Source organism: Hemitrygon akajei, chromosome 4, assembly GCF_048418815.1.
Source record: "Hemitrygon akajei chromosome 4, sHemAka1.3, whole genome shotgun sequence".
Lineage (NCBI taxonomy): Eukaryota > Metazoa > Chordata > Chondrichthyes > Myliobatiformes > Dasyatidae > Hemitrygon > Hemitrygon akajei.
The window spans coordinates 132,983,405-133,116,134 of record NC_133127.1 but is presented as its reverse complement, the minus strand read 5'-3'; the positions used below and the strand labels follow the sequence as shown (position 1 = coordinate 133,116,134).

Sequence of the window (132,730 nt, the reverse complement as noted above, 5' to 3'; positions counted from 1 at the left end):
AGGGTATTACCTATGATGGACTGGGCTGTATCCACTACTTTTTGTAGGCTTTTCCATTGAAGAGCATTGGTGCTTCCTTACCAGTCTACAACCAGTCAGTGTACTCTTCACTGTGCATTTATAGAAGTTTGTTAAAGTTTTATATATGCCAGATCTTTGCAAACTTATAAGAAAGTAAAGGCGCTGCCATGCCTTCTTTGTAATGACTCTTACATGCTAGACCCAGGACAGATCCTCTGAAATGAGACCACCAAGGAATTTAAAATTTATAACCCCCTCCACCTCTGCTTCCCTGATGAGGACTGGCTCATGGACCTCTAGTTTCATAATCCAGGTGTGCCTGTTAAAATATATATTTTTATTAACTTTAGTTTTCTCACAGATGTTGATGAATCTCCAGAGCTCTCTACCCTGGGGCATTGTAACCGTTAGATCACTGGGGGTACTTAAAGAGGTATTCACTAATTTTCTGCCAAATCAGGCAGTTGAAAACTGTGAGGAACTGGCATAGAAAAGGAGATGAAGTCCAGGATAAATCAGCTATGATCACATTGAATGTGAAATCCAGGCCGGGGGAGATGGGGTGAGTGACACATACTGCTTCTATTTTCTTATTTTCTCAATTATGAACTTGAGCATAACCTGGAGAACATATCACGTCATGCTAAGCTATGCAGAACAAATCTTGTGAAATCTCAGTCTGTGGTATGTTGAATTAGTCATGTGACATGCATCACCAGGTTTACAGAAATTTGCAGGATGCATTAACAACACACATATTAAAACGCATCTCAAATCTGGATATAGCCATTTTAGTAAATAAGCTGGACTATGAATATAATGTATTTTGCTGTGAAACTTTTATTAAAGATAAACATCTTTTATCAGAGCTGCATAAATGGAACAGTAAGAATTTTCCAAGAAGGGAACAAACATTTGTTTCTTATATCACTCAACAACTTCCATATAACCACAAAGCATTTACTCTCTAGTGGCACAGCATGTCTTTGAAGTAGTTCACTACTCCACTGAGTGGCAGAGGACAGCAAATCCTTTATTATTTCTTTAATGGTGTTTTCATAGTTCAGAAGGGCCAAGTAGGGCAAATTTGAAATCAGCTTAATCTCTAATGTTCTTGTACATTTGTTGAGAGCAGTGGAGTTGAGGATGTGCACTATCTACCTCGTGTTTGTTGGAGCCTTAAACCAATTGCATGCGTGTGGTGAGCAATAGATGGAAGCAGCAGGCTAAAACTTGTTTGTATTTTAACTTCTGTTACATTCTGTTTCTGTTAGGGAACAGAAGCAATTAAACACACATTTAAACAGATTTTGATCAAATTTGAGAAGAAAGACTTCTAAATAAATATTTTTGTATCCAAAAGATATTAACATGATGTATGTACATGGGATCCACAGTGACCTGGCCATTTGGATTCAGAATAGAATACAAATGCCAATAGAAGACATATGGTCTTATTCCATATGGAGGTTGTTGACTGGTAATATTCCTTAGGGATCTGTACTAAAAGTCTGCGGTTTGTGATATATAAACATCTTGGAAGACAACATGGATGGGTGGGGTAGTAAGCTCTCGGATGGCACAAAGATTGGTTGTATTGTGGATTGTGTAGTAGACTGCAGGCAGATACATTGCGATCTGGATCAGTTGCAGATACGGGCGGAGAAAAGGCAGATGGAGTTTAATCCAGCTCAGTGTGAGGTGATGGGACATCAAATATAAATGGAAAGTTCACAGTTAATGGCAGATTCCTTAATAGTCTTGATTTACAGAGGGATCCTGGGGTCCAAGTCCATAACTCCCTGAAAACCTAGTGGTAAAAAGACGTTGAGCATGTCTGTCTTTGTTACTTGAGGTAATGTGTTCAAGAATTGGGAAGTTATGTTGCAGATTTATAAACCTCTGGTTAGACCACATCTGCAGGATTACATTGAGTCCCAGGATAAGAAGGACGTGGAGCCTTCGGAGATTGTGCAGAAGGAGTTTAGCAGGATGCTGCCTGGAATAAAAAGGTTGGACAAACTAGAGAGGTTTTCTCCAGAGTGTGGGAGGCTGAGGAGAGACCAGACAGAAGTTTAGAAAATGAAGCAAGAGTAGACAGTTGGTATCTTTATCCCAGGGTCAAAATGTCTAATACTAGATGGTAGGTATCCAATGTGATAGCAGGAAAGTTCAATGGAGATGTGTGAGGCAAACTTTTTTCCACAGAGGCTGGTGGGTGCTTGGAATTCATTGCCAAGGATGGTGGGGGAAGCAGATAGGAGACATTTAAGAGGCTTTTAGATGGGCACATGAATGTGCAGAGAACAGAAGTGTAAGAACCATTTGCAGGGAGAAGAGTTAAATGTAATGATGCATCCTTAGCTTAGTTAGTTCAGCACTCCAAGGTGGACTGAAGGGCCTTTTCCTGCGCTGTACTTTTCTGTGTTCCATAATCATCGATATTTTGTGAAATTTGTTGTTTTGCGGCTGCAGTACAGGGCAATATGTTAAAAAAAATTACAAGAAGTTACAACAAGGAATATAACAAAATAAATAAGTAGTGCAAAAAAGAGAGAAAAAGAGAGATAGTGTTTGTGGGTTTATGGTTTGTTAGGGAATCTGTTAACGGAAGAGGAGGTGCTGTCCTTAAAACACCTTGGTGGAAGTAATGACCTGTAAACCCTGCCATAACTGACATGTATCCGATTGTTATTTTCTCGCTTTTAAAATAGCCTTTTGTTGGTTTTACCTAGACTTCTTGTAGAGTACTGGATCACTGATCTTGAATGTCACATTCTAGCCTTCAGCAGACTCTGAATCTCCTGATTGATCCACAGCTTCTGGTTTGTTCTTGAAGGCATACACTCATCCACACAGGTCATGATGAAGTTGGTAACAACTAAGGCATATTCATTCAGATCTGAAAATGTATCCCTGAATATGGCCCAGATCACCAATACAAAGCAGTCCTATAACTGCTCCTCTTCCTTCTACCTTGACCATGCCTTTGTGATATAAGACTGTTGAGTGTTTGCCAGCTCTCATCAGAAGCCTATTCCTTCCTGTACTTACATCCCTGTAACCTCTGCTCTTTCACATGATCATCAATTTCAACCTAACTGTCCTACTATCCACCTACATGATAGGCAACCGGCTACCTTGTGTTTAGGAGTTAGGGGATAAACAGTGCACCCATGTGAAACCACTATCAAAGTGCAAAGTAAATTTTATTATTGAAGTACATATACATCACTATAAACAACCCTGAGATTCACTTTCTTGTGTGCATACTCAGCAAATCTATAGAATAGTAACTATCAGGATCAATAAAATATTAACTAGAGTGCAGAAGACAACAAGCTATGCAAATGCAAATATAAATAAATAGAAATAAATAATGGAACATGAGATAACAAGATAAAGAGTCCTTAAAGTGAGATCATTGGATGTAGAAACATCTCAAAGGATGGGCAAGTGAGTGTAATTATCCACTTTTATACAAGAACCTGATGGTAGCAGCTGTTTGTGAACCTAGTGGTGGGAGTCCTAAGGCTCTTGTACCTCCTACTTGATGGCCGCATCAAGAAAAGAGCAAGGCCTGGGTGTTGGGGATCTCTGATGATGGATGCTGCTTTCCTACAATAGCATTTCATGTAGATGTGTTCAGTGGTTGGGAGGGCTTTACCCATGATGTACTGGGCCGAATCCACTACATTTTGTAGGATTTTCCATTCAAAGGCTTTTGTGTTCCCATACCAGGCTATGATGCCGCCAGTCAATACACTTTCCACTACACATCTATAGAAGTTTGTCAAAGGTTTAGATGTCATACTGAATCTCCAGACTCCTCAGGAAGTAGAAGAGCTATTGGGCTTTCTTTGCAATTGCACTCATGTGCTGGATCCAGGACGGATCCTCTGAAATGGTAACGGCCAGGAATTTAAAGTTGCTAATCTGCTCCACCTCCGATCCTCCGGAGAGCACTGGCTCATGAATCTCTGGTTTCCCTCTCCAGAAATCTTCAATCAGTTCATGGGCACAAGGAGAACACTAGAGATCACAATCAGACCCAGGTCCCGGGAGCTGTGAGGCAGGATCACAATGTATTTTGCTGCTCTGCAGGTTACGATTAAGTGTGGCTTTTCCATCCCCTGGCAATGATATAAATGCAGCAGTCGCTTTTTGCAGGTACTGCGTACCTCATCCAAGAGGTTGTAATAACTGCTTTAGCTGACTTCTGTATTTGAGAAGTGCTTGCCATTATGAGCGCAAATGCAAATGTGATCCAGGCCTTATTGTATGTGGACATGGATGACTTCACTACCTGAGGAGTTGGTAGAGGGAAAGAGATTGATGAAATGTCTGTAGGTGTTTGGGTCATGGGCACTAAGGAACTCTGACTGAAATGGTTCAGAACTAAGTTGTTTCAGAACTAAACAGCAACTGTCATAGCTATCTTCTTTTGTGCATAAATACATTACAGTTAGTAGAGAGACTCACTCACAGGACATTCAGACCAACTCTATTTTTGATCAAATGGTGCTTTAATGTCAAAGAGAGTCACTCTCATCTTCCCTCTGGATTCACCTCCTTAGTGAATATTCTGACCAAACACAAATGTAACTGAGCAAATATTATCAATATCTAATGCAAACAAGATACATGATAAATCCCATGTCTCTGATTATTTGGAAATGACTCCATTTCTTCTACAACACTATCACCTCCTATGATCCTCTCAAAGCTAATCAACACTGTCACACACTCAAAACTAGTCAATAGGCTTCAAGATCCAGACCTTGATACTTCCTTGTGGAACTGGATCCTTGATTTCTTCACTTGCGGACTCCAGTCAGTTTGGATTTGCAGCATCTCACCCATAAGCAACAGCACCACAGGCTGTGGGCTTACTTTCCTGTTCTACTCACTTTATACTGTGAGTGTAAAGACAGCCCCAATGTCATATTCAAGTTCATATCCAAGTTTGCTGATGTTGTTGGTCATGTCAAATGTGGTGATGAATTAGCATGAAGAAGGTAGATAGAAAATCTAGTTGAATGGTTCCACAACAACAACCCTTCACTCAACATCAGCAAAACCAAAGAGCTGATTATTTACTGCAGGAAGAGGCAAATGGAGGTCCATGTGCAGGTCCACATCAGGGGATCAAAGATGGAGAGAGTCCGTAACTATAAATTCTTTGGGGTTATCATTTGTGCAGATTTGGCATGCAATCTAAAATGCACAGTGGAGAGTATCCTGATAGGTTGCATCACATCCTAGTATGGAACACCGATGCCCATGAATAAAAAAACCTCCAAAAAGTAATGGATACAGCCCAGTCCATCACAGGAAAAGCCCCCCTAACCATAGAGCCTATCTACAAGGAGACCTCCCACAAGAAAACAGCATCCATAATGAAAGACCCCCACTATCCAGGCCATGCTTTCTTCTCCCTACTACCATAAGGAAGGAGGTACAGGAGCCTTGGGGCCCACACTAACAGGTTCAAGAACAGATATTACTCTTCATCCATCAGGCTCCTGAACCAGCGTGAATCATCTCACTCACCTCAACACAGAATTGATTCCATAACTTATGAACTTACTTTCAAGGATTCTACAACACATATTCTCAATATTAATTAATTCATTGGGTATTTATTTATTATTTTGCTTTTGCATAGTTTGTCTTCTTTCACACATTGATTGTTAATTTGTCTTTGTGTGTAATGATTCTATTGTATTTCTTTGTATCTACAGTGAATGCCCACAAGAAAATGAATTGCAGGATAGCATATATGCTGACATATATATTGATAATAAATTTACTTTGAACTTTGAACATTTGTATTGAAGCTGTATTGATATGTAATTTAGATTGTTTGCCTTTAACATGAGAACGTGTAAAGCCAATACTTGACTATGTAACTTGTTATTTTTAATAAGTTGTCACAATTTATCTAATTCTTAGCATAGATGGCACACTTTGTTTGTTTTAATAATATTCAACATACCTATAGTACCGGAATTTAAAATGTTGTACTTCTGCAATGACTATATATATTTTGGAAATGTTTCCATTTTTTCCAATAATTTCAAAGTGTACATAATGCTATTAGCCAGCATTATGAGCTCTGCTGTTAATTCTAGCATACTGTGATTAGATACTTGTAATATCATATTTTCATGATCTGTTATTCCACCCAGCTTGTGGTCCAATTCTCCAAACATTACTTACCTTAAACTTTCTTTAAACTGTCTAAACTGTTGCCATATCTTGTTAAACAGCAGATTTAATTCTTTTCTGTGAATTAGAAGATGTTTGGCAATGCCAAACACCTTGATTATTACCAGAAGATCACATCTTCTACGCAAAGCTCTGTGGGAAAACATATCTGAGTCTTTCCAACTTAGTGTCTCTGAGACTTTCAATGACAAAGTGACACAACTACACCCAGATTTACCCTTGCCAAATCTACGTGCTAGAACAAGCAACTATTGACACTGAAATGTAAGCAGCTTTTGATGAAGTTGATGCTGATCAGTCAGAGCATCAAAGGATATGGCAAGAAGGTAGGTGTATGGAGTTGAGTGGGATCTGGGATCAGCCATGATGAAATGGTGGAGCAGACTCAATGGACTGAATGGCCCAATTCTGCTCTTATGTCTTATGCTCTTTTCTTCTCATGCCTAGTATGACTCTTGTTAATTGAAAGGAAAATATTGAAGATGTCAAAAATCTGAGGCTAAATGCTGGAAACAATTACCATGTTAGGAAATGTTTGTGAATCAGCATTTCAGTTTGTTGATTATTTCTTCAGATCTCTCAGGTGCATTTTTACTGAAATTGTCGATTTCATTGTGAACAATGAAATTGCCTTGTCTGTAAAATACAGGAATAGGCTTTTCTTTGTTTGTATGCTTATTACAAAATAATTGGGGACTGGGAGTTGAAGCATTAAGGTCATCCTGTCTCAAACAAGCTTCTCTCTGTTCTAATTAACCAGGGAATCCCATGACATACAATGCATACTGATTTCTACATCCAAATTCATCAAGTATATTGCAAATTCACCTTCAAGAGTGATTTATCAGAACATTTACAGCATAATTCAATAAATTCCCTTTTGTTCTATTTTTATTTTTCATCAAACTTTGTATCCAAAGCATTTAGCGGAATCCAAACAGAGGTAAGGACTTAAAAATAAAAGTCAAGGTGATAAATTATAGGAAATAATAGTATTTTATTTCTTCCTCCCATCTCCAAGTTTTGATTGCATATTATCAAAAGCGCAAAACTGATGAAAGGATGGAAAAGCAAGATCATGATAACAAGTTGCCCTGAATTTTGTTTGAGTCAGTTACACTGCCAGCAAGAGTTTTTCAATGAGGCCTGCAGTTATCTGATACAACCATGAAGATGCTGGTGGAGAAAGGTCCAGGTATAAAGGAGGACCTCTTCACCACTATTACTTCATGCAATATGGAAGGTGACAAAACATGTGAATGAGGTTGGCAATGACCTTAAAGAATTGAGATACCATGTTAAATTATCAGTTCATCTGGAGTGTCCATAATTTGTGAGTTTAATGGCACTGAGCAATTCATCAAACATATGCAACTAATTCTGAAGAACCTAAGAGGCTGATTTGTTCAATGATTAGCTTTTATCTTCAAACTGTCAACAATAGGACACATAATTTTAAAATAGTTTGGTAAATGGTTAATTGTTGCAACATGATATGTCATCATTGCCAGCTGCCACGGAAATAGGTGGTACCTGATCAGTGATCTGTGGCTAACAATCATCAGTTACACAAGAATATTTGCCTTTCATGAAACTGGCCTCTCAATTTGAAAAGGAAATCTCATGAGTGCAAACAATGGTGTCCTGACCAATGGAATGCATGTGATCTGTTTGAACTCCAGAGCTCCATTCTACTTTGATGTCCCCCATAAAATATATATCTTCGTTGTCAGTTCTAAAGATTTTCCAGTGATCTGGTAAAACTAAATAATACACATTTTATCTGTATATTCCTACAATGAAACAATGCAGTGCATTTGGGTCTGTATTGAGGAGAAATAATCATGTAATTTAGGCTGAGTGATGTCATCCAATCTTAAAGCCACAATTTGTGTGAAAACTTCACTGCTGGAGAATGTACTTTCTGGATTTATGGCTGAAGTTAAACAATAAATGTAGGGAGTCATGCACAAATTTTGATTCCAAATCTGCACCTCTGGCCAACCACAATGGATCTGTCAAATTTTTGCAATCTCTACGTGCAAATTAAAAAAATCTTCAAAATAGGATAGCAATACATTCAAGAACCACAAGTAGACATAGTTACTTTGAGATCATTGTTCTCAACTATTATGCTCCAGTTTGAGTTGGAAGTATTGCTACTGGAAGAATTGACACTAGATGTGTGGATATGCCACATCTCCCAAAATATGACTATTTCATCCAGATAAGCCTATTGTTGGATTTTAGGATCTGGGAAATTGGACCAATCTCCAGCATTGATTGAAGAGATGTACTAATATTTTATTCTTGTAATAAATAGTTAGACTTATATCAATGGTGCTGAAGTTGAGAGGATTGATAGCTTCAAGTTCCTAGGTGTGAATATGCCTGTTCTGATCCAAGCATGTTGACACCATGGCTAATACAGCCCACCAGCACCTCTATTTCATTAGGAGGCTAAAAACAACGGTATGTTCCAGTCAACTCATCAATTTCTTTTCCATGCACCATAGGGAGCATACTGTCTGGATGCGCAGTGGTTTGGGACGGCAACTGCTCTGTATGTGGCCACAAGAAATTGTAGAACTGTCTCCAGCTCAGCACATCAGAGGGACCAGCCTTCGTTCTATGGACTCTGTCTATTCTTTAGGCTGCGTCAGTAAAACAGATCGGGAGTTCAGACTACCTACATTCCATCAGTCAGGGCACCACTGTTAGCACTCAGGAGACATTCCTTCCATATTGAGAAGCTAGCACCACACCCACCCCGGACGTTCTGTTTTCTGCCACCTCCCATCAAAAGCATGAAAGTATGTACCATCAGGCTCAAGGACAGCTTCTGTCCCACTGTTATCAGACTCTTGAACAGACCTCTTGTGCGATTAGGTGAACTCTTGGCTCACCATCTAACTCGTCATGATCGTGCACATCATCGTTTCCTGTACTGCACTTTCCGTAGCTACACTGTGTTCTGCATTATTACTGCTCAATGCACTGTGTAAAGATCTGATCTGTATAAACAGTCTTCAGGACAAGCTTTTCTCTTTATCTTGGTACATATGACAACAAACCAATACCAATAAATCAATAACAGTACTAAATAATCTTGCATTGGGTTTTCTATTAAAGTACGCACTTTAATTGCTAGCTAAATATATTTCCCACTGGACTGAATGGTTCAAAGCAGACAGTGTTACCTATAAAATATATTTCATAACTGGCTGCATCCGGTAATCAAATCGGATTGACTTTTCTAGAGCACGGCACAGGAGAAGCGGAGTAGGATTTTGCTTTGTAAACTATGGTTCAATTGGAGTGTTATCTTGATATACGCCCGCGGCACAGTTATTGCGACAACTTTATGCAACAGATGTAATCAGAACAGCACTGATCTATTTGTTCAATGCACAAAATAAAAATACTTTCACATTTCGTGCAGAAGGTAGTTTAATTTCAAATATATAGGTACAAGCACAAGGCATATGTTAAGTGTACACTTCGGTCGAGAAAGTTCATTCGAACACTGACATCCAGCAGTTTTGGACAACCTGCGAGGAACTATTCTCCGGTTACTTTCCAGTGAAACCCCTCGGGGAATTTTTCTACCAAAATACAGGTACTCACTGTTGCGTTCATCAATTTGCGGTTAAAAAATGCCGCACATGACAATATATCCCGAAGAGCTTCACAAATATCAGCAGAACGAAGTTTGTTACCGAAACATACTGAAGAGGAAAATCATTGATCGAAGTGCTAAGTTTTAATGAACATCTTTAAAAGATGGATTTCGACGTAGCGATTTGAGAACCCATTCAAAAGCTACCCAGCATTATTTCCCGACAATTCAGGCTAATTATTTATTGTTCTAAATCACCGCTCTCAAACCCGACAAATAACCTTAAAGCAATTTAAAACATTAGCCACATGGACCTTATTTTCATTTCGGGTATATTTCACTGGTTTATATCCCCCGCAGTGTAAGGCGGTCTAGCCAGTAGTATTCATCCCGGAGCAATAAAACACACACTCTATATGGTTTCTGTTTCGCCAAGGAGCGCGGTAAGCCAGAAAGGAGTGTTTGGGGAGGCGGAGTGTGACCGTACTATCTGTACAGCTACTGGTTTAAGACAAATTGGGTGAACAGCTGGACAGGTCATTTCTTTAAACCACTCACGCACAATTGCATCTGTGAAACCTCCCCTCTTCTGTGGGGAAAAAAATATTTGCATCTAGTGACAGTTCCGGAGGTGAATATTTATATTCGTGAGTACTGCGGTTAGTATTTTAAAATTAAGGGCATTCCACGCAGTGTGACGTTGACACTGTGGGAAGAAGCGGTGTGTACATCACTGGCTGCCTTTCTCCACTCATTCTCCGTTCCTTTCACTCTGTCCCAACTACTTGCTTCCTCTCCTGCATCTGGAGATGTGGACGATGCACACGCATGAGTTCTTCCAAAACTAACTGAATTGATTGGAGAGTATGGTTTAGAGATCGAAGCTCGCATCCTACTGTTTAGTACCGATAGAGTCGCTGCCACATCGCTTCAGTCGAGCCCATAGACTGTCAGACAAGAGTGACATCTCCAGAGGATTCTTCCTGGCGTTCTGCTGCCAGGTTGCTGCCTTTAATTCACCCTTTCGGCGTGCAGAGAACAGATAGCCAGGCATCCAGGGAAATAAGAAGTAGGCAGTCACGCCCTATTTCGAATTCATCAATACTGAATACACAACTAGCTGGCGTTAACAGCTCTCCACACGTTAACACCTTCGCCTCTCCAGCGAGGTCAGTCCCTTCCAAATGGCAACAAGGCAGAAAACGTTTTGCTATACTTAGAAGTTTTCTTTCGTTACCCCCACCCCCACCCGGTCAAAGCTGTCGGGTGTGTGGCACAAACTTCCAGACATGCCAAAGAATGTCTCGCTGAGGAATTACTCGGCTTTCGCCCGGGCGCCCACGTTGGAAGGTCCTCCCCGCGCCGCCTGGGCAGTCACTGCGCTGTCCAGCGTGCTGATCTTCACTACGGCTGTGGACATTCTGGGCAACTTCCTCGTCATCGTTGCCGTCTTCAGAAATAAAAAACTCAGAAACGTGGGTAAGTTGGATTATGCTTCGCACCACAGCGGGGTTACAGTCCATTCTCTTTGCAAACTTGTAAAATACCAAGCTCAATAGTCGCGCGACCCTGATTAGCTAATTTTAAACTTTGCTTTAAAACGGAACCCGATGGCAGTGTGAATTTAGTCCTAATGTGAATTTTGTATCCGTTATAGGCCTAAGCCGCTTTCCCCGAAATAGAAACACGCACAGTTGTTTTAAAATATTACTCACTCCTGATTACAACATCTGCAACGAATAAGTGCAAGCAAATACTATACAGAGAGCAATGTGGATAAATAGTTGTATACAAAGATATCATGATTGAAACTATCTAAACAAGCAGGGTTCAGATAGAAAGAGGGGAAAAGTACACATACAAGTATTGAAGGTGCTACAGACTGATCTCCTCCCCGCCCCTTAGCTGTGACAACGACAGCGGACAGTCCTGAGGGGCCCTCCTACCTTGGCTTCCTGGAGCTAGTTTTACTAACCAGTTACAGAACACTGAAAAACAATTCTAAGACTATTGCAGGCTATTGAATCTACATGCCTTGTTCTTGACTAGCGGAGAAAGTGTAAAAAAAACAAAATATTTTTATAAGAGGGTGGGTGAGGGGTAGAGAGAATGGTAGAATAAATTGCAATTTATTTTACTAAAATCATGTATTTCTAAAATACAATACAAGAGCCAAAGTTTTACTGTTCAGCAATCGTTATTATTTAAATCTTTGTGACACCAGCAGCTTCTGGAATTTTAGTAATGTAACTCATTAGTTTTCATTATTTATCACTAGTTTGGAAATGATCTAAAATACTTTTGCTCTCTTTGTGTTGCTCTGACAGTTATAGTGGTTATGTAACAGTCTTACAGTCATCAGTGGGATACCTTACTGCTCTGCTCCAGGTTGTGCTATGAGGTTAGAATAATACAGAAAGTCATTTATCATATATAACAATAATCTATATGCAAGGAAAATAGTAATCATAAAGATTATATGTGTAAACAAGCTTATCTTGAAGGCTGAATGAAAAAATTATAATAAATAGAAACACCCATCTAAAGTCAGAGCAAAGTCATCATAAAAGTGGACAATTACCCAGTTGCTTCAAAATATGTTAGCATTTTGTTTTATTATTGCTCACCATCTGCATTCTTGTAATATCATCGGTTAAAAATTAATTTCCAGTTATTTTGTCTTATTTGTATATTGTATGCAATATTCAGCACTAATATTTGATCAGTGTCCATGATGTGTTCAAATAAGGCATGTTGCAGTCCACAAACACACGTTGAAAAATACATGTAATTTTGAAGAATACTTTTCTCGAGCTTACAGCCTGGTATAGCTGCCAATTTTAACCAATGTTACAATGACAAACTCTGCTATCTTTATCAGACTAATGCCTGGGCATGTCTGTTCGGGTGGTATTTAGATCCCTGTCGTCCGTCCCTCCTGATTGGTTAGTCCTCATCCAATCAGGTTTCCACTGACCCACATTATTTACAATTGAATTCCAGTCTTTGAGGAAGATGGCAGAGTTTGTCATTGAAATGTCTGTTAAAATCAATCCTTGCACCGACCTGGAAGCCCAAGAAGAGTTTATTTATCATATACACTGGAGAAGAGCTAGATCCTTTTTCACATGTAATTTTGCTTTATTTTAATACTATTGTGCAGTACTTTGTTATGCATGGGACTGTGTTTCCAGCAATTCTATATCTCTGTAGGTATTCTTAAGTATATAAAAATACTAGATTCTTCCATCTCATGTTGCAGAATAATCTTTGTGGATGGGCTTTGCAGGGATGAGCTTTGCAAGAGAAGACAGCATGGCATGAACTTGTGAACTCACATAGAAGGAACTATCAACAGTATATGAGTTGACTCATACACCAAAGTTGTTACAACTCTTATAGATTGAAAGGCCATAAAAGTGGTAAAAGATGCCCTCATAATCTCCTTCCATTGTGCAGAAATATACACATTCTGAAAGCAGGCAAGATGAACTACGTCATAACTTAAGAAGTAATAGTAGGTTCAGGGACTGGGCCATTTCAAAATCCAGCTAAGATAATTTGAGAGCCAGTGCAATCCAACAGCCCTCAAGAACAGTTAGTAGACCATATATTAGACAAATAATTAAACTACAGCATATTCTCCTGTGGCCACCAAAGCACCCAGGAAAGTTGCAAAACACATGACATACAAGTGAAAGCCAGAGAATGCCAAACCCCATACTGAAATGTGCTCAAGACCACTGCATTAGAATAGACTGAAATTTATATGTGCTGGGAGAAGTTTCATGAGATTTGGATTAATAAATGTCATGACCAGGGTCAAGAAAACTGAAGAATGAATGAGTGAATGAACATTCCTACGTCAACAAGATACATTGTTTATTTGTTATGTAATAAGCCTATTTACACTACATTTAAAAGAAACTGAACAAAACTGTCACACTTAAATATATCAAGAAACATTTCTAAGTGTTTTACTTGGTTTTGAGGATTACATTTTAAAACACTCTATGATTCCACTGTTTAGGCCAGACTGGTGATATGCACCAGAGTTAGAGAGAAAACCCAAGCAAAAGTAAAATACTCAATCAAGACATCATGACTTTTAGCAAAACCTATATGTCTTGCTCATTTTTAGATGGTTTGGGAAAGATTGAGTATTTAGAAAAGATTTTTTTAGCAGTTGTATCTTCAACCATATTCATTAGCCTTCTTACAACTTCATCTCTTAATCCCTGTTTATTGCTGCCTTCTTATGGTTCTCTACATTGGTGTCTCTTTGAATGGTGTAAGTATGATGCATGTATAAGTCTCGATCAAGCAGGTCTCTAGGACACTTAAGGTGTAACCTTAAAGGAGTTTAGAAACTTAAGCTCAAGACTGTCACTAGAGCAGCCAGTGGGGACTCATACCTGATAATGATGTGAAATTAAGAGCTGCTCTGCCATTCCATCATGGCTGATCTCTGATCCCACTCAACCCCATACACCTGCCTTCTCACCATATCCTTTGATGCCCTGACTTATCAGGAAATGATCAGATATATGCACGGATTTGGCTTCCACCGTAGTCTGTGGCAGAGAATACCACAGATTCACTATCTGGCTCAAAAAAAATTCCTTCTTACCTCTGTTCTAAAGGTTCTCCCCTCTATTTTGAGGCTGTGCCTTTTAGTTCTGGATACCTCCACCAAAGGAAACATCCTCTTCACATCCACCTCATCTAGTCCTTTCAACATTCAGCAAGTTTCAATGAGATCATCCTGCAATCTTCTAAATTCCATTGAGTATAGGCCCAAAGTTTCCAAACGCTCTTCATATGTTAACCCTTTCTATCCTGATATTGTTCTCATGAACCTCCTCTGGACTCCTTCCAATGACAACACATCCTCTCTGAGATGTGGGGCCCAAAACTGTTGACAATACTCCAAGTGCTGCCTGACTAATTTCTTATGAAGGCTTAGCATTATCTCCTTGCTTGTGCATTCTATTCCCCTTGAAATAAATGCCAACATTGCCTTTGCCTTCTTTACTGCAGAATCAACTTGTAAATTAACATTCTGCAAGTCTTAAACGAGGATTTCCAAGTCCCTCTGCACCTCCAAAGTTTAAACCTTCTCTCCATTTAGATAAACACATACAAACAAGCTGGATGAACTCAGCAGGTCAGGCAGCATTCATTGAAATGAGCAGTTTGTACGTGTTGATTTGACTACAGCATCTGCAGTGTACTTTGTGTTGTGTTCTCCATTTAGATAATAGTCTGCACTATTTTTCCTTTTACTAAAATGCATTATCATACATTTCCCAATACTGCATTCCATCTGCCACTTTTTCCATTCTTTCAATTTGTCTAAGTCCTGTTGCAATTGCATTGCTTCCTCAGCACTACCTACCCCTGCATCTATCTTTGTATCATCCACAAATTTTGGCACAAAGCCACCAATTCCATGATCTAAATCATTGATAAACAATGTGAAAAGCAGTGATCCCAATATTGATCCCCGAGGAACACCACTAGTCACCAGCAGCCAACCAGAAAAGATGAGAAGGAACTGCTTTTTCCAGAGAGTGATGAACCTGTGGAATTCTCTGCCCAATGAAGCAGTGGAGGTGACCTCAGTAAATATATATAAGACAAGGTTGGATAAATTTTTGCATGGTAGGGGAATGAAGGGTTATGGGGAAAAGGCAGGTAGGTGGAGATGAGTCCATGGCCAGGTCAGCCATGATCTTATTGAATGGCAGAGCAGGCTTGACGGGCCAGATGACCGACTTCTGCTCCTATTTCTTATGTTTTTATGGATGTGAGCTTAAGGAATAGTGTCTCATCTTCAGACTAGGCAAGAAACAGGAGTGAATGCCAAATTCAACTATTTAGAATAACTAACACTTTTCGCTTGTATCGGAATGGGCCAGGTTTGATAAGTGTTCATCAACCTGTAACAGTAATTACATGTTCCTCTCTCTGTTGTTGCTGCCTGGACTGATGATATCTCCAGTATTGTCGTTTAGTTCAGATTTCCAAATTATTTTACTGTAAGCAAACAATTTTAATTTTAAAATGTGGACTTAATAATAACTATGGCTTATGTATTTCAGTCCCTATCCTTTTTTATGTTTCACACTTCCTTTTTTAGGCTCATTCATGTCCATCTCCAGTTCAACTCCAATCTTGAATCTTGAAGTAACAAGTCCACATCGTCACCCAGCCCACCTCCTAAGTCAGCACCAATGCTACCACTTGTGTACTTGTGTCATACAATCTCTCCTGATTCCCACCCCTTCACCACAATTCACTTTGTTTTCTCTATCCTTTCTATTTTTCTCTGCAAAATAAAACATGTTTGATTTCAAGGTTTCCTAGTTCAGATGTTAGGTCATTGACCTGAAATGTTAGGTATCGCCTGATCTTCAAAGCCAAACTTCAAAACATGGGCCTCTGTACCTCCCTTTGCAAGTGGATCGTTAACTTCCTGCACTGACTGGGAGACCACAGTTATTGCATATCAGTATTAATATCTCTTCCTTGTTGACAATCAACACAAGCACATCTCAAGCATGCATTCTTAGCCACTGCTCTATCGATGCAATACTTATGACTGTGCGGCTATGCATAACTCAAACAATGGCACCACTGTTGTTTGTAGAATCTCAAATGGCAACAAGATGGTGAATAAGAAGTAAGCTAGATCAGATGGTTAAGTAGTGTTACAAAAATAAGCTCAGACTCATCATCAGCAAGACCAAGGGAGAGGATGTTGAGAGAGCACACACCAGTCCTCATTGAGGGGTCAGCCATGAAACAGATGAGCAGTTTAAAGTTTTTGGCTCTCAATATCTTGGAGCATCTATCCTGAGCTCAGCACATTGATGCAATCACAAAGCTCTACTTGGTTAGGAGTTTGAAGAGTCCAAAGCCTCTTACAAATTGCTATTGACGCGCAGTGGAAAACATTCTGGCTGGTTGCTCCAATGCTTCATATTGAGTCTCCATTGCACAAGATCACAAGATGCTGTAAAGTTTGCAAATCCAGCCAGCTACATCAGGGGCACAACCTTCACAACATTGAGCACATCTTCAGGAAGTGGTGCCTCAAGAAGTTGCATCTATCACCCTCTCCAAGTCCTCTTCTCATTACTAACATTAGGGAAGGGAAGCAGGAGCTGAATAGTCACACTCAATAATTCAGAAACAACCTCTTCCCCTTTGCCAAATGATTTCTGAACAGTCCATAAATTTCATGAACACTACCTCATAATTTCTTCTTTTTTGCACAATTTATTTTTTGTAATTTATAGTCCTTGCACTGTTCTGCTGCCAGTTAAGTGCAGATTTCACATAATAAATCTGATGTGGATTCTGATTTGCAGAGTACTTGTAATTTTTAATTTTGTTTTCACTGTGCTTTTACAGCATCTGTATTTTGAGACATACGTGTGCTACTTAATGCTGCTTAAAGAGAATGACTAATAAAGCACATGAAGAGCAATTAAGTTACAGTTTTCTGAGGTAAAAATGTTCCCCAAATTGGATGTGTTCAGTGGATTTTGCCACTAGCAATAAACATTTGATGCCTTTATCTTGGTGCACCATTTGAAATGTATAGTAAAGTTTGTATTCTGTTTTAAATCTCCAATGCCCTTTAATAACATGAGGAAATGACTTACTGGTTTTCAGCGCACAAGAATAGATCATCACCTCTGCTTTGTGATTCATTTTGTTGAAATATTATGCTTGTATGAAAGGTACTACATGCAGAAGTTGCAAATTCATTACTCTAAATGTTAGTGTTTAATTTTTATGACTCAATTAAATATTGTCGGTGCATACACCTGTCAGTATGTATCCATCCTGGCTTCTAAATTGTCGCTATATCCCTAGGAATACTAAGGAGTGGGTAGAACTACAGAGGAATAAAAGAGGGAACATGCAATTGGAGATGGTGGATGTGGGTGAGGTCTGAAGTGAACATGGTGCATTAGTAATTACTCAGGAGAAGGACGTGGAAGATGGGGAGATCAGTGTGGAGCATACTAACGTGTTAGGGCATTTTGAGATCGATGTGAGGTAGTGCTGGGTTTCTTAAAGAACTTTAAGGTTGGAGCGTAGAAGGTTGAGGGGGGATTTGATCGAGGTATTTAAAATTTTGAGAGGGATAGATAGAGTTGACGTGAATAGGCTGTTTCCAGAGGACATGATTTGAGAGTTAGGGGGCAAAAGTTTAAGGGAAACACGAGGGGGTATTTCTTTACTCAGAGAGTGATAGCTGTGTGGAATGAGCTTCCTGTAGAAGTAGTAGAGGCCAGTTCAGTTGTGTCATTTAAGGTAAAATTGGATAGGTATATGGACAGGAAAGGAGTGGAGGGTTATGGGCTGAGTGCGGGTAGGTGGGACTAGGTGAGATTAAGAGTTCAGCACGGACTAGGAGGGCTGGAATGGCCTGTTTCCGTGCTGTGATTGTTATATGGTTATGGTTATTAGTCCCCAGGGCCTGATGGGATATATCTTAGGTTACTGAGCGAGGCAAGAAATGAGATTGTTGGGGTCATGTCCTGTTGAGCCACAAATGACATCTTAGAGCCCTGGAGAAGAGCTAAAGCTTTTTTTCAGCATTCAAGAAGGGAAATATGGATAATGCTGGAAGCTATAGACTGGTGAGTATCATGTCAGTGGTAGGTAAGTTACCCAGGAGGCTTCTTATGGATAAGGCAAGTCATGTCTTACTAACGATTGAATTTTTCAAGGAGGTGACAAAAATGATTGATGAAGGTCGAGCTGTGGATATTGTCTACATGGATTTTAGTAAGGCGTGAGACAGGTCCCTTTATGGGATGTTCATCCAGAAGATTAAGATGCCATCTATGGTAAATTAGCCATCTAGATTTGGAATTGACTTGCCTATAGAAGACAGAGGATAATTGTCAGTAGGACATATTCTGGCTTTGATTACTAATGTAATTATATCAACACAGCATCATCAGCAGAAGAGCCTGTTCCTGTGCTGTACTTTCTATTTTCTATGTTCTTTGACTCTAAAATATCTTTATAAGCATTGTACAGTTATTGTGGTTCATCTTATTACATATAGAACATTATATTAGGAAAACAATGTCATTTGCTTATTAAATCACCCAAAAGAGATGTCTTCAGTCCCAAAAGTCTTTATGATGCTTGGTTATACTTCTAAAGACTGTTCTAAACACCACAAACTTATCATTGAGACAACAGCAATCCTTCAAAATTCTCCACCAGTAAATGCTTCAAGTGCTGGATATCTCCTAAAAAATGAAATTAATGAATTAACTCAGCAGTCACGCAGCAAGTATGGATGGAGAAAAAACAATGAATGGACTGGATCATGCTAATTAGTAGTGCTATAGAGAACACTGGTGCTTTCTGGATTTCCATGCTGATATACTTCAGTACACAAGTATAGACTGTATTAGAGTTCAGACATAACACATTTAACCTCTTGTTCTGTCCAATTACTACTGTATCCACAAACTTCTGGGCCAAGGAATTGAATATTCTTCTTCTGTGTTCCTCAGCTTTACCTTACCATGGCTGGTACATCTAAGTATGACCCTTTTCTATTCCGTGGGATTTCTGACCTCCAGTAATATGTGGTTTGCTTCTTCTGAATTGTTTTAACTAATGTTAATATTTTTCTAATTATCAGCAGAGACTTTGGAAACAGTGGGAAAGGCCTTCTGGTGTTGTGAATCATTAAAAGGCTATCAGGGCAGTCAAGAGGCAGGGCTTTGTGATACTGACAATATATCTCAGCAAGGAGATTGTGACTGTGAAGATAGGATGTGGGTGCGTGGAACAGTAACTGTGAGGTAATGTGCAGTGTGAATCCAATATAAGTACTGTATCAAGCCATGATCTTTTGCTGAGTTCTGTGGTAAAAGTTATATGTATGTGTAATCATACAGTTTCAGAAATTATGTTTTATCTTTTTTTGCAGTAGTAACCATATAGAAGATTCTCAATGTAATATTTCTATTTCTTTCTCTACTAAGCAGTTTACCTTTTATGAAAGTAACTATGATCCAATTGGAAAATTATTATGTAATAATAATAATGGCTCAGTCTGTCTAATTAGACAATGGATGCGCCCGGTTCCTGGGCCACAGACCTGGGCAATGAATATAGAGATCCTGCATTGCCCAGACTTCAAGACCCCCCTCTCGGCCTTGCAGATGTGGTCCAAAGGAATGTGAAGCAGCACATTTGGCATCAACTTGGCTGCAGGAGCTGCCGGGAGGTGACATGATACATCATCCATCCGCCTTAGGGGCTCCTCTGCAGATTTGTGTAGCGTTTATTCCTTAGCCTTCTCTTCTCCCGAAGATACCCACAAGGCAGTGGGATCTGTAACCCTGGATATGGGCCCATACCGGGTACTGTCAGCCGGAGACAGCTGAGCCTGGGACTCATGTAAGGCAGGGTCATCACACCCTGTAGAGGTGACATATGGAGCCACTACCCACTACCTTATCATGTATTTCAAAATAAAATCATGTACATTTTAACTCAAGTTTTACTTCTCATGGCTGGAATATTTTTGTTCGTATTTTTATTGAGTACTTTAGATATGTGGAATTTCAATAATGCTGATAAACATTGAAACCTTGAAATGACTTATTCGTTGTAAAATTGTCTCTCCGCATTTCTGTCCACTCGCTTTGATTTCTACGCAGATGATTGAATGATCCTGTAGTCTTCACAAGATCAGCTGTTGTATGGTGCAGATTACTCACAGTTGAATCAAAGCAGATCCTGAGTATATATTTACTCCTATGTTCTTTGGCTGGTTCTGCAAATACCAAGCAAAATGCACCAGTGTCGACTGCACATCCAAATACTTCTCTCTCCTGTTGTGGGCAACTTGGAGTTCAAGCAATAACTGGTAGAGACCAGATAACTTGTCACTTGCACATAAAGTTCAGAATCATATTTTTTGCTTCAATTCCTTTTTGAAAAAGGGATGGATATCTGCACCTTGGCCAATTTTCTTCTTTACTTGAATTCCTACCTACCCTGTTCATGCTGATTCAAATATCTTTTGATTATTTACCTGTTTGATAATCTCAGCAGTAGCTTGAATGAAATGCAGCTTGTTATACTTCACATCTACAAAGCAACATGCTGAGACAGGTATTCTGTATAGGTCATGCTTTGAATGTGGAGAATATGAAAGTACTTCTCAGCTTCAAAACAGTTCTTTAAACTTGCATGTTTGGTGGCAGTTGCAAGTGTGGATTGGAACAGGCGGTTTTCTGGCAAAAGTGTACTTAGTAAGTGAGAGGCAGTCAAAAGTGAAATTTTGAGAGTTTAAACCTCCATGTGCCTGTCAGAATAAAAGGTAAAGATAACAGGTTTAGCAAGCCTTGGTTTTCAAAGGGTATTGATATCCTGGGTAGGAAAAAAAGGAGTTGCATAGCAGGTATAGGCAGATAGGAACAAATAAAGTGCTTATGGAGTTTAGGAAATGCAAGAGAACACTTAAGAATGAAATCAGGAGGGCCAGAAGAAGGTATGAGGTTGCTCTAGCAGACAAGGTAAAGGAGAATCCTAAGGGATTATACAGATATATTAAAAGCAAAAGGATTGCAAGGGACAAAATTGGTTCTCTGGAAGAGCAGAATGATAATCCTTGCATGAGACCGAGAGATGGGCTTTTTTTTTGCATCTGTATTTACTCAGGAGAAGGACACAGAGTCTATAGAAGTGAGGCAAAGTGCCATCAACTTCATGGACCCTGTACAGATTACAGAGGAAGAGGTGCTTGCCGTCTTGAGGCGAATTAAGGTGGATAAATCCCCAGGGCCTGACAAGGTGTTCTCTCGGACCCTGCGGGAGGCAAGTGCAGAAAATTGTTGGGGTTCTAGCAAAGATATTTAAAACGTCCTTAGCGACAGGTGAGGTATGGAGGATTTAATGGTAGCCAATGTTGTTTCACTGTTTTAGAAAGGCCCTAAGAATAAACCAGGAAATTATAGGCTGACATCAGGATTAAGCATTTGGATAGACATGGATTAATCGGGGAAAGACAGCATGGCTTTATGCATGGTGGGTGATGTCTAACCAATCTTACAGAGTTTTTTTGAGGGAAGTTGATGAAGGCAAGGCAGTGGATGTTGTCTACATGGACTTTAGCAAGGCATTTGACAAGGTCCCACATGGAAGGTTGGTGCTCGGCATTCAAGATGAGGTAGTAAATTGGATTCAGCATTGCCTTCACAGGAGAAGCCAGAGAGTGGTAGTAGATGGTTGTCTCTCTGTCTGGAGACTAGTGGAGTGCTGCAGGGATCAGTGCTGGGTCCACTATTGTTTGTCTTCTATATTAACGGTCATGATGATAATGTGGTTAACTGGATCAGCAAGTTTGCGAATGACACCGAGATAGGGGGTGTAGAAGACAGCAAAGGAGACTCATGACTACCAGTGGGATCTGGGCCAGCGAGGAAAATGTGCTGAAAAATGGCAGATGGAACTTAATAAAGACAAATGCAAGCTATTGTATTTCAGTACAGCCAACCAGAGTAGATCTTACACAGTGAACGGTAGGGCCCTGAGGAGTGCCGTAGAGCAAAAGAATCTGGGAATATGCATCCATAATTCATTGAAAGTCGAGTCACAGCTAGGGAGAGTCATAAAGAAAGCTTTTGGCACATTGGCCTTCATAAATCAATGTAGTGAGTACAGGAGATGGGATGTTATATTGAAGCTGTATAAGACATTGGTGAAGCCTGATTTTAATTATAGTGTGCAGTTTTGGTCATCTACCTACAGGAAAGCTGTAAATAAGGTTGAAAGAGTACAGAGAAAATTTACAAGGATTTTGCTGGGTCTGGAGGACCTGAGTTATGTGGAAAGATTGAATAGGTTAGGAAATTATTGCTTGGAATATTGAAGACTGAGGGGAAATTTTATGGAGGAATACAAAACTATGAGGTGTGTAGATAGGATAACTGCAAGCAGGCTTTTACCACTGATGTTGGGTGGGACTTCAACCAGAAGTCATGGGTTAAGGGTGAAAGGTGAAATGTTTAAGGGGAACATGAGGGGAATATTCTCTCAGAGGGTTGTGAGAATGTAGAATGAGCTGCCAGTACAAGTGGTGCAAGTGAGCTCAGTTTGGATAGGTATATAGATGGTAGGGGTATGATGCCGGTGAAGGTCAATGAGAATAGGCAGTTTAAATGGTTCAGGATGGACTAGATGGACTGACAGGCCTGTTTCTGTGCTGACCCTTTTCTATGACTGTATGACTCCATGTGCACCGACTTCCCTCCATGCTAAATGTAAGCACTGTTAAATGCACTGTTCCTCCTTGCTCGAATTCTTGTCCACTGCTTTTATTTAATGTTGCTACACTGATTATTGTTTGATCAAATTATTAAAGTTTTGTAGACACAATGCTTGAAAATTGAAAGCTTTGTGGTTTGGGGAATACTAGAAAATGAAATTTAAGGGGAAATGAAGATTTACAAATTGTTTGATGGACTATAATGGTGATTAAAGAAATAACTTATCATGATGTGTTTGCTATCCAAAGCTGTTATTAATATATTTAGAGATTATTGACTAGGATAATTACACTTTAATTTCCTTGAATTATAGTAAAGATAAAGACTGTATGGCCCAACTGCTTTCATCCAGCACTATCAGCACTTCTTTCTAAGCAGTTAATTATCAACTGGATGTATAATTAATTCACTTATATCTCTGCTCTAGCATAAAATTCAAAACTTGAATCACTTTCTCTATGGTAACCTTAGTAATCCCAATGGTCCCTTAGCTAATCATTGACAAGTGGGTGTAACATGTAGCTTCTGCTCAGAACGTAAGAAGAAGGGGCATGAGTAGGCCATGCAGCCCATTGAGCCTGCCCTGACATTCAATACAATTATGACTGATCTGGCCGTGGACTCAGTTCCACCTACCTGCATTTTCCCCATAATCCTTCATTCCACTGTTATGCAAAAATCTATCAAACCGTGTCTTAAATATATTCAATGTGGCAACGTCTACTGCTTCCCTGGGCAGAGGATTCCACAGTAACACACACAAAATGCTGGAGGAACTCAGTATTTATGGAAAAGAGTAAACAGCCAATGTTTTGGGCTGAGACCCTTCATCAGGTCTCACAGTTGCACAGATTTCCACAGCTTCAGTACTTCCTTGGAAAAGCAGTTTCTGCTAATCTGTGTTCCCAGCCTATTCCCCTGAATTTTGAGATTTATGTCCCCTAGTTCTAATCTCACGTGTCTATGGAAACAACTTGACTGGCTTAATCCTAGCTATCTCTTTCATAACTTCATATGTTTCTGTAAGATCTATAAGATCCCCTCTCATTATTCTGAGTTCCTGTGAACATATTTCCGGATGATTCAATCTCTCCTCATAGATTACCACCCTCATCTCTGGAATCAACCTCTTGAACCTCCTCTGCATGGCCTCCAACACCAATATGCCTTTCCTCAAGTAAGGAGACCATGAGTGTGCTCGGTATTCCAGATGTCACTTCACCAGTACCTTGTACAGATGCAAATAAGACCATAAGACTTTAAGATATAGGATCAGAATTAGGCTATTTGGTCCATCGAGTCAGTTCATCATGGCTGATCCAATTTCCTACCTTCTCCCTGTATCCCTTCATGCCCTGACCAATAAAGAATCTATCAACCTCTTCCTTACATATACATAAAAATTTGGCCTCCACAGCTCCCTGTGCAAAGAATTCCACAGATTCACCACCCTCCGGCTAAAGAAATACCACCGCATCGCTGTTCTAACAGGACACCCCTTTATTCTGAAGCTGTGTACTCCAGTCCTAGACTCTCCCACCATAGGAAACATTCTCTCCACATCCACTCTATCAATGCCTTTCACCATTCAATAAGTTTCAATGAGGTCGTCCCTGATTCTTCTGAACTCTAGTGAATACAGGCCCAGGGCCATCAAACGCTCTTCACATGACAAGCTATTGTTCAGTCCTGGAATCATATTCATGGCTCCTTTGAATCCGCTCCAGTTTTGGCACATCCTTTTTTAAATACGGGGCCCAAAACTGCTCAAAATACTCCAAGTGAGGCCTCACCAGTGCTTTATAAAGTTCAGTATTACATCCTTGCTTTTATATTCTAGTCCTCTTCACATGAACACTAACATCACATTTGCCTTCCTAACCGGAGACTTAATCTACAATTTAACCTTTAGGGAATCCTGCACAAGGACTCCCAAGTTGCTTTGCACCTCAGCTTTTTGAATTTTCTCTACATTCAGAAAATAGTCGACCCTTTCATTTCTTCTACCAAAGTGCATGACCATACACTTCCCAACACTGTATTCCTTCTGCCATTTCTTTGCCCATTCTTTTAATTTGTCTAAGTCCATCTGTAACCTCTCTATTTCTTCTTTCTTCAAAACTACCTGCCCCTCCACTTATCCTCATATCATTTGCAAACTTCATCCTTAGTCTGAGATTTCATCCTTAGTAATTGACTCCAACATCTTTCTAACCTCTGAGGTCAGACTAACTGGCCTATAAGCTTTTTTCTGCCTCTTTCCCTTCTTGAAGGGTGGAGTGACATTTGCAATTTTCCAATCTTCTGGACCAATCCAGAATCTAGTGATTGTTGAAGGATCATTACTAATACCTCAACAATCTCTTCAGCCACCTCTTTCAGAACCCTGGGGTGTGCACCATTTGGTCTCCCTAGTAGTGGTAATTTCACACACTTCACGACCTATGATACCTGGAACTTCCACCATACTACTGGTGTCTTCCATAATAAAGACTGGTGCAAAATACTTGTTCAGTTTGTCTGCCGTTTCCTTGTCCCCCATTACTACCTCTCCAGCGTTGTTTTCTAGCAGTCCAATACCCACTCTTGCCTCTCTTTTACACTTTATATATCTGAAGGAACTTTTGGTATCCTCTTTAATACTATTAGCTAGCTTACTTTCATATTCCATCTTTACTTTCTTAATGACCTTTTTATTTGCCTTCTGTTGGTTTTTAAAGGCTTCCCAATCCTTTAACTTCCCACTAATTATTGCTCTATTATATGCTTTCTCTTTGTCTTTTATGTTGGCTTTGACTTATCTTGTCAGCCATGGCTGTGTAATCTTACTCTTAGAATACTTTTTCCTCTTTGGGAAGTATATATTCTGTGCCTTCTGAATTGCTTCCAGAAATTCCAGGCATTGCTGTTCTGCTGTCATCCCTGCCAGTGTTGTTTTCCAATCAATTCTGGCCAAGTCCTCTCTAATGCCTCTGTAATTCCCTTTACTCCACTGTAATACTGATACAGCTGACTTTATCTTTTCCTTCTCAGGTTTTAGGGTGAATTTGATCAATATTAGCATCACTTTTCCCTAAGGGTTCTTTTACCTTAGCTTCTCTAATTAATTCTGGTTCATTGCACAGCACCCAACTGAGAATAGATAATCCCCTAGTAGGTTCAACCAAGAGCTTTTCTAAAAAGCCATCTCATAGGCATTCCAGAATTTCCCCCTCTTGGAACTCAGCATCAGTCCTGTATTCACCCCTATCGATTTTGTCCGCCTTTTACATTGCAACTCATCCCGTTGACTGCAATTTTGCCCTATCAGCAGCCTCTCCTCACTACACAGTATATCACCTCTTTTGTAAACTAGCTGCCTCATCTTTAGCACTATCATCTGCCTTTAATACGAATCTTCTTGCATGGAAATATAGGCAGCTCAGGACACTGGTCAGACCATGCTCAACCTTTTGATTCCTAATTTTGTCTGAGGTCTTACCAGCATCTGCCTCTGCAATCCCTCCACTACCTGTTCTGGCAGTCTGGTTCCCATCCCCCTGCAACTCTAATTTAAACCCCTCCACAGAGCATTAGCAAACTTCCCAGCTGAGATATTAGTCCCTCTGCAGTTCATGTGCAAACCGTCTATTCTGTACAGGTCCCACCTTCCCTGGAAGAGAGTCCAATGATCCAAAAATCTTATGCCCTCCCACCTGCATCAACTCCTTAGCCACATATTAAGCTGTATGATCTTCCTAGTTCTGGCCTCTCTAGCACATGACATGGGTAGCAATCCTGCGATCACAACCCTGAAGGTCCTGCCCTTTAACCTAGCACCTAGTTCCCTGAACTCCCTATGTGGAACCCTGTCACTCATCCTACGCATATCATTGGTACCCACATGGACCATGACGTCTGCCTGTTCACCCTCTCACTTGGGAATGCTGAGGACTTGATTGAAGATATCCCAGACCCTGGCAGCCAGGAGGCAACGTAACATATGAGAATTTTATTCTCTCCCACAGAACCTCCTGTTAGTCCCCTAATTAATGAATCCCCTATCAGTATATTTTGCCTCTTCTGCCACTTTCCCTTCTGGGTCACAGAGCCTTTCTGCTCTTAAATTCAATCCCTCTCAGAATGAAGGTAAATATTCCATTTGCTTTCTTAATAACCTGTTGCACCTGCAAATCCACCCTTTGCACTCCCAAATCTCTCTGCACAACAGCATATTGCAATCTTTTACTATTTAAATAATAACCGGATCTTCTAGTTTTGCTTGTCAAGTGAAAGAGCTTGCATTTAATATCATTGGCCTCCATCAGCCAGACCCTTGACCACTCACTTATTCTATTTATGTCACTCTGCAGACTCTCCACATGCTCTGCACAATTTGCTTTTCTACACAGTTTAACGTCATCATCAGACACACTGCACACTGCACTTGATTCCCTCTTCCAAATTATTAACGTATATCGTGAACTTTTGTGGATCCAGCATTGACCACTGCAGTACTCTGCTCTCCACTGACTGCCAACCAGCAAAATAGCTATTATCTAAACTTGAGAAAATCTGCAGATGCTGGAAATCCAAGCAACACACACAAAATGCTGGAGGAACTCAGCAGGTCAGGTAGCATCTAGGGAAAAGAGAAAACAGTCGATGTTTCGGGCTAAGACCCTTCATCAGAACTGGAGAGGAAGGGAGAAGTCAAAGCAAGAAGGTGGGGGAAGGGATGAAGAAGTACAAGTAGTCAGGTGATAGGTGAAACAGGGCGAGGTGGAGGGGTGAATTAAAGAGCTGGGAAGTTGATTGGTGAATGAGATAAAGGGCTGGAGAAGGGGGAATCTTACAGGAGAGGGTAGAAGACCATGGAAGAAGGAGGAGCACAGAGGGAGGTGACGGGCAGGTAAAGAGATAAGGTGAGAAAGGGAAACGGGAATGGGGGAATGGTGAAGGGAGGGGGGCAATTACTGGAAAGTCAAGAAATCGATGTTCATGCCATCAGGTTGGAGGCTATAAGGTGTTGCTCCTCCAGCCTGAATGTGCCCTCATTCGTAGCAGTAGAGGAGGCCATAGACCAGCCTTTCTCAACCTTTTTGGCCTGGAAGAACCCTTGAAGTAATTTTCAGGTCTTAGGGAACCCTTGTGTAAAAATTATTATATCTACAGCTCATGGCATGTTAGCATGATCAGTAAGTTGTTGATATAATAATCCGAAAATATTTGTTAATGCTCTATTGAGTAGAAAGTGATTTTTTGAAAAAAAAAGTTTAACTTAACTTACTTTTCTTGAAATTAATCTCTTTTTTTCCTTTTTCTAAGTTTTTGAAACTCATAAGGTAAACATAATAAATTTCTGTTAAATAAATGGTTTAAGCCAAGATGGGATTTAATTTTTCTAAAGGTAGGCTCAGTGAATGTAATTTAAATAAGGGTTGTAAATTGATTTTAATTAATGCTAATTACAACATGAGAATTTATTTACAATGTTGAATAGTAAAGTTACTAAAAGCCATAAGCCAAAGAAATATGAATAAAAATATAGCCTAAGACACAATTTTATACAAGACTTTGAAAATATTTTCTTATTAAGTGATATAGGCATAGCATGTGAAACCTTTGCATGTTGTTTGACAGAAACAAGGCACAATGGAATAGGACAACATGGGCTGAAATTTTTGCCACAAGACGACACAGGTTTAAAGTGCTGGGGAGTAGGTACAGAGGAGAGGTCAGGGGTAAGTTTTCTACTCAGAGAGTGGAGAGTGTGTGGAATGGGCTGCCGGCAACAGTGGTGGAGGTGGATACGATAGGGTCTTTTAAGAGACTTTTGGATAGGAACACGGAGCTTAGGAAAATAGAGAGCTATGGGTAAACCTAGAAATTTCTAAGGTAGGGACATGTTCAGCACAACTTTGTGGGCCGATAGGCCTGTATTGTGCTGTAGGTTTTCTATGTTTCTATGGATCATCAGTCCATGTAAAACCCATTGATAAGTAGCTTTCAGAATCAGAATCAGAATCAGGTTTATTATCACTGGCATGTGTTGTGTAATTTGTTAACTTAATAAAGATGGACTTTTTTTGTGCCCATTGTTGCATTAGAGCAGTGAAATGACTCAGAAGATTGTAATTCTTCCTCATTAATCTTATCAGAGGTGTCCATAGCCTAGGCCAGAAACTCTCCTCTTCCATCTCGCACTTCCTCTTCAAAAATTGCCACACTGGACAGTCTACAAAATGAGAATTTCCCTCCAATTTTCAACTACACCAGTAGAGTTTGTTTACTCCCATAAGTCAGTTACGGCGTGTAAGGGGAAATTGGGGAAGGTAATTTGGGAGGGAAAGGCTGACATCACAGCCCAAGTTGGGTGAATCCATTCAATGCTGGGAAAACACATTTCACGTTCCTCATCAGCCTAGCGTCCTCCCCTCCGTGCAATACAGCACTCACCAATTAGCAACGGCTTCTACTATCTCACATCAAAAAATGAGAATGGACTCAATGAAATAAACTCAGTCCTACTGCAGACTGCATACTGGGCTGAGATTGCTAATGGGGCTCACTGCCCACCACTGTGGATGCTGGCATCACTTGTTGAGCAAAGTTCAAAAAATGTTTTTTTTTTATCACAATCTTTCACAGAGCCCTAGAGATCCACGGAACCCCAGTGGAGAAACACTGCTATAAACTGAAAGTCAGAATGGGAATAGGAGGTAGAATTGAAATAGGTGGCCACTGGGAGATCCCGTTTTCTCTGGTGGACAGAGCATAGGTGCTCAGCGAAGCGGTCTCCCAATCTATGCTGGGTCTCACCAATATACAGGAGGCCACACCTGGAGCACTGGATACGGTAGGTGACACCAACACACTCAAGGTGAATTGTTGGCTCACCTGGAATGACTGTTTGGGGCGCTGAATGATAGTGAAGGAGGAGCTGTAGGGGTAGGCAGTACTTATTCTGCTTGTGAGGATAAATACCAGGAGGGAAATCAGTGGGGAGGGATGAACAGGCAAGGAAGTTGCATAGCGAGCGAGTCCTGTCAAAAGCAGAAAGTGGGGGAGGGGGAGTGGGGAAGATATGCTTGGTGGTGGGATCCCATTGGAGATGGTGGAACTTATGGAGAATTATGTGCTGGATTTAGAGGCTGGTGGGATGGTAGGTGGATAAAAGGAACCTTATCCCTGGTGGGGTGGCAGGGGGATGGGGTGAGGGCAGATGTGCATGAAATGGAAGAGATGTGATTGAGGGCAGCGTTGATGATGGAGGAAGGGAAGCCTCTTTCTTTGTAAAAGGAAGACATTTCCTTTGTTCTGGAATGAAAAATCTCATCCTGAGAGCAGATGTGGTGGAGTCGGAGGAACTAAGAGGGGATGGTATTTTTACAAGTGACAGGGTGGGAAGGCGTATAGTCCAGGTAGCTGTGAGAATCAGTGGATTTAAAAAAGATATCAGTAGAGAGACTGTCTCCAGAGATAAGGCCTTAGAGATCATGAAAGGGGAGGGAGATGTCAGAAATGGACCAGATAAATTTGAGGACAGGGTGGAAGTTAGAGGCAAAGTTGATGAATTTGACAAACTCAACATGGATGCAGGAAACAGCATCAATTCAGTTGTTGAGGTAGCATCGGAAAAGTTGGGGAGTAATAATGGTGTAGGCTTGGAACATAGACTGTTCCACATAGCCAACAAAAAGGCAGGTATAGCTGGGACCCATATGAGCGCCCATGGCTACACCTTTGGAAGGAAGTGGGAAGAGCTGAATAAGATACTATTAAGAGTGAGGAACAGTTCTACCAGTGGAGAGTGGTGGTGAAGGGGAACAGGTTGGGTCTGTTGTCTAGAAAGAAGCAGAGAGCTTTAAGGCCCTCCTGATGGGGGATGAAGGTGTGTAGAGACTGGATGTCCATGGTGAAAATGAGATGATCAGGACCAGGGAACTTGAAGTCATTGAAAAGATCAAGAGCATGTGAAGTGTCACCGATGTAGGTAGGAAGGGACTGAACCAGGGGGAATAAAACAGAGTTGAGGTATGCAGATATAAATTCAGTGGGGCAGGAGCAAGCAGGAACAATGAGTTGCCTGGATGTACAGGTTTGTGGATCTTGGGTAGGAGATAGAAAGGGGAGCTGCAGGGTAAGGAAACAGTGAGGTTGATGGCAGAGAATGGGGGAGCCCCAGAGTTAATGTCAGTGATGCTGCGGGTGACAATGGCCTGGTGCTCCTGTTCGAGGGGTAAGTAAGAGGAGGTGTCTGAGAAATTATCCAATCTCTCTGCCTTCTATTGGTTAACCTTATCCTCTATCCTTGGTAATATATTACCTCCATCCTCATGCATGCTTAACTTATGGATAAGTCTTTTATGTGGCACCTTATTGAACACCTTCTGGAAATCTAAGTTTTACTATAAAAACTTCCACTTGTTCCCCTCTATCCACTACACTCATTATGTCCTCACAGAACAATAAATTTTTCAATCAGGACTTGCCCTTTATAAATCCATGCTGTATCTGGCTGATGGAACCACATCTGTCGAGATGTATCACTATTTCTTCCTTAATGAAAGCTTCAAGCATTTTCCCAACTACAGATAGTAAGCTACCTGGCCTATAGTTACCCACCTTTTGCCTATATATTTTGTATGAGAGTAGCATGACATTTACTGTCTTCCAATCTGTCTGGACCTGTGCAGAGCCCAGAGAATTTTGGTAAATGATCTCAAATATGTCTACTATAACTTCCACCATTTCTTTCAGTACCATGGGATGCATCCCATAAGGACTAAGGGACTTGGCTACCTTTAGGCCCACAAGTGTTCTCATCATTGCCTCTTTAGTGACAGCAATTATACTGACGTCCTCACCTACCATTGTATTCATAGCATCTCACTTTGGCATGTTAAATGTGTTCTCCAACTGGAATACAGACACAAAATAGTCATTCAAGGCCTCGACCATTTCAATGTTACCTCATATTAATTCCCCTTTTCCATCTTCTAAGGGACCTATATTCAGTTTAGCTACCCTTTTTAACTTTTTAGAATTATTAAAAAATACTATCTGCTTTTATATTTCATGCTAGTTTACTTTTATAATTTAACTTTCCTTTCCTTACTGATTGCTTTGTGGTTCTTCATTGCATTTTAAGGTTTTTAAAGTAAGCCAGCTCTTCAAATTACTTTAAGGTTGGTAATCCTCTCCTGCAGAAAAAAAAAACACAATAACAGCAACAAATCCCCCAACCCCTCCCCTGCATTCATGACTGTGTGGCTAGGTTCTGCTCCAACTCAACTTAAAAGTTTGCAGATGATACCACTGTAACTGACCACATTTCAAATAACAATGAGTTGGACTACAGGAAGGAATACAGGTTGAGTACAGGTTGAAATCCTGAACAATTTCATCCATCCCAGTCTTGCTGTAAAATGGTTGTAAAGTAAAATTAAACACAAATTGAAAGTCAAGGAAAGTGCTGTATATTCAAATTAATTATGATTTATTATATTAGTAATATCAAAAATAGAATCCTGCATTGGTTATTGTTATTGTCCATTTCTGAGGAACTGTTTTGAAATGGCAGATTTACTTTCATGTAATTTTGATGAGGAGGTTATTATTCAAAATGGAAAATGCTGTGTGATTAATACAACAGAGATAATCAATAGATGAGAAATCAGTTTGTTTAATAATTTGATAATTAAATATGCTTAGGATAGTTTGTAAGGGAGTATGAGAGTAAAGAAAAGAGTATTGACCTGATCATTTAATGTGAGTAGCAGGTCATGTACAGCATGAAAAACATAATTTATTGTGCATAATTTTTAATTTTTAGTTAATGAGCTTTTCACACCTCATTAGCTATTTAATGTATTTTGACAAATCGTAGTTTTTGCTTCCTCCAAAAAAAGAACAACTTTGAATGAGACTGATTTACCCTCTCTCTGCATGTTTTTAGTGTTACAGCACACAGTTCCGTACTTTTTGAATATTTTACTACTTTTTATAATTTCTGTGCCCCAGTTTAGAAGTCTGTAATTATTGAAGTATTTCTGTAGCCACTTAAATAACGAAATGCATTGGCAAACAGAAAATTGCTTCTCTATCCAGAAAGCCTATTGTATGTACTGCCAGTTATTATTATACTTCAAATAGTGCAAGGGTAAGAAATTAGGGAGCACTGTGGACTTCAAGATGCATTAGTCATTGCAACTAGTTGATTCTGAATGGTTTAAGAGGTGTTTTTCATTTGAATCCACTTCAGAGAAAGTTCAGTATTAAGGTATCATGGACAACTACCTTTGCTCTCCCTGGTTCAGTAAACTGCAGATATCAGAAATTAAAAATGAACGCATTCAGCTCCACTGTCACAAGGATCGTTACAGAAAATCTTTCTTACCAAATGCAATAAGCATTACAACAGTTCATACCTCTGTACGATAGGAGAATACACATCATAGTACAATAGTCTCTGGTTTATTATTCCATACATTATTATTGCACATTGGTACATTATTATTGTGTATGTTACTATTCTGTACTTTATTATTAGTAAATAATAATAATAACTGCTAGGTGTGTTTTTGAATGTAATGAAATAATTTCCCACTCAAGATCAATAAAGTACTTATTATTATTAAATACTGGAATATAGAACATACAGTACAGTATAGTACAGACTCTTTAACCCATGATGTTGTGCCAACCTTCTAATCTACTCTAAGGTCAATCAAACACTTCCCTTCCATAAAGCCCTCCATTTTCCTTTCATCCATGTGTCTATCTAAGAATCTCTTAAATATCCCGAATGTATCTGCTTCTATTGTTACTCCTGGCAGTGTATTCCATGCATCTATGACTCACTGTGTTAAAAAAAATCCTGCCTTTGACATCCTCTTTTTACTTCCCTCCAAACACTTTAAATTTATTCCTGTATTAGCCACGTCCACCTTGGGAAAAAGTCTCTGGCTGTTCACTCTTAGCTGTGTCACTTAACATCATGTCAATTTTCATCCTCCTTCAATCTAAGAAGCCCTTGCTCACTCAACCTGTCCCCATGATACATGCTGTCTAATCTGAGATTAGACAGAGGTTTGGGGATTGAAGCCAGGCTCTAGGGGGATCATGAATCTGAGAGCAGGTGATGGGGATATTGTTCAGAATGCAAATTGGGATTGGTGGTGCAGTCAGTGCAATGCAGGAGTGACCCAACAAATAAAGATTAATGAGCGACTTACCTGGGGTGCAGACAGCTGGAGGGAGTCATTGAGAAGCACTGTGTTATCCTGGAGGTGTTCAGGGTGGGTTGCTCTGAGAATGAATGCACTGGAGCACCACACATAAGCTCTATGAGGGCACACGGCTGATTCATATCTAGGATGATTGCTCAGATTTCCGGAGCGATGCTGAATAAACTATAAAAGGTTATTTCTGCATTTCACACTGGAACATCGTTGATCACCAAAAGAAGATAGAATTTTTGGAATTTTTTGTTAAACCCATGTCTTGTTGGCTTAGGAATTATTAGAAGTGAACACTAAAATGACACAATGTGTACCATTCCACCACTTTCTTGGCAAACTGCTTGGGAGCAAAATGTTTATTTGCACTATGTGCAAGATTTCAAATGCAAAGACATCACAACGCTGGCACTTCAACACGGTAATGACACAGTGATTCAGTGTTACATGAGAAGCACAAACGTACAACTATGCAGATACCATTGTGGGTATGCTTAGGGGGGCAGTTCACAAAAGGGATGGTTGATTCCTTCTGAAAGGTGGATTTGGGACAATTTTTGTTTCAGGTGCTGTCTAGAGGTGCTTGGCATCATGTTGATGGTGGGAAGCAGAGTTTTCCATGTTGTCTCAGGTGGGGTACCACAATATTGTTCAGCATTGTCAGATTCCTCTCTTCGATATGCCACATTACTCTGCCTCCCAGGCAGAAAGGAGGGAGATTTTCCTCAAGCATTGGAGACAAGATTTGATTATCACCATTAGTGACAGTGGTTCAAGTTAGAAGAGTCCTTTAGTTTACTTGAGTAGGTTTCTGCCTCCATTGTTATCACAGCCCACAATTTCTTAGACACAGGTGTGTGCATAAGTATTGTAATTTGATATTAAAAATGTGTTGGAAAATCAGTTATTCTGACTACACCAGTTCCAGGGACAGCTTTGTACAATGCCATGGAGTTAGCCAATTTAGTTCAAATCGATCACAGGCATCATTGGTATCTAACCAGGAAGTCATGAGGGTCTATTTGTTAGGGAAGTTTTGATGAAATGGTGATCCATTCATTTTCTTTGCTGTCAGATTTTGGACTTAGCAATTGAAAAACTCCTAGAATTATCGCTTATCATTACACTTACTATATATAGGACTACCTAGTCTATGTACTGAGAGAATTTTGTAATTCTCTTGATTATAAGGCCATGTAACCAAGTTTTCATCAAGTATCATTTACTCAATAGAACAGAACATAGAGCATATCCAGTACTGCACAGTAAAAACCTTAGATCCACAATGTTGTGAGGACCTTTTAACCTACTCTAAGATCAATCTAACCCTTCTCTCCTTCAGAGACATCCAACTTCATTTCATCTACTGTATGTGCCTGTCTAAGAGTCTTTAATAGACATATGAGGAGCATTGGAAGATAGGTTAACTGCCATGCACTCTGGAACTAATTCAGTTTTAACCTGAGTAATGTATACTACCAGTTTGTGGCTGTTGAACGTTAGCTAGTATTTGTAATTGTTACTTTAAGATAGGGTGGAATGTATGATGTGATTAAATATTAGAGAGCTAAACACGTCCTGCTTTAGGTTCAATTGAGTATCAATGGTTAAAATAAATTGACATGCTACCTTCATTATTTTTGTCTAAATTAATGATATAGTACTCAACAACATGAGTACATGAAAATCGATACATTAGAAGCAACAATTGTGACTTGTCTTTTTGTATTACTAATATCCAAGGGAGAATTTTATCTGAATAAATATTGCACTTAGAATGAAAGAATTTCTGCTTTAAGTTTTGATTAAAAAATAAGTAAACACAAAAACTAACTGTTTTCAGTTGAATGCAGTTTTTTCTTAAACCAAGAAAAGCAGTAATGCAAAGATGTCAAGTTTAATTGATGGAGGAAGCATTTCTTAAGCTCTCTGCCAGTTCCCACCATCAGGATCAGTGTGATAATGTCTTGGGTTGAACAAGCTGATGGGCTAAAGGAGCTGCAATAACTAGAAGGGGGTAAATGTGGAGCTGGGGGAAGTGGGAAAATGAGAAAGTATGGGTGTGTTACCCTTTGATCCCTTGAGCACACCTGTTTGAACATGTGTACCCCTCAATGATCAAGTCATCCCATGATCTCTTCCCCATGATGATCAGATTCTGCCAAGAATCCAAGCTGGATTTCACTTCTGGGAAATCTACAATGGATATTAGTAATTTTGATGGATTCCACAACAATCACTCTTATTTACATAGCAAGAACCATAAAAGTAAGAATTAAATTAAACATGCAGATATTAACCAATCAAACAGATGAATAAAACTGCAGAAGTTGGGTTTTGATCCAGTTAACTATAACATCATTCATTCTTTACATTATTAGAGAAGAACAAATCAAATCAAATCAAGTTTAATTGTTATTCAAACCATACATGGATATAGCCGAATGTGATAGTGTTTCTCTGGGGCCAAAACCTACACATGCATTCAAAAAAATGAGAAAGGAAAAAAAAAAGAATATAGTTATGTAACAAAACAAATTCCTGAGCGACGAGTCCCACAAATTGATGGTCCCTGGCAGTCCAACCTCCAATTCCACCGATCCACCACTGGAGAGTAGCATCGACGAGGGAGGCCACCCCCAGCCAAGCCTGGACGTCACACTACAACACAAGCTCAAGGACTGAGGCCTAGACATAGCTACAATGGAGGCAACACTGCTACCTCGCTGCCTGTCTGTCCACCAAACAAGGGAAGCAGACTAGCGGCAATCAATGTCCGACAGGGTCTTGTGAATGCAAAAGAAACGTATAAGATGGTTACTCACAGTTTCACTGCATGTCGCCTTCACTTCCTGTTAAGAGGCCCAAACCTGCTCTCAGTACACCAGTGCTTTATAAAGTTTCAGTATTACATCCTTGCTTTTATATTCTATTCCTCTTTAAATGAATGCTAACATTGTATTTGTCTTTCTCACCACAGACTCAATCTGCAATTTAACTTTTAGGGAAACCTGCACAAGGACTCCCAAGTCCTTTTGCGCCTCAGTTTTCTGTATTTTCTCTCCATTTAGAAAATAATAATCCCTTTTCTTTCTGCTACCAAAGTGCATGACCATACACTTTCCATCAATATTCCATTTGCCATCTCTTTTCCCATTCTCCAAATCTGTCTAAGTCCTTCTGTAGTCCTTACTCAAAACTACCTGCCTCTTTACCTGTCTTCACATTGTCTGCAAACTTTGCAACAAAGCCATCAATTCCATCATCCAAATCATTGACATATAACACAAAAAGAATTGGTCCCAGCACAGACCCCTGTGGAATACCACTAGTCACTGGCAGCCAACCAGAAAAGGCTCTCTTTATTCCGACTCTTGCCTGCTGCCAATCAGCCACTGCTTTATCCATGCTGGAAACTTTCCAGTAATGCCATGGGCTTGTAGCTTGTTAAGCAGCCTCATGTGTGGCATCTTATCAAAGGCCTTCTGGAAATCCAAGTGCACAACAGCATCCAATTCCCCTTTGTCTAACCTGCTTGTTATTTCTTCAAAGCAATCCAACAGATCTGTCAGGCAAGATTTTTCCTTGAGGAAACAATGCTGACTACAACCTATTTTATCACATACATCCAAGTGCCCTGAGACCTCATCCTTAATAATCGACTCCAACATCTTCGTGACCACTGGGGTTAGACTAACTGGCTTACAGTTTCCTTTATTCTGCCTCTCTCCCTTGTTGAAGAGTGGAGTGACATTAGCAATTTTCCAGTTTTCTGGAATCCTTCCAGAATCTAGTGATTCTTAAAAGATCATTACTAATGCCTCCATGATCTCTTCAGCCACCTCTTTCAGAACTCTGGGGTGTACTGTACACCATCTGGTCCAGGTAACTTACAGTATCTACCTTCAGACTTTTCAGTTTCCCAATAACCTTCTCTCTAGTTATGGTAACTTCACACAGTTCATGAGCCCTGACACCTGGATGTTCCACCCTTCTGCTAGTGTCTTCCACCATAAAGACTGATGCAAAGTACTTATTCAGTTTGCCTGCCATTTCCTTGTCCCCCATTACTACCTCTCCAGTGTTGTTTTCCAGTAGTCCAATACCCACTCTTGCCTCTCTTTTACACTTTATGTATATGAAGAAACTTTTGATATCCTCTTTAATACTATTGGCAAGCTTACCAGTATTGTTTTCCAATCAATACAACAAGATCTAGGTGTTCTTGTACATCAATCAATGAAAGCAAACATGCAGGTACAGCAGGCAGTGAAGAAAACTAATGGCATGCTGGCCTTTATAACAAGAGGAATTGAGTATAGGAGTAAAGAGGTCCTTCTGCAGCTGTACAGGGCCCTGGTGAGACCCCACCTGGAGTATTGTGTGCAATTTTGGTCTCCAAATTTGAGGAAGGACATTCTTGCAATTGAGGGAGTGCAGCATAGGTTCACAAGGTTAATTCCCGGAATGGCGGGACTGTCATATGTTGAAAGATTGGAGCGACTGGGCTTGTATAGACTGGAATTTAGAAGGATGAGAGGGGATCTGATTGAGACATATAAGATTATTAAGGGATTGGACACACTGGAGGCAGGAAGCATGTTCCCGCTGATGGGTGAGTCCAGAACTAGAGGCCACAGTTTAAGAATAAGGGGTAGGCCATTTAGAACTGAGATGCGGAAAAACTTTTTCACCCAGAGAGTGGTGGATATGTGGAATGCTCTGCCCCAGAAGGCAGTGGAGGCCAAGTCTCTGGATGCATTCAAGAGAGAGTTAGATAGAGCTCTTATCGATAGCGGGGTCAATGGATATGGGGAGAGGGCAGGAACGGGGTACTGATTGTGTATGATCAGCCATGATCACAGTGAATGGCGGTGCTGGCTGGAAGGGCCGAATAGCCTACTCCTGCACCTACTGTCTATTGTCTATTGTCAATTCTGGCCAACTCCTCTCTCATGCCTCTGTAATTCCCTTTACTCCACTGTAATAGACTTTAGCTTTTCCTTCTCAAATTTCAGGGTGAATTTAATCATATTATGATCACTTTCCCCTATGGGTTCTTTTACCTTAATCAATTCTGGTTCATTGCAAAACACCAAAGAGATAGCGTAAAAAGGGATGGAACATTTGTTACAATTATGCAAACCTCTGGCGGATCATACACAAGTACTGAGCAATTTTGGGCACATATCTTCAGAAGGACCTCATGAGCTTGAAGCAAGTATGGTGTATTTTATCGGAATGATAAGTGGACAAGAATCACACAAATATCACAAATTACACAGATTATCTAGTTCAGAGTTTCGAATGTTAAAGGATGATTTTATTGAAGTTTCAAGATACAAAGGGTAACATGAGTTAGATAAAGAGAAGCTATTCCTGCTGGTTAAGAATATGTAGAACGATCTGAAACTGTGGTTAAGAAGTACTTCTATATTTAGAAATAGTAGAAATTGCAGTTTGTTCTAAGTGATTTGTTAATTTTAACTCAGATTGATGAGTCATTTTTAACTATGGTAAAGGTGAATTTATGAAGTTGAAGTACAAATCAAGCATTAGCTCACTGAACATTTTGAACAGAGGTCATTACCTTTCAACAAAATTGGGTTACGCCGGGGTTCCCATTAAGGCTGGCTTAAAGCTGAGGAACCAGATATTGTCAGAGGCTCTCCAAGCAGCCAAGAGTGCTTGAGGGATCTGCCAGCTAGCATTGATGATATTACAGCTGAATTAAGAAAGTATGCCATTAAATTGTGATTTAATTGATCAGTACACCTGGCTGAGATCAGTTAGGGTGTAGTTAGGTTGAAATGAATTTACACCAATTAACAGTAGATCACCTTGACTTCCTAATGTAGGCCAGGCAACATTTTCAGTACTTAATAAGAATTAAATGCTTTTTGAATGAGTCAATTTGCGTAGTGCATAATCACAGGAAATTTTGTTAACTTTCAAAACTAAATAACAAATGATTAAAACACAGGAAAACAAATAATTCTAATACTTTTCTCATAAGGTAATGGTATTTAAAAATAAAATTGATTACAATTTTTGGGTGCATTAACAGAGGCTGTTATTGCATTTTTGCTGTCACGTAAGTTATTTTTGATGCATCAGAATGATTCAATAATCTACCAATGTGTGTTGTGTTCTGTCAAAAAGGTATACCTAAAATTCAATACAAATTACAAAGAGTTAATTCACCAAATTTATTACAAGCTACCTTGAAGCTGTTCCACATTTAACCCTCAATGCTTTCTAAACCTGGAGAATACCTAGGGACAAAAAAGAGAAAATCTGCAGATGCTGAAAATCCAAGAAACATGCACAAAATTGCTGGAGGTACTCAGCAGACCTGTACGAAAAAAGTACAGTCGACGTTTTGGGCTAAGAGCCTTCGGCAGGATATCTAGTGACATGGTAGGATAGTGGTTAGCACAACACTTTACAGTACAGGCAATCAGGGTTCAATTTCCACCGCTGCCCGTAAGGAGTTTGTATGTTCTCCCCTGACTGCGTGGGGTTCCCTCAGGTGCTTTGGCTTCCTCTCACAGTCCAAAAATCTACTTCCCTGAAATGAAGTTTTCCAATTATGCTGCAGAATTGATGGTAAAAATCTTATGATAGGAGATATTCTCCCAGATCAAAATTTGATACTACACAGAACTTAGTGAACAAGGGAGTCTGAATAGTCTACAAAAATGTATGTATGTATACCAAAACAGGTTAGTTCCCAGAAAAGTTAATCAAACCTCTTAAAATTACTGTAACTGTAATGCTATCTGAGTAGAACATATATAGGGTAAGTGAAAATAAAAATTAGATATGATTTTCTCACTCTTACATCAAATGATGAGGATAGTAATCCATTAATATAAGGTTGAGCAAAATAGCAGAAAGAACAGAGCCAGGTTAGAAATCCTAAATGGAATCATAGACATGTGTATCCAGCATTGCATTTTTCTTAGTTTCCATTGAAATTGCAGCTAGATTCTAGTTGGCTGGCAAGAAAATTCAGCTGAGAGTTCCCTCAGTTTTACACATCAGAGTCAATTTCTAAATTGTTCAATATATTATTCAAGACTCATAACCTTGCATCAGATTAATGTTTGATTATATAATCCATCAAAATCTTATATAAAAAGATGAAAAAATAGAATTGTGAAACATCTACAGATTTGCACTTCAATGACGAAGCTGTTCCTAAAACATTAAGACTGGGTCTTCAGACTCCAGTACCTCCTCCATCTAGTACCTACATCCAGTGGTGGAGGAGATGTAGCACAGCTACAGGAGCCTCCTGTACAGCTTCTTCCTCTCCACCTTTTCTGGATGGTCCATGAACATTATCTCTCTATTCCATTTTTCCACAATTTATTTATTTGTAACTTATAGTAATTTTTAAGTCTTTCTGCAAAACAACAAAATTCATACGTCGGTGATAATAAATTATAGTCTGATTTTGATTCTGATTCTAAACCTCAGCAATGGCTGCTCAGGAATTACCCCTAAATTTGAATGAGAACAACGGAAAGACAGTAAACACACAATAACTGCATTCGTCATTTCACATTAAATCTTCTATTGCCTCTAACTAAAATATCTTATATAATTTCTTTTGAATTGTTGAGTTTAAGTGTTTATTAAATTTCAACCATCTATTATGCATATTATACAATTTATATTTCTGTTAAAACCACCTGTAAAAAATAGGGCTCTGTTGGATTCGAGAATCTCCTGCATGGCCCACTTCTGGCCAATGAAACAGGAGGTCCTGTTATCACACAGTGCGAAGTCTAACTAGAGAAGTACAGATGACGCCTGCATTGTTCCTTGAAATGAAACAGGAAAATTCACATTGCTTACGGACACTCTAGGTGGAGCTCTTTGCAGAAATACTCATTTGTTTACTTCTGCTTCTCCTGTTCTTCACCCTTGTAAAGTCTGAATGAAAAGTATGGCCATAGTGACCTGGCAGCTTGAAGCTCTGCTGGCAATCTAAGCAGGAAAAATCCTGTGATCCAGGGAGCAGCGGTGGATAACACCAACTCTCTAACTTGGGGCCCAGATCCAATCCTACACATGCCAGTTCTGGAAATAAGGGCACATCTTCATTCTTAGGTTAAAATGTAGTGATGCTGTGTATGGGAGCAAAAGCACACCTACCTGAAAATATGAATATCCTGGTAGTCTACAGAACTGATGCACAATACATTATCACATTTTTAAAAGAGTGTGCAACTATAAGCTTGGAATTTTGAAAGAAGTTGAAGCAAATATTTCTTCATAAGAAAAGTGAACTAATCAAACAATTAGAAGAACTTAGTAGGAAATGAAACACTAATAAAATAACTGAAAAAGATTCAGCACGCATATAATTACAGTTATAAAGTAATTTAGAAAAATCGCTATCCTTTTGATTTTTCTAAATTACTTTATGTTTTATTTTATATTTTAGTCATGTCTGATATTCTATCCTCATTCACATTTATTGGTGATTGTTACAGAAGCTGCTGAGCAAGCCTCCAAATGGCTATGGGTCAAGAGGTGTGACCCCTGGACTATTGCTGTTGGGACACAAGCCAGGGGCTGATCAACCCTGGCTGGGTCACCTAGGCAAGAGTATCTGATGTTGTGTTTTGAGTGCCCAAAACACCCAATGACCCCAGGTTACATCACTAAAGATGTGTCCCAGTGCATCATAGGATGTATCTCCTCTTCATTGGTAGTATGCATGTGATGTAGAGATGAATAAAGTTCTGCATCATTACACCAGGCAAAAATTGTCAATCCAAACCTAATCCTATTATCCCAAAATGAGATTCTAAAGCCCCAACTACTTGGTTCCTGCTGAGCACAATTGCATATAATTAGCTCCTTGGTATTTTACTTGGGCATCTTGATGCAAAATAAATTGTTTAGAGAAAATATAATAAGCAAAGATTGAAAATGTTGAAAAACTGAATAGATCAGAGTACATATGTGGTGAGAAAACAGAGTTAGTGTTACAATTTAATAGGAACATCAGAACATAAGAAATAGGAGCAGGAGTAGGCCAACTGGCCCATCAAGCCTGCTCCATCATTCAATAAGATCACCACTGATCTGGCCATGGGTTCATCTGCACCTACGGGTCTTTTCCCCATAACCTTTAACTCCCCTACTATGCAAAAATCTATCCAACCTTGTCTTAAATATATTTACTGAAGTAGCCTCCACTGCTTCATTGGGCAGAGAATTCCACAGATTCACCACCTTCTGGGAAAAGCAGTTCCTCCTCATCTCCATCCTAAGTATACTCCCCCGAATCTCGAGCTACGTCCCCTAGTTCTAGTCTCACCTATCAGTGCAAACAACTTTCCTGTTTCTATCTTATCTATCCCTTACGTAATTTTATATGTTTCTATAAGACTTCCTCTCATTCTTCTGAATTCCAGTCAATCTCCCCTCAGCTCTGGAATCAACCTGGTGAACCTCCTCTGCACTGCTTCCAAAGCCAGTCTATCCTTCCTCAAGTAAGGAGACCAGAACTGCACACAGTACTCCAGGTGCAGCCTCACCAGTACCCTGTACAGTTGCAGCATAACCTCCCTGCTCTTAATTTCAATCCCTCTAGTAATGAAGGCCATTTGCCTTCTTTGATAGCCTACTGTGCCTGCAAACCAACCTCTTGCGATTTATACACAAGCTCTCCCAAGTCCTTCTGCAGAGCAGCACGCTGCACTCTTTTACCATTTAAATACAGTCTGATCTTCCACTTTTCCTTCCAAAGTGGATGCCCTCACATTTACCAACATTGTACTCCATGTGCCAGACCCTTGCCCACTCACTTAACCTATCTATATCTCTCTGCAGACTCTCCATGTTTTCTGCACAATTTAGTATCATCAGCAAACTCAGACTGTATTTGGTTTCCTCTTAAATCACAGCTAATAAGTTGCAGAGGAGGGTTGTGGGGACGGGTCTGGCCTATGATAGGGGAAGACAAAGAGCGACTGAAGGATAGAAGTTAATTGTGCCAACTGAGAGAGGGGATGAAGGCTTGTTAATCACTGCTGATCTGCCCAGAGGAGAAGATAGAAAGAGATTTTTTTAAAAGTCAGAGGAGAAATCGAAAAACAATACAAGTTGTAATGATGCAAATGTCATTCTTGGAAATCGGATGTAGTAGAGAATGCTGGAAATACTGAGCAGGTTGGAGAGCATCTGTGGGCAGAGGAAAATTCAGTTAATGTTGTAGGTTGATATAATGAGACACCTATCTTTGTGCAGTCACCTACTGCAAACTATTAAAAGTAAATCAAACAAGTACAGTAGTCCTTTTAGAGGTAGCTGTCATCTTATTTAAGCAGACCTGCAGATAAATAGATACTTTGGCTATTATATAACACTGTACAATGTTTGTTCAAGAACTAGTCAACAGGAGTATTCATGGAAATTACTCATAGTAATTGAACCAAATTAAATCATTATTCTCTCAGTATTTCAAATGGCTGTTACACAATGTGCCCACTATTAAGCTTATAAAAGGGTTTTAAGTACAGTGTCTGCATTTCTTCATGAATGATGAAGTTGTGGATGTCATGGTAAGGCAAGGATAGCCTGGGGCAGTTGTAGTCAAGCAAGACCTTTGAAGTGAGACCACCCAAGACATCGCTGCTTACCACAAAAAAGGTAGTGTGTACTCATGCCAAATGAGTGAGGCTTCTGTAATATTTTTTTTCCAGAGACAGATGGGATAACAGAAAGAAGATTATTGCCAATTTGGGCACACGTTATCAAAAAGATTCATCACCCCTGTCCTAAGGCATATGTCACCTTTCAATTTGATGGGTGATAAACCTCAGTACTATTCTACTCTTCACAAGTTTAAAGGGTCATAATTAATTAAGCTACAGCTTTAGATATTTTGTTAACATAATATATTCTCTTTGTACCATCAATTCCAGTAGAAGTTACCATAATTTAGGGAATTAAGATAGTATTTGGGGTTGCTTTATGAAATTTCACCATACTTATTTCATATTGATAAGGTTAGCACCAGGAACCTGAAAACTCTTTCAGAGCCTTACCCAGCTGTTCCAGTCTGGAATTATGCCTCATGCCATGTTCGATGAACCATTTCCTGAAACTGTATGCCCAGTTGAAGTTGATGTGAAATATCTTATATTATGGAAATATAGACCTTGACTTGCCTGAGAATTTAAATGTCAACTTCCACATGGTTTAAACTTCTATTTCCTAGTTCTATCATAAATTATCAAATCATACAACACAATCTTTTTCTTCAAGGTCAACTCCTTTGATGAATATATTCAATAGCAGTTCAAAATATGGAATAAATTTATTATCAAAGTACGTATATATCACCATATATAACCCAGCGGTTCATTTGCTTGCAGGCATACTCAATAAATTCAATAACCATAACAGAATTAGTGAAAGACTACACCAACCAGATGGACAACCAATGTGCAAAAGATAACTTAGTGCAAATACAAAAAGAAAATAATAAATAAATAAGCAATAAATATGGAGACCATGAGATGAAGAGACGTTAAGAGTGAATCCAGAGGTTGTGGAAGCAGTTCAGTGATGGGGCAAGTAATGTTGAGTGAAGTTATCCCCTTTGGTTCAAGAGCCTGATGGCTGAGGGGTAATAACTGTTCCTGAATCTGATGGCATGGGTTCTGAGGCTCCTGTACCTTCTTTCTGATGGCAGCAGTGAGAAGAGAGCATGATCTGGGGTGTTGAAGTCCCTGATAATGGACATTGCTTTCCTCCTTGTAGATGTGCTCAGTGGTGGGGAGGGTTTACCTGTGATGGACTGGACTGTATCCACTACTTTTTGTAAGATTTTCCATTCAAGGGCATTGACGCTTCCATACCAGACTGTGAGACAGCTAGTCAATACACTCTTCACCACATATCTAAAGAAGTTTGTCAAAGTTTTAGATGTCATGTCGAAACTTCGCAGACTCCTAAGGAAGTAGAGGCGATGCCATGCTTTGGTCATAATTGCACTTATATGCTGGACCCACGACAGGTCCTCATAAATAGTAACACCGAGGAATTTAAAGTTGCTGACCCTCTCCACCTCTGATCCTCTGATCCTCTGATGAGGTCTGGCTCATGGACATCTGGTTTCCTTCTCCTGAAGTCAATAATCAGCTCCTTGGTTTTGCTGACATTGAGTAAGAGGTATTGGTTGTGGTACCACTCAGCCAGATTTTTAGTCTCCCCTCCACGTGCTGATTTGTCACCAACTGTGATTTGGCCAGTGACAGTGGTGTCATTAGCAAACTCAAGCACATATTGGAGCTGTGCTTAGCTATACAATCATAAGTATAAAGTGAGTAGAGCAGCAGGCCAAACACACAGCTTGGTGGTGCACCTGTGCTGATGGAGATTGTGGAGGAGATATTGTTGCCAATCCAGACTGACTGGGGTCTGCAGGTGAGGAAATTAAGAAAAAAATGCACAAGGAGGTATTGAGGCCAATGTCTTGAAGCTTATTGATTAATTTTGAGGGGATAATAGTATTTGATGCCAAACTGTAGAAAATAAACAGCATGCATCTTTGTTGTCCGGATGTTCCAGGGTTGAGTGAAGAATCAATGAAATGACATTTGCTGTGAACTTGTTGTGTCATTAGGCAAATCAGAGTGGGTCCGAGTCACTTTTCAGGCAGGAGTTGGTATGTTTCATCACCAACCTCTCAAAACTCTTCACCACTGTGGATGTAAGAGCTACTGGATGATAGTAACTGAGGTAGGTTACCTGTTCTTAGGCAGTGGTACAATTGAAGCCTGTTTGAAGCAAATGGGTATTTCAGACTGCCAAAGCGAGAGGGTACAGATCTCAGTGAACACTCCAGCCTGAGGATCAGCACAGGTCTTCAGTACTCAGCCAGACATCCCGTCTGGGCAGATGCTTTCCATTTTCCATTGATTCTGCCTCCTGGAGGATAGTCTCACAGCAGTCGCAGAGACTGAAAACACAGAATCATCAGGGGCTGAGGAAGCTCATCATGGTTCCTCCAATGTTTTGATGCTCAGAGCATGTATAGAAGGCATTAAGCTCATCGGGAAGTGAAGTTCTGCTGTCGCCAAATTAGGCTCCCTCAGCTCTTTAAACCTGTCAATACGATCATGGCTGACGTGACCCAAGCTTCAAGTATTTAGTGCCAGTTCCCAAAAGCCTTTAATTTCTTAAAATTTTCAAAAATTCAATACTTTTCTTTAAATAACACAATGGTTTATCTCCCACAGTGCTACTGGGTGGAGAATTCCAGAAATTCACTGCCCTTTGCAAACACTTCCTACACATCTTTTACAATCATGTTCTCTCACTTAAGATTCTTCCACTAAAGGAATCATCTCCAGACCAATCTCCTAAGTTTCATTGAGATTACCCCTTGCTTTTCTAAACTTGAAAGGACTATTTTGTTATCTGCTTGTGATAGAACAACTGTCCCATACCAGGAAGTAGTGTAGAACTAGAAAGGGAACAAAGAAAGTATATACAATATAAAGGGGATAAAAGTAAGGAAAATGCAAGAACAGAGAGACCCGCATGTTGTGGGGAAAGTATCAGTGTTGAACCATTACAAACTACCAGTGCAATCAAAACAAGAGTATTACATTCAGTTCTGGTCACTGCATTAAAGGAAGGAGGTTAGGAAGTTTGAGAAGTGATTTGATAGCTGACTTCAAAATCATTAAGTGGTTGGACGGAATAATGAGAAACTGTTGCCATGGTAGAAGGACCACAAACAGAACTTAAATTTAAGGTGACCACTATCAAAAGAACTGGTGGTGAAATGAAAAGTAATGGACCACTGCTTGATAGGGTCATTGACACAAGTTCAATCATTACTTTCAAAGGGAATTGGATAGATACTTGAAAGAGAAAAAGAAAGTTGCAGAATTACAGATAAAGAGCTAGAGAACTGACTGGATTCAGATTTAATAGATTATCAAAGATACACCACTCCTTCAATACTATACTCAAATGAGTAAAACCAGAATTACCTTTGGGAAGTTTTAGGAACTCCAACAACCAGAAGCAACACATTTGGGGCTGCTCTGTCAGCAAGTTATTTACCATCATTCAGTTGAGTATTAAAATGCCATTTCTGTAGCAGACTAGTAAGTGCTGTCAAAGCAATACTTCTCAGCCTCTGTGTTACCTAGTGTATTGTTTCTTGTTCCATATTTAGTTCAAATTCTAGCTTGCCTTCCTTGAAAATAAATAATTAACTAACATAGGCATCAACAATTTTGATTGATTTCTGACATAAATGCACTCCGATAATTATGGAAAGAATTATTCATCTCAGAGTTTGGTAGAACAACTCAGTAACTGCAATACTGCAAACTCCTATTACTGAAGAACATAGAAATCTACAACACATTACAGGCCCTTCAGCCCACAGTGTTGTGCTGACCATGTAACCCACTCTAGAAACTGCCTAGAATTTCCCTACTCCATAGCTCTCTATTTTTCTAAGCTCCATGTACCTATGTAAGAGTCTTTTAAAAGACCCTATTGTATCCTCCTCCACCACCTTCATTGGCAGTGCATTCCACGCACTCACCACTCTCTATGTGAAAAACTTACCTCTGACATCCCCTCTGTACCTCCTTCCAAGCACCTTAAAATGATTCCCCCTTTTGTTAGCCATTTTAGCCCTGGGAAAAAGGCTCTGGCCATCCACATGATCAATGCCTCTCATCGTCTTAGACACCTCTATCAAGTCACCTGTCATCCTCAATCACTAAAGGAGATAGGGCAGGTGACAGGAGTGTGTGTAGGAGAATTATTTTGGATCCAGTGAACATAATTCAATTAGTTTTAATCTAGTTATGAAGAAGGATAGGTCTCGTCCTCAAGTTGAGCTTCTAAATTGGAGAAAGGACAATTTTGATGGCATTAGAAAGGATCTAGCAGGTGTGGATTAGGATAGGTTGTTTTCTGGCAAAGGAATGCCTGGTAAGGGAGAAGCCTTGAAATATTGAGTGTACAGAGTTTGTATGTTCCTGTTAGAATATAAGGCAAAGCTACCAGATAGAGGGAACTTTGATTTTCGAGGGGTATTGAGGCTCTGATAAAGAAGAAGAAGGTGCATAGCAAAATAGGTTGCAAAGAACAAATAAAGCACCTGAGGAGCATACGAAATGCGAGAGACCACTTAAGAGGGAAATCAGGAGGGCTAAAAGAAGGCATGAATTTTCGCTGGTACACAAGACGAAGGAGTTACTATAGACAGAGTACGTTATAAGTAAAGGAAAGCAAGGGACAAAATTGGTCCACTTGAAGATCATTGTGCTCATCACTGCATGAATCTGAAAGAGATGGGCGAGCTGTTACATGGATTTTTTTGCATCTGTATTTACTTGGGAGACAAACACAAAGTCCGTAGAACTGAGACAAAACAGCAGTGTAGTCATGAACCGTATCCCGATTACAGAAGAGGAAGTGCTTGCGATGTTGAGGCAAATTAGGATGGATAAATCTGAGGGGCATGGCAAGGAGTTCCCTCAGACCTTGTTGGGTCCTAGTGCAGAAAATGCAGGGGCCAGGGCAGAGATAATTAAAATATCCTCAACCATAGGTGAGATCCCAAAGCAGGAGGGTAGTTAATGGTGGTTTGTTGATTAAGAAATGCTCTAAGAATAAGGCAGGAAATTATAGGCCAGTAAGTCTAATGTCAGTAGTGAGTATTATAGGAAGGTACTCTAGGGGAAAGGATATAAATGTATTTGGATGAACTGCTTGTTATTATGGATAGTCAGCATGGATCTGGGTGCGCCAGATCAGATCTAACTAATTTTAGAGAGGTTTGTTTTTTGCAGGTTACCTGAAAAGTTGATGAAGTAAAGGCAGTGGATGTTGTCGAAAATAACCTCAGCAAGGCCTTTGACAAAGTTCTTGATGGGAGGCTAGTCTAGGGTTTCAGTTGTTTGGCATTCAGGATGAAGATGTAAATTGGGTCCAACATTCAGCAAGATTAGGAAGATAGTGGACAGCATGGAAGGCTATCAAAGCTGGCAGTGGAATCTGGAGCAACTGTAAAAATGGACTGAAAAATGGCAAATGAAATTTAATACAGAAAAGTGTGAGGCATTGTACTTCTGGAGGACGAACCAGGGTAGGACTTTCACAGTGAAAGTTAGAGTGATGAGGAGTCTGGGAGTACAGATCTATTATCATAAAGACAGATTCTGGCCTTCATAAATCAGCCTATCCAGTGCAGGAGTTGGAATATTATGTTGAAGTTATACAAGATTTTGGTGAGGTCAATTATGGAGCATTGTGTACAGATAACCCGCAAAAAAGTTATCAATAAGATTTAACGATTACAGATTGCGATTACAAGGATGTTTCCAGGGACTGAGGACCTGAGTTATAGAGATTTGTAATTAAATCTAGTGTTATTCCCTATTTAAATGTTTACAAACTTAACTCTCCATATTACTTATCCCTAGTTAATTAGAAAACCAAATATATTTCCTATTCTCAAGTATTATAGTTAACTTCAGTTTCAGTTCCAAACAGTGTATCTACAAGTTTAAATTCAAATTCAGAAATTGTATATACACAGTTTAACTCCTTTCATAACAATTTTCCAACATCACAACTTTTAAACAAAGTAAATCTCATTCAGTAGCTTATCAAAGTTTTTGCAAATATAATCAGTGCTTGCAGAAAATCAAATTCAGATTCTTCTAATGAAAATAAATTGATACATCCAATCGTATTAAATCCTCTGCGTCATTACACATTTTGTTCCCGCACTGGTTCTGCATCTTGGGTGGCTCGCTATCTTGTTTCTTGGTTCATTGGAATGAAATAGTTTATCATCCACAGTAAGTCAATTCACAAACTTGTACAAAACTTGACCAAATGCCTTGGCACGATTTTACAGAATTGATTCCCGACTACATGATAGGGATTTTGGACACCAGTCTCTGCCGATATTGTCTCATTAAAGCTGCTGCGTGTTATAGCCGTAGCTTCAATAAATCTTTCATCGCTACTGTCTCTCCTCCAGGGGTTTCACTCTGAAGGTTTCAAGTTAGTACGGTAAAGATACTCACTACCAATTTCACTCTTAAGTTCATGTCTTCAGCTTCTAATCGATGCTGCGTTTCTTTCCTAGTCCTTGCTGTGTCCAGCCCACCACCCTCGCATAGCGTTTGTTCCAAATTCTCTTTTTTAAAAATTGTTAAACCTCATTTTCATCCCTCCACAGGTAGAACTTTTTAAAATTACAAATTTGGGTTTAATTTATCTGGGTTACAAATAGGTTAGAACATAGGAGAATGGTGGGAGATTGATAGAGGCATGCAAAATTGTGAGGGGTATAGATAGAGTACATGCAAGCAGGCTTTTTTCAACTGAGATTGTGTGGGACAAGGACTAGAGGTCATAGGTTAAGGGTGAAAGCTGAAATTTTAAAGGAGAACCTAAAGTGGAATTTCTTCAGTCGGAGGGTGGTTGGTGTGAGTGTGTGTGGAATAAGCTGCCATCAGAAGTGGCGGATGTAGGTTCGATTGCAACATTTAATAGAAGTTTGGATCAGTATGGGAGGGCTATAGAGGGACACGGACAAGATGCAGGAATGGGACTAGGAAGAATAACTGTTCAGCACCAACTAAATCAAAAAATAAATTACTGAAAAATATTGCCTTGTATACTGAGAATGTCAAAATATCTAGGAATATCTCTTATACACTTGTCTGGCTCCCCTTTTATCTCTTCTTATCACCTACCTACCACCTTCCGCTGGTCCTTTCTCCTTCCCTTTCTCTCCCATGGTCTATTCTCCTCTCCTGTCAGATTCCTTTTTCTCCAGCTCTTAAGCTCTTCCACCTATCACTTCCCAGTTCCTTACTTCATCTCCCCTCCCCACTCACCTGGCTTCACTTTTCACCTTCCTGTTTGTACTCTTTCCCCTCCCCTACCTTCTTAGTCTGGCTTTTTCCCCCCACCCCCACTTACTTTCCACACCTGATGAAGGGTCCCGGCCCGTACAGTCGAGTGCTTATTCATTTCCCTAGATGCTGCCTGTTCTGCTGAGTTCCTCCAGCATTTCGTGTGTTTTGACTCTGTAAGTTTTATCTCCTCACTTTGGACAAAAATCACTAGAAACAGACGAGGGCCAAAAAACTGCAAGTGCTGCAAATTCAAAATAAAAACAAAAAATACTGAAAACAATTCACAAGTCAGGCCATATTTGTGCAAACCGAAAGAGTTTAATTTCAGCTCAAAGTCCGTTTGTCAGAACTGGGAAGAAATTTATATTTTATGGTCACCCTGATTTTAATCTGCTAGAAACATCCCCCTCTCCGCCCTTCCCCTCAATGCAACTTAACAGTCTTCATCCCCCTCCTAGTTCTGAAAAAGGGTGTTCAAGCTGAAATGTTAATAATGTTAATAATAAAGGCTTTTTCCCAGGGCTGAAATAGTTGCCACAAGAAGACACAGATTTAAGGTGCTGGGAAATAGGTACAGATGAGATGTCAGGGGTAAGTTTTTTACGCAGAGAGTGGTGAGTGCATGGAATGGGCTGCTGGCAATGGTGGTGGAGGCGGATACGATAGGGCCTTTTAAGAGACTTTTGGATAGGTACATGGAGCTTAGGAAAATAGAGGGCTATAGATAAGCCTAGTAATTTCTAAGGTAGGGACATGTTTGGCACAACTTTGTGGGCCTGTATTGTGCTGTAGGTTTTCTATTTTTCTATGTTTCTCTTCTCAGAGCTGCAACATAACCTGAATATTTCTAGCATTTCTCTGAGAGAACTAAGAGTTGATTCTGAATATACTGAGGAAAACAGGAGATAGCCATCTGTGAGCCAGGGTCTGATATGATGATAATGCAGTCTGATCACAGCAAACTGGAACACCATTGTCTATCCAGCCTCCCAAGAAGCCTACTGAATTGGAGAAGTCAAACTTTGCCGTGTTTTCACATTTTCCTCATGCCACTGGCTTTTGGGGTCCATTCTCAAGCATGATCCATAGCCAGAAATCCCAGGCAGCACCTTCGAAAGGCAAAGAGTGACAGTCTGGAAATGTACCTTCAAGAACGTATATGGGTTCTCCATGGTTGTCCACCTACAGAGGCTCTGTAGAAGGCTTCCAGGGAAAGGGAGGGTCTACCAGTAGCCCAGCTGCAGCCTCAGTGGACTACCAAATTATAGTGATAGGACATCAAAGCTAATCTTATGGTAGTCAAATTAAATTTATTATCGAAGTATATACAGTGCAATAAAAATATTCACCTCCCTTGGAAATTTTCATGTTTTATTATTTTGCAACATTGAATCACAGTGATTTAGCTTTTTTGATGCTGATCAACATAAAAGACTCTTTCATGTCAAAGTGAAAACAGATTCTTACAATGTGATCAAAATTAATTAAAAATATAAAACAAATTTCTACATATTGTTTTAAATTTATTACAATTATTAAACACAAAAATAATTGATTGCATAATTGCTCATCCCCTTCAAGTCAGTATTTAGTAGATGCACCTTTGGCAGCAATTACAGCCTTTAGTCTGTGTGGGTAGATCTTTATCAGCTTTGCACATCTGGACACTGCAATTTTTCCCCATTCTTACTTACAAAACTTCTCAAGCACTGTCAGATTGCATGGGGATCGTGAGTGAACAGCCCTTTTCAAGTCCAGCCACAAATTCTCAATTGGATTGAGGTCTGGACTCTGACTTGGCCACTCCAGGACATTAACTTTGTTGTTTTTAAGCCATTCCTGTGTAGCTTTGGCTTTATGCTTGGGGTCATTGACTTGCTGGAAGACAAATCTTCTCCCAAGCTGCAGTTCTCTGGCAGACTGCATCAGGTTTTCCTCCAGGATATCCCCGTACTTTGCTGCATTCATTTTACCCTCTGCCTTCACAAGCCTTCCAGGTCCTGCTGCAGTGAAGCATCCCCACAGCATGATGTAGCCACCACCATGCTTCACTGTAGGGATGGTGCGCTTTTGATGATGTGCCAAATATAGCATTTAGAGTGATGGCCAAAAAGCTCAATTTTTGTTTCATCAGACCATAGAATCTTCTTCCAGCTGACTTCAGAGTCTCCCACATGCCTTCTGGCAAACTATAACTGAGATTTCATGTGAGTTTTTTTCAACAGTAGCTTTCTCTTTGCCACTTTCAAATAAAGCTGTGACTGGTGAAGCACCTGGGCAATGGTAGTTGTATGGGCAGTCTCTCCCATCTTAGCTGCTGAAGCCTGTAACTCTTCTGGAGTTATCAAAGGTCTCTTGATGACTTCCCTCACCATTCCCCTCCTTTTATGGTCACTCAGTTTCTGAGGATGGCCTGCTCCAGGCAGATTTACAGCTGTGCCATATTCTTTCCATTTCTTGATGATTGACTTAACTGTATTCCAAGAGATATTCAGTAACTTGGAAATTTTCTTGTATCCATCTCCTGACTTGTGCTTTTCAATAACCTTTTCACGGAATTGCTTGGAGTGTTCTTTTATCTTCATGATGGAGTTTTTGCCAGGATACTGACTTACCATCAGTTGGACCTTCCAGATACAGGTGTATTTTTTACTATAATCAATGGAAACACCTTGACTACACATAGGTCTCCAAAAATAGATCTCCATTTAGCTAATTACGTGACTTCTAAAACCAAATGGCTACACCAGTGATGATTTGGTGTATCATATTAAAAGAGATGAATACTTATGCAATCAATTATTTAGTGTTTTATGTTTGCAATTAATTTAGATCATTTTGTAGAAGTCTGTTTTCACTTTGGCATGAAAGATTATTTTTCTGTTGATCAGTGTCAAAAAAAGCCGAATTAAATCCACTGTTTCAATGTTTTAAAACAATAAAACATAAAAACTTCCAAGGAGAGTGTATACTTTTTATAGGTATATGATTTTTATGGAAAACTATACATAAACAAAGACTGATGAATGACCAATGTGCAAAAGACACTGGGGAAAGTCAGCTAGGAAGTTAAAAATAAAAATATTCTGCATTATATCATTGTTAACCTTTTCATTTCTTTGTTTATATTTTCAATTCACTTATAGATATTTTTTGAATATATATTGCAAAGGAAGGATTTATTTTGTAGATTCATATGATCCTCCAACATCTATCACAAGGGCATAGAGTTACAGCTTCATAACTATGGATCGTCCTAAGCAGGCTCATCTCACGTGGATGACATATTCACTTTAAAGTATCGATGTGATGATATAAAGAAAGGATGGGCCAGCGTTGGGGAGGGTCCAAAGGAGGTTCATGAGAATGATCATGGGAATGAAAGGGTTAACATATGAGGAGCGTTTGATAACTCTTTACGTGCTGGAGTTTAGAATGAGGGGAGATCTCAATGAAAGCTATTGAATATTGAAAGGCCAAGATAGAGTAGACATGAAAAGAATGTTTCCTATAGTGGGGAGTCTAGGACCAGAGGGCAGAGCCCAAGATTACAAGAATGTCCCTTTAGAACAGAGAAGAAGAGGAATTTTGTTAGCCAGAGGGTGGTGAATCTGTGGAATTCATTTCCACAGATGGCTGTGGAAGTCAAGTCTTTGGGTATATTTAAAGCAAAGATTGAGAGATTCTTCATTAGGGTGTCAAAGGTTACAGGAAGAAAGCAGGAGGGGGATAATAAATCAGCCATCATGGAATAGTGGAGTAGACTCGATGGGCCAAATGGCATAATTCTGCTCCTACGTCTTATGGTCTTATTGTCTAATGTGTGCACGTCCACATTTAAAATTAATTCAGATTACTTCTTTGCTCTTGACAGTAATCAATTTTTATTCTTTCTTTAACATAATGCCCTTTCTATTCATGGGGATTTGGGGTTTGTCATCAGGGCTTATGTGAGTGTAGCCCAGAATGTGGGAAATTTGTAAGGTTGGCAGATCTGTGTGAATATGATGTCACCTCCTCCATTGAATCAAAGCATGTGGACTGCTTCTCTTTCATTCTAGAACTTGAGTGACCTTGAAAACTGATTTGCAGCAAAGTGATTGCCTGAAACTAAGAAACTAGCAATTACTATGACCTTGATAGTTGCAGTGAGAGCTGTCCTGACATGTTTGTAGCAGGAGATCCTCTCACAGATTGGAGTAACTGCAGTCTGTTACTCATCAGAGAGGTCAGAACGAGATATGAAATCTCTCTGTAGATAGGGTCTTCACATGTTTGCATTTCTGTGCCTCCTTCTGTAAGCCCACCTCCTTGCCGAAATTTGCTGCCATACCTAGCTCAAAGGTCTCCTCAAAAACTGAAATGTGTCACATTTAATTAATAATGTCTTTACACATCCAAAAATCACTTGATGTTAGATTTAGCAAACAGTCAATACTTTTAACATATCCAAGGCATCGCCAATGGTGATTGTAACTTCTTCTGAAGTCTCCTATTGATTACTGAGTGGCCTTTTCAACTGCATCTGAAAGCAAGAATTCAGTGGAGACCAACTTTTTGCTGTGAAGGTTATTTCGTAGGCTCTGGAGTTTCAATTTCTGTTGACATTTGTGGTAAACTATGTGTATACCTGTCTGGACATGCCCCTCTGCTGACTGCTCCTGTGGCTCCTCCCACAGACCCCTGTATAGAGGCGATTGGAGGCACTGCTCCTCCCTCAGTCTCCAAGATGTCATGGTCACGTTTGCAGCTAATAAAAGCCTATCTTTTGCCTCCCGTCTCCGAGAGTTATTGATGGTGCTTCAATTTTATTAGCTGCAATTTTAAACCATGGAGAGCATTTTACGACCGGACCGGTTTGACATTGATCCTCAAGCTCCCGAAGCAGCTATTGCCTTTGAACTCTGGCTTGCATGCTTCCAATCATACCTGGAAGAGATTCCCGTGACTGAGCCTGCTATCATGCACAAAGTTCTGCTTTCCAGGGTCAGTCCGTGGATATACTCACTTATCAGAGACCTGCCGACCTACCAAGGGGCACTGGATGCCCTCAAAAGACAATACCTGCGGCCGGTGAACACCGTCTACGCAAGACATCGCTTAGCGACACGGCGGCAGCAGGCCGTAGAGTCGAGCGCTGAGTTTGTCCGGGCCCTACAGACACTCGTGCGGGCCTGAGACTGCAGGGGACTGATGGTGGAACAGCATGCGGAGCTCCTGGTACGAGACGCCTTCGTTACGGGCATCAGGTCAGTGTACGTGCGCCAGCGGCTGCTGGAAAACACCGATCTTACCTTACGCTCAGCGATCGAGATGGCCGACACGCTGGAGGCTGCTCTGCACAACGCTGACGCTATCCAGCCGCGCGATCCCCCGCCGGTTCCGTGGATGCTGCAGACCCCGCCACCCGCCAGCGAATCAACCACAGCCGCTGCCACTCACGAGTCCGTGAACTCCCCGCAACCCTCTGGCGAATTGACCATGGCTGCTGCCAGTCGCAAGTCCGCGCAATGTTACCTCTGCGGACTCGAAAAGCACCCCTGAAATCGCTGCCCGGCCCGAGAAGCTACCTGCTCCAGCTGTAGAAAGAAGGGCCACTTCGCCAAGGTCTGTAAGTCTAAACCACAAGCGGGGTCGAGCAGCGCCGTGTGCGAGGCATGGGGGTCACCATCTTGGTCGCCGCCATTTTGCCTGCCTGCCTCGTGCGAGGCATGGGGGCGGCCATCTTTGTCGGCGTCACCTCGCCCCGCCCCTGACCCACTGGTGCTTACCGGGCACCAAGACGGTGATTCAACTCTGGCCTCCGTAACCCTCGACCAAAGCGCCCCACACCAGCTTGCAAGGTCAATGGTGGACATCCTGGTGGAGGGGCACAGGATTAGCTGCCTGTTTGACACTGGCAGCGCTGAGAGTTTTATTCACCCGGACATGGTGCAACGCTGCGGACTCGTGAAGCGGCCGGTAAGCCAGAGGGTCACCATGGCTTCTGGATCGCATTCCACAGACATCCGGGGGGGGGTTTGTGTAGCAACATTGGTGGTGCAGGGCACAGAATATCGGGACTTTGCGTTACTGGTCATGCCTCAACTGTGCACGCCTGTGCTATTGGGGCTCGACTTCCAGAGCCACCTGAAAAGTGTGACAATGGCGTATGACGGGCCCCTCCCACCAATCACTGTCAGAAATCCTCAGTTTTGTGGGACTTCATCATATACCCCGCTACTGACCACACACACACACCGACCCACACATCCCACCCAGCACCATGCCGACAGCTGCGCTACAGACACCACTTGCAGCCTCTCCACCTTCAAGATCCCTCCTCCACTGCTGTTCGCCAACCTGACCCCCGACTGTAAACCTGTGGCAACTAAAAACAAGAGGTACAGCGTGGGGGACAGGGCCTTCATTCAGTCAGAGGTGCAGCGGCTGCTCAGGGAGGGGATCATTGAGTCAAGCACAAGTCCTTGGAGGGCCCAGGTGGTCATTGTTCAGACCGGGCAGAAAAATAGGATGGTCGTGGACTATAGCCAGACCATCAATAGGTTCACGCAGCTTGACGCGTACCCCCTACCCCGCATCGCGGATATGGTCAACCAGATAGCTCAGTACAAGGTGTACTCGACCATAGACCTGAAATCCGCTTATCACCAGCTCCCCATCCGCCCGGAGGACCGCCCCTACACCGCCTTCGAGGCAGGCGGCAGGCTCTATCACTTCCTGCGTGTCCCCTTCAGTGTTATGAATGGTGTCTCTGTCTTCCAGAGGGAAATGGACCGGATGGTGGACCAGTGCCAACTGAAGACCACGTTCCCATATCTGGAACATCACCATCTGCGGTCACGACTGGCAGGATCACAACACCAACCTCCAATGATTTTTCCAAGTGGCCAAAGCTCTTAACCTCACCTATAACAGGGACAAGTGTGTGTTCGGAACCACCCGACTCGCTATCCTTGGGTATGTCATGGAGAATGGAGTCATTGGCCCTGACCCCGACCGTATGCGCCCCCTGTTGGAACTCCCTCTCCCCACCACCCTCAGAGCCCTCAAACGGTGCCTGGGCTTCTTTTCCTATTGCGCCCAATGGGTCCCTCACTACGCAGACAAGGCCCGCCCCCTGGTCAAGTCCACCACATTTCCACTCTCAGCCGAGGCCCGCACAGCCTTCAGCCACATTAAAGGGGACATTGCCAAAGCAACGATGCATGCGGTGGACGAGACCATTCCCTTCCAAGTAGAGAGTGACGCCTCCAACTTCGCGCTGGCTGCTACCCTCAATCAGGCAGGAAGGCCGGTAGCATTCTTCTCTCGTACCCTTCAGGACCCTGAAATTCAGCACTCTGCAGTGGAGAAAGAAGCCCAGGCCATAGTGGAAGCTATTAGGCACTGGAGGCACTATCTCGCCGGCAAAAGGTTCACCTTGCTGACCGACCAGCGCTCAGTTGCGTTCATGTTCAGCAACCAACAGCGGGGCAAAATCAAAAATGATAAAATTTTGAATAGAACTCTCCACCTACAACTATGACATCCTGTACCAGCCTGGAAGACTCAATGAGCCCCCTGATGCCCTATCACGGGGAGCGTGTGCCAGCGCGCAGCTCGACCGGCTATACACCCTCCATGCAGATCTTTGCCACCCGGGGGTCACCCGATTTTACCATTTCGTGAAAGCCCGGAACCTGCCTTACTCCCTTGAGGAAATCAGGACGATGACCAGGGACTGTCAAGTCTGCGCTGAGTGCAAACCACACTTCTACCATCCTGAAAAGGCACAACTTATCAAGGCTACCCACCCCTTTGAGCGACTGAGTATCGACTTTAAGGGCCCCCTTCCCTCCACCAACTGCAATGTCTACTTCTCAACGTCATCGATGAGTACTCGCGGTTCCCCTTTGCCATCCCCTGCCCCAATATCACTGCCACGTCCGTCATAAAAGCCCTGCACCAGCTCTTCACTCTGTTCGGATATCCCTGCTATATCCACAGTGATAGAGGGTCCTCATTTATGACAGACGAGCTGCGCCAATACCTGCTGGCTAGTGGTATTGCTACTAGTAGGACCACGAACTATAATCCCCGGGGGAATGAACAGGTGGAGAGGGAGAATGCCACTGTGTGGAAGGCCACACTCTTATCCCTTAGGTGAAAGGGACTGCCAGTGTCTCGATGGCAGGAGGTCCTCCCCGAGGCACTCCACTCCATCCGCTCCCTGTTATGCACGTCCACCAATGCCACCCCTCATGAGCAACTCTTCTTTTCCCAGGAAGTCTGCCACTGGGACCTCCCTACCGGCTTGGCTGACGTCCCCAGGGCCAGTGCTGCTCCAGAAAGATGCGAGGAGCAATAAATATTCCCTGATGGTCGAGAGGGTTCACCTACTTCATGCGGACCCCCAGTATGCCTACGTGGTCTTACCTGATGGGCGGGAGGACACGGTCTCCGTCCGCGACCTGGCGCCCGCAGGAGAACCAGACCCCTACCCCAAACACTCCACGGTGACTATGAACCCCGTACCCACCGATGTATATATATATACCCACGAGACCCCGCGCAAACTCCCCTCTCAGCCGAGGCCCACGCGCACACCAAGCCCTACGCAGACTCTTCACGACACTCCCATACCAGGCGCCAGGCACACGCATGAGGGATTACTGATGCCTAACGGGCTGGCACCTCCAGTTAGGCCGGAACCAGCACAACCTCCGTCTCCGGTGCAATCACCACCGGCACCTGTGCAATCACAGCTGGAGCTACGTAGATCGCAGCGACAGACTCAACCACCTGATAGACTTAACCTGTAAATATACTTGTGAGAAACGTCGCCCTGTGGGGACTCTCTTTTAAAACAAAGGGGGGGGTGAATGTGGTGAACTACATATACCTGTCTGGACACGCCCCTCTGCTGACTGCTCCTGTGGCTCCTCCCACAGACCCCTGTATAAAGGCGATTGGAGGCACTGCTGCTCCCTCAGTCTCCAAGATGTCGTGGTCACGTTTGCAGCTAATAAAAGCCTATCTTTTGCCTCCCGTCTCCGAGAGTTATTGATGGTGCATCAACATTTGAAGAAAATTACACTACACAACAACTAGGATTATTTCATGTACATGTCCAATAATGAGGGCATGTAAGAAATGTGAATCTAATTGAAAACGGTACCAGTAGAGTTTCGTGATTGGTGTCATTTGATCTGGATTTGGTTGCCCACAAGGTTAAGTTGATAATCAAATGGAATAGAAAGAAATAGAAAATGTACAAACCAGTTTCCAGATAATATTCAACTATTCAAGAGATATTTGAAGTAATTTCATCAAACCACCTTTCGTTTTGAAGAACTAACAATCTGCTGCAGGAATGCAGTAGGTCAATAAGTGGTAGAGGAGGAACTGTTGGTGATTTGGGTTGAAAATGCTGCATTGATCCTGCAAGGCTCTTCCCAAAGGAACAGCATAGTGAAGAGGTAAGATCAATCAGCAAATGAAGTAAACGTGGGGGTAGATACATTCCAAAAAGTGTCCTGCTTATAGGAATTTCTGTAATAGTTATGGGAAGAGGAATCATTTCGCAAAGTGCTACATAGCTGCCAAGAGGAAGGTACAACGCACACAAAATAGTGGAGGAACTCAGCAGGCCAGGCAGCATCGATGGAAAAAAATACCGTCACCATTTTGGGCCGAGACCTGCAGAAGGGCCTTAACTGAAGCTTTGACCGTACTTTTTTCCATAGATGCTGACTGGCCTACTGAGTTCCTCCAGCAGTTTGTGTGTGTTGCCTGGATTTCCAGCATCTGCAGATCCTCTTTGCTTTGTAAGAGGAAGGTGCACACTGTTGATGAGGAAATTCAGGAAGTCATTGTGGATTCTCTGCAGACTGCTGGTGCTGATAAAACAGAATGGATTATTCCAGTGACTGCAATGAGACAGTAACTCCATTCAAGCTTGACATCGGAGCCCAGGCGAATCTGTTGTCTATGGATCATTACAAGACTCTGAAAGTACAGAGCAAGACGTACCCAGTGAAGTTAAAAGTGACTGGCTATCCAGGAGAGAACATACCCGTAAATGGGAGCTGTATAGCGACCTTCAAGCACAAAGGACAGCACCTAAAGACACAGCTACCGGTTGGTGAAAAGCAAGTACAGCCAGCATTAGGTCTGACTGTGTGTGAAAAGCTCAACCTGTTGAAAAATAGCTTTCTTAGTGGCTTCACAGATGAAAGGTGACCGGGCAACACTCAATAAAGAGTACACAGATGACTTTGAGGCACTTGGATGCTTACCTGATGTAACTTGAGAAACTTGTAACATTGTCCATGAGAAATTCAGAGAAGTTACGCAAGAGAAGCACAAGAACTCCACCTTCCATAGATGTTTGTACCAGCTACACCAGTTCCTGGCAGTCAGGAAGCCAGTGCTGAACAGAGTGATCATGATGAAGAAGTTGCCAGTATTACTTCCACATCATGCAGCTGTGGTTCAAAATCTGTCTCTCATCGTCTTCCAGTTAAAGACTGGAAATCAAAAATATCTCCACGATCTGACGTTGAAGGGGAGAAAGTAAAAAGGAAGATGGGGAGACAACAAAATCTCCAAGGTCAGAACAACAGCTAAATTTCAAAAAAAACTAACAGGAGTTTTTACACACACAAAATGCTGGAGGAATTCAGCAGGCCAGACAGCATCTATGGAAAAAAGTACAGTCGACGTTTCAGACTGAAACCCTTCAGCAGACTGGAGAAAAAAAACTGAGGAGAGGATTTAAAAGGTAGGGAGAGGGGAGAAAGAAACACCAGGTGACAAGTGAAACCTGCAAGAGGAGGGATGAAGTTAAGAGCTGGGAAGTTGATTGGTGAAAGAGATAACTGGGCTGAAGAAGGGGGAGGAAAGAAAAGGGGGGAGGACCACCAGAGGGAGGTGATGGACAGGGAAGGAGGTAAGGTGAGAGAGGGAAACGGGGATGAGGAATGGTGAAGGAGGGGCAGGTGCATTACCAGAAGTTCGAGAAATTGATGTTTATGCCATCAGGTTGGAGGCTACCCAAACAGACAATAAGACGTTGTTCCTCCAACCTGAGTATGAGTCTATAATAGATATCAGGGTAGATAGAGATGTAGCAGACAAACAGGCAGGCATAGTTGGGACCCATGCGAGTGCCCATGGCTACCCCTTTTGTTTGAGGGAATTGGGAGAAGCCAAAGGAGAAATTACTTAGAGTAAGTTAGGTAGAGGAGAGTGGTGGTGGAGGGGAGCGTAGACTAGTTTATGTTCCAGGTCTACACTGGTGACTGTCCCACACTTTTACTATGCTACATCAACAACTGCATTGGTGTTGCTTCCTGCATCCATGCTGAGCTCGTTGACTTCATCCACTTTCCCTCCAACTTCCACCCCGCCCTCAAATTCACCAAGTCCATTTCTGACACTTCCCTTCCCTTTCTCGATCTCGCTGTCTCTATCTCCGGAGACAGCTTATCCACCAAAATCTATTACAAACCCATGGACTCACACAGCTGCCTGGACTATACCTCACTGCACCTTGCCACTGGTAAAAATGCCATTGCATTCTCTCAATTCCTCCATCTCCACTGCATCTGCTCTCAGCTCGAGGCTTTTCCATAAGAAGACCATGAGACATAGGAGCAGAATTAGGCCCATCGAGTCTGCTCTGCCATTCAATCATGGCTGGTCCTTTTTTTTTATCTCCTCCTCAACCCCAGTTTCCGGCCTTCGCCCTGTAACCTTTGATGCCATGTCCAATCAAGAACCTATCAATCTCTGCCTTAAATATACCCAACGGCCTGACCTCCACAGCTACATGTAACAACAAATGCCACAAATTCACCACCCTCTGGCTAAAGAAATTTCTCTGCATCTCTGTTTTGAATGGATGCCTCTCTATCCTGAGGCTGTGCCCTCTTGTCCCAGCCTCTGCCACCATGGAAAACATCCCTTTCACATCTATTCTGTCTAATCCTTTCAACATTCAAAAGGTTTCAATGAGATCCCCCACATCCTTCTAAATTCCAGCGAGTACAGACCCTGAGTCACTAAGCATTCCTCGTATGATAACCCTTTCATTCCTGGAAACATCCTTGTGAACCACCTCTGGACCCTCACCAATGCCAGCACATCTCTTCTAAGATGAGGGGCCCAAAACTGTTCACAATACTCAAGGTGAAGCCTCACCAGTGCTTTATAAAGCCTCAGCATCACATAGCTGCTCTTGTATTCTAGGCCTCTTGAAATGAATGCTAACATGGCATTTGCCTTCCTCACCACTGACTCAACCTTAAAGTTAACCTTCAGGGTGTTCTGCACAAGGACTCCCAAGTCCCTCTGCATCTCAGATTTCTGGATTTTCTCCCCATTTAGAAAATAGTCCGCCCATTTATTTCTACTACCGAAGTGCATGAAAATTTTCATTAAAGAACGAAGGAAATGTTCCCCTTTTTCAAAGTAAGGGGCTTCTCTTCCTTCACCCTCAACACTGCCCTCAGCTGCATCTCTTCCATTTCACACACGTCTGCTCTTACTCCATCCTCCTGCTACCCTACCAGGGATAGAGTTCCTCTTGTCCTCACCTACCACCCCACCAGTCTCCATGTCCAGCACGGAATTCTCTGAAACATCCGCAGCCTCCAGTGGGAATCCTCCACCAAACACATCTTTCCCTCCCTCCCCCCAACACTTTCTGCTTTCCACAGGGATCACTCCCTATGCGATTCCCTTGTCCATTCGTCCTTCCCCAATGATCTCACTCCTGGCACCTATCCTTGCAAGTGGAACAAGTGCTACATCTTCTCCCTCACTACCACTCAGGGCCTCAAACAGTCCTTCCATGTGAGGTGACACTCACCTGTGAGTCTGTTGGGGTCTTTTATTGTGTTCGGTGCTCCCGATGTGGCCTCCTGTATATCAGTGAGACCCGACGTGGATTGGGAGATTGCTTCACTGAGCATCTACGCTCCGTCAGCCAGAACAAGCAGTATCTCCACTGGCCACACATTTTAATTCCATTTCCCATTTCCATTCCAATATGTCCATCCATGGCCTCCTCCACCACACTAAGGTTGGAGGAACAACACCTTATCTTCTGTTTGGGTAGCCTCCAACCTGATAGCATGAACATCAATTTCTCAAACCTACGTTAATGCCCCCCGCCATCCTTCCTTTACTATTTACCATTGTCTTATCCCTCCCTTATCTCCTTCCCTGCCCATCGCCTCACTCAGGTGCTCCCCCGTCTTTTTTTTTCCATGGTCTCCTGTCTCTTTCACCAATCAACTTCCTAGCTCTTCATCCCTCCCCCTCCAGGTTTCACCTATCACCTGGTGTTTCTCTCTCCCCACTACCACATTTTAAATCTGCTCCTCAGCTTTGTTTCTCCAGTCTCGTTGAAAGGTTTCAGTACGAAATGTCGACTGTACCTTTTTCCATAGATACTGCCAGGCCTGCCGACTTCCTCCAGCATTTTGTGTATGCTGCTCAGATTTCCAGCATCTGTGGGTTTTCTCTTGTTTAAGATGGGTTTTTATCCATGATATACAGCAAGCAGAAGGAGCTCTGTCAATTGAGACAGAATCAGTTGGAACTTGTGGAAAGACTCACTGATCACATGGGTGTTGTTCAGTTCTTCATTATGAGGCACGTGGAGTGAATAAAGGTCACAGAGCAAGAACAAGAACAGAGAATGAACAAAACAAATGAAAGCAATACATCATTGGAAAGAAAATAGCAGACTGAAAAGGATCATTAAACCACCGCAGAGGAGGATTGAAAATAGATGAGTGAATAAGGGACTGTGTTTGTTTAATACAATTAAGTTTAATGTAAATATCTTTGCTAGAAAGCATTATTGTGTCATGCAGGATTATGAGGATGTACTATTCTGTTCATTTTCATTAAGGGAGGAAGATGCATTATTACACCTGTACATAATAGAGAACTTCAGTTCCCAGTGTGCAGTGCGACTGGTTCACCCAGAACTGGAAGTGACGTCGATGAACACATACACACTGTTAGGTACTCGCAACCCTGTAAAAGTACCAGCAGCAATAGAACACACCTGGAGTCTGGTTTTGCTGTTAACAAAACACTATTTTGTTAGTAACAACATAATATAGTAACTTAAACCAGATAAATCAAGAGTTAACGGTGTTAAGCATAATAGCTGTAAATAAAGTTCCCAAACTTATTCAAGCTCAGGTGCCAAGAGTTATAGTCCTACAATGGTATATAAGAAAAGTTCAGTTCAGATGTACGGGATTGAAGTGAGAGAGAGAGATATTTGTAATCTGAATAAACAGGTGTCGTCGATCCTCCTCAATGTCATCCAAATCTTCCAAGTCAGCCAAACGTGACCAACTTAAGAGCGCTGTCTTCAAGTGATAATCTACCAACCCAGGCAAGGGTTAGACACACTGGTAGATTCCACAGCCACTTATCCAGTTCCACAACATATGAAATAACTCCAATAGAGATTTGCCACAGGGGTGCCTTTCTTCAGTGAACTACCACACCCAGACAAAGGGTAAACACACACGTGGTATTCACAAAGGTTTCCCCCTCACCAGAGAACCCATTCCTGTGGATTAACTAAGTGATAATCACACTTTCGTAGCCGAATGGACACAAACTCACCCTCACAGGCTACTTAGAGTGAGTCTTTTATCAATACTCCGGATTGATCTCAACTCACCCCTTTTGGGCTACTGAAAGTTTAAACAAGTGATCGACTCACTGGTGTCTTTCATTGACCAAATCCATCTTGACTCTAACTGTGGGTATCTGTGTGTCTTTGTAAAAAGTAAACAAGCTGCAGAGAATCCATAACATTGATTGTCCATCAAATAACTCCACCTCTCTCTCTCTCTCAGTGTCCAAAAGTCAGACTCATTCCCTTGGCATTTTAAAATGACAGTCCACAGAAAAAATGAACCCTAGGGGTACATATAACAGCACACACACACACACACACACACACACACACACACACACACACACACACACACACACACACACACACACACACACACACACACACACACACACACACACACACATCCCTAAGCCAGTCCAACATTGCCTGTTGCCTTCAAACTCGCTCTGGCAACTCCTACTCCTGCGACGTCACTGGTGCCAAGCTGTATCAGCCCTTGCCCTTCCCTTGGACAACATCAGTGGCATGGAGAGGGGAGACTTGCTGCCTGGGAAACTGCCAGTCTTCCATACAACCTTGCCCAGGCCTGCACCCTGGAGAGCTGAAGCAAGATTCTCCAGGCGCAGATCCATGGTCTTGCGAGACTAACGGATGCCATCCATATATATTTACATATGACAATTGAAAACTTGTGGCTGTGAAACAATCTCTGGCCATCTTTCTTCTCTAGCAATTGACTGTGCTCTCCACAACGATTCAATGTGTAATCTCCAGGTGACATCAGACATGATCTCCATTATGTAGGACAATGGTTCATTTCTGTCCGTAGTCTACCCACTTTTGATCACCTCTGTATTCCCTCACCAGAACTGCTTGTTCAGGAGATAAACACCAAACCTCTTTATTTGTCTCAGCTGTTTGTCCTGCATACGTAGCTGAGATCGGGTTTGAGGAGATCCAAGAATGACCCAGGAACAACATAGCTGGTGAGTTGTTGGTTGTGGCAGGGCTGCATTGCGATATGCAAGGAGAAAATTGGAAAGCTTCTGATTTAGTGTCATTGTCATGTGTTCTGCTGACATGCTTGCAGTGCATTCTTTAGACTCTGGATAAACCTTCTGCCAGGCCATTTCAAGCTGGATGGTACAATGCAGATGTAATATGTCATATTCTACCATTTTCAGGAATGATTGAAACTGTTCTACAACAAACCGTGGTCCAGTTGTCACTGACGAAAGGGTCTGGAACACCAGTCCTTGAGAAGAGGCTTCTCAACACATCAGAAATGTGTGAGGCTGTAGTGGAGGCTGTTGGGAACGCTTTTGGCCACTTTGTAGCTATATCTACTGCTACCAACAAATTAATGTCGATGAACGATCCAGCAAAGTCTGTATGAATCTTCTGCCAGGGCAATGCAGGCCATTCCCGGGGATGGAGAGTCTCTGCTCTTCACATCTTCTGGATGTGTTGGCATCCTGAACAGTGCACGGCAAGCCGACTGATCTTTCCCAGGCCAGCAGATAATGCTTTGAGTTTTTGTTTTGACCATGCCTAGATAACCTGCATGTAGCACCTCCAACACCTTAGGTTTCAGCTTGGATGGTATAACTCTCGATCCCCACAAAAGGCAACCACCATCAAGGACCAGCTTATCCCAGAGCTGGTAAAAATGGGGGAATTGGAGTTTCTGCAGCACATTCCAGCCGTTTTGACCTGCGACAGTGATGGATCTTTTCTGGTTTCTCTTTGCATCATCTCTGCCATAATAGGGAGACTTTCAATTTGCATTAGCAAGAATTTTCTTCCATTTTGTAAATTTTTTAGGTGTTTCTTTTTGTAAGGGAAAATGGGAGCAATCCGTCAGTATTTCCATTGTTAGTTTCGCTCTTGAATTTGATCCTGTAATCGTTCTTCCAAGAAACAAAGCCTATCTCTGCATTCACGCTGTTGCTGATAGTGGAACAGCCTTATGTGGATTGAAAGTGGACACCAGTAGTTGATGATCAGTAATGAGGATAAACTCTCTCATGCAGGTACTGATTGAAATGTTTTACACCCCAAACCAGACTCAAGGCCTCTCTGTCACTCTGCAAATTTTTCCTCTGCTGCAGTAAGGGACGTGATGCAAAGGTCATGGGTCTTTCATCACATCACATGTGGCATGACTGCACCCGCACCATAAGGGGAGGTGTACTCGCAAGCTTCACTGGATGATGTGGATCGTAATGTATGAGCACAATGTCTACCATCACCGTTTCCTTTGCCTTTTGGAATGCCAGCACAGACTGTTTTGTCCATTGCCATTTCTTCCTAATCTGTAGTAATGTGGTCAAAGGTCCAGGAATGGCAGGAACCTATAGTAGCTGACAAATCTAAAAAAGGACTGCAGCTATGGCAAAGAAGAGAGAATCTGCAGATGCTGGAAATCCAAACAACACACTCAAGATGCTGGAGGAACTCAGCAGGCCAGGCAGCATCTAATGCAAAAAGTACAGTTGATGTTTCAGGTCAAGACCATTCAGCAGGATTCACAGTCAATGCCTTGGCCCAAAACGTCGACTGTCCTCTTTCCACAGATGCTGCCTGGCCTGCTGAGTTCCTCCAGCAAATTTTTGTGTGCATCTGTGGCATGTTCTTTGGCCTTGGGCATCCAGCACTGCTTGAATTTTCTCAGCATGCTTGTAGATTGCTTGTGCATCAATAGAGTGACTGAAAGAATTCGCACTGGTTGTGTCATGCTCTGAGCCAAGAATTTTTTAATTTTTTAACACTGCATTGAGATTCTGGAGATGTTTCTTGTCATCCTTACCAGTAACAATGATGTCGTCCAGGTAACACTGAGTGCCTGTGCAGGCTTGCAGCACCTGGTCCATAGCTTTTTGCAAGAGTGGAGGTGCAGATGCCACTCCAAAAATAACCCCTTTATAGGGATAACACCCTATGTGAGTGTTTATGGTGAGAAACACTTTGGACTCTTCCTCCATCCCCACCTGTTAAGTCCACTTTGCTGAAGTGTTTCCCTAATATCAATATCCTCTGTCCTGGGCAGAGGGTATTGATCTAATCTCAGTATTGGATTGATGTCACATTGAAGTCACCACAGGTCCTGACAGACCCATTCTTCTAAGTTACTGGAACCAATGGTTGTTGCCCATGGACTCCACTTCAACCTTCAGCCTCCATTCGATCTAGCTCACTGCTCACTTTATCACAGATAGTATAAGGAACTGGATGAGCTTTGCAAAACTCCAATGTGACATTTTGATTTAACTCTATTTTACCCTTGATGTATTTGGGTTTCCCAATGCTATCCTTGAACACTGCTATGGTATCACCCAGCATCTTTTCAAATTCACTTTCCATTGGTTTCATTGCAGGGGATGGGGAATGCAAATGGGGGATTGATCTCCCATTAACCTGCCTCAGCCGCTTCAGAACCCATGATGCTGGCCCTCCTGTTTTTATCACATACAAACCTAAGTTGGCTAATTGGTTATTGTATCATACTGTCATATCTTTCCTCCAATATAAGTTCTTCTTTGAATACCTGCAGGCTTCACTTCAGTATCTTTGAAAATTTATGAAAATATTTTTGTGGAATGTCTAAAGCAGCCAAGCCAGTGTCAAATTTCATTTTAATTAATTTGTTGTTTACTTCTGGTGTAAGCCAAATAGCTTGTTTATTGCTAGTTTTCATATTATAAATCTCAAGTCCTGTGTCACTTTTATCATTATCAGATATTTCATCAACAGCATGCAGTTTGTGTCCTACTTTGCTGCATTTTCTGCAAGTTTTGCCTTTAAATCTGCATTGGGGCTTTATCTGAGCCCCTGCCACAATGTTAACTTGATTTGTTCTGCCAGCCAGGTTTCTGTTTAGATATTTCAATTTTGTTCATACTCGCTTTCATTCCTGACTGTAAATCAATTGCTTCTCTGCTGCTCTTGCCATTAATACAGCTATTTCAAATGCTCTTTTAAATATATGGCGTGCTTCTGTTAGAGATGCTATGGATGCGATGGGAAATAAGGACCTCAATACAATAGCTATCACTAAAGAGGTAGTGCTGAGCAAACTTGTGGGCCTGAAGACAGATAAGTCCCCTGGTCCTGATGGATTGCGTTCCAGGGTATTGAAAGAAATGGCAGAAGTAATAATGGAGGCTTTGCTGATAATTTACCAAAATTCTCTGGACTCTGGGCAGGTCTCCGTGGTTTATAAGTATGAGGTGCTCCATTTTGGTAGGACTAATCAACATAGGACATACATGGTAAATGGTAGGGCATTGAGGAATGGAGTAGAACAGAGTGATCTAGGAATAATAGTGCATAGTTCCCTGAAGGTGGAATCTCATGTGGATAGAGTGGTGAAGAAAGCTTTTGGTATGCTGGCCTTTATAAATCAGAGCATTGAGTATAATAGTTGGGATGTAATGTTAAAATTGTACAAGGCATTGGTGAGGCCGAATTTGGAGTATTGTGTACAGTTCTGGTCACCGAATTATAGGAAAGATGTCAACAAAATAGAGAGAGTACAGAGGAGATTTACTAGAATGTTACCTGGGTTTCAGCACCTAAGTTACAGAGAAAGGTTGAACAAGTTAGGTCTTTATTCTTTGGAGTGTAGAAGATTGAGGGGGGACTTGATAGAGGTATTTAAAATTATGAGGGGGATAGATAGAGTTGATGTGGATAGGCTTTTTCCATTGAGAGTAGGGGAGATTCAAACAAGAAGCCATGAGTTGAGAGTTAAGGGCAAAAGCTAAGGGGTAACATGAAGTGGAACTTCTTTACTCAGAGAGTGGTAGCTGTGTGGAACGAGCTTCCAATAGAAGTGGTAGAGGCAGGTTCGATTTTGTCATTTAAAAAAAAATTGGATAGGTATATGGACAGCAAAGGAATTGAGAGTTATGGGCTGAGTGCAGGTCGGTGGGACTAGATGAGAGTAAGCATTTGGCACGGACTTGAAGGGCCGAGATGGCCTGTTTCTGTGCTGTAATTGTTATATGTTATATGGTTATATGGTTTGGAAGACAGTGAATGTTACACCATTGTTCAAAAAAGGATATAAGCAAAAGGCAGATAACTATAGGCCAGTTAGTTTAACTTCTGTAGTTGGGAAGATGCTTGAAGCTGTCATTAAAGAAGAAATTGTGAGGCATCTGGAAAGAAATGGATCCAACAGGCAGATGCAGCATAGATTCAGCAAAGACATGTCCTGTTTGACAAGCTTACTGGAGTTCATTGAGGATATAATGAGCACAGTGGATAGAGGGGAACAGGTGGACATTATTTACTCGTATTTCCAGAAGGAGCTCGATAAGGTGCTGCATAAAAGACTTATCCATAAAATAAGGATGCATAGAGTTGGGGGTGATGTATTAGCATGGATAGAGGATTGATAAACTAATAGAAAGCACAGAGTTGGGATACATGGGTGTCACTGTGGTTGGCAATCAGTGGTGAGCGGTGTGTTGCAGGGGTCGGTGCGGGGCCCACAGCTGTTCATGACACACATTAACGATTTGGAAGAGGAGACCGAATATAGTGTATCTAAGTTTGCTGATGCTAATTGAGCAGAAGATACTGAGGGCCTGCAGAGAGATATAGATAGGTTAAGTGAGTGGGCAAGGGTCTGGCAGATGCATTACAATGTTGATAAATGCTAGGCTATCCATTTTGGAAAGAAAAATGGAAGAGCAGATTAATATTTAAATGGTAAAAGATTGCAGCATGCTGCTGTGCAGAGGAACTTGGGAGTGCTTGTGCATGAATCACAAAAGGTTGGTTTGCAGGTACAGTAGGCTATCAAGAAGGCAAATGGAATGCTGGCTTCATTGCTAGAGGAAATGAATTAAAAAACAGGGAGGTTATGCTGCAACTGTACAGGGTACTAGTGAGGCTGCACCTGGAGTACTTCATGCAGTTCTGGTCTCCTTACTTGAGGGACGATATACTGGCTTTTGGAGGTGGTGCAGAGGAGGGTCACCAGGTTAATTCCAGAGATGAGGAGGAACTGTTTTTCCCAGAGAGTGGTGAATCTGTGGAGTTCTCTGCCCAATGAAGCAGTAGAGGCTACCTCGGTAAATATACTTAAGACACGGTTGGATATATTTTTGCATAGTAGGAGATTTAAGGGTTATGGGATAAAGGCAGGTAGGTGGAGATAAGTCCATGGTCAGATCAGCCATGATCCTGTTGAATGGTGGAGCAGGCTTGATGGGCCAGATGGCCTACTCCTGTTCCTATTTCTTATGTTCTTATGAACAATTTTTGAATGCTAGCTTGTAAGATTCTACAAACTAAACATGCTTCATTAAGCCTATCATTGTACTGACAATACTCAGACAACTTCTTCAGTTCAGTGAAATGGATCCTCCTTCCTTGTGATTCTACTTATGAAACCTACAGCATTCTGCAATCAAAAATATTTTTGATTCTAAATGTTCCTGCATTACTTTCATGATATCAGCAAATCTCTTTTCAGCTGCTTTGGTTGGAGCTGTCAAATTTATAAGCAAACTGTATGTGTTTCCACCGGTTACACAGAACAAAACTGGTACTATCTTCTCATTGGCTATTCTATTTGCTTTAAAATATTGTTCCGTTTGTTCCATATACTATATCCAACAATGTGTTCTGTAATTGAACGTCTCTATCTTTCTGACGTAGTCAGCCATTTCTACTTTTTTATTTATGATTATTGCCATTTCCTGTTTATGAACCCATGAATTTGTCTGTTTTCTGCCATTTTTAACTCGACCGTGTCTTCCTTTCTGAAGAATATGTGCTGTAGTTATTTTTTAACTCAAACATCCCATTGCATTTCAGCAGGTAGGTAGCCATCTTGGGTTCATTTTAAAACTTACTCATCACCACTGTTATGGTTTCTAACTCCAAAACATAAAACTAATTGGAAGAAAAACAAGGGGAGACTGGGAGAACTTGTACACTTTGATTTATTTAAAACAAGGCATTCACCTATAGACACGGTGGCATGATGACGTATGTCATTCACGTACTTCGTACATATAACCATATTGAATTATTTAAATAAGCAAAGGATGCTTCATCAGACAATCTATTTACAATGTTACACAAATAATACTGAAATATTAAATATACAACAATGTCCACTGAGTCTTTTAATTCTAGGATATATTGATTACATTACTGCTGCCGAAGTGAGCTGATTTTTTTTAGTCAGTCACCATCCAGAGATAGAGAAGCAGTTTCAGCGACAGGTTACTATCGATGCAATGCTCCTCAGACAGGATGAAGAGGTCAATACTCCCCAATGCCATTAGGCTTTACAATTCTACCGCCAGGACTTAAGAACTTTTTAAAAGCTATTATTAATGCTTTTTGAGATAGTGATTTAGATGCATATCATATTTTTTTACTGAGTTAAGTATTGTATGTAATTAGTTTTGCTACAACAAGTGTATGGGACATTGGAAAAAAGTTGAATTTCCCCATGGGGATGAATAAAGTATCTATCTATCTATCTGTAATGTAAGATAATGGACCAAAATAATTTTTAAAAACATATTATTGTGAATTGTAATCCCCCATAAAATTTGAAAATGTGACCCACAAGAGAATGGGACTATAAATAATGTGTTTTGCATGCAAATCCTAGTACATTCAGGATCTGATTTTAATAAGACACCACATTAGTGTAATGCTGTTACCGTGTCAGCTGTAAGGTTGGGGTTCAATTCCTGCTGCTGTCTGTAAGGGTTTGTACTTCCTCCCCGATTTCCTCCTAGTTCTCTAGTTTCCTCTCAAAGACATACAGTTAGGTTTCGCAAGTATGTGGGCATGTTATGTTGGTGCTAGAGGTGTGGTGACATTTGCGGTCTGCCAGCACAATCCTTGCAGATTTGATTTGATGTAAATGACACATTTTACTGCATGTTTCGATGTACATGTGACAAGTAAAGCAAATCTTTCTTTATCTTTACTTAATGGTAGATGGAGGTGGGGCAGGGACCTCTAAACATTTTCTCTGTGTTTTATTTTAAGGAAAATCATTGTTCCTCTTCTCTAAGTGTAAAACCACACATTTCTCCACCTTTACTTTTGATGTTCTTTTCAAACTAAATCTATTACTTCAATGAATTATTTAAAATAATAATGAAAATAAATATATATATGTTTCTTAACTTGCCTTCCCCATCGATATTTTCTTGTCCTTCAGTCCAGATTCACTGAAGTGAAGTGAAATTCAATATTCAATGTTTTTGTGCTGTCATCACTCAGTTCCATTGTCTGAGCTTATGCTTGACAGACAAAATTGCATGGTGGCTCACAGCAAACTCCAGAACCCCAAAAGCATTTTCATCAGTACCCATTTGTTTCAGGCAAGAACACAAGGCACCTATTTTGGGACCTGCTCAATTGAAATAGCCAGGGTTAAGCTGATTTAATTGTTAATAGGAGTTAGGGCCTTTTCTTTCCATTTTCATTTACCTGCCATCAGATTTACACTAACATTCTGCACAGTGGAGGGTGACTGTTCCCACTAACTCATATAGACATGTAGAATAGAACAATTCTGTGAGTATACTAAGTTTTTGGCAACTGTCCAACATCCATTTACAGAAGAGGTATAAGAAACTGCAGATGCTGGAATCTGGAGAAGGTTGTTTTGGAGAAACTCAGGAGAGTGACCTGCATTAGTAGGGAGAAAGGAACTGTCGATAATTTGGGTTGAAACTCTGCAGATGAAGGATTTTGACCCAAAGTGTCGACACTCCATTTCCATCCACAGTTGCTTCTTGAACCATTGAGTCTCTCCAGCATCTTGTTCATTGCTTCAGATTCAGCAGATTTTTCTCTCTGCATGTTTTTCCATATCCCCTTTTCCCTTCTAGTACCCAAGAAACACAACTTGGCTAAGAACTGGTGGAGTACAAAGGAAAGGATGGAGGTTCACCATCACTTGATTTCACACATATAAACAAAATGTTGTCATTGCACAAGGTTAGAATAGTTGTTGGAATGCCCATGCGGTGAACAACGACGGACATATCTTATTCTTTTGTGCATTGGAATCCAAGAAAAATTTTGTCAACAAGTGCAGCCGTAGACAAGGTTATTACCAGCCTTGCAGTACTAGAATGTGTTTTGGAGAAGAATTATGTGTTCATTCTTATGTACTACTGTAGAGAAGTAGGATAATTGTTTGGCACAGTGAAATACAAGATACACTAAGAAGTCTGCCTGAGATCATGTAGTTAACATTAAAGTGCATGCAGGAAGCTATGTGCAGAGATTAGAGCCCGTGCTTTCCAGCCCTGAAGCCCATCTCAGACTACACACGTGGACTGTACAGTGACATAATATACAGTTGCGCCTTCTCCAAGACATCTAAGTGCTGCAGTGGAAGGTGACGTTGAAGTTCTGCAGACTGAGTTTGCTGCCCTGTTCAGAGGTTGGGTAAATTACACTAAAGTTTCCATTTACTCTATTTTGTGCGATCAAGTAAGTATGAATCTCTTTCTCTTTGACTTCCTACCTTCAGCCAGGAGGTACCATATCATTAGAACACAGACTATTAGAATGGGAAACAGCTCCTTCTTCCAGGACATAAGATTACTGAGCTCCTGCTACTGCCCAGATCTCATTATGTTTGAAGAAACAGTAGCCTTATAATAAATGCACCTTATGCTAAATATCAACCTTCTGGAATATATTTTATTATTATTTGTTAATTTATTTGTAGTAATATTACAATATTTATGTATTATGTGTCGGTTTTATACACACACACACACACACACACACACACACACACACACACACACACACACACACACACACACACACACACACACACACACACACACACACACACACACACACACGAATGACAATAAACTTGAACTTGACTTTTTTGTTTTGTCTCTGCAGAGTTCTCCACTTTGTGAAATGTCCATGGGGTCACACTGAATAAGTTATGCGTTTAACTTTTCTTTTACAGCTGACACTGTATACTCCACTTGATGATCCTATATGATTAGTATTTGTTTACTATTTTGTATATTAATTTGTTATTGCACTTTGTGCAAGCACACAGTTACTTATGCAATGGGAATTCCAGCAAATGACCTCTTTACAAGGGTATCTGTGCTGGTTAGAGCAGTGGTTCCCAACCTTTTTTTGGCCATGCCCCACCTAATCACCTCTAAAATCCTGATGCCCCCTGTGGTGATATATAATTCTTATTATTCAAAAAGTGAACTCCTATTCACCTGGAGGAAGCCTAAAAGACCATTAACTTGGTTTAAACAAGCTTCCAAAGAACATGGCATTCATGAAAGAGAAAAATAAAAGAACCAAAGGACTGTTAAAGTTCTGAGGAAGAAATTACTAAGAAATTGTAAAAAAAGAACATTAAGTGATATTAAAATAATAATAATAAATAAATAAAACAATGCCGATTCGTTTCTACAGCATACAAAGACAGATACACCGTTTAAAAGAGATGACGCAATGTACACACCTTCACACCACCAAGAACCGAAAGCTACTGCAAAAAGCACCATTGGCGCGACCTCGTACGAGTTTCTTACGCGTTTGGACTTGTTCATTCGTTCCTTCCTACATCAGTCAATTCATTAATTTAATTATGAAAGCCATTTGATGGTTGTAATGATGGTGATACACTATATATACAGTACATACGCAATTACACATGTACATACAAGTATTTTTATGTATGCATACTGTATATACACATATGTATTAACTCGCACACACACTCATACTCACACAGACTTACTAGAAAAAATTCACTGTTAATAACTCATTCTCGAATTGCCCCCCCTTAAAAATCAAATTACCCCCCTGTGGGGCGTACGTCCCACGTTGGGAACCACTGGGTTAGAGGCAGAGCACTCAGTGCTTGTAAGTGCTATTAGGAAATATGTGAAAGGGTCCAATCTTAAGACAATTAGAAACATAGAAACATGGAAAACCTACATCACAATACAGGCCCTTCAGCCCACAAAGCTGTTCCAAACATGTCCTTACCTTAGAAATTACCTAGAGTTACCCCAAACCCTTTATTTTTCTGAGCTCCATATACCTGTCCAGGAGTCTCTTAAAAGACCCTATCATATCTGCCTCCACCACCATCGCCAGCAGCCCATTCCACACACTCACCACTCTCTACATAAAAAACTTACCCCTGACATCTCCTCTGTACCTACTTCCAAGCACCTTAAAATTGTGCCCTCTTGTGCCGGCCATTTCAGCCCTGGGAGAAAGCCTCTGACTATCAACACGATCAATGCCTCTCATCATCTTATACACCTCTATCAGGTCACCTGTCATCCTCCATTGCTCCAAGGAGAAAAGGTCGAGTTCACTCAACCTGTTCTCATAAGGCATGCTCCCCAATTTGCTCCCAGTGCAGTACCTTGTTTAACAACAGAACACTGGAAAGAATAAGATAACAGAATCAGTGTGATGATTCGCTGTCCTGTTCATTGCAGTCCCGCTTTCTCCGCCTTGGCTAAAAAAATCAAGGACATTGGAAATTTGGTCCCTGATCTTTTTTGTTAATTCCTTAATCAATATTGCTGCATAAAATTATATGAAATGTAGCCTAATATACCCTAGGATGTTAAATGTCATAATGTCTCAACTGTTTGAGAGCTCATCTGAAAACATGACAATGTGCTGCATGCAATTTTCTAACCACTGACTCAAATATTTGTAGTGCTATGCATAGTGAAGGCTTGAAGGGATTTAAATAAGTGTATCTTCTGCTTTGATTTATAAACCTATCAAGTCAGCATTCAAGGAATGAATTCATTGTATGATGTACTGAGCTCAAGTAACATCGAAATATTCTAAGACCCATTTATTCGATTGTTGTTAAATTAAAGACATCCAAACATATTGTACACATAGATGAATAAAGAGCAATTGTAGATAATTTGGATAAATAATTAAAAATAACATTGCATTTGTTAAACATCTGTCATATCTTTTCCAATGTTTCTACTGATTATCTGGTTTTGGCTGAATTAATTGAATTACATCAAAATGGTTTACAGAATTTTCACATATTTAAGGTATTATAAATGATAAATTCTTATAAATCAAGCTCTATTGTAGATATACTTTTGGAACTCATATTTATTCGGTCAGATCAAACCCCAGTTCAATTTATAACTGTATAATTTCCCTGAGCTACTAGCTACTGATTTGAATTCCCATTTGAAGACAGTGGTATAGTTAAGTTTTTGTTAGATTTTGATGAGATGACTCCATCTCTTAATGCTGTTTCTATATTCTGAACTCACCTAGTTCCCTGTTGTCAAATGGTTTTATTCAGGGTTCTATCATCATTATGACACAAATTGTAATCTTAACTGAGGTGTTAAAAATTGCCTGTTTTGAACAGAATCTTTTTCTGTCTTTCGATTTCATCTGAAAGGAGAATTATGGGTTGCTGACACAAGTTAATAACTCATTCTTGGCTGTTTCTCCTACTATTTCAAAATTGTTGTTGGTGGCTATTCTGAATATACAATCATGTAAAATGCATACTTGAGGGAGTAGTCAGTATACTTTCCAGTTTAAAATTATTGTAAGCACCAGTCTATTAAGGATGAATGTTGCTTGAATTTAATTTAATAGATATGTCTCTTATTCTTTTGCAGGTAATGCGTTTGTTGTAAGCCTGGCATTTGCTGACCTTGTCGTGGCTGTGTATCCATATCCACTAGTGTTGTTTGCAATTTTTCACAACGGATGGTTCCTTGGTGACATTCACTGTAAATTGAGTGGCTTTCTGATGGGTCTAAGTGTAATAGGGTCAATTTTCAACATCATGGCAATTGCAATCAACAGATATTGCTATATCTGTCACAGTCTGACTTATGACAAATTATATAGCTTTAGAAACACAATGATCTTTGTGTTTCTGATTTGGACATTAACTGTGCTTGCAATTATACCAAATTTCTTTGTTGGATCCTTACAATACGATGCACGAGTCTATTCCTGTACATTTGCTCAGACAGTTAGTTCTTCTTATACCATTGCTGTCGTAATTGTTCATTTCCTAGTTCCTATCACAGTCGTATCATTCTGTTACTTGCAAATCTGGATTTTGGTTATCCAAGTAAGAAGGCGTGTGAAAACAGAAATACGACCAAAACTGAAGCAGAGTGACTTCAGAAACTTTCTGACTATGTTTGTAGTATTTGTGTTATTTGCATTTTGCTGGGCACCCCTAAACTTCATTGGTCTGGCCGTGGCTATTAATCCTCAGAAGATTGCACCAAAAATTCCAGAATGGTTGTTTGTTTTCAGTTACTTCATGGCCTACTTTAACAGTTGCCTTAATGCAATTATATATGGTCTGATGAATCAAAACTTCAGAAAGGAATATAAAAGAATCATTATGTCTTTGAGGACACCACGCCTTTTGTTTCAAGACACATCAAGAGGAGGAACTGAGGCACTGAAGACAAAGCCAACCCCTGCAATGAATAATAATGAATAGGTTAAACCAATCACTTTGCAAAATCAAAGGACTGCAGTTACAGGTCATTTCTTTGAAGTTCTATCTTTTGATGAAAAAAATGTATTCTTTCACTCTATATTTTTGGTGAAAGTACCGTGAGACAGTTATATTTGTACTGCTGTTTACTGAAGTGATGAATGGAGGTTCTTACAGTAGCTGCATAGGATGACAATTACCTACTAAAGTTAGATGGCTCACTATATTTCCATAAATAAACAATAAATTTAATACACCGGTCATTCAAACTTTTCAACAATCCTGCCAAAATATTTTTCAGCCTAATGGACACAATAGCATAATGTATATTTACTCCAACATTTTTTATGTTGAAATATTGTATAAACCATATATTTGCACATTTAGTGACAGTGTCTGTGGAAATTAAGCAGTGGAGTTGATGAATGCCTGGGATTATTCAAACCCAAAATTTATAATTATAAGACAATAAGAAATAGGAGCAGAATTAAGCCATTTGGCCCATTGAGTCTGCTCCGCCATCCCATCATGGCTGATTTACTATCCTTCTCAGCACCATCCTTCTGCCTTCTCCCTGTAACCTTTGAGACTGTGAGTAATCAGGAACCTATCAACCTCTGCTTTAAATAGACTCAATGACTTGGTCGCCACAGTTGTCCATGCAATGAATTCCACAGATTCTCCACTCTGGCTAGAGAAATTGCTCCTCACCTCTGTTCTAAATGAATACCTCTATTCTGAGACTCTGCCCTCTGGTCCTAGACTCACCCACCAGAGGAAACATCCACTCTATCTCAGCCTTTCAATATTTGATAGGTTTCAATGAGATCCCTCCTCATTCTTCTAAATTTGAGTACAGACCTAGAGCCATTAAATGCTCCTCATGCATTAAACCATTCATTCCCAGGATCATTCTCATGAACCTTATCTGGATCATCTCCAAGCACAGCTTTTCTTAGATAAGATTCCAAAACTACTCACAATACTCAAGTGCGGTCTGACCAATGCCTCATAAAACTTCAGCCTTGCTTCCTTGCTCTTTTATTCTGGTCCTCTTGAAATGAATGCTAATCGATGACTTCGCCTTCCTTACCACCAACTCAATCAGCAAGTTATCCTTTAGGAAATTCTTCACGGGGACCTCAAGTCCCTTTGCACCTCTGAGTTTGAAAGTTGTCCATTTTTAGAAAATAGTTGATGCCTTTTTTATTCTTTTTACCTAAGTACATGGCCATACACTTCCCTACACTATTTCCATCTGCCTCTTCTTAGTCCATTCTCCCAATCTGTCTAAGTCCTTCTGCAGGATCCCTGCTTCCTCAACTCTACCTGCCCCTTCCATCTATCTTTCTATCATCTGAGACTTGGCCACAAAGCCCATCAATTCCATTATCCATATCATTGACATATAATGTGAAAAGAAATTGTCCCAATACTGACCCCTGCGGAACACCACCAGTCATGGACAGCCAACCTGAAAAGGCCACTTATTCCCACTCTCTGTCTCCTTGCAGTCAACCATCCTTCCATCCATGCTAGCACCTTTCCTGTAATACCATGGGCTCTTATCTGGTTAAGCAGCCTCATGTGCAACACCTCATGAAAACCCAAGTAAACAACATCCACCGATCAAACATGAGGAAATCTGCAGATGCTGGAAATTCAAACTACACACACAAAATGCTGGTGGAACACAGCAGGCCAGGCAGCATCTACAAGGAGAAGCACTGTCGTCGTTTCGGGCCAAGACCCTTCGTCAGGACTAACTGAATCTCAGTTAGTCCTGACGAAGGGTCTCGGCCCGAAACGTCGACAGTGCTTCTCCTTATAGATGCTGCCTGGCTTGCTGTGTTCCACCAGCATTTTGTGTGTGTTGTTTGAACATCCACTGATTCTCTTTTGTCTATCCTGTAGGTTATTTCCTCAAATAATTCAAACAGATTTGTCAGGCAAGATTTTCCCTCAAGGAAGCCGAGCTTTGGCCTACTTTATCATGTGCCCCGAAACCTCATCCTTAACAATTGATTCCAACATCTTCCCAACCTCTGAGGTCAGGTTAACTGGCCTATAATTTCCTTTCTTCTGCCTGCCTCTCTTCTTGAAGAGTGGAGACATTTGCAATTTTCCAGTCCTCCGGAACCATTCTAGAATCTAGTGATTCTTGAAAGATCATTACTAATAACTCCACAATCTCTTCAGTTATTTCTGAAGAATGTGGTGTAGTCCATCCAGTCAACATGACTTATCTACCTTCAGACCTTTTAGCTTCTCAGGTACCTTCTCCTTAGAAATAGTGACAAAACTTACTCCTGACATTCACGAATTTCTGCAATGTCTTTCTGTAGAAATTTCTGCAATTTCTACAGTCTTTCAAGGTGAAGAATGATGCAAAATACTTATTAAGTATTTTCTTTGTCCCCCATTACTATCTGTCTGACATCATATTCCAGTTGTCCAATATCTACTCTTGCCTCTCTTTTACTCTTTGGAATCCTTTTTTATATTATTAGCTTGCTTACTTCATATTTCAACTTTTCACTCCTTTTGGCTACGTATTTTTATTTTCCTTAGGTTGGTTTTTAAAAGCTTCCCAATCCTCTAACTTGCCATTAATTTTTGCTATATTTTATGCCCTATTCTTTTATTTTATGCTGTCTTTTACTTCCCTTGACAGCCATGGCTGCCTCATGATCCTTTTAGAATACTTCATCATCTTTGGAATGTATCTATCTCGTGCCTCCTGAATTGCTTCCAGAAGCTCCAGCCATTGCTGTTCTGCCGTCATCCCCGCTCATGTCACTTTCCAATCAACTTTGGCCAGCTCCTCTCTCATGTGTCTGTAATTTCCCTTTATTCCACAGTAATGCTGATATATTTGACTTTATCTTCTCTGTCTCGAACTGCAGGGTGAATTCTATCATATTATGATCACTAACAGTCCCATTACCTTAAGCTTCCCAATCAAATCTGTTCATTACACAACACCCAATCTAGAATTGCCTTTTCCTTGGTGGGCTCAACCACAACCTGTTCTAAAGAGCCATCTTACAGGCATTCTACAAATTCCCTCTCTTGGGATCCAGCATCAGCCTGATTTTCCAATCTACTTGCATATTGAAATTCTCCTTGACCATCGTAACATTGCCCTATTACCTGCTTTTTCTATCCCCCATTATAATTTAAGGCCCACATCCTGGCTGCTGTTTGGAGGTCTGTATGTAACTCCCATCAGGGTCTTTTTACCCTTGCAGTTTCTTAACTCTACCCACAGGGATTCTAAATCCTATGTCACCTATTCCTAAAGATTTGATTTCATTTTTTACCAACAGACCCACCTCACTCCCTCTACCTACGCGCCTGTCCTTTTGATACAAATATATCCTTCGATGTTAAACTCCTAACTATGATCTTCTTTCAGCCACGACTTAATGATTCCCACAATATCATACCTGCCAAACTCTAACTGCACTACAATATCATCTGCCTTATTCTGTATATCACATGCATTCAAGTACACAACCTTCTATTCTGTATTCATCACCCTTTTGGATTTTGCCCCTTGGTGCACTTCAACTCATCCCACTGACTGCAATTTTGCCCTATCATCTGCCTGCCCTTCCTCAAAGCCACACTACACACTCTATCTACTCGTGTACCAACTGCACAACCATCAGTCCTATCACTCCAGTTCCCAGCTCCTTGCCAAATTAGTTTAAACCATCCCCAACAGCTCCAGCAGACCTGTCTGCAAGGACATTGGTACCCCTCGGGTTCAGGTGTAACCTATCCTTTTTGTATTGGTCATACCTTCCCTAATGATTCAGAACTCTGAAATCCTGCCTTCTTCACCACTTCCTCAGCCACTTATTCATCTGTACTATCATTCTATTTCTGTCCTGACTATCCCGTAGTCCTGGGAATAATCTAGAGATTGCTACCTTGGAGGTCCTGTACTTCAGACTCTTCCCTAGCATCCCATACTCATCATGGAGGACCCTTACCCCTTTCTACCTTTGTCAATGGTAGCAATGTGCACCACGACCTCTGGCGGCTCCTCCTCCCTCTTGAGAATCGTCTGGAGCTGCTCTGAGATGTCCTGGACCACAGTACCAGGGAAGCAATGCACCATCCCGGCTTCTCTTTACAGGCTGCAGAGTCTGCAGTCCACCCCCCTAACTATTGATTCCCCTAACGCTATCCTTTATCCTTCCCTGCTGAGCCTCAGAACCTCCCACAGTGTCACTGGCCTGGCTGCTGCAGCTATGCCCTGATAGACTCCCCAGCAATATCCTTAGGGGTATACTTGTTGCCAAGGGGAATGGCCACAGGGGAAACCTGCCCTGACTGCTTACTCCCCTTACTTCTCCTGGTGGTCACCTATCTACTATCTGAACCCTGCACTCTGGGTGTGAGCACCTCAGTAAAAGTTTTCAACCTCTCAGAGGGTCCTGAGTGCATCCACAGCTCCAGCTGCAGTTCCTTGATCTTGTCAGTCAGAAGCTGCAGCTGGATGCACTTCCCACAGACGTAGTCATCAGGGAGACCGTCAGGTACCCTGAAATCTCATATCTCACCGCAGGAGCATTCCACTGCCTGAACGCCCAGTCTGCCTATTTGTCGTGTATACATCGAAGCATTCAGTAAAATGCATCATTTTGATTCAACGGCAAACGTAGTCTGAAGATTGTGTTGAGGGTAGCCCGCAAGTGACATCATGCTTTCAGCACCAACAGAGAATGCCCGCAAGTTCTAATTTCCTCCTCACTCAGAAACAGAAGAAAAACTAGTCACAAGGCTCTAACTGAACTCCATATCTTTTTCAAATGTTGCTTTGTGCAAATAAATCTAATTTTTCAAATACCCATTTTCACATTGCTGTTGTGTTAAGGCTTTTGAAGGTTACATAATTGATAAATTGTCCACATGCAGTTGTGTGCACTAGAGCTTCCTTAAGTTCTTCCGTGATGAAACATTGCATGTAAGGGATGTAGATTTTTAAAAAACATGCTGTTGTACAATACCAGTAACTCATGTGCTGACACGATCTTGAGTTTTAAAATTCACTGAATTTCTCCATCATCAACAGAAACGGATACACTGAGGACAATGTTCATAGAGCAAAAATTGGATAAGCATTCCCTGGAAGAGTCGGAGTTTTCTCGGGCTTTCATTTAGAACAACTAGTGGTTTCATTGAATTTGAGAATACTGATGTGATTGATCTATATATCGGCCAGTACCAAACTCTTACTGTTGCAGTATGTTCCAATGTAACTTCCATTGCCGACCAAATCCAACTGCTGTGTCAAGTGTATTGTACCGTAATAAATTCTGCCACCAGTGTTATTGCACCACAGCTGTTATTTTCTAGCAGATGGAAAACTTGTCACATTGTACTGGCTATTAAACTACGACATTCTGTGCTATATTTAAAACATTGCTTTATTGAAAATATTTTCCCAAAAATAAAATGGTTAAATAAAATACTGTCGCATGTGTTTGACAATATCTTTGAAACAGTGCTGGCTCTGATGAAAGGGAATCGAGGACATTCAGCCACCTAATAGGTAAATCTGGGACTTACGATGACCAAGCTGTGCTGAGTGATAGATACTGGCACTTCATTACTTTGGGCAATTCTCGGCCTTTCTCGGGAGGTTTTTGATGGAGAATCCACCTCCTCAATCCCAGGCCTGGAGGTTAACAGGAAAAAATGTATGTTTTACTTTTTTATTTTAACATCTAAAATTATTCCCTTGTATTTTGCATCATTCCTTTTGCCTTCTCTTTATTTCTATATGTATTGTGTTTTAATTAATTATATTATCCTATTCTATTTTATCCTATTCTAATGAAGTATTTACACCACTGTAATACTTCCCAAATGATTTCAATATTAAACGTATAAAAAAAACCTATAAATTACACAGTCAAATGTTAATGGTTAGCTCCTGGCTTTGGGGGAGCTGGGGTCTCAGCATTCACACTGTGAGGCCTTCTCACTGTCTTAGGCCTACTCAGTGCCAAAACTTTTTTGCAGCCCAGAGCCTGATTGTTGGAAGTCTAACACTGCATATACACTAATACACTGGCCTATGTAAGTGCTGCTGGGGAGTCAGACCCAGTTCAGATAAGCAATATCGTTACACAAAAAAAATTGATATGTTGTGCAATGAAAATTTGAAGTCTGACTTAGAAATATATTTTTTAAATACCTGGTTTATTTAAATAATTGGTATGTACTTTAAAGTACGAGTCTGACTTCAAACAAATAAGACATCACTTGGAGAAAATCAATTTCAATGACCTTCAAGGATCAGAATGTCAGAGCTCAGTTTAAATATTTATCAAAATTCTCTCCATGCATCGTAAGTTTTTCAGGGTAATTGCTGATGCACAAATCCACTCCATCTGCCTTGTCAAGTTCTTATTAAGTGCCCAATGTCACAAGTATCTCAGGTTGATACAGTCCTTGAAAGGAATACAGTTGGAAGAGGATTAGAAATTTCAGTGAGCCTTAATATAGCAGAAAAGTTATTACCATCTGTGGTATAAATTGTGTTTTGACTCAACTATCTTCAAACTTTGTAAGGGTCCATAATATGTAGAAAACAAATAATAACCCAATTAGAAATGGCTTCAGTTAGCGTTGAAACATTGGAATTATTTTAATACACAGGAGGGACAATAGTACTGGCAATCAGCCTAACTTTGGCCATCTAGGCTGATGGCATTTTTGCCATCATGTTTACCTGCCACTGACACTTCCACTATAGCACTGCAATGAAAAGAAAGTCAGAACCCCCAGACCATATAATGTTTCACTGAAATAACTGGCAGGACAGGAGCTGTCTGCTGACAGAGTTCATGATACGTGCTCTTCTCTGCTGGGGGTGGGGGGGTGGTAGTATCTTTTCACTTTGTCTCCTCAGTGTTGTTTGGAATTCTGACCGTATTCCCTTGAAATAGCCTGACGAACCATTTCAAACTCACGGTGCTGTTACTCCTCCCGTCGGCTAGCGGGACTGCCCTCACCTTCAGCCTGTGGGGCAGCAGGAGGAATGTCAGGGAGGGTCCCCTCACAGGGGCAGCTGAACTCAGAGCAGACACAGCCCAACAGGAAGTTTGGGGAATGGTGCCAAATGTTGAGTGTGTAGAGGCAGAAAACTGAAGATGATCTGGTCAGTCAGTCAGTCATAATTGAGATGGAGCATCTGGGGCCTGGAAGCATAGATCCTGGGTTAGACGGGTGAAATGGGAAATCTGTTTCCAGGTGAGTCTAGTCTGGATTCACAGGCGAGTTATTCAGAGTTAGGGACAGGAAATATGAATAGGGAACCAGAGAACCACAATATTGAATCTGATAATATGGAAGGGGAGACAAAGGAAAGCAACATGGAGTTAGTCCACAGGATCAGCCAAATGGAAAGCCAGGTCCTGAGCCAGCTGGCAAGAACCTTGGCTGGCCCAAAGATAATCCAAGTTGGCGAAAACTGGGATATCTGGGATAAGGATGTGAGAAATGAAAGCAACAATGAACACTATCTTTTGCCCCACCCACTCATGCTCTACGGCTTCATGATGTTATGTCCTGTTTAGACCTTGAAAAGATTCATTATTCGCTTCTCAATTCCAACATAAAGTTTCATATGGTGTGGGGACCTTTTCTTGAATACTTTCATAATTCCTCCTTAGATTAGGTTTATTTTTTTTCTGTACCATAATCCCTTACTTTCAAGCTTTTTTTCCCTGTAAGTTTTACGGTTTTTTTTAATGGGAATTACATTATAGTTTTGGTAGTAGGCATTATACTTTTTTAATATATATTTACAGCTCTGTGGGGTCGAATGCTCCGATTAATTTTTCTTTTACATATGGTTGGCCTGGAGTTCTGTATTGGGAGAGTGGGGAGGATACTAACTTTATATGATTTTATTTTGGGTGTTTTTTCCTTATTGTTATGAATTATATATTAGATACATTTGTTTTGCACTGTTTTAATCTTCATTTTGTTGATGGGTTTTTTTGTAGTTGTACTGTAGAAATGCATAAAAAATTAATAAAAAAGGGAATTGTTGCAGAGGAGAAAGTGAAAAATTAAAGTAAAGGGAATATAATTGTCAGAGAAGAGAAAGTAAGATGAAATTGAGGATCAAGGAATGGGCAGCAAAAAGCAGGCATGGAACGATGGAGAAAGCCTGGGGTGTGGTCACGTGCTCATGGGTGATGGAAGAGCGTCGTTGAGTAGAAGAATGCAACTGGGCAGAAAGATTCTGTAAGTAAAGCAAAGTTTCTGCAGTTACCTTTGTCACCGTTTTTGAAGAATGTAACAATCAGGGCATCCTTGAATTCATCTGGAATCTTTTCCTGGTCCCAGTTCTTAACAAGCAGATGATGAATGTGATTTAAAAGTTCTGTGCCACCTTCCTTGAGGATTTCTGTTGGAATTCCATCAGGCCCAATGGCCTTGTTGTTCCTCAATTTCTTGCAAGCCGTCTGTACCTCTTTGATACTAGGAGGCTTACTCATATCTCTCTTCATGGGTCATTGTGGAAGCTGGCTGATGATTTCAATGTCAACTGAAAATGTTCCTGCCATCAAGAACTGATGGCATCATTGTCCTTCAGCAGCCTTTGTCCATCTTTGGAGCGAAGGGAGTTTAGGCCACAATGGTGACAACAAAGAAACTCTGATATCACTAGAGTCAGCAGTCCACTTGGGGAGTCAAAAACTACACTGGACATGATGTTGCCAACACCTTCCTTCCCAAATATGCCGTTCCAGGAGTCACTGACTCTGTCAACTCAAGTATTGATATCTCTGAGAAGTGTTATGATCCAGCAACAATGAATATATAAATGAGACAGGTTTTTTTGTAACAAATACAACATATTAAACACTACTAAAAAAAACCCCAAAAGTAAACAAACGACTAACTTAACTGGAAGTTGGCTGCTATGCGGCTGCTTGAACAGTTCTTAAAGCGATAATGCAAAAACAGTTCTTAGAAGTAGTACTGCGAAAGTCCAAATGTTTTACACAGTCGCTAAGGAGACACTTTCCTTGAGGTAATAAATTCTCTTTCCTGGCATTACTGCTGATCCCAGCCGAAGTATGCTTTGCCGAGGGATTTATGATTGAAGGAAATAAAACGGCTTAAAGACACTGACCTTTCCTTGACAAAATGCTGTGTCCAGCTCTTTCTGCTTTCACAATGCAGGAACTATCTCGGACACAGGTTACTAACTCCTCGCATGAAGATTAAATAAAGGTCGAACCATGTTTTACCGTCGACATCAACTTTCCTCGATCCTTCAGCTTCCGGAACTTCAATAAATCTTCACTCTCCACTGGACTGAACTGAACTGGCAGTATTGTAGCAAAACTGTCAGCAATAACCTTTGAGACTCAAGGCAGAAAGTAAAACTCCACTTTAAAACAAAACTGCGTCATAACATCGAATACGCAGCGGAACGGAGTCACTGAATGAATTAAACCACGAACTGTCCCGCGTCACAAGGAGGGGTTCCCCTTTTATACCCTGTTGGAAAAAACTATCACATGACCTCTCACTGGTGGGAAAATTACGTCACTCCACCATCACGAGACCATTACATCATGCCCAGCATAGCCTCAACTACATCATGGTCATGTGACAGGCACGAGATACCCACGGGTACGTTACAGAAGAATGACCTTATCTTCCTTGGGAATATCTAATAGCATGCAGTCTCAGTCGGTGATGCACCATCAATAACTCTCAGAGACAGGAGGCGAACGATAGGCTTTTATTAACTGCAAGAAACCACCACACAACATCCTGCAGACTGAGGGGGGAGCAGTGCCTCGAACTGCCTTTATACAGGGGTCTGTGGGAGGAGCCTCAGGAGCAGTCAGCAGAGGGGCCTGTCCAGACAGGTATATGTAGTTCACCACAGTCGGCATATAACTTCTCCTCCACATCATCTGGTGGGTCGAGAGTCTAGGGTTGGAGCATAGGCACTCACAGCTGTAGCCGTTTGGTTGTTAGTGAGCTGAAGGTGCATGGTCATGAGGCGTTCATTGGTACCAACTGGCAATTCAGAGAGGTGACTGATGATGCTGTTCTTTATGGTGAATGCAACTCCATGGATTCTGGGTTCATCTGCTGATTTCCCCTTTGAGAAAAAGGTATATCTACCATTCATGCTCCTTCAACTGCCCTTGCTTGGCTAATTGTGTTTCAGAGAGAAGGCAGCGTCCATTAGTAAGGACCAGCACCCAGGGTATGCCCTTTTCTCACTGTTACAGAGGCCTGAAGGCACACACTCAGCGATTCAGGAACAGCTTCTTCCCCTCTGCCATCCGATTCCTAAATGGACATCGAAACCTCAGACACTACCTCACTTTTTTTAACATATATTATTTCTGTTTTTTGCATGATTTCCCCACAAGTTTCACCATGCTTCCGGCACCAACTTAGCATGCTCTCAATTTACTAACCCTCACCTGTCTGTGTTTGGAATGTGCAAGGAAACCAGAGCACCTGGAAGAAATGCACACGGTCACAGGGAGAGCGTACAAATTACTTACAGACAGTTTTGGGGATTTGAACTCACTTTGATGATCGCTGGCACTATGAAGTGATTGCAGTAACCAGAGAAATCCAGGTGCCTGGTGCGGAATAAAGGTAAATTCATGGAAAAGTTCCGTTTCTTCTTGGATGGTATTTGATATCCCAAAGGGTTACTGTATGAGGAATGTCTGGCATCTCTTGGGCTGTATTCCCTGGCATTCAGGAGAATGAGGGGGGGGATCTCATAAAAACATTTTGAATGTCAAAAGGCCTGAACGGATTAGATATGGCAAAGTTATTTCTAATGTTAGGGATTCTAGGACAAGATGGCATGACTTCAGGATTGAAGGATGTCCTTTTAGGACTAAGATGTGTAGGAATTACTTTAGTCACAGGTGGTAAATCTGTGGAATTTGTTGCCGTAAGCAGCTGTGGAGGCCAAGTTATTGTATGTATTTAAGGCAGAGTTAGATAGGTTCTTGATTAGCCAGGGCTTCGAAGGGTATGGGGAGAAGGCAGGGGAGTGGGGATGACTGGAAGAATTGGATAAGGCTATGATTGAATGGCAAAGCAGACTTGATGGGCTGAATGGCCTACTTCTGCTCCTATATCTTGTGGTCTAATGGTCTTAAAAGCTGCCCTAAAAATACCCTGCCTCCTTACTCCTGACTGGGTTACCATGTCCAGGGGCGTCTCCAAACTTTGGTCTGAAGCAAAAGCATAAGCACTGTGGAGCCTGAAATGTGCGGACGCTTACGGGGAGCGAGACTAGCAATCATCCTGAAAGCCAGCATCTCAAGAGAACTGAGAAGTTTCCAAACTGACCTTGTCTTTCTGAAACACCGCTCCTTGAAGATGTCCTGAACACTTTGTAGTCTAGTACCCAAGATGAAGCCAACTAAATTTACAGCCCTCCGCAGCTTCTTTCAGTCCTGTGCAGTAGCCCACACTCCCCCCATACCAGATAGTGATGCAGCTTGTCAGAATGCTTTCCACGGTACATCTATATGTAACCCCTGGGTCGCCTCAGGCATCACTCAAACTCGTTCTAGTCTAGGGGGAGCAGCCTTCGGCCCCGCCAAACTGAGTAATCAGCTGGTGTGGATGCTGTGTGATGTCCCCGCCTCGCCCAAAAACAGACAGTACACCATATGCGATTAAATGAATACAATTTATAAAGATTACTATAACTAAGCGATTACTAGCGATACAGTATATATGAATAAGAGAAAAAAAAGAAAAGGCGCCAAACTTATCAAAGTCCAAACCACTTCGTGCACAACCGTTGGAGCTCAATTACTGAAGTCTTCTGGCATTCGACCCACTCCGACTTCCTCGACCCGCCTCCTGGGACCCCCCACGGTGGTCGACCAGACGCTCCACACTCCTCTGTCTCCGTCTCCTCTCCTCACCAAAAACCTTGGGCCGGGGACCCCCGCTCCCGCTCGGGGACGGTTCCGTCGCCCAGCTTCCAGCATCCCGTCCTCTCTCTCTCACTCCATCGCACCGACTCCCCAAAATCCCGCCAACAATCAGTTTACAGTCCCAAACAAGCTTCCAGCACTTATCATAACAAAGACGCTAGCATTCCTACTATTAACACAGGCGCCAGCATTCCTACTTTTAACAAAACAAAGACGCCATTTTGATTACATACACAGTAACAAAGAAAAAGAAAAAACCCCCGTTACATATAGAAGTTCAGAAGTCTCACAGTCTTGGGGAAGAAGCTGTTACCCAGCTTAAAGTAAGGTCACTGGTAGACAGGCCCTCTGGTATTCATCAGTAAGTCACTGAATACAAAGTTTATGACATTATATTTCAACGGTTGAGAGGCTGCACATAGGGTATTGTGTTCAATTTTGGTCACAATGCTGCAGGAATAATGGAATTAAATTGGGAAAAATGCAAAGGAGATTTACCAAGATGTTCTCAGGATTCATGTGTTTGAGGTATAGGTTGGACAAGTTGGGACTTTTTTCCTTGGAAGACAGGAAAATGAAGGGTGATCCGGTGGAGATGTGTAAATTAATGAGGAGCATAGTTAGGGTGAATGTACACAGTCTTTTCCCGAGTGTTCGAAAATCAAGTCCTCGAGGACATGGGTTCAAGCTGAGGGTGCAGAGCTTTCATGTGAACCCAAGGGGCACAAGTTTGACCTTGACAGTGGTCTGGATATGGAATGAGTTGACAATGAAAGTGCTTGAAGTAGATGCAGGACATAAGCCATATTTTAAGACACTTTCAGAGCGTCAGATGGAAAGCTTTAGGGGGATATAAATCAAACAATGGCAAATGGGACAAGATTAGATTGCTGTCATGGTTAGCATGGAGCAGTTGGGCTGAATGGCCTTTTTCTTTGTGGTATGACTCTATAACTATAAACAAAGTCACTCAGAATCAGGTTTAATGTCACTGACATACGTATGAAGTGAATTTCATTATTTTGCAGCAGCAGTACAGTGTAATACATAAAATACTGCAAGTTACAATGAGAAATATATATCAAAATTAAATTTTAAAAGTATTTAAAAAAGAGAGCCTAATTAGTGAAGTAGTGTTCCTGGGTTGGTTCATTGTCCATTCAGGAATCTGATGATGGAGAGGAAGAAGCTGTTCCTAAAATGTTGAGTGTGTGTCTTCAGGCTCCTGTACCTCCTTTATGATGGTAGCAATAGGAAGAGAGCATATACTGGGTGTTGGGGGTCCTTAATGATGGATGCCACCTTTCTGAGGCATCATCTTTTGAAGATGTCCTTAATGTTGGAGAGGCCAGTATCCATAATGGAGCTGGCTGAGCTTGAAGCTTTCTGCAGCTTTTTCAACCCTGTGCAATGCCCCTCCTTACCAGATAGTGAAGCAAACAGTTAGAATTCTCTCCACAGTACATCTGTAGAAACTTGCAAGCATCTTGGGTGACTCAATTCCTAATGAAATATTAGGAGTGCTTCTTCATAATTGCATCAATATGCTGGGCTACCAATATTCTTAACTCTGATGGCAGTATGCCTGTTCTGTTCATTTAAGAAGGCAATAAAGACATATCAGTGGTGGAAAGTTACTTGAAGAGATTTGGAGGGTTAGAATCTTCAGAAATGTAAGGTTTGATTACATTTGTCAATACAGCTTTGTTCCTTTATATAAAGGGGGAGGTACTGGCAGTCTTGAAGCACATGGTATGGGTAACTCCTCAGGATCTGACCAGATGCAGTCTACAGCAAGGGAAGAGATTGCTGTGCCAGTGAAGTGCCACAAGACGGGTTATTGACTCATGTTATGCCTCTATTTAAGAAGGGCAATTCAGGGAACAATAGGCCCGTGAGCCTTGATCTGCTGGATTAAAACTAAACCGCACAGAGCTGTAACTGGGAAATATAAGAATCTTTATTCACACAACAAACTTCCAGGAGAGAGAGTATAAGTCAAAGAATCTAAGATAGTCTCTCTCCTGACACAATATTTTATACTTCTTCAACACAAAAATAGTAATAAACAATTAGGTACAATTTCAATAGCTATAATCAAATTTCAAAGTAACTTTATTATCAAAGTACATATATGTCACCATATAGAACCCTAAGATTCATTTTCTTGCAGGCAATCACAGTAAATACAAGACACACTGTAAGATCAATAGAAGACCGCTCCCAGCAGGACAGATGAAAAACAATATGCAAAACAACAAACTGTGGAAATACAGAAAGAAAGAGAAAAAAGAGACAATACTAATGATAATAGTAAAACAAAAGTTTAGAGCATACAAAGCCAGACTTAATAAATACGTGAAATGCAGCAGATGAGGAAAACAGAATTATCTGTTCAGAAACAATGAAAAAGGTTTATATGGGACATACTAAATTCAACACACCAAGATGTCACCAACCCTAGCGCAGAACTACCAGCAAACACAGAGATGATAAACTTTTAGTCAAACAGGGTGACGCACAATCAAAAGGCAATTTGAATTAGGGAGGGAAAATAATGCACACACACAATTGAAGAAATGTAAATATCAGAAGTTACAATGGATATGCTGTTATATTGACTATCAAAAAGCATTTAATTCTGTCCCACAGTCATGATTAATAGAAGTTCTTGATATATATAAATTACACCCAATACTTGTGAAATTCCTTCAACATCTGATGAAGCATTGGCGTACTGTAATCACCCTATCTTTTAACAACAAAAAAGAACAACCACTGTTATCAAAATAATCAAAGGCATTTTGCAGGGCAACTCTCTACGCCCACTATAGCTTTAAACCGACTCTCTAAATTACTGAATCGGATGAAAATTGGGTATCAAATCAGAAACAAATTATACCTTGACGCACCTTTTATACATGGATGATTTAAAATTGCATGCTCCATCAATAAAAGTAAAGCAATTAATTCAAAAAGTAGAAGTATTTTCAAAAGATAAGAACATGAACTTTGGTCTAGATAAGTGCAGAACATTAAACATAAAGAAAGGTACAATAGAGCTAATTAAATACAAAGCAGAGCAGCAGAATACAATACAAGTGATGGATGAATATGAAACATTTAAGTATCTGGGATATCAACAAGCAAAGAAAATAGATCATAGTGTGATAAAGTGAAAATTCGATAGAACTTACTTCAAGGCTGAAGAAAATCTGCCAAAGAGAGCTCAATGATAAAAATATAACGGAAGCAATAAACACATTAACACATTTTTTGGAATATTATCTTGGTCCAAAACTTATCTAGAAAAATTATAAAGAAAAATAAGAACTGAAATGTCAAAATTTTAGCACTCTGTACAGTCAAGTGCACTTAGATTAACAGCACCTAGGACAGAGGAGGAAGAGGAATAACAGACACAAAAAAATTATACAACAGTCTGATAAAACTTCTAAGGATATATTTTCATCAATGAAAATAGGATTTAACACTCCCCACAAGCAGATGCAATTCTGATGAGAGATACAAACCACTACACTTAAACGAAAGCACAATCCAGAAAAATGAAGATATCACTATAAAAGAAAGAGTTAACCAATAGAAAAGCAGGATCCTCCATGGACGACATCCCCATGATCTGAACAGACTAGATGTCGACAAGAAAGTTTCGAACGCCTGGTTCAGAATTGGAGAGCTCTTCACAGAAACAGAGGGGTTCCTTGTGGCAATAGAGAAGCAGGTTGTTAACACAAAAAAAATCAAAAATACATAACAAAAGACCAACAATTTCAAGATGATAAATTTAGAAAATGCCAAGAGAAACCAGAAACAATCCAATTGCCTACAGGATCCTACAGCAGTTTAACTCAATCTGATTACTTGCACAGGCGCTATGAAGTGGCAAACATCATTCATCAAAATCTTGCTTTAAAGTACAAACTCATAAAAGAAACCATACCTTACAAGAAGTACAAGACTGACCCAATTTTAGAGTTTTACAAATTATGTTATAACCGATCCGTTATTACAAATTAGACAATCCATAATAACCATCCAGATATAATAATATAGGATAAACAAGCAAGAACACTCACAACATACAGAAATCAAGACGTGAAAAACACTAGAAATATGCTGAATTAGAAAAGAAAGTTGAAAGACTATGGAACATGAACAGGGTATACATTATCCCAACACAAATATCTACAACTGGTGGCATCCCAAAGTCACTACACAATAGCATTAAACAATTAGGCCTACACAGCAATATTTATATAAATCTCCAAAAAGACATAATACTAACCACCACTAGAATAGTCTAAAAGTTCCTAGCAGTTGACAAATGAATGTGCTTGGCTATGCCCGTACCTCAGGTCTTACCAGATTGAGCTGAGAGAGAAAAAAATTAATGATAATAAATAAATAAGCAATAAGTATCGACAACATGAGATGAAGACTCTTTGAAAGTGAGTTCATAAGTTGTGAGATTAATTCAGTCATGGGGTGAGTGAAGTTTCCCCTCTGATTCAAAAGCCTGATGATTGAAGGGTAATAACTGTTCCTGAACCTAGTGGTGTGAGTCCTGAGGATTCTGTACCTTCTTCCTCTTAGCGGCAGTGTGAAGAATGTATGACCAGGATGGTGGGTGTCCTTGATGACAGATGCCGTGACAGTGATCTTTTTAGATGTGCTCTATGGCGGAGCAGGTTTTAGCGGTGATGGACTGGACCGTATCTATTATCCACTACTTACCATTAATATTTTGAATATAGTCAGGTAATTTTATAGAATTAAATATTTGCATTGGTAGCACATCACAACTAGAAGGACTCATTTGAATATTCAATACTGGTATCTCTTCCAAAAGCCTCTGAGTGCACAGTCCAAGCACCCAATATATGCCTTTTTCCTTACAGTGTTGAAAGATGACATGAGCATACAAGGTTAAGTGACAAAACAGATCTATCGTGAACTGTGCTTAACTGGCAGGGATAGCAGTATCATTCACCCATTCATCTTCCCCTATGTGGTGTCAATGGAAGAAAATCAGAATATCCCACACCTAGTGACTGGTTTTCACAAGCCACAAAGTATCAGCTGGAACTTAAATTCTGTACAGATTTTATTTCCTGAAGACTGGTTCTTACTTTAGTTAATCCATAATTATACTTTCCATAATTTCATAACTTCAGAATAGTCCCTAACAAGCCTTACATTAGTGTTGGGAAAGTTGCTGGAAGGATTTATTTGCATTTGGAAAGGCAAAGTCTGATTTGACAAGTTTTTTTTTCGTAGGAGGTCATGCCTCTAAAATTTGATAGAGAATTTTGAAGAGGTGACTAAGAGGACTGATAAGAACAGGATGATGGATGCTGTCTGCATGGACTTTAGCTAAGCCTATGACAAGGTCCAGCATGATATGCTGGTGCAGAAGAGTGAAGGAACATAAAGTCCTGGATCAGCTAGGAGATAGGTTACAAAATCACCTCCGTGGAGGCAGCAGATGATTAGAGTGGAAGGTTACTCTTCAGCTTAGAAACCTGTAACCAGTGGTGTGCCAAGTCCTTGACTGATGATTCTTTATGATTTGGAGGTGAATGTAGGTGGCATGATCAGTAGATTTGAGGACATCAAATGACATCAATATTTGTGCCATAGTGGGCATCACTGAAGGTTTTCTGAAGTGATAACAGGATTTAGAGAGAATGGCTGATGGAATTTAACTCAAATATGTGCAAAATATTGTAGTTTGGAAGACAACCAGGCCAGCTTATACAGAATGAACGGCAGAGCCCTGGAGAGTGTTACTGAATGCAGCACATTGGAGTACGTGCATATTTCCCTGAGGGTCCAGCACAGAAAAGTCACACAGTGCTGGCCTGAGGAAATAGATGAGATTCTGCATAATTGCTTTGAGTTGGTAGACTGGTCCATGTTCAAAGACTCAGCAGCTAATCTGGATGAGCATCACAAACTTTTTCAACAGTTGTTAAGAACTGTGTACAAAACAGGACAATCCTAAACTGCAGTTTTCAATTCATACCTTTATAAGATGTTGAGATGCAGCTTCCATAAAGCTATCAGGAACGTTAAGAGACAATTCCAGTCCCAAATCAAGTTTCAGACCAGCTGCTAGTTGAGGCTATGCTTACATGCTATAATTGGCTACACAACAAAGTCAGGCAACATTGCAAACAACAGTGCATCCTTCCTGAAAAGCTCAATGCATTCTATGCATGTTTTGAAGAGAAGGGGATTAGAATGCCACCACCCACTCTGACAGCTTCCAGACAGATGAATACAGAGTCACCATAGCCTATGTAAGATCGGTCTTCTGGTGAGTGAAGTTAGAGAAATTGATTTGGAAATGTACCTCCCCACCACTCTCTGCTTTCCTCAGGGATTGCTCCTTCCATGACTCCCTTGTGCATTCGCCCCTACCCACTTATCTCCCTCCTGACACTTACCCCCACAAGCGGAAGAAGTGCTATTCCTGCCCATTCACCTCCATCCTCAACCCGTGCAGTAACTCTGGATGAGGCAATACCTCATCTGTTGGGGTCATCTACTGCATCCAGTGCCCCTGATGTGGCCTCTCTACATTGATGAGACCTGATATAGATTAGGGAACCGCTTTGTCAAACAACTTCATTCCATCTGCAACAAGATTCCAATCCCCATTCCCATTCTGCTATGTAGGTCCATGGCCTCCGCTACTGCGATGATGAGGTCACATTCAGGTTGGAGGAGCAACACCTCATAATCCTTCTGGATAGCCTCCAAATTGATAGCATATACATTGATTTCTCTAACTTCCGGTAATTATTCCCCCTCTCCCTTTCCTCTGCTTCCAATCCCCACTCTGGCTCTTTCTTACCCTTTCTCTTCTCCTCGCCCGTCTATCATATCTCTCTGGTGAGTCTTAGAGTCATAGAGCACTACAGCACAGAAACAGGCCCTTCGGCCCATTTATTGCATGCTGAACTATTAATCTGCCTAGTCCCATTGACCTCCACCCAGATCATAATCCTCCATATCCCTCCTATCCATGTACCTATCTAAATATCTCTTAAACACTGAAATTGAACCCAAATCCATCACTTCCACTGGCAGCTCATTCCACACTCTCACCACCCTCTGAGTGAAGAAGCTCCCCCTCATGCTCCCCTTAAACATTTCAGCTCTCACCCTTAACGTATGACCTCTAGTTCTACTCTTACCCAATCACAGTGAAATAACCCTGCTTGCATTTACCTTATCTCTACCCCTCATAATTTTGACCATCTCTATCGAATCTTCCCTCATTCTCCTATGCTCTAGGAAATAACATCTGAAACTATTCAGTCTTTCCCTGTAACTCAGATTCTCAAGTCCTGGCAACGTTGTTGTAATTTTTCTCTGCATTCTTTCTACCATATTTCCAAGATTTCCAAGATGGCGGCGCGACACAGCTTGCAGCAGCCACTCCGGAACTGATTATCTGTTATTTGTGAAGTGGGGTGCTGTGCGTAATCATAATCGATTGAAAACGGACGTGGGAGCACAGAGGAACATCGGGAAATCTCCAGGAAGACCTTCTTCGTTGCTGCTGCTGCTGTGAGGTCTGGGACTCTGCTGGGAAGAACAGGCCCCCAGTCCTCGGGGTCGCGTTGCCGATGGCTGTTGGCGGGGCCGTCGTAATACGCTCGGCAGAGGATGGTGCTCGGAGAAGCTGTGCCGAAGGGGATGGTCGGAGGCTCGGAGGTTCGATGGACTCGGAATCCGCTGCGGTCAGGTCGCTTTCGGTGTGTGTTGCATCTGCGAGGCTGAGTCGGACGGCGCCGTGGAAGTCCATAGCGGGGGTATTCCCTTCTGCTGCCGGCGTGGGATGTCGAGTCTGTCGGGACCCTGAGGACTTGTGGAAACTGTGTGGTGATTTCTTTTGAACTTATAGTCCTTTAACATCTTTGGACTATTTTTACTGTGCCCATGGTCTGTTTTTTTATCAATGATGGTATTGTTTGCACTGTTGTAACTATATGTTGTAATTATGTGGTTTTGTGCAGGTCTTGTAGCTTTAGTTTTTGGTCTTGTTTTGTCTGGTGGATTTGGAGCTCCTTTCCGGGGAACGCGCTAAGACGGTAGCACGATATTAATACGCAGCAGCCTCTCTGGACTCTGGATTGGGGATTGCCAAATGTTATGAGGATTTTCTAGTGTAGTCTGTTTTGTCATATGCTTTTGTGATATCATTCTGGAGGAACGTTGTCTCATTTTTTAACTGCATTGCATTTGTGGTTTCTAAATGACAATAAACTGAATCTGAATCTGAATCTGAATCATATTGACATCTTCCTTGTTAGTAGGTGGCAAAAACTGCACACAATATACCATATTAGGCCTTGCCAATGTCTTATACAACTTCAACATAACATCCCCACTCCTGTACTCAATACTTCGAATTATGAAGGCGAATGTGCCACAGGTTTTCTTTAAGACCCTATCTACCCATGGCTCCATTTTCAAGGAATTATGGATCTATATTCCCAGATCCCTCTCTTCTACCACACTCCTCAGTGCCCTACTGCTCACCATGTAATATGTACCCTAGTTGGTCCGCCCACCGTGCAACACTTCACACTTGTCTGCGTTAAATTCCATCTTACATTTTTCAGCACTTATTTCCAGTTTTTCCAGATCCTGCTGCAAGTTTTGGTAGATTCCCTTGCTCTCCACTAATCCCCCAGTCTTGGTGTTACTGCAAATTTACTGATCCCGTTTGCTACGTTATCATCAAGATCGTTAATATGGATGAGAAACAACAATAGGCCCAGCGCCAATCCCTGCATTATACCAGTAGTCACACTCTAGTCAGAGAGGCAACCATCTACTATCACTCTCTGGCTTCTTCCGTAAAGCCAACATCTCATCCAAATTACTACTTCATCTTGAATGCCAAGCAACTGAACCTTCTTGACCAATATCCTACATGTGATCTTTTCAAAGGCGTCGCCAACGTTCATGTAGACAACATCCACTTCCTTACCTTCATCAACTTTTCTGCTAACTTCCTCAAAAAAGCTCTACAAGATTGCTTAGCACAGCACAGAAACATGTGACCTTGCATGCACAAAGCAATGCTGATGATCCCTAATCAGTCCCCATTTATCCAAATACTTATTTATTCAGTCCCTTAGAATAGCTTCCAATAACTTATCCACTATGTTAGGCTCGCCGGCCTATAATTTCACAGCATATTCTTAGAGCCTTTCTTAAACAACAGAACAACATTAGCTATAATCCAATCCTCCTGCTCTTAACTGTGACTGATTATGATTGCTCTCGGGATAACTCAGGTTGCGATCTGCAACCGTGGCCTACGACAACTCTGTGGCACCTAAAATCAGTCAGACCAATAGAAGGTGAAGGCATCAATAAGGATAAATGTACATAAAGTATAACATTGGCCTGCTACACAGTACCAAAGTTGTTCAATAGGTTCACTAAGTACATTTAATGTCAGAGAAATGTATACAATATACATCCTGAAATTCATTTGCTTCGCAAACATCCATGAAATCAGAGGCGTACCCCAAAGAATGAATGACAGCTAAACATTAGAACCCCGAAGCTCCCTCCCAGCTCCCCCCTCCCATGCACAAACAGCAGCAAGGCAACAATCCCCCCCCTCCCCACCAGCAAAAAAACATTAGCGCCCTCCACCGAGCACTCAAGTGTGCAGCAAAGCATCAATAAAGACACAGACTTGCAGTACCCCAAAGACTACTCATTCACTCAGTAATTCAACATACCACAGGCTCTCTCTCTTTCTCCCTAATAAGGGAAAAAGAGGTGTCCCCGTTTCACATTGAGAGGGGAGACATAACAAACAACTCACTGATTTATGGTGTTAGAAATCAGTTGTGTCACTTTTTCCGAGCTCTGCACCCAGAGAACTCAGGTCTCTGGACATACAGCTAGCATGTAGCCTGCTGCTCCCGATGTTCCATGTTCTCCCGTGACGCTTCGGTCAGGGGCACCAGCCTTGAATCATCCCGTCTCCAGAGCCATGAAAATCCGGCACCCTGAAGGTGCACTAGTCTTCCAGGCCACGTCTTGGGATATCAAAAAGCGGCCCTGAGAAAGGGTCCCATTCCCACACAGAACCCAAGTCGGAGTGTAACTCCGGGTCAGGGTCTTCGAAACAACCTTGAAAAGGAAATAAAGAGTTATCAAAGATAGAAATTGAGCTGTTTCCGAAGATGCTAGCAAAGGAGTCGCCGTTTAGCGCCATCATGACTTTGCTCTGCCTTCTGTCAGAAGAGACCTCAGGTGCCACCAAGTCTTTGATTGTATGATGTGACACATACAAAATTCTGGAAGAAATCTGCAGATCAGGCAGCGTCTATGGATAGAAATAAGTAATCATTGTTTTAAGCCAAAACCTTTCATCGGGACTGGAGAGGAAGGTAGTCGAAGCCAGAGTCAGAAGGTAGGGGAAGGGGAAGGATACAGGTTGGCAGGTGATAGGTGAAAGCAGGTGAGGGGGCACGAAGTAGGATGCTGGGAGGTAAAGGACTGAAGATGAGGGAATCTGACAGGAGAGGACAGTGGACCATGGGTGAAAGGGAAGGAGGAAGGGCAGCAGAGGGAGGTTATGGGGAGGTGAGAAGAGAACTAATAAGAGGGGGACCCAGAAAGGGGAATGGAAGAAGAGAGAAGGGGGAAGAGGAGTAATTATGGAAGTTAGAGAAATCGATGTTAATGCCATTAGGTTGGATTCCTGTCTATAGATGGTGCCTGACCCGTTGAATTCCTTCAGTATTTTGTGTGTGTTGCTCCTTTCCAGGACCCGCAGAATGACTTGATTTTATAGTGGTCTGATGCTTGCTGTTTGCATTACCCTATAAGGAAAAAGGTGTCTAAAGCAGGCAAACTCCATGTATCAAGGTACCCACAGTGAAGCAGGTGAGAAGCAGTGGTGACTGTAAGGACCACTCAGCAGTTTCATTCACAGAAACTGATTAGCTTTCTCATTTGCCCACTACATTCCAAGTTCTGCCTGCATCGTCACCTTGTTCTTTACTAATATGCCTTCCTCTCTGTTGCCCTATCTTCCACACAATTCACAAATCTTTCATTCACACAATATGATGAAGTAAGGCTACATCCACACTACACTGGATAAATCCATAACCGAAGCTTTTTCTCTTCATTTTTACCCTCCGTCCACACTAAGGCTACATCCACACTAGACCGGATAATTTTCAAAACACTGGTTTTGCATAAAAATGATAGGCATCCACACTATGCATTTTTAAAAATATCTCCGTCCACACTAAAACAGATATTTCGGTGAATTTCTTCCTACTGCGCATGCGCAGGACACATCTACCAAAAACAAGCCACATGTTTGGTGTCGAATCTCGCTGTGAAAGACTTGCTGCATGTTTGTGCAGTTACAGACCAGAAAAACTTAAACGACAGACAGCTATTGGCTCTCGCGCAGGAGGACTTAAAAGTAAAAAAAAACTAATACTGGAGCGTATGGAGGCAACCAACAGGCAGCTCACGGTCAGTATGACCTGGCTGACGATGAACATTGAAAAACTGATGATCTCTGTTGCATTAATAAAGCCCCTTGTTAAATGTATAAAACATGTTTGCATCAGTGTTATCTTGTATTTCGATACAATGTTACATTAGGCTGTTACACATCTATTGTCAGAGAAGTACTTGCATAAATAGGTAAACCACCTTCATACGAGCAAGGACAGAAAACAGGGCAAAGTTAGTATACTTATTTATTCAGTAAGTTATGGGTCAAAGTATTTGGCGGGTACATTTCTAACTCTTCTGGCTTCAGGCTCATTGCCGTCTGTTCTGAAATTGTTAGGTTGCATTCAAGAAAATCATGAAATGGCGCGCTGCCGTCACCATCTGTTCCGGCACGTCATGACAGCACTTTTTAAATTTCTCCAGTTACCCCGTCAACACTGTTCCACCCAATATGGTGTTTTCAAATTTACACACCCTGGAGAGCGTTTCTGTAATTCTCCGGTTTCGGGGGATGAAAACACTCACAGTGTAGAGTTTCACTTTTTATGTTGGGTTCTGGGCACTTACCCATTCCTGAATAGGTATTAGCTTCTCTGTCAGTGACAGTTATGCCTATCGGCCACACTCACTAATCTCATGTCAAGCAGGAAGGGAATGAGCCTTGACAACAAGAATATTTACTTGTACTCAAGAATGCAAGCAACAAAGCGCTCTGCTGATATTTGCAAAATGCCTTTGAAATAGTTGTAAAATGAATTTAATGTTACCATATTGGCACTCCAGAGGAAAACAGGCAACTACAGTGGATTTTTCTGTACAGGAAAGATGCTAGACTGATTGTCAGGAGGCAGAGTGGGAATAAAGGGAGCCATTTCTGGTTGCTGGTGGATAGTGGTGTTCTACAGAGATCTGTGTTGGGACTGCTTCTTTTTGCATTATATGTCAATGATTTGCATGACAGAATTTATTGCTTTGTGGCCAAAGTTGTGGATGATATGAAGATAGGTGGAGAGGTAAGTAGTTTTGAGGAAGCAGAGATGCTACAAAAGGGCTTAGACAGATTAGGAGAATTGGCAAAGAAGTGGCAGATGAAATACAGCGTCTGCACTTTGGTAGAAGAAAATGGAGAGAAAATTCAAAAATCTAGGATGTAAATGGACTTAGGAGTGCTTGTGCAGGATTCCCTGTAGGTTAATTTACAGGCTGAGTCTGTGGTGAGGAAGGCAAATGCAATCCATTTTAAGAGGATTAGAATATAAAAGCAAGGATGTAACGTTGAGGCTTTATAAGGCACTGCTCACTTGGAGTATTGTGAGCAGTTTTTGGCCCCTTATCTTAGAAAGGATGTGCTGACATTGAAGAGGGTTTGAAAAAGGTTTATGAAAATGATTTTGCGATTGAGAGGCTTATCATACGAGGTGTTCTTGATGGTTCTAGATCTGTTCTCACTGGAATTCAGAGGAATGAGTGGGGATCTCATTGAAACCTATTAAATGTTGAAAGACCTTGATAGAGTGGATGTGGAGAGGATGTTTCCTATGGTGGGGGAGTCTAAGACCAGAGGATACAGCCTCAGAATAGAGGGATATCCATTTGTAACAGAGATAAGGAGGAATTTCTTTAGCCAGAGAGAAGTGAATCTGTGGAATGTGTTCCCATAGGCAGCTGTGGAGGCCATCATTGGGTGTATTTAAGGCAGAGGTTGATAGATTCTTCATTAGTCAGGACATGAAGGGATATAAGAAAAAGGCAGGAAATTGGGGCTGAGAAGGAAAATTGGATCAGCCCTAGTGAAATGGTGGTGCAGATGGGCCAAATGGCCAAATACTGCTCCTATATCAAGTGGTCTTATGGTCTTAATCCATAGAAAGTTAAATGGTACCTAAGGCAGGGGTTCCCAAACAGAGGTCCATGGACCCCTTGCTTAATGGAATAGGTCCTTAGTATATAAAAAGTTGGGAGCCTCTGCCCTAAGGCTTAAATGTGTGCATTTGTTAATAGTTCAACAGAAATTAAAATGTAACTTTTGAAATAATGAAGTGAATCAGAAAAAAACCACGAGTTTATTTCGTATGAAAGAACAATTTGCTGATCTTGCAAAAGTGCAGAGGTAAAATCTTCAAAAGAACATAAGATATAGGAGCATAATTAGGCCATTCAGCCCATCATCTACTCCATCATTCAATCATGGCCGTTTTTTTACATTCCTATTCTGCCACCTTATCCCTATAACCATTAAGTGCCTTATCACGAATCTCTTAATCTACCCACTGAATCATCTCCAGAACACTCTGTGGCAATGAATTCCACTGATATGCCACCCCTTAGCTGTAGAAACTCCCCCTCCTCATTTTTAAATGGATGTCCCTTTATTCTTATACTACGCCCTGAATCCTAGACTCTCCTACTAATGGAAACATCCTCTACATATCCTCTCTATCCAGTTCTTTCAGTGTCCAGTTAGTTTCAATGATTCCTTCGAGTACAGGTCCAGAGACATCAAACGCTCCTTATATGTTAAGCCTATCATCCCAAGACTATTCTTGTGAAATTCTTGTAAACCGTTTCTAAGACTGGCAAATCTTTCCTTAGATTATGTGGCCCAAATTTGCTGACAATCAGTGTAGCGTAGTGTAGTCTAACCAATGTCTTATAAAGCCTCAGTAGTTTATCCTTGCTTTCATATATATTTTATTCTTCCTACCAAAGTGCATAACCCCACACAGACTGTATTCCATCTGCCATTTATTTGCCCATTCTCCCAATCTTTTCAAGATTGGACCAAACTTGGACCAAAGTGTAAATTTTTAGAGCCTCCTGTCAGGCATGCAAGCACTTTGGATTGCCTAGTGATGCCTACTAACTGGAGTTTCAGTACAGGCAAGACTGCAGATTAAGTAAGTGAACCGGCCATTGTAGGAGCAGGCATTGTTGGAATGGACTGTGTTAAAGTGGTCAGGCTTTGGCTCAAGAGGCTTGGGTGAGAGCAGGCTTAGGAGAGAACAGGCGGAGGCTCTAAGTAAGTTCCTAGTAGGTTTTTTCCTCTTTCTTTGTCTATTAGTACACAGCTAGTGTGCTGAGAATGGGTTCAGGATTAGTGGTATGTTCTTTTGTGGGGGATGTGGGAATTCTGGGAGACCTTTAGTCTCCCTGATAACTACATCTGCGTGAAGTGCATCGAGCTGCAACTTCTTGGAGACCGTGTTAAGGAACTGAAGCTACAGCTGGATGAACTTCCTCTCATAGGGGAGAGTGAGGAGGTGATAGATAAAGGCTACAGGGAAGTAGTAAACCTTAAGTTGCAAGAGGCAGGTCACTAGGTGAAAGGGAATAGGTAGCCAGTGCATCTTACCCCTGTGGCCGTTCCCCTCAATAATAATAAGCACATTGCTGGGGATACAGTTGAGAAGATGACCTTCTGGGGGAAGCTGCAGTAACCAGGTCTCTGGCACTGAGTCTGACTCTAAAACTCAGAAGAGAAGCAAGGGGGGAGAAGGAGAGTGCAGTAGTGATAGGGGATTCCATAGTTACGTGAGCAGATAAGAGATTCTGTCGACATGAAAGACACTCCCGGATGGTATGTTGCCTCCCAGATGTCAGGATCAGGGATGTCTCAGATTGGGTCCATGGCATTCTAACAGGGGAGGAAAAGGGAGGAGGTCCTGAAGAGACAATATAGGGAATTTGGTAGAAATCTGAAAAGCAAGAATGCAAAGGTAATAATCTCTAGATTGCTGCCTGCACCATGCACCAGTGGGAGTAAGAATAGTATGATTTTGCAGATGAGTACCTGGCAGGGGCCAGGGTTTCAGGTCTCTGCATCACTGGGATCTCTTCTGGGGAAGGTATGACCCGTACAACAAAGGATAGGTTACAACTGAACCCGAGGGGTTGCAGGTTTGCTAGAGCTGTTTGGGAGGTTAAAACTAATTCGACAGGGGGATTGGACCAGAATGATAGGGTTGAAGATGGAGCAATTGGTATACAAGTAGACTCAGGGTGTAGTGAGACTGTGAAAAAGGACATTCAAAATTGCAGTCAGTATGGTGCGTTGAAGTGTGACAGGGGGCCAAAATCAAAAAGGGTGATAAATACAGCACTGAAGTTGTTGTATTTGTATGCACACAGTTTACGGAATAAGATAGATGATCTTGTAGCACAATTAGAGATGGGCAGGTATGACATTGTGGGCATCACTGAGTCGTGACGGAAAGAAGAATATATTTGAAAGCTTAACATCCAAGGATACATGATGTATCGAAAGGACAAGCAGGTAAGTAGAGGGAGTGATGTGGCTCTGTTGGTAAAAAATGCAATCAAGTACTTAGAAGAAGCTGACATCGGATCAGCAGATTAAAATCCTTGTGGATAGAGTTAAGAAACTGCAAAAGTAAAACAACCCTGATGGGAGTTACATACAGGCCTCTGAACGGTGGCCAGGATGTGGGATATAAATTACAAAAGAACATAGAAAAAGCATGCAAAAAGGGCAAAATTACAATAGTCATTGCGGATTTCAATATGTAGGTAGACTGGGAAAATCAGGTTGGTGCTGGATTCCAAGAGAGGGAATTTGTAGCATTCCTAAAAGATGGCTTTTTAGAGCAGCTTGTGGTTGATCCCACTAGGGGAAAGACAATTCTGGATTGGGTGTTGTGCAATGAACCAGATTTGATTAGAGAGAATTGGATTGAAGACAGTGATCATAAAATGATAGAATTTGCCCTGCAGTTTGAGAGGGAGAAGCTAAAATCAGATGTATCAGTATTACAATGGTGTAAAGGGGATTACAGAGACATGAGAATATAACTGGCCAAAGATGATTTGAAGGGGACACTAGCGGGGATGACAGCAGAAAAGCAATGGCTAAAGTTTCTGAGAGCAATTCAGAAGGTGCAGGATAGATAGATTCCAAAGATGAATAAGTATTCTAAAGGGAGCATAACACAACCGTGGGCGACAAGGGAAGTCAAAGACAGCATAAAAGCAAATAAGAGGATAAATAATATAGTGAAATTAGTTAGAGGTTAGAGGATAGAGAAGCTTAAAAAGCAACAGAAGTCAATGAAAAAGCCATAAGGAGTTGAAAAGATAAGATAAGCTAGCTAATAATGTAAAAGAGGATACAAAAAGTTTTTTCAATATATAAAGAGTAAAAGAGAGCTAAGAGTGGATATTGGACCATTGGAAAATTACACTGGAGAAATAGTAATATGGGACAGAGAAATGGCAGAAGAACTTCATAAGTATTTCACGTCAGTCTACTATGTGGAAGACATTAACAGTATGCCAGAAACTCAAGAGTAGCAGGGGGCAGAAGTGAGTGTTGTTGCTATTTCTAAAGGGAATGTGCTGGGGAAGCTGAAAGGTCTGAAGGTCAATAAGTCACCTGGACCAGATAGACTACATCCCAGAGTTCCGAACCAGGTAGCGGAAGAGATTGTGGGGGCATCAGTGATGGTCTTCAAGAATCACCAGATTCTGTAATGGTTCAGAAGGGAGGGAGGCTGAAGAAAGGAAATTATGTGCCAGCTAGCCTGACCACAGTGATTGGGAAGTTATTGAAGTCCATTATCAAGGATTTGTTTTCAGGGTACTTGAAGGCACATGATATAATAACCAAAGTCAGCATGGTTTCCTTAAGGGGAAATCTTTCCTGACACAAATTTGAAGACGGAATATAATATTAATGGCAAGATTCTTGGCAGTGTTGAGGATCAGAGAGATCTCGGGTCGGTGTCCATAGGACAATCAAAGCTGCTGCGCAAGTTGACAGTGTTGTTAAGAAAGTGTATGGTGTGCCAGCATTCATCAACTGTGGGACTGAGTTCAAGAGTCGTGAGATAATGTTACGGCTATATAAGACCTTAGTTAGACCCCACTTGAAGTGCTGTGTTCAGTTCTGGTCAGCTCACTACAGGAAGGTATGTGGATACCATAGAGATAGTGCAGAGGAGATTTTCAATGATGTTGCCTGGATTGGAGAGCATGCCTTATGAGAATAGATTTTCTCCTTGGAGTGATAGAGGATGAGTGGTGATGATAGAGGTGTATAAGATCTGATAGAGGCATTGATCATGTGGATAGCCAGAGTCTTTTTCCCAGGGCTGAAATGGCTAACACGAGGGAGCACAGTTTTAAGGTGCTTGGAAGTAGGTACCGAGGGGATGTCAGGGGTAAGTTTTTCACACAGAGAGTGGTGGGTGCATGGAATGCACTGCCAGTGATGGTGGTAGAGGCAGACAGACGTGTTTTTTAAGAGACTCTTAGATAGGTACATGAAGCTTAGAAAAATAGAGAGCTAAGTAGTGAGGAAATTCTAAGCAGTTTCTGGAGGAGTAGGTTGCACAGTCAGTACACCATTATAGGCTGAAGGGCCTGTAATGTGCTGTACATTTCTAAATCTGCTGGAATTCTTTGAGAAAATAATAAGAATACATATGCGAAGTCAAGGGCATTGTGACTGTGACTAAGTTGCTAGAGAAAGTAGGGTATATGAAAGTCCTTATGAAATATTGTAGAATATTTGTAGCTTGGTTCTTTATTCTTTATTCATCATGACAAGCAAACATTCTCCTGGAGATCCTCTCGGTGGAGTCTACCAAACTCAAAATCCATGAAGTTTTTATACTACTAAAAACGATATTTACAGTAGGTGATTCATTACAATTTCAGAGACGACAATGATATAATTTAATTCAATATTGTGTATCATAAATGGTTCCTTTACATATTTACAGAGTGAGCACGTGCCTTACTTCAAATACTTTTGTTAGGAGAAATTAATTCTTATTGTCTAAACTCTTCTAAAATACCTAGAATATTGTGTGCAGTTTTGGTCCCCTAGTCTGAAGAAAGACATTCTTGCTATAGAGGGAGTACAGAGAAGGTTCACCAGATTGATTCCTGGGATGGCAGGACTTTCATATGAAGAAAGACTGGATCGACTAGGCTTATACTCACTGGAATTTAGAAGATTGAGGGGGGATCTTATTGAAACGTATAAAGTTCTAAAGGGATTGGACAGGCTAGATGCAGGAAGATTGTTTCTGATGTTGGGGAAGTCCAGAACGAGGGGTCACAGTTTAAGGATAAAGGGGAAGCCTTTTAGGACCGAGATGAGGAAAAACTTCTTCGCACAGAGAGTGGTGAATCTGTGGAATTCTCTGCCACAGGAAACAGTTGAGGCTGGTTCATTGGCTATATTTAAGAGGAAGTTAGATATAGCCCTTGTGGCTAAAGGGATCAGGGGGTATGGAGAGAAAGCAGGTACAGGGTTCTGAGTTGGATGATCAGCCATGATCATACTGAATGGCGGTGCAGGCTTGAAGGGCCGAATGGCCTACTCCTGCACCTATTTTCTCTGTTTCTATGTTTCTATTTAGAGGTCCAGTGTGGAACAAGCCCTTCCGGCCCAACGAGCTGCCCATCTATTTAAATCTAGTCTAATCACAAGAGAGTTTACAATGACCAGTTAACCTACTAACTCAGGAGTTCCAAACCTGGGATCTTTGATTAATGGTGGGGATCGATGGCATAAAAAAAGTTGTGAACCCCTGTTAACTAACTGCTATGTCTTTGGACTGTGGGAGGAAACCAGAGCACCCAGAGGAAACCCATGCACTCACAGGAAGAACATACATACTTTCCTACAGAGATCACCAGAATTAAACTCCAAACTCCAACGCCCCCAATTATAATGGCATCACATGATCTGCTGTGTTACTGTGGAGCCCCCGACACAACTGCCAGTAGTTACTGTTTGGGCAAGGCACACCTGCTGATGAATTTAATTTGTCCCAGGTTCACAGGCAACAGTTCCTGTTTTATGCCATTACAGAAATTGTCCATCTCAGCATTTCCACAGTTCTCTTGGTAGACTGCTATGATCGATGTACAGTAGGAGTGTTCTCTATTTGATTGGCTGTAGGGAGCTCACTCCAATGGCAACTCCTCCAGCCACGTCTTTTTGTTAGCTAGCCCTGCCACTGAAAGGGCCCAACTCATTTTGTGTTCCCCCTCATCCAGACTGAAGTGACTGCCTTCTGACATTCTGTGCACATTTCTTCTCTCTTAGCTTGGCGTATCTGGTTTCCAAGGCTGTGGAACTTAGTTTCTTTGAACTTGAATCTCTTACCATCTGTTCTCTCAAAACCTCTATATGTTGATTTATCCCACTGAACAACTAACACTCAGAACCAGGCTTTGTTACAAAATATGAAATACTGGACACTTTAGTACTGACATGCCCTTTCCACATCCTTTAAAATTGTGCTCCATTTCCCTTGCATTCATAGCCCTTGTAAATTCCCTTGCTTCCGTCAGGAGTGGCTGGGTGAAAAGTAAGAGGTGGCTAGTCGATGTTATAATTCCTGTAATCAGATTGTTACTGGACTTGCTTAATTGGTCTGCTTCTCTCTCGGGTTCCCTATGGTTTGACAATAGACAATAGACAATAGGTGCAGAAGTAGACCATTCGGCCCTTCGAGCCTGCACCGCCATTTTGAGATCATTGCTGATCAATTACTATCAATACCCGGTTCCTGCCTTGTCCCCATATCCCTTGATTCCCCTATCCATAAGATACCTATCTAGCTCCTTCTTGAAAGCATCCAGAGAATTGGCCTCCACTACCTTCCGAGGCAGTGCATTCCAGACCCCCACAACTCTCTGGGAGAAGAAGTTTTTCCTTAACTCTGTCCTAAATGACCTACCCCTTATTCTCAAACCATGCCCTCTGGTACTGGACTCTCCCAGCATCTGGAACATATTTCCTGCCTCTATCTTGTCCAATCCCTTAATAATATATGTTTCAATCAGATCCCCTCTCAATCTCCTTAATTCCAGCGTGTACAAGCCCAGTCTCTCTAACCTCTCTGCGTAAGACAGTCCAGACATCCCAAGAATTAACCTCGTGAATCTACGCTGCACTTCCTCTACAGCCAGGATGTCCTTCCTTAACCCTGGAGACCAAAACTGTACACAATACTCCAGGTGTGGTCTCACCAGGGCTCTGTACAAATGCAAGAGGATTTCCTTGCTCTTGTACTCAATTCCCTTTGTAATAAAGGCCAACATTCCATTAGCCTTCTTCACTGCCTGCTGCACTTGCTAATTCACCTTCAGTGACTGATGAACAAGGACTCCTAGATCTCTTTGTATTTCTCCCTTACCCAACTCTACACCGTTCAGATAATAATCTGCCTTCCTGTTCTTACTCCCAAAATGGATAACCTCACACTTATTCACATTAAACACCATCTGCCAAGTATCTGCCCACTCACCCAGCCTATCCAAGTCACCCTGAATTCTTCTAACATCCTCATCACATGTCACACTGCCACCCAGCTTAGTATCATCAGCAAATTTGCTGATGTTATTTTCTATGCCTTCATCCAAATCGTTAATGTAAATGGTAAACAGCTGTGGTCCCAATACCGAGCCCTGTGGCACCCCACTAGTCACCACCTGCCATTCCAAGAAACACCCATTCACCGCTACCCTTTGCTTTCTATCTGCCAACCAGTTTTCAATCCATGTCAATGCCTTCCCCCCGATGCCCTGAGCTTTGATTTTACCCACCAATCTTCTATGTGGGACCTTATCAAATGCCTTCTGAAAATTGAGGTACACTACATCCACTGGATCTCCCCCATCTAACTTCCTGGTTACATCCTCGAAAAATTCCAACAGCTTAGTCAAGCATGATTTACCCTTGGTAAATCCATGCTGGCTCGGCCCAATCCTATCACTGCTATCTAGATATTCCACTATTTCGTCCTTAATAATGGACTCTAGCATCTTTCCCACCACCGATGTCAGGCTGACAGGTCGATAGTTCTCTGTTTTCTCCCTCCCTCCTTTCTTAAAAAGTGGGATAACATTAGCCATTCTCCAATCCTCAGTTCGCTCTCAGTTCCCAGTATAATCTGAACTCTCATTCACGAATCCTTCTGAGTTCCAGTAATTACAGATCCAGAGCCATCAAGTGTTCCTGGTATGATAACCCTTTCATTCCTGGAATCATCCTTGTGAACCTCCGCTGAACCCTCCCCAATGCCAGCATATCTGTTCTAAGATGAGGGGCCCAAAACTGTTCATAATACTCGAGGTGAGGCCTCACCAGTCCCTTATAAAGCCTCTGCATTACATCCTTGCTCTTGTATTCTAGACCTCTTGAAATGAATGCTAACAGGACATTTGCCTTCCTCACCACTGACTCAACCTCCCAAGTCTCTTTGCATCTCAGAGTTTTGGATTTTCTTCCCATTTAAAAAATAGTCCACACATTTAGATCTACTACCAAAGTGCATGACCATGCATTTTATAATATTGTATTTCATATGTCTCCTCTTGCTCATTCTCTTAACCTGTCTAAATCTATCTGCAGCCTACCTATTCCTCAACACTACCTGGCCTTCCAACAATCTTAGTATCATCTGCCAACTTGGTGACAAAGCCATCTATTCCATCATCTAAATTATTGAAGTTCAGTATAAAAATAAGTGGTCCCAGCACTGACTCCTGTGGAACATCACTAGTCACTGGCAGCCAACCAGAAAAGGATCCTTTTATTCCCACTTACTGCCTCCTACTGATCAGCCAATGCTCTGACCATTCCAGTAACTTTCCTGTAATACTACAGGCTCTTAACTTGGTAAGCAGCCTCACGTATGGCAACTTGTCAATGGCCTTCTGAAAGTCCAAATATATAGCATCCACTTCATCCCCTTTATCTATCCTACTTGTAATCTCCTCAAAGAATTCCAACAGTTTCGTCAGGCAAGATGTTCCCTTAAGGAAACCATGCTGACTTTGTACTATTTTGTCCTGTGTCACTAAGTTCTCCATAGCCTCATCCTTAACAATTGACACCAACGTCTTCCCAATCTCTGAGGTCAGGCAAATAGGTCTATACTTTCCTTTCTGCTGCCTTCCTCCTTTCTTAAAGAGTGGAGTGACATTTGTAATTTTCCAGTCCTCTGGCACCATACCAGAGTCCAATGATTTTTGAAAGATCATTACTAATGCCTCCACAATCGCTACTGCTACCTTTTTCAGAACCCGAGTGTGCAGTTTTTCTGGTCTAGGTGACTTATGTACCCTTAAGTTTTTCAGTTTTTTGAGCACCTTCTCCATTGTAATATTAACTGCACTCACTTCTCTTCCCTCGTATCTTTAGACATCTTCCTTAGTGAAAAGGGATGCAAAAGACTCATTTAGTTCATCAGCCATCTCCTTTTTCCCATTATTGTTTCTCCAGCCTCATTTTCTAGTAGTCCTATATCCACTCTCATGTCACTTTTATATTTTTACATACTTGAAAAAGCTTTTACTGTCCACTGTGATATTATCTGCTAGCTTGCTTTCATATTTCATCTTTTCTCTCCTAATGATTTTTTTAGTTGCTTTCTGTAGGTTTTTAAATGCTTCCCAATCCTCTCTCTTCCCACTAATGTTTGCTTGGTTGTATACCCTTTCCTTTGCTTTTACATTAGCTTTGACTTCCCTTATCAACCATGGTTGTACTATTTTGCCAATTGAGTGTTTCTTTGTTTTTGGAATACGTCTATCCTGCACCTTCCTCATTTTTCCCAGAAACGCACACCATGGCTGTATGTTGTCATCCTTGTGAGCATCTCCTTCCAATTTACTTTGCGCAAATCCTCTGTCATACTACAGTAATTTCCTTTACTCTACTGAAATACTGCTGCGTCAGACTTTGTCAGGGTGAACTCATTCATACTGTGATTACTGTCTCTTAAGGGTTCTTTTACGTTAAGTTCCCTAATCACCTCTGGTTCATTACATAACACCCAATCCAGTATGGCTGATCCCCTAGAAAGGCTCAAAGACAAACTGCTCTAAAAAGCCATCTCATAGGCATTCAACAAACTCACTCTCTTGAGATCCATTACCAACCTGATTTTCCCAATTGACCTACATATTGAAGGCTACAATAACATTGCCCTTTTGTCATGCCTTCTCCTTAGAAATAGCAACTACACTCACTTCTGCTCCAGGACACTCTTGAATTTCTGGCATATTGTTAGTGTCTTCCACAGTGAAGTCTGATGCAAAATACTTACTAAAAATCATCTGCCATTTCTTTATTCCCCCATTACTACCTCTCCTGTGCCATTTTCCTGTGGTCCAGTATCCACTCCCACCCCTTTTTTACACTTCATAAATCTGAAAAATATTTTGAATCCTCTTTTATATTATTGGCTAGCTTACCTTCATATTTCATCTGTTCTTCCCTTATTGCTCTTTTTAATTGAACTCTGTTGCTTTATAAAAGCTTCCCAATCATATAGCTTCCCACTTATTTTTGCTATAACTACATGCCCTCTCTTTTGCTTTTGTAGTATTTTTGACTTTTCTTGTCAGCCTCATACTCCCTTTGTAATACTATTTCTTCTTTGAGATGGATCTGTCCTGTGTGTTCTCAATGGCTTCCAGAAACTCCAGCTATTGCTGTTCTGCTGTCATCCTTGCTGGTGCCCCCTTCTAGTCAGCTACGGTTAGTTCCTTTCTCTTGCCTCTATAATTCTGTTTACTTTACTGCAATACTAACACATCTAATTTTAGCTTCTCACTCTGGAACTGTATGGTAAATTATATCATATTATGATCACAGTCTTCTAGCAGTTCCTTTGCCTTAAGCTTTCTAACTAAGTCTGGTTCATTACACATAACTTAATCCAGAATTGCCTTTACCTTAGTGGGCTCAAGCACAAGCTGCTCTAAAAAGCCATCTCATAGGCATTCTACAAATTCCTTTTCTTGGGAGCCAGCACCAATCTGATATTCCCAATATATCTCCATAGTGAAATCCCCCATGACTTCTTATCACTTCCCTTCTTACATGCCTTTTTTATGTCCTGTTGTAATTTGTACCCACATCCTGGCCCCTGTTCAGACTGTATATAACTCCCATCATGGTCTTTTTACTCATGTAGTTTTATAACACTACCTCCAAGGATTCTACATCTTCTGATATGGTTGCATGTCTGAGATTCAGTGTAGATGGAAGCTGAATTGGAAAAAAGTCACAAGTACCAGGGGAGCCGCATCAGTTCAGCAGCATTTGAATTCTATTGAAGTGTATGTCTGACAACCACGGGGCTGGGCATATATTTTAAGGATGTCAATAAAGTCAAAATCCTGATCTATTCTACTACACGTTTCTTTTTTATGTTCTTTTTCCTGACAACAGAAGCAAACCAAATTCAGCGTTGGAGAGAAGTGCCTGCAGTGGGAAAGGGGAAGAGATGTCCTCTGTGTCTGGTTCCACAGCTCCCATCATTCCCCATCACACTCACTCACTCACCCTCCCATCCCCTCCACAACAGGTGCTCATTTAACACCTAGGTCTCTATGTTTTATTAATTACAGCTATGAAAGACATTGTTGGGAAAGAAATACAGAGTTGAACTTCAGACTTTATAACATGTACAGTTAAGTTAAAATCAACAGAACTACTGGAATATTTCAAAGTGATTACCCAAGTCATGTCCTCTTCTCATTGCTACAGGAGACTGAAGACAAATAGCCAATGTTTCAGGAACAGCTTGTTTCCCCGCCTCCTCTGATTTTTGAAAGGACAATGAACCCATTATATCTATTTATCATTGTAATTTATAGTTTTTTAAATTATACATTGCATTGTACTGCTGCAGCACAACAACTACAACATATGACAGTGATATTAAACATGATTCTGCTTCTGACTTCATAGGAACTTTTGTTAGTTTGTTATAGAAGCAATAGATCAATGGAACCAGTCTGAGAATGTCCTTCTGTCGTATACATTCCCTGTATTGCAATTAAATCTTTTGTTAGATCTTGCAAATGTGAAGCTCAGTGATTAAAGTTCCCTCAAAGTACACAGCCATGTTTAATTCTTGAAAACAAAGTAACCAGAGATGTTGAAGATAAAATAAAAATAGAAAATGCTGAAAATGCTGAGCAGATCAAGCAATATCATTGAAAAGAGAAACAGGTTTCAGACAAGAGATGAAGGATCTCCATCATTTAACTGTTGTGCTTTGATCTGGCCACCAGGGGATGTCCTCATTCTCCAGGCTCTGACTCTCCTGCTACACCAATTATTAGTTGATTATTTTCACTAGTGTTCTCTTTTAGATTACTGTGCACCTGTGAATTGTTTGGCTTGTCTATTTAAGCTCCCTCTGTCTTGTTCCTCTTTGCTCAGTCTTGTGTTTACCTATTCTCTGTTCAGTGATTCTTAAGTCCTAGCCTGTGTTCTCTGCCAACCAATCCAAATGGAAGATTATTTATTTAACTCCATCCTCATCACGGTTCTCCTCTGCACTTGGATCCACCTGGGTTGAAGCCTCTCTTAGTAGTTCATTAGTTAAACATATGGAACATCACCATAACAGCCTTGGTTCAAACCCAAACTGGTAATCACCTTTGTTAAAGCAAGACAGCCATTTTTTTGTGGTAGTCACCTTTGTTACAGCAAGACTAAGCAATGTCTTTGTGCATGCCTACAAAGACTTACTGTACATTCCTAAACCAAAAGCTGTGGATGAATCAGGAGATACGTCGTCTGCTGAAGGCTAGATCTGTGGCATTCAAGTCTGGCAATCCAGGTCTGTACCAGAAATCAAGGTATGATTTGCAGAGGGCTATTTCAAGGCGAAGGGACAATTTTGAATGAGGCTGGAGGCAATAAGAGATGCACAAGAATTCTGGCAGGGACTACAAGACATTACATCCTACAAAGCAAATCCCAATAGTATGAATGGCAGCGATGCTTCACTACCAGATGAACTCAACACCTTCTATGCATGCTTTGAAAGGAAGAACACAACTACAGCTGTGAAGATCCCTGCTACACCCGATGACCTTGTGATCTCTGTCTCAGAGGCCGATGCTAGTCTGTTTTTAAAGAGAGTGAACCCTTGCAAGGCAGAAGGTCCCAATGGAGTACCTGGTAAGGCTCTGAAAACCCGGGCCAACCAACCAGTGGGAGTATTCAAGGACATTTTCAACCTCTCACTGCTACGGGCAGAAGCTCTCACTTGCTTCAAAAAGGGAACAATTATACCAGTGCCAAAGAAGACAGACCACAAGACAAACAGACCAGAACATGGCCTATATTCAAGAGGCAAAGTGGTTAAATTCACACCAGGCTTGGTGGTTTCTCTTTTTTAACTCTTTCGATTGTATCATTATCTGCTGTCCAGATTCAAAGAATCAGAAGCTGGACATCCTTTTCAGGCAGTTTGAGCTCTTGGACCTGGTCACCATCTCAGAACCCCTCCCCCTGAGATCCAAGGAGTTCAAACTATCAGCATGGGAGCACAACAGCAGGAGCCAGACCCATAGAATAGCCCACTGGGTCACACTTTTGTCCCTAACTCTACTCATTCAGATTGTTACAATGGTGCCATGCATTGCATATCACAGGACATCAGGGGAGTGCTAGAATGGCAGAGTTCATTAAAGGAGAGTTTTGGTGGTCTCACATGGATGGGGATGTTATGTCATACATGGCAGCCTGTCACATCTCCCCGCTGAGCAAGAAACCCAGATCGCATCCACAGTGGCTGATAGTCCCACTGCCCGTTCCTTTCTATCACTGGTCTCATATCACCATGGATTTCAATACTGGTCTGCCTCCATCGTTAAGTAATACTGTGATTATGGTGGTGCTGGACTGGTTCTCCAAAGCCTCCCACTTTGTGTCCCTACCCAAGCTTCTCTCAGCTCGGAAGATGGTCATCCTGGTGCTGCAGCACGTGATTAGAATGCTCAGCTTTCCCCGGGAACTTGTTTCTGGCAGAAGCCCTCTGTTTACCTCCCAGGCCTGGAAGGCCACCTGTTGGATTATTAGATCTAAGGTCAACATCTCACTGGGATTTCGTCCTCAGTCCAATGGGCAGATGGAGAAGACCGAGCAAGGCCTGGAGAAAACCCTGTCAGCAACCAACCATTCGGACTAATCATCTGCTCTGGCAGAGTTTGCTCATAGCACTCTGTGCCACTCTTCTAGAGATTTGCCACCCAGTGTGATTATCCACCCCTCTATTTCCCAAGCAAGGTGGGAGTCTTGTCTGCTGAACAGTTGGTCCGTCTTTGCCAGCAGAAATGGAGGAAAGCTTGGGCAGCCCTGCTGAATGCCTCTCTGCAAAAGTAGTGGCAAACCAACCGTCAGGTGGATGAGGCCTTTGTTCTGCACTGGTCAAACGGTCTGTCTCTTCCCCAAAGACTTTCCTCTGTAAGTTGAGTGCTACATCGGTCCATTCAAGATTTTTTCAGATTAACCCAGTTACATACCATCTCCAGTTGCCACATGCCATGCGTATCAACCCCTCCTTCCATGTCTCCCACCTAAAGCCCCTTCCGTGCATTCTGGGGCACTAGTCCCGAGGCTGCCTCAGCTCCTCACGTTATTGACAGTCAGTCAGCGTACATTGTCTCTCAGCTTCTGGACTGCCATCCAATTCACGGCTAGCTCTGGTGCATGGTGGATGGGGAAGGTTATGGCCTAAAAGAAATGTCATGGGTTTCCTTCCGTGACATCCAGGACCCAGACCTGATCAGAAACTTTCACTGTTGCCACTTGGATCACCCTGGGCCGTCATGCATCGTCTATAGGAGGAAGGGCCTTGTCATGCCTCAGTCTGACCACCTGAGGGCACCAGAGGCTTCCGGGCTGCAAAGCTCCTCTTCCCATGATTACTAGTTGATTATTTTCACCTGTGTTTTGTTTTAGTTATCAATAAACCTGTCCCTTGTTTTGTTTATCTATTTAAGATTCCTCTGTTTTGTTCATCTTTGCTCCGTCTTAAGTTCACCTAACTTGTATTTGTGATTCTTTACCCTAGATGGTGTACTCTTTGCTCGATTCCATCCTCATCCCTGGTCTCCTCTGCACTTGGTGAAGTCTCCCCTGGCAGTCCACTGGTTAAAGATACAGAACTTCACCGTAATAACCCTGGTTCCAATCCAGCCTGGTTACATAGCCTTTGTTACATTAACTCTGGTAATTTTTCATGTTGCAATCCAATAAAGGCAATGTAATGATAAAAGGCAAATGTCTAGAAATTGTAGCATTGTGAAGTGCACTGTGGAGGCCAGAGATCTCAGTCACAGCAACGCAATGTGTGGGAAAGAAGGACAGCGGCACTGACACATGAAAATCACATCAGGATTGTAAAAGTGGGGGGACGTCACGTGATGACGTAGGATCGAGACGCTGGAACCCAGCCCTCCCGTAAAAAATCAATAAATCAATGTTTAAATGAAGAAAAATTAGCCAATGCTTTCATAAGGTTACTTATAAACTACTCCGGATTGTTTTAAGCTATGCCTCATAAACAGAGGACGAAGAAAAATACTACCGCGAAGACAGCTCAAGTTCGAAAAGAATCAAGGCCTACTTCTACTGAAGAACCGCGGACTCAGGTACAACACATCACTGGTGAAACAGAACAGGAAACTGCCGCAACATCGGCCATTTCTAAAGGAGAAGATCAACGAGAATTGCGCAAGCGTAAAGGAGCGAGCATGCGCAAACGAGAGCAACCAGAACTACAAATCCCAACAGCGACTTCAACTGAAAGTGACAGCAATTCTGAGAGAGAATCAGACTCTCTGGATAAATCAGATGAAGATGGAGATGAGAATTCCTCTGAAAATATAAAAAAGACTTTGAGGCAAATAATGCATAAATTAAATGCATTAAAAGTAATTAAAAGTAACTAAAAAGTAATTAAAGAAAAAATAACGAATATGGAGGCTATGTTTGATAAAATGACAAAGAAACAAGAAAAAATGGAAAAGAAAATTACAGATTTGGAAATTAAAATGGAAGACATGGATGGAAGAATGAAGGAAATGGAAGTTGATAATAATGCCTGGACATCAGAAAGAAAACAACTCGTGGAAAAAATTGATAGCTTGAAAATTTTAGTAGACGTAACAATATTAAAATTGTTGGACTTAAAGAAGGTACCGAAGAAGACCCAATAAATTTTTTTCAAAAATGGATCCCTGAAAAATTGGAAATGGGGGAAGAAATTTCAATTGAGATTGAAAGGGTGCACAGAGCTTTAAGACCAAGATCTCAAGATGAGCAAAATCCGCGATCAATTTTGATAAGATGTTTAAGATACCAGGATAAAGAAAAGATTTTGAGGGCGGCTGCCTAAGGTGCCAAAAGAAGAAAGGGTCCTCTGATGATAGCAGAGAAACCAGTTCTTTTTTATCCTGATATAAGTTATAATCTTTTGAAGAGAAAGAAAGAATTTAATTCAGCAAAAAAAGTCTTATGGGAAAAAGGTTATAAATTTTTAATGCGCCACCCAGCAACATTGATAATTTTTTTGGAAGAGGGAAAAAATTTTTTTCCCTATTATCGAGACGCGGAGGTGTTCGCACAAAAACTTCCATTTATTCGCTAATTAAACGTAGAGACTTATAAACGTAATGGTTAAAGACGAAGACAGAGACAGCGAATGGAACTGATGGACATTTAAGGATGATACAAGGGAGAAAAGTAAAATTTTGGAAATGTTAATTGAGAATAATATGTTTTTTTCTTTTCTTACATATATACTTTTTACGTTGCGGGGGGGATGGGGAGCTTTGAATCGGTTACTACGGGATTCACGTGTGTAATCATGGTGATTGCCATGACCCGTACAACAGAGGGGGGTAATGTTGTGTTTTTTTTCTTTCACAACATTAGTAGGGGGGTATTTTGTTTTTTTCCTTATACTCTATTTTTCTTTTATTTTTTTGCCTGGATGATTGGTGGGGACACACATAGCAACATGGAGACTTCTAAAAAGATTTCCCAGGATACCACGAAAGTTGAAAGATTAGGTATTATTATAGATTGGAGTAACATAATTAAAAATAATGACTAATTTATTGAATTTTTTAAGTTTTAATGTTAATGGGCTTAATGGACCAGTAAAAAGAAAAAGAATTTTAACATATATTAAAAAAATGAAAATAGATATAGCTTTCCTACAAGAAACTCATTTAACGGACATACAACATCAGAAATTAAAAAGAGACTGGGTTGGAAATGTTATTGCAGCTTCATTTAACTCAAAGGCGAGAGGAGTTGCAATTTTGGTTAATAAAAATTTACCAATTAAAATACAAAATGTATTAATTGACTCGGCAGGAAGATATTTAATTATACACTGTCAAATTTTTTCAGAACTATCGACTCTTATGAATATTTATGCACCAAACGAAAATGATGTAAAATTTATACAGGAGGTCTTTTTGAATTTGGCTAACGCACATGATAAAATATTAATAGGTGGAGATTTTAATTTTTGTCTAGATCCAGTTTTAGATAGATCAATAAAGGCTATTACAAAATCAAAAGTAGTAAAACTAACTCTATCATTGATGAAAGACCTAAATTTGATTGATATATGGAGAAGAATCAATCCAAAAGAAAGAGATTATTCATTTTATTCAAATAGACATAAAACATACTCAAGGATAGATTTTTTCTTATTATCAACGAATATTCAAGATAGAGTGAAAAATGTGGAATATACAGCAAGAATATTGTCTGATCACTCTCCTTTAATAATGACAATGATAATGATAGATAAAGAGGAATCAATTTATAGATGGAGATTTAACTCAATTTTACTAAAACGTCAGGATTTTTGTGATTTTATGAAAAAACAGATTCAGTTCTTTTTAGATACAACTTCACATTCAGTTGATGATAAATTTATATTGTGGGAAGCAATGAAGGCATGTTTGAGAGGTCAGATAATAAGTTATACTTCTAAAATTAAGAAGGAATATATGATAGAAATAGATCAATTGGAAAAAGAGATTATAAAATTAGAAAAAGAATCTCAAAGAAATATGACAGAAGAAAAACGAAGACAACTTATCAATAAGAAGTTAAAATATAATACACTCCAGACATATCGAACAGAAAAAGCAATTATGAGAACTAAACAGAGATATTATGAACTAGGTGAAAGATCACATAAGGTCCTTGCATGGCAGTTAAAAACAGATCAGATTTCTAAAACAATAAATGCAATCCGAACAAAAGTGAATAAAGTTACTTATAAGCCTCTAGAAATTAATGAGGCTTTTAAGAGCTTTTATTCTGAGTTGTATAAATCAGAATCAAAAAATGATGATGTTAAGATAGAAAGATTTTTAGCACAAATAACTCTTCCAAAATTAGATATGGAAGAACAGAAGGGATTAGGTATGCCTTTTACAGTGAAGGAGGTTGAAGAAGCTCTAGGATCACTTCAAAGTAATAAATCCCCAGGAGAAGATGGTTTTCCGCCTGAATTTTATAAAAAGTTTAAAGATTTATTAATTTCTCCCTTTATGGAGTTAATACATCAAGCGGAAAGAACGCATAGACTTCCAGAATCTTTTTCAACAGCTATTTTAATAGTATTGCCAAAAAAAGATAGAGACCTTTTAAAACCAGCATCATATAGACCTATTTCTTTATTAAATACTGATTATAAAATAATAGCAAAAATCTTATCTAATAGATTATCTAAATGCTTACCAAAATTAGTGCATATGGATCAAACAGGATTTATCAAAAATAGACAATCGGCAGATAATGTAACCCGGTTAATTAGTATAATCCATTTAGCGCAAAAGAGGGAGGAAATGAGTGTGGCAGTTGCTCTAGATGCAGAAAAAGCATTTGATAGATTGGAAGGGGATTTTTTATTTAAGGTATTGGAAAAATATGGATTAGGAACATCATTTATAAAATGGATTAAAACCTTAAATACTAATCCCAAAGCTAAAGTAGTGACAAATGGTCAAATTTCGACACCATTTCAGTTAACAAGATCAACTAGGCAAGGTTGTCCATTATCACCTGCTTTGTTTGTGTTGGCAATAGAGCCATTAGCTGAATTAATTAGAATGGACCCAGATATTAAGGGTTTCAGAGTTAATCAGGAAGAATACAAGATTAATTTATTTGCTGATGATGTTCTACTTTATTTAACAGATCCATTACATTCATTATGTAAATTATCTTATAGATTAGAAGAATATGGGAAAATATCAGGTTATAAAGTAAATTGGGATAAAAGTGAAATTTTACCTCTTACTAATGGAGACTATAGTCAATGTCGATTAATAACTCAATTTAGATGGCCGGCAAATGGTATAAAATATTTAGGTATAAGTGTTGACAATGACATAAAAAACGTATACAAATTAAATTATTCACCACTTTTGAAAAAAATTCAGGAAGATCTTGATAAATGGATGGCATTACCAATAACATTAGTAGGTAGAGTAAATACTATAAAAATGAATATATTCCCTAGACTACAATATTTATTTCAATCATTACCAATACAATTACCCCAGAAGTTTTTTCAAGAGATAAATAAATATGTGAGGAAGTTTCTCTGGAAAGGTAAGATGTCAAGAATATCGTTGGAAAAATTGACATGGAAATTTGATCTAGGAGGGTTACAACTTCCAAATTTCAAGAATTATTATAAAGCAAATCAAATTAGATTTATTGCATCTTTTTTTGAGAAAGATAAACCGGCATGGATTAGAATAGAACTAGATAAAATAGGAGAAAACGTACCAGAAGATTTTATATATAAATGGGAATCTAAATGGATATGGGAAAAGAAAGAATCTCCTATATTAAAACATTTGATTGATTTATGGAATAAGATAAATGTTGATGATGAGACAAAAAAATCTTTATTAGCAAAGAGATCTTTAATTCAAAATAGACTTATTCCTTTTACAATGGACAATCAACTTTTATATAATTGGTTTCAAAAAGGGATTAAATACATAGGAGATTGTTTTGAAGGAGGTATATTAATGTCATTCGATCAATTAAAGAATAAATATAAAGTATCAAATAACACTTTATTTTGTTACTTTCAACTAAGGGCTTACATAAGAGAAAAACTAGGTCAAACAATGTTATTGCCGAAATCTAATGAAATAGAAATTTTAATTCAGAAAGGAAATATTAAAAAATTTATATCTTGTATGTATAATTTGATTCAAAAACAGGCAATTAAACAAGGACTCCATAAGTCAAGACAAAAATGGGAAAGTGATTTGAATATTAAAATTGAAGAAACAAATTGGTCAAGACTATGTCTTGATAGTATGACAAATACAATAAATGTTCGGTTAAGATTAGTGCAATATAACTTTTTACATCAATTATATATTACACCACAAAAAATAAATAAATTAAATCCAAGTTTATCTGATCAGTGTTTCTGATGTAACCAAGAAACTGGTACATTTTTACATTCTACATGGTCTTGTCCTAAAATTCAACCTTTTTGGACAAATTTAAGACTTTTATTGGAACAAATTACGGGAATACAACTTCCTCATAATCCAATATTACTTTTACTAGGTGATATTGAAGGGATAAAACCGAAACTCAAACTAAATAAATATCAGAAAGAATTCATAAAAATTGCACTGGCTGTAGCCAAAAAGGCTATTGCAATTACTTGGAAATCAGATACATATTTAAGTATAGATTGTTGGAAAAAAGAAATCTATGGCTGTATTCCATTAGAAAAAATTACTTATAATTTAAGAGATAAATATGAAACATTTTTGAAAATTTGGTGCCCTTATTTACAAAAGACAGGATTAAATATATAGGTGCTCTGAAGATGAAATAATTGGTTACTTGGGGAAAGAAATAAATATATATACTAAAGTTATTAAGAACTCCATGGAGCATGTGGAGACCTTCCAACAACCAGGCACTCTTTCTTTCTTTTTTCTTCTTTCTTAATTTTTCTTTTTTTATATAGGGAAGTTAGGGGGGAGGGGTTAAGGGGAGGGGGGAAGGGATATATATATTTTTTTCCATACCTGTAATCACTTAAAAATGCAATTAAATAAAAATTTTTAAAAAAGGATTGTAAAAGTGGCAGATAAAAGGAAGAGCTTTGTTATACATTACACGCGACATTAAATAACTTGGACATGGTCATAATTGTTCTTCAACTGGATTTCTAGATAAAAATACCTCTCCAGCATCCATACACCAAGAGAGTGACACAAACTGTTTACAATGCAAGCCTTGATATCAGGCTGTTCTACTGAAAAAAATAGCAAATGTACAGTAACATATTGTATTTCTCTCACCTTGAACCTCAGAATCAGGTTTATAGTCACTGAGTTATGGTACGTTGTGAAATTTGTTTCTTTTGCAGCATCAATACCGTGCAGGGATAACAAACACACAACAATTAGCAAAGTACGGTTCATGAGTTCATTGACTGCACAGAAATCTGATGTCAGAGGGAAAGAAGCTGTTCATAAAAGATTCCGTGGGTATTAAGGCTCCTGCACTTACTCCATGGGGGTAGTAATAAGAGAGCATATCCTGGATGGTGAGGGTCTTTAATGATGGATGCTGCCTTCTTAAGGAATTGCCTTTGGAAGATCTCCTCTACAGTAGGGAGGCTAATGCCCATGAAGCAGCTGGCTGAGATTTCAATCCTCTAATGTTTCTTACGATCCTGTGCATTAGTTCCTCCGTACCAGTGAAACAACCAGCCAGGATGCTCTCTATGGTACATCTGTAGAAACTTGCTAAATTCTTTGGTGACATACCAAACTCTGAATGAAGTACATCGCTGGCATGCATTTATCATGAATGTATCAATATGGTGGCCCAGGACAGTTCCTCGGAAATATTGGCATCTATGAACTTGAAGCTACCACTGCTGTGCCCTCAATGAAAATTGATGCATGTCCTCTTGACTTCCTCTTCCTGAACTCTCCACTCAATTACTTTTTCTTGGCGATATTGAGTGCAAGGTTGTTGTCACAACACCACTAGGCAAAGCTTGCATAAAATGCAACAAAGTAGACAGAAACAAAGAGTATGACAGACAGACACAATAAATGGACTGCACAAGGAAGAGAAAAAGGTAAAATGCCAAGTTGAAGTTTCAAAAAGTGCACTAACCTGCACGCTGTGGATGAAAAATCTGATAACGATGGAAGGGTAGCTTTGAGATTTACAATGTGAAAACTAACAATAGACAAGCAATATGGCTTACACCAGAAGTCAACAGCAAATTAATTAGAATGGAATTGGGCACTGGCTTGGGTGGTTCAGTCATTCCATAAAATGAATTTGAACAGCCTTACAAAGATACTGAAGTGAAGCCTGCAGATATCCAACGAAGAATATACTCTAGCAAAGATAATTCCTGTGGGATTGACATTCATAACAGTAAGATAAACTAACCAACAAGCTACATTGGGCTTGTATGTGTTAAAAGCAGGTATGACTGCATTGTGGGGTGGTGATTAGCTGAGACAACTACAACTTGATTGTAGATTCATCCACCATTTGCATGTCACGTCACCTGCAATAGAGACAAATGAAAGTGAACTATGAAGAAAGGAAATGAAAACTCAAACATAGTAAGAACAAAAATAGCGTTAAATGAAAATGCCACACCCAAGATTTAGAAAGCACATCTGGTTCTTTATACCATCCATGATAAAGTAGCCAGTGAGCTAGATCACATGGAGGCTGAGGAATTCTTTCCAAGGTTGAGTGGAGCCCATGGGCAATGACAGTGGTCCCAGTAGCCAGAAGGATGGATCTGTCAGGATTTGTGGTTTTTTAAGGTCATTATCAACCCAGTACTGGAAGTTTATTAATGTCCTCTACCCAGGATAGTGGACGTCTTTGCAAGCCTTTCTGGAGGAAAACACTTCAGCAAAGTGGACTTAGCTGAGGCCTACTTAGAGATGGAGATGGAAGAAAAGTCCAAAGTGTGTCTCAGCATAAGCACTTACAAACGGTGTTATCACTATAATATTTTTTGAGTAACATGTGCATCTGCACTCTGGCAGAAAGCTATGGACCAGGTGCTGCAAGGCTGTCCAGGCACTCAGTATTAAATGGATGACATTATTGCTTCTGGTAAGGATGACAAGGATCGTCTCCAAACTGTCAAGACCATGTTAAAAGGACTGGGCTCAGAGAACTATGCAATAAACATGAATTCTTTAAACCAAGCATCACTGATGCACCATCAATAACTCACTCTGAGACGTAAGAAGCGAAATATCAGCTTTTATTGACTGGAAGAATGAACAGCACTACATCCTGGAGAATGAGGCAGGGCTCAGGCCTCAATCGCCTTTATACAGGGGTCTGTGGGAGGAGCCACAGGAGCAGTCCAGACAGGTATATGTAGTTCACCACAATCACTTACTGCGGTTGCACTTGACGTAGAAAAACTACACGAGTGTGCCAAGGCCAAAGGATGTGTTACAGCTGTGGTCCATTTTAGGATATGTCAATTACTATAATGGGTTCCTGCTAAAATTGGCTCCACCCTTGATCTGATCACTAAAGATTGGGAAGAAATGGCAATAGAAAAAGTAGTGTGAGGTGGCTGTCCAAAAGACAAAGGAAATGGCGACACCAGACACTGTATCACACATTATGATCCACATTGTCCAGTGAAGTTTGCCTGTGACACCTCACCTTATGGTATAGGTGCAGTCATGTCACATGCTATGAAGGACGGAAGTAAATGCCCCATAGCCTTTGTATCATGCTGCCTTCCCACTGCAGAGAAAAAGTATGCACAGACTGACAGAGGCCTAAGCCTGGTATAGTGTGTGAAATGTTTCAACTGGTATTTGAACGGGAGAAAGTTTACTCTCATTACGATCATCGACCACTAATAATCATCTTCAATCGACAGCAGGGTGCTCCACTAACAGCATCAGCATAAATGCAGAGATGGACTCTGTTTCTTTGAGGATACAATTACAAGATCCAACTCAAGAGGACAAACTAATCATTGAAATGCTGATGCCCTTGGAAAAAGAAATACATGAAAAGTTTACAATAAAGGACATTCCTCTTGAGGTATTCTCCCTAATAGAATTGGAAGTCTCCCTGTTATGGCAGAGGTGATCCAAAGGGAAACCAGAAAAGATCTGTCATGTAACCCGGGACCGGGTTAAAGAACCAGCAGAAATGGAAAACACAATGGAGTCTGGTATTGCTATAAACTAATAGTGTTTGTTAGTAACTAAGCAATAGAGTAAGATAAATGCACTATCTCAGAGTCATAATAGGGTTTGAGTATATTTATGTGAACTAATTGATTCGCCTTTTGCCTATCAGGAGTTTTGATAACATAGTTCAAAGAGTCAATCTTCTTAATCACCTCGTATGGACCCTGGAATCTCGCTTGGAGAGGGTTGGTCGCTAAGGGAAACAACACCAGGACCTTATCACCAACTTCAAACACCTGTTCCCTTGCTCATTTATCATACCAATTCTTCATTTTGACTTGGGAGTCTTGTAAATTTTTCCTTGCAAGGTCACATACCTTACTAAGCCTCTCGTGGAATTTCAGAACATAGTCCATCACACTGACATGCACTGTTGGGTTAGACCACTGCTCTCTGAGTAAATTCAGAGGTCCCTTGGGCCTGTGGCCGTAAATGAGCTCAAATGGGCTGAACCCCAGTGACTCCTGAATAGTATCCCTCACAGCAAAAAGCAAAAGAGACAATCCCTCATCCCAGTCCCTGTCATTCTCCTGACAGTAGGTTTCAATCATGGTTTTCAAAGTCGAGTGAAACCGCTCCAAAGCGCCTTGAGACTGCGGGTGGTAGGCGGAGGACACAATTTGTTTAGCCCCCAGCTCAGAAACTATGTACGGGATGTGAAGTTACTCCCCTGATCCGATTGAATCTCCTTAGGTAAGCCTACCATGGTGAAAACCTTGACAAGTGCCTTTACCACAACGTTTGCTTTTATACTCTCAAGAGGCACAGCCCCCTGGAACGTAGATGCAGCACATACTGATGACCAGCTGCAGTATTTGGTAATGGTCCCACACATTCCACTATGACTCGGGAAAATGGGTCACCGAAAGCAGGTATCGGTCAAAAGGGGTGCCCTTGGGATGGCCTGATTCGGCTTTCCCACCACCTGGCACGTGTGACACCTTCTGCAATAATTGACAATATCTCTCCTCATGTTAGGCCAATAAAATTCCTTCATAATCCTATGTACTGTTTTCTATATTCCAAAATGTCCACCTATAGGCATCTTGTGGGCCAGTTCAAAATTTCAGCCCTATAAACCTTCGGAACCACTACCTGGTGTACAATCTGCCACTCCTCATTTGCGGGCACTGTAGCAGGCCTCCACTTCCTCATTAACACTCCATCTTTAATGTAGTATCCCACTGGCTTGTTCTGAATTTCCTCCTCAGATAGAGCCGCCTCTTTTAACCCCAGAATTTCCATATCTTTGCTCTGTTCCTCCATAAATTCTTTCCTCGATAACGATAAGTCTGCCTCATCCCCCTTATTCTCCTCAGCCGTACTATCCTCTAAATCCTGTTGATATAGGGACGGTAAGAAAGACTCAGAGAAATCAATATTTGTATCAACAGCCTTTTTCGACATGCTTCTGGTTTCTGTGCAGGCGGGATAAACCTCAGAATCTATGGGTGGGTCCTCAGCAGCAACAGGCTTACTCGTTAGCTGCACTGCTGAGTACACATCCCCACCTGCAAGGTCATTACCGAGTAAGACATCCACATTGTCTATCGGTAGTTCAGACTGCACCCCTATTGTGACTGGTCCGGATAATAAGTCATATTACAGAATTATTTTATGCAAAGGTACGGCCTCAGTCCCTTTTCCAATACCTTTTATGACATTCACTTCACCAGTCTCCATCTCAGCCCTGAATTCCAACACACTCCTTAAGATTAATGACTGAAAAGCCCCAGTGTTTCTCCAGATCCTCACCGGAACCGGGGTTGACCCCTCCTTTACCAACACAACCCCGTTTGAAATAAATCTCTTGCGTCCTTCTTGAACTTGGCCTGACCCCTCCTTCCTTGGCGGCCTGTTAACCAGCTCAATGCAGGCAGTCAGAGTTGTTGCCTTTCCTTTTCCCTTATCTCTTTTTGGAGCAAAACACCTAGATGCTACGTGATCAGTCTTCCCACAATTAAAACACGTTAAACTGGGGAACTTCCTTCCCGACTGTTTCTTGTCCTCCTTCCCTTTTCCACTGGTCCCCGGCTTACTTTCTGACCTAGCCAGTGGGCTGTCTCTATTATCCCTACTACCCCTCTGGTAGCTCTTGCTTAGGGAAAGCTTTATCTTGAGGGTTAAAGCATACCCGTCTGTTAACTTAGCAGATTCCAACAGGGTCTTAGTCTCCTTCTCATTCAGGTATGTCCATGTGTTGTCAGGGACACTACTTTTAAATTGTTCAATTAAGATCAACTCCCTCAGTTTGCCAACATCCTCATCCACCTTTTCTGAAGCGTACCAATGATCAAAATACACACACTTCTTGTAGGCAAACTCCACAAACGTTTGATTCCAATGCTTCCTTAAATCTCTGAACTTTTGTCAATACACCTCCAGCACCAACTCATAAGCCTTAAGTATAGCATCTTTCGCGTCATCATAATCATCTGCATCTTCCGTAGACAATGCCGAATACGCTCGTTGAGCCTTCCCCTTAAGTACACTTTGTAACAACACAGCCCACTTATCTCTCAGCCAGTTCTGATTCATGGCCACATTTTCAAAATGTAGGAAGTACCTATCAATTTCTGTCTCCT

The 132,730-nt window shown here is 41.0% G+C and overlaps 1 protein-coding gene across 1 annotated transcript; it reads left to right on the top strand.

The window, feature by feature from the left end:
* The first annotated feature begins 11,160 nt into the window (after positions 1-11,160).
* On the top strand, positions 11,161-80,620 carry LOC140726021 (melatonin receptor type 1B-like). The gene is made up of 2 exons (XM_073041919.1): positions 11,161-11,350; positions 79,700-80,620. The coding sequence occupies exons 1-2, from the start codon at positions 11,161-11,163 to the stop codon at positions 80,545-80,547; spliced, it is 1,038 nt and encodes a 345-aa protein (XP_072898020.1). The 3' UTR covers positions 80,548-80,620.
* The last annotated feature ends 52,110 nt before the right edge of the window (positions 80,621-132,730 follow it).

Bases quoted from the DNA above. Each gene is read 5' to 3' on its own strand.
- LOC140726021 (XM_073041919.1), top strand. From the start codon at position 11,161: ATGCCAAAGAATGTCTCGCTGAGGAATTACTCGGCTTTCGCCCGGGCG. The intron at 11,351-79,699 runs GTAAGTTGGATT...ATTCTTTTGCAG, and splicing joins TAAAAAACTCAGAAACGTGG to GTAATGCGTTTGTTGTAAGC.